The sequence below is a fragment of the Anguilla anguilla genome, chromosome 15 (genome assembly GCF_013347855.1).
Source record: "Anguilla anguilla isolate fAngAng1 chromosome 15, fAngAng1.pri, whole genome shotgun sequence".
In the NCBI taxonomy this organism is placed as follows: domain Eukaryota; kingdom Metazoa; phylum Chordata; class Actinopteri; order Anguilliformes; family Anguillidae; genus Anguilla; species Anguilla anguilla.
In genome coordinates, this window is record NC_049215.1 from 5,860,803 (window position 1) to 6,004,981 (window position 144,179).

General features: G+C 44.3%; 3 protein-coding genes across 4 annotated transcripts; 2 read left to right on the top strand and 1 right to left on the bottom strand.

Annotated features, from left to right (window-relative positions):
* Nucleotides 1-10,956: 10,956 nt before the first annotated feature.
* On the top strand, nucleotides 10,957-73,879 carry LOC118214507 (insulin-like growth factor 2 mRNA-binding protein 2). Of its 2 annotated transcripts, XM_035394508.1 has the most exons (16): nucleotides 10,957-11,502; nucleotides 12,586-12,646; nucleotides 49,196-49,244; nucleotides 50,790-50,841; nucleotides 52,886-52,949; nucleotides 53,345-53,635; nucleotides 53,809-53,943; nucleotides 61,559-61,681; nucleotides 66,779-66,914; nucleotides 68,658-68,795; nucleotides 69,337-69,405; nucleotides 70,339-70,455; nucleotides 71,188-71,262; nucleotides 71,472-71,603; nucleotides 71,820-71,933; nucleotides 72,339-73,879. In XM_035394508.1, the coding sequence occupies exons 1-16, from the start codon at nucleotides 11,328-11,330 to the stop codon at nucleotides 72,432-72,434; spliced, it is 1,827 nt and encodes a 608-aa protein (XP_035250399.1). In that variant the 5' UTR covers nucleotides 10,957-11,327; the 3' UTR covers nucleotides 72,435-73,879. The 2 variants fall into 2 exon arrangements, with proteins under 2 accessions (XP_035250399.1, XP_035250400.1); XM_035394509.1 differs by lacking the exons at nucleotides 10,957-11,502; nucleotides 12,586-12,646 and adding an exon at nucleotides 48,925-48,943.
* Nucleotides 73,880-78,616: 4,737 nt separating this feature from the next.
* LOC118214549 (transmembrane protein 41A-A-like) lies at nucleotides 78,617-93,369 on the bottom strand. Its single transcript, XM_035394598.1, has 5 exons — nucleotides 93,117-93,369; nucleotides 85,344-85,494; nucleotides 83,801-83,962; nucleotides 82,538-82,676; nucleotides 78,617-82,200 (listed from the first exon to the last, which is right to left on the bottom strand). The coding sequence occupies exons 1-5, from the start codon at nucleotides 93,275-93,277 to the stop codon at nucleotides 81,980-81,982; spliced, it is 834 nt and encodes a 277-aa protein (XP_035250489.1). The 5' UTR covers nucleotides 93,278-93,369; the 3' UTR covers nucleotides 78,617-81,979.
* Nucleotides 93,370-106,010: 12,641 nt separating this feature from the next.
* On the top strand, nucleotides 106,011-117,852 carry LOC118213731 (UPF0524 protein C3orf70 homolog A-like). The gene is made up of 2 exons (XM_035392805.1): nucleotides 106,011-107,094; nucleotides 117,214-117,852. Exons 1-2 carry the CDS (start codon nucleotides 106,911-106,913, stop codon nucleotides 117,822-117,824), a joined length of 795 nt encoding a protein of 264 aa, XP_035248696.1. The 5' UTR covers nucleotides 106,011-106,910; the 3' UTR covers nucleotides 117,825-117,852.
* Nucleotides 117,853-144,179: the final 26,327 nt, after the last annotated feature.

Sequence of the window (144,179 nt, forward strand, 5' to 3'; positions counted from 1 at the left end):
CTCCATTTTGTAGTTTATTTCTATGAACATTAGACGATGATTCCCCCATGTACTTGTAGCAAATGTGCACAGTACCATTTACAGCCAAAAGTTTTCATGCACTGTGGACTCTATCTGTCCAAATAAAAATCCCTTGCATGCATGTAATTGTGGAGCTCTGACAAAATAGTGTATAGCAATTTGTGTCATTTGAACACAGTTGGTAGGGCTAGGTTTAATTAGTTTTACTTAATAAGCACCATCAGTGGTGGTGCTTTTCTGTTTGCCAAAACAAGTCTGAAAGTGAGGTATTTTGTTGAACGATTAATTAAAACATTGGTTGCAGGGTTTAATATAAAGCACTATGTTGCTGATAAGTTTGTAAAGGTTTTGAGAAACAAGAGACAGTAATCACATTTTAAGAGAATTGTTTCAAAAGAACAGCACCGTAGGATCACCACGCTTCTTATGAATGAGTGGTCCTCCCCCTGGTCATACTGGGTTTCAACACCCCCAGCTGCTCTATCCTTTTAAATAGCTATTTAAGCAATATAGGGCCCCACAGATCAATGAAAGTCTTAGAAAATGCAATTGGTAGTCTATCTAGGGCTAGGCTCTTCCAGACTGATGTGTCATTTATTGCCATGATGTCCACCTCCATTATGCCCCCATTGCAGAAGCTCACATCTTCATTGGGCCTCTTCCTGTGGATAAGAGTAAGCACAGAGCTCATGGATCGCCTCTCCACTCCCTTCGATTTATATAGGGATGTATATTGTCTTTCCAGCTGCCATTTTACAGCCTGCGATGTTTACAACTAGAATCAAAGACTGTCAGTCACAGTCCAGAATATTACCTTTACAAGGAGCACAGAAATACTGCTCCTCACCCCAAAAAAACCCTCCTTCGATTTAGCCCTCACACCACCCCTTCTCGTCCCACACTCTACCACCTGCGCCTTCTGCCTTACGTGCTCCTGGGCAGAAAACGAGACCCTGGCGCTCCTCTCCCCTTCAACCACATGATCAACCTTCCTCTTTAATGCTGCTAATCGGGCACATCAAGTAGAGTTGTATACTGCAGCAAACACTTTCTAGATTATAGCTGGTGCAGAGAGCAATTTTAACGGTGCAACTGCAATACATGTCTCTCAAAGCCTCTGGGAACTTAAGATTCTGTGATAGTAATCTAGATATGTATTAATTAGACATTTCCAATAGAAGTACAATGCATCCATTAGCCTAAAAAAACTGCTAGCCCATTAAAGATGCAATGCAATTAGGTATGAATGCAGCACTACAACGCGTTCCTGAGCAAATTTTTTGGCCGATTGAATGCCTCTGTATTAAAGCTGTTTGTGAATACTATTCTTTTTAAATAACAGGTGACATGTTTTTTTTTTTTTTTAAATGTATGTTTATAAAACTAAATTAAACTTAATTTTGCCGTTGAAGAACAAGGTGTACCTATCCACCCATTGGTTGTTTTTTTGTTGTTGTTGTTTTCATGGTCCCATATATGCAGGTTTCTGCTGCCCCCTAGTGACAACTATAATATACTGAAATTGAAAGAAAATTCAATGGGCCTAACAGTGGAGGCTCACTTGACTTTTTAAAAAAATATTGAAAAAACTACAGCAATTTTGACATCTTACACAAGAACACAATAGCACATTCACTCCCACAGTCACACATACATCATGACTCGCATGCATGTATGCATGCACACACACACACATACTCACTATCACGATTATATACACTCACTATATGCATTATTGTAGCACATATTATTGGTCCATTACACTACATTTATTTTTCAGGAACTTTTATCCAATGCAACGTACAATAAGTGCAAACAAAAGGTCATTGGAACAACTACAAAACACAGGTCTGATAAGGTCATTTTGTACAGTTATTCATAGCCACGAACACATTTAATCCAGTTCACACAGTGAACATTACTCTGACCTAACGCTAAATCATACTGGGAGGCATTATAAGCTGAAACATCAAGACAATGATACAAGGCACAATAAGTGCTGGATGGAGGTACATGTAACATGAGTGGCACAGGAGGTACATATGTAGCATGAAAGAGGGAAATTTAAGTGATAAAAATGATCTGTAGTGTGGTGATAGTGCAGGTATAGTCCATATAATCAAAAATGGTCCATATATTCAGTATGTCCAGTATAAATTACAATGTGTTTGAATTATTTATTTGTGCCAAGGTGCCTGTTGGCATCAATTGCTAGCAACAGACAATTTCATGCTGAGTAAATTAAGATTGATATGCTTGTTGCCACCGCAACTGAAAACAAAATCTTCAAGTTGATAAGGGTGTCCCCATGTGCAGCCATAATCCAACACACTGCAGTATTCACAGCTACTTGGACACTGGGCTATTAGCAGAACGTGCGTAACACCAGTAGCCACTTGGCTAAGTACGAAAACCGCAAGTGGAGTACTGGGATAAGTCCACTTGTAGTCGGTACGTGAGGTTTCAGATGTATACCAGCAGGGGGCAGTAGCAGCCCAGCATATTCCTCCTGAGAGGAGTTGACCGTGTTCTCTGGTCACTTCACACTGTTCCCAGGCATGGGGCAGAACCACCTAAAGGCAATCTTAACCAGGCCCGTGAGCTACACGCAGCCCTTCACAGGTGTGCATTCGGTTCTTTGATCGTGGTTCATTATTTGGAAGCATACAAATACATCAGTACAGCGTTCGTATTCAGTGGGAAATACAATCCAAATTCGGTCTGGAATTTAATACTGTACAAAGAGGCTGTATTTTTAGATGTTTAATGTCATGACAAACATTTTTTCTTGGTGCTAATATTTTATTTTATTTATTTATTTTTTAAAATATATCTTATATTTTTTAAATAAAAAAAATGTTTTTATTTATTTAATTATTTATATTATTTATTCATTATTAGATATATTATATAAATATATAATATATATTCATTTTTTAAAAATTGTTATTTATTTTTTTAAATTAATGTTTTGTTTTATTTATTTTTATTTTATTTTTGTATTTTTGTATTTTATATTTTTCCAGCAGTGCCTTCATTTGACTTCTGACATCAGTTCTATTAGTGTTAGGTGTTAGAATTTTATGGTTCGCTAATGTTAACTGGGTCTTGGCTGCAATTTGATGATTTATTTCTTATTTTTTAAATTTTATTTTATTTTTAATTTTTTTATTTTTTCCAGCAGTGCTTTCAATTGACTTCTGATATCAATTCTGTTAGTGTTATTCAGAGTTTTATGGTGCACTAATGATAACTGGGTTTTGGCTGCAATTCTATGATTGTAGTTTTATAAATACATTCTATAAATATATTTTGTTAGGTTTGAAGAAAAATGCGAAAGAAGTCAAATGTCGTGTTTTTAATGAGAATAATTTGAAGTGTGAAGCTGAATTAAGAATGCATGCTAATTATCAGAAAAAAGGGAAGTTGCCATATTTTAGTGTTTTGTGAGAAGAAGAGAAAGTGGAAAGAACAAAAGTAAAAAAATTGAAGTTGAAGAAAAGGAATGATTTTGAAGTTGTGAAGTTAAGGTGGGAAATATTTGGATGAGACACAGTAATTAGTAATTACTAGTCTGTCCCAGTATTATTTCTCTATGTGAAGGTGTGTGCACAATTCTGATCAAACACTCATACAGGGTTACTCTTATTTATTTATCTTATTTGCAAAATCTATTCATTGCCCAAGCAAAATGGTCTAGATTTTGTAGACATTGTAGATATTGTCAGTGTGATACAAAAAGCCTGTGTCATCGAATCAATGTAATAGTCTACAGTAAGCATTATGGAATATGTAGTCTTCAGTGACATGGAGTATGATTTGGAGACATGAGTATGCAAGAACATGCTGGATCCTTTACCTGTGCTGCATGGATGCTGATCTGTGCCTGGGTGTGATTGGTCTAGGAGCCCCGTTGGGCTTCCAGGAGCATGAGCCCATGGGGGTCGGGAAAATCAGATTGTTCATGGCTTTGGTTTACTTTTTGTAGGTGAGGGTCAGTAAATTGCAGGTTTTTTTTTTTATTGTAAAGATTTTAAGCTTCGTTGACATGCAAAGACTCCCAAGTCAGGCTAGGACTGCTTAAGTTGTTTCCAGAGTTGGCCACAGGGGTCAGCTGTTTAAATGTCAGCCAGACCTGCAATGCTGCCAATAGGCTATGAAATTGCATGCTTCAGAATGCCCTCCCGACGTGGGACTCGCTGTCGATTGGTCACAATGGGCCAGGATCGTAGCCGAAATCCTTGCCTGTCCTCTGCAGGTCCCTTTCCCGCCGGGCGCTCCTGTCGGCACTGGTCCCGTTGCTGCTCCAGCACTGTCCAATCACTGCAGCCACACCCAATCAGCTCTGTCCAATCACTGCAGCCACGCCCAATCAGCTCTGTCCAATCACTGCAGCCACACCCAATCAGCGCTGTCCAATCGCCGCCCCCATGGCAACAGTGCAGGAGCCCTGTGAATTCAGTACAGGTGCATGTGGGGGGAATGGCTGCACTCTTTTTATATTAGCCCTTACATACTATGTGTGCACCCCGTGTCCACAGGGTCAAAAATTACCCTCCTTTGCCAGACCCCCTGCGACAACGCCTCTTCATTGAACTTTGGACCCAAAATCAATATTTTTGCATGTAATAAATCAGTGAATAGCGGTTTTCCTACTTCACAGTCCAGAGAGACTATTTCCTCAGTATACACCACTCGTTTTTACTACAAAACACACATAATTGTTTTTTTTTTTTTTTTTTGCTGTAATAGATGTGTGGTGCATGACTTCGATTGACTTCTGATTTCATAACTACAGGGACTCATAAAACAGTCTTTGTACACTGATGGAGTGCTGCTTTTATAAAAATATAAAAAAGGATAATGTTGGACTTTTTCTAATGGTAGGGCCTCTCTAGAAAAAATCATGTCATACTAAAAATCTTTTATTTAGGGAATTTTCACTGTTAAACTTCAAGCATGTTCAAAATGGTTGTTTTTGACCCTGAGGGCAACACAAAGGTTAAACTGTCATACAATCCCGCACAGAATACAACAATAAATAACAGAAATGAAAGTAAAATAAATGAAAATACAGCAGTTTAAAATGCGTAAGAAGTTGTCCTCTTTTTTTTCACAGCAAGGTGAAGGTATTCAACACAGTAAAATACTGTTGGACTTCTAATCCTAAGGGTTTTAGCATCTCAGAGCAGCTGTGGCCCCCAGACAGTGGAGACACAGGACGCGTGTAGGGAGATCGCTGTCCACCTAGTGAATGCCCCCCCTTCCATATCAACACAAGCCACGCCCCCCCCCCCCCCCCCCCGAGCTCCCTTCCCACACACACCACCAGCCACCACCCTTCCGATCCCTGAGAGTTTGCAGAGGCCCCGTTGTTACCACACATCCTATCTGTTCGCATAAACGACATCGGCTTCCCTTTCCATGTCATCTGTAGATCCAGCCTTCACCTTGGCTTCAGGTATCCCAGCCACATCAGAGTGGGTAGGGAACTGCGCTTGTAACCGAAAAAGGTCGCAGGTTCGATTCCCGGGTAAGGACACTGCCGTTGTACCCTTGAGCAAGGTACTTAACCTGCATTGCTTCAGTATATATCCAGCTGTATAAATGGATACAATGTAAAATGCTATGTAAAAAGTCGCTCTGGATAAGAGCGTCTGCTAAATGCCTGTAATGTAATGTAATGTAACATCACATTCAAACTCCGATCTCTCACGGCCGCACCCTTGAGTTCAACGGGTTCGATTTGCACCGCGTCCGTGTCGACACTTCGCGGGATTTCTGCACATTTGACATTTTGTGCTATCCGCGCCATGCCTTTTTTTGTCGTATGTCTCTATTTCTGCAGTACAGTTTGTGGTCTGGATGACATTTAAGTGACTTCTGAGGTCCGCGATGTTGAGTTTTATCTTCAGCCATTTGGGTTTTTGGAAAAGCAAGCGCCCGTTGCACGGAATCTGTCTCCGCCATCCCGCTCACAGGCCGGTCTCTCAAACATTAGAAAATGGCTTTCATCTGCCCCCCTAGCACTCGCGTGTGACATATTTTACAAGGAGGGAATCAATTCTTGCAGTGTGAAACACGATGCCGTAGCACTTCTGTGTAACATAGCTCACACCGAGAGAAGCCGTTCCTTCTCTGTTCAACCGCTTAGTTTACCATGATCATCCAGTACAGAGTGGACGCTTATGTAAATGTGGGTACCGCTCCAAGTGTCGTTGCATTCGTAGAGAATCTATATATATATATAGTAATGAGAATCTTTCTGTTGTATATTTGGGTAGATTTATTCAAAATGTAAGGTTTTTTTATCGAGATGGAGGAGACTGCAGTGACTGTGAGTAATTGCAGTGTCCTTATTTCTGAAAACGACAAAGGCAATGTTCATGCTGGGATGTCATCTTGTCCTCATTTAGCTAGTCTAGACTTCTGAAATTAAATGTATTTTGATTAAGGTATTATATTTGAGAGTGTTCATGTTGTTCCGGATTGGGCAATGGCTATGTTTAAATATTTGCAATATTTGTCAATTAGAATTTTTTTTTTTTTTTTTACTCAGTGGCTTTGAGATTATACATTCAAAGATTGTCATTGTAACATTTTGTGGGTAGTATTCTATCTGAATTATGCTCTAAAATTCTATGCATTCTAGAATATTCCGATTTCTTCACTGAAGTTGTGGACTGAGTCCATTGCACTGTACCCTCAAAGCAGTGAGCATGACTATTTAAATCTTTATATGATTTGAGATTTTTTAAATTTTATTTTATTTTTTAGGCTAAGGAGTGTGCCAGTGGAATGGAGTTGGATGGTTGAAGGAACAGAGTTGACTTCTCAATCACAACAAGGCCACACACTCCCACACCTGGAATCTACATGGGATGCTTCTAAACCCCTCGGAAGGAAGTTGAAAGCCATGATCTGAGTTGCCTTTTTCCTTTCACTCATATTTTTGCCTTGCTTGATCCAGGGTCGTGTAAACCCTTTGCAATGGCAAAATGTATGGCACAATAGCAAACTATAAAGGCATAATATAGGCAAGAATGCACATTACAGATGCCTTGCTTTCAGGTGTCTGGCACTGTGGAAGGTACTTTATAAGTTGCTGTATAAAAATTACATCTTGTGATGGAGAGCAAAATCAGTCAGGTTGTTGGTGGTGTCCAGAGGATCACTGATTAATGGAAAGGTGATGGCTTTGACTGCGCCTGACCACGATGTGACTATCCTCTGCAGTAGTGGAGGTGGAGGAGGCCCAGGTGTTAGCTGTCGCTACTTGGAGGATTGCTATGACGGGACATAACCATGGCTATGGCCGTTATGATGATCGGGACTACTGCAGGTCTTACCAGTGAACAGAGGAAGGATGTCAATTTATAGGCTGTCGACACTCAGTCCTTTGCCACTGGGATGTGAGAGATTTTATATAATTTATTAATACCCAAGGTTTTCATTGTAGTTTGGCCTTGGATAAATTGTTTACAAATGTGTAAGGTGCCCCTGCATCATGAATACAATTTATAAAGTGACATTTCTAAGAGACCCTGCACGAACTGTCAGTCATGATTACAAATAAAACTGAATGTGGTCGATCTTCATACTTCCTGGTATGTAAATGCAACATTGTATGCTCATGTTTTTGATCCAATTTCTCAACTTCTGATTCAGGCAGATTAGAATTTGAAATTTGGTGTTTTACCAGATGTGCGTAACAGCGGTGTTGGTCCTAGCAGGCCCTGTTTTTTTTTTTTTAGATCTTTGGACAGTTGCTAAGCAGCCGTGAATAAACATGTTAAGTTCTCTTGAAAGTGCCGAACTGCTTGTACTCCGATTCCAGCCAAAGGTCCCCCTCTCTCTACTACAGAGGGCTTAATATCACAGTGTAGGATTTGATTCTGACATCCTCTTCAATACATATACAGTATATCAGCCTTATACACTGTCACTGTAATATCATGTAGAGAAGTTATATTTAAATGCACATTTCAATGTTAATTTGCATGAGGACAGCTCTCACAGGCATCTGTTCCTTCTACAGATTATTAATTAAGAGTTGAACATCTGGAATGTTGTTCACTGAAAATGACTGGGATTTGTGGGGGGTGGCTTAGGTTGGTTCTGTGGATTTGGGTTTGGGGGGGAGGGGGTCAGGGTAAAGGAGAATTTTGATTAGTGAAGCACCTGATAAAATGGCCTTTCTGCCCTATTTCTGCATGCGTTGTGCTTATCCAGCTGAATACAATATCTGCTGTATTTTTGCCCTATTTTTCAAAATGTGTAAATGTACACCAGTGCTTTACAATTTTGTTTTGTTGAATTTGAGCTCCTGTTTGAGTGATAAGGCTGCAGAGTTCTAGTCCAGTTCAGCGTGATTTTAAGTCAGCAGTATTCAATACTTTTTTTCTTTTTTACACTTTTTGCGTATTTGTCCTGTGTCATTTGTGTGTATTCGCTTAATGCGATTTTGAGTTTTCCTAGCATGGTTCCTGGCATTGCATATGTGCACCTGCAGCTATGTGAGGTCTGGTCTTCTGAAGAAACAAATGGGCTTATTCTGACTTATTTTTATTGAGTATGCAACGAGCGCCCTGTATTGAATGGGCTCTTATCAAAATCTCTTATGTGTTTAGGCCAGGAGGAACCTAGCTGCTTCCTTTTCCAATCTACGTTTTCCACTTCTACTTCCATTGAGTAATGTGACCTCACAGTGCAGTAGCATGCTTTCAAATCACTCAAATCAATGCATGGACGGCCTGTAAATGAACAGGGTAAAGCTTCTGCTGTTCAGGGTCTTGAAGCTGCAATGCGTGAATTCACAGCGTGAATGAATTTGCGCCGTTGTGTTGACTTTCTGTTGAGCTTTCAGGCTTTTCCATTGGCACATTGCTTACTTGAAAACCTCTTATAACCACACAACCATGATCTTCCATTCTCCAGTGCTTCAAGGGGGAAGTGTTTTTGGTGTGGCAGGTAAGTTGATGCTCAGCAGGGGATATGAACACCTTGTCAACTAGAATGCCTTCTGTTAGCCTTCTGTAATCCTTTTTTACATATAGCATGTAAATGACAAGGATGCAACAGAAGTCTCATTAAAGGGATGCTCAGTTTATCTTAATAGGGTGTGCTGGTCCCCGTTTATAGTAATTTGTACATACTTCAGTAAAGTGAAAAATATGTGGTTTAAGGTAATAAAAAAAGAGTAAATGAAAATAAGCCCAAATGTTTTTTCTGTTGTTGCCTTAGTTCATTAAGTGATTAAATTGTGTGGTTATTCTGATATGTTGTTATGAAGCCGTAACAGATGGGGTAAAGCAGCAGAGGCTAGTCTGCAGTGTGAGAGAAATTCACATCAGAAATGGGAGAATCGCTAAAATCACTCAAGGGACAACAGAGACTATTATTTAACATTTCCTTTTGTCACAGAATGGACTGTAACCAACAGTGTTCTCAGGCTGCCCGCAATGCCACGCAAAATAAGAAAAACTGTTTAAACATTGTACAATAGGGCCAGGAATATGGAAATGTAAGTAGATGTGTGAAAGTCTGAGGCATGAGAAATTTCTCTTGGTAGTTCTGATGATTCAGTGTTTAAATTGCTTTAAGTTTATGTGGTCTCTATCTTTGTGACAACTGAGATGCCTACCTACAAGTAATAAGGTTTATTCAATGTCAGCGGTCATACTCTGCTGTTTTGAGCATAGCTTACCTGCTTCCTCTTCGGAATACATTTACGTATGATAAATTTGCGTATGATACATTTGATAAATTCGAAACTCTAACATCTAACATCAGCGTATGAACTGAAATCAAATTTATACAAGAAGCAGAAACCGCTCAACTCTGGACATGAACTGTTCTCCAATGTACAGTATGTTCCGCACGCTGCGGTTGCTCCAGCAGTGCGCCCGTTAGTCTCTCCACCAGTCTGCCAGTTCTTCCGTGTATGGGGGCGTGTGCTTTCACATCGAGGAGGCCCAATTTCGGCAGCATTTGTCTACTGGGAATTCAGGGTGGAAGGTTTAGTCGGACGGGGAACGCCGCGTACTTATCCTTCAATCAACGGTCCATTTTACGTACAGTACAACTAGAAGGCTCTCTGAGAGGGGCATAGCGATGAATGGCAGCAGAGATCATTGCAAATGGAGTCGTATCACCCCCTCTCTCCCCCTAACCCCCTACCCCCCCCCCCCCCCACCCCCACCCCCACCCCCACCCCCCCTTCTGCGCATGGTTGCGCATGGTGCTACAGAGCCTGGGTTTAAAAACGTGTACAGAATGCAGAATGGAATCGCCAATTTGCCTTCCTGTAAATCGTTACACCGTGTTTCATTCCGTACGAAAATTTCCCTTTACAAAATTGCTTAGCTGTAGCCTTTGCCTACAGGTCATTGTAGCTTACGGACCTTTTGTTGATTGAGTAGTAGCCTACAATATACTTACCCTCTATTTACCTGGTATCCTGACAAACCATGCATTATTTGCGTAATTTTCAATAGGCCTAATATCTGTTGTTTTTTCAAACAAATATAGTGGCTCCGTTCATTCAAATCGTATTTTAATAGCCGAATTATTTTATTGGTGTATATTTCTTTTATTATTGCATTGAATTACAAATATTAATCTCTTAACGTATTTTTACTTTAATGTTCTTAATGGGCGCGGGTTGCCAACAGAAACGCATTATATTTGTCCAGGGATAGCCAACATTTATTTCACAAATGACTAGCAGATTCATAGCAAAGTCAAGTGATTGATATCAGAATTCAATTAACGGCTCAATCAAATTAATTGGACTGTTGAATCAAAATACAGTGTACGCGTGGGTCCACAGGACCAGGATTGGGAGACCACGTTCTCAAGCACCCTCCCATTAGCGCTGCTGCTACTGCTACTATTTAAAGAGTGAATGAACGACTTCGCTGACTCCCACAACCCACCTCTTGCTTTATGGATGGGTGATCTTGGTGCCGCTTGGCACTTGCATGTCAGTTCGCTTAGAGCACTGATGCGGTCGCCCACAAACACGTTCGGGCGGCAAACAATTTTTCAGATATTTTTAAAGCAGATTTTATTTAGAGGCGGTGCTTGTAGGTTCCAGAATAACGTCGTGTCGAAACGCCACTTTTTCCCTACCCCAGGCAAAAGTGTTTGACCACGAGCGGAGTTGGAGTCTGGGGTCGACTGGATAGGGGGGCGATTGCCGTTTTCATTGCAGTTTTTTATATTTTATTTTTGTTTCATTTTGGTATTTTTGTCTAGGATTTTTTGTCTAGGTTTTATGTCCACATCAGGATTTATTTCGGATCATGAACAAACTATACATCGGGAATTTGAGCCCCTCAGTCACCGTCGAGGACTTGAAGCAGCTCTTTAGCGAGAGGAAGCTTCCCCTGACCGACCAGGTTCTGCTCAAATCCGGCTATGCCTTCGTGGATTCCCCCGACCAGAATTGGGCCATAAAGGCGATTGAGACTTTGTCAGGTATGAACGTCAAAAACTCTTGAGATCGCCCGCTCGCGACAGATAACAGTGTCCTTTAAGATGAAAATGTAGAAACAATGAGAAAGTAACGTTATAGGGAAATCTTAGTAGGATTCAGGTCTGGTTGGCGTACGCACAATGTTGCAATCAATGCAGGAGTTTAGAGAGCTCGTAACTCCTCACAATTTCACGACGTATGCGCTCAGCAGTGTGTTCCATAAACACCACTGAAAAGTACATCCGTTGTACTGTGTAGATAACGCACAAAACCTAGCGATGTATAGTGATAGTGGTTTTGAATGGTGCTGCTTACCAATCACCCATAGAAAATGTGGGGTGGTGTGATGCTCGAGTAGGCATAATTATTTTTCAGTTATTATTTGTCTTGATTTTTTTGAAAAGACTACACAAAGGTAACCAAAAAGAATGTATCAAATCCACGTTCATATTGTGCCTAGGCAGGTTTTTACGAGGTGTCCTGTGGGTCGATGATAGGGGTCCAGGGAAAAGTACTAATAAACAGGTAGCTGGGGGGGACGAGGTGCAAAAAAAGAAGAATTTTTGCCCCTTGCAAGCAGTTCAATGAAAGCCCACTGTTAGGGGCAGAGGGGAAGACGATCCTACAAGAGGACCAAGAGTCTGCCTGTGAAGTCTTAACTATCTTTAAGGTCTCACAATTTTTTGCTGGAAAAAAGCCCTCTCACAACCAAGTGGTTTGTGGAATTGGAAGGCATGGCTGCCCATTCCTCATTGTGAGTTTTTAAATAAGAGCTCATCGGGCTCTTGGCGCCGATTTTCTCAAATCTAAGATGTAAATAGAATTCCAAATTGGTATTTTATCAGCAAGTGCTGTGCTCTTGGCTGGGAAATCAAAAGACATATAATTGTTAATTTGATTTAATAAACTTTTGGTGGGTTTCCTCCCTGAAAGCGTTTAATGTAGTTAAGTGCCTTTAGAACGCTACAGAGTTAAAATAAATGTCACAATGTGCTCCAAACAGAACGAGCTGTCGCCTCCACACAGTGACATTTGTAACATTAACCATTTGAGCGTTTTAGTTGATCTATTTTTCCTCCTTACAGGAAAAGTTGAATTACACGGGAAGGTGATCGAGGTAGACTACTCGGTTCCCAAAAAACTAAGGTAATGTTATTCTGTTGTACTCTGTGTCACTAATAAGTGCTAGGTGAATGCTAACCACGTCATCCAGTCATTCAATTGGGAATATAAGGGCACATGTTGTTGTTGTTGTTTTTGTTGGTGTGTATGTGTGAATAATAGTACCATTACTATATAATAGTTTCTAAAAGGGTGAAAACGACCAGCATATGACAACATGAGCATGCATTTTAGTATACTAAATATATTTTAAATATATATTTTGTGTTAATTGTTTCACAAGTGCGAAATGGCTTGAACGATATATTTTCTGTTTTAAGGCTGAAATGCTCAATTTTCTTTACGTTAACTAGACAAGGCACCAAAGGATCCGGCGTATTCTTTCCTTTTATCATAAATGATAAATCATAAATGATAAAAGCTGGACCTCTGTCGCTTTTTAACTTAACATTAATTTGTGTGAAATGTAAGTCAGTTTATCACAATCACCAAGATCCCCATACGGTGTTTCGCGTAACCTACAATGACTTGAGATCTTACTATTTTTTAAAAATCATACTACTTTTCTAAAATGACCAATTTAAAGTTTCATTTAGGTGCTCTGACATGTGCCATTTTATAGGCCCGTGTCTGTAACGCTGTCTTCGGAATAAATGCGGTTTTTTATAGTTCAGCGGTTGTTTATTGATCAGATGACGGAGGATAAAATGCAGTCTCTTAAACTAGGCATAATTTACAATTTGGCTTGCATGAATGTGCACTTGAATGAATGAAATAGTTAAATTGCAATGGTCTGAATAACTTAAAGGTATGCAGTTGACTGGATTATCTGACGTTGATATATTAATGTTGTTGGAATTATGCTGTGTTTGCGAGCCTATTATAGTCATGCTTTTATAAAGCGGAGACAGTTTCGTTTTCAGTCGTAATATAGAGAAAAATGCGCCAGAAATTAAAATATAAATATATTTAGCCGTATGAACGTAACAGAAATTCAACCAGGGACGCCATAGTGATGCCTGCAAGAACTTACACACAACGTGACACCTCTCAGTGAATATTCAGGGCCTTAGTGCACGTGACTTGTGTAGTCTCTCTTTTTCTCGACCGTCCTCCTCAAAGTCGACTGCTACAATAACTTTTGTTATTGTAATATCTGTAACAAAGTTCGGACTTAATCCTATTTTCAATGAAAACACGTGAATCTGTGAAGTTACATAAGCGTCTCCTATAGCGAGACGGGCCTGTCTAAACCAACGCCTTTTCAGAAAAAAAACAACAATTGTCCAAAGCACGGAACAATACGAACAGACGAACAGGCCTGCACACATCGAAAATGTGGCATCAAAGAAGGTCCTCGTCATACGTTTAATTTAAAGCTAGATTCGCCTTAGTTGGCCACACTGCATCGTACAGCCGCAACAAGGCTATTTATGTGTGTAGCTAAGATGGCCAGAGCCCAGATTTGTAAGACGCATGGCAGCTGGAGTAGCACTGAGTAGGCCATAGTAACGGCCTGCAGAATTAGGTATTCTGAAAGCGTGTCTGGGGCTCATTGGCAATGCGTGTGGACCATACCATTGAGCGAGGTTCCCTGCATAGATCCCAGTTCTGTTTGTTACCTGCCATTTACAGCCCTGCTACGCTAGGTTGTATACACTGAATGACACGCTTTGAATCTGTCGGGATGCTTTGAATTTCCACCGTCACGGTTCAAGGGGTGTATGGTAGTTTTAAGCATTTTGGTTTTTATTGTGTAGGTATTTTGGTGGTTATTGTGTAGGCCTGCATTATTAACTTTTGAAACAAACACAGTTAATAATATTGTCTTGCACTTGCAAAAGTGGCTACTTAGTTGAAAGAGGTTCACTACCAAATCACTTTATGATAAAATCTAATTTAATATTGGGAAGTTATATGTATGATATGTTAAAATTTTTATTTTAGGCTAGAGGCTTTATTATGACTGTGTGCAGCGATGAGTTCTGCAGTTAGGTGGGGAAAGGACAGTGGCGGTATTTCTGAATCTATACATTTCCGATATATTGCTGTATATATTATGGTGCTGCTAAATACATTATTTGTAAAACAGACAAACACTAGTGACATTTTATTACAGATTTATAAGTAGATTGAATTAATGCAATTTAAAGGCATTTGTGAAAAATAATTCAAGAAAGCAGCATTTCCGCAGCACGTTTCAAATGCACGTGTGAATTAATTTTCTCAGGATTAATTTTGTGTGGTTGAAATGCCATGCAAAGTGAATACTAATGTGCAACTGAGCTAGAGGTTGTAACATATTGATGCATGTCTAATTGCCTGATGGATCTACCTTGTCTCTTTGTATTTCAAATTGAAAAGCACTTTCCGAAAATAGTTCTAAGGATCATTTTTGGATCTTGATTTAGAGTGTTAATGTTTATTATGTTGTTTGACAAAGCTCTGAGGGCATCTCTTTTTTTTCTTCTTTTCTTACAAAAGCATTTGTGTGCTTCTTGTTTGTGTATTTAAATTACATTTAAATTCTTAGTTTTTCTAACTGTACAGAAAACATTCTGAAATCCCAATTTGTATGATTTGATGTTGGTGTGTGCATTTTCACTATGTGTACAATTAATTTAGTCTTAACTGAAATTTCAGAAACTCTTAAGTGCATTAAATAAGCGTATATAAACATTTGAATGTTTCACTTTACATTGATATTTTTGTGGAGTCGAATGGGAAAAAATCATTTTACAGTTTATTGAGTACCTCAATATATCTACAAATAAGGAAAAAAAATATTGCAGTTTAATATTTTTGAAAATGTAAATTTATATGCTTTGTTTTTGTATGGAGTGTTTGCCACTTAATTGTGTTGAATGACTGGCTAAATGCTATCTAATATTTCACCCCACAAATTTCACAATGTTTAGAAAGGCTAATACAGTTGTGTGCACTGTGTAGATTCAGTGCTGCCATTATACATTTAAGTTATGTTTATTTACAGGGTGACAGTGTTCAACTTGCAAGTTATGTGGTAGCTTACTGGAGAAAAATTATGTGATATCAGTATGAGCAGTACTGACACATTGAAGGTGATCCCCTGTATTCAACTTTGGGCTTTTTTGAGTGTGTGGACTGTATTTAAAATAGTGTCGGTTGTTTGATAACAGCAAGTAATGTAAACCAATATTTAACTGATTTGCTGGGGGTAGTACAGGTCACTACTGCTTTGTGATTTTGCTGGGCTCCTGTTCATTTGGGATTAAGGCACAATTTTAGTCTTAAAACATCAATATACATTACAAATACTTATTATTATTATTATTGTGTGCTTAGCAAATGTGAATGTTTAATATGACGTTCATACACTTTTAATTGAAATATTTTGAGGTGACAAATTATGTTGAAAAAAGGGCACTGATCTTGTATTTATTAAAGAAGGCTAAACCACTTTGTGCACTTATTGATTCAACCTTTCATTTAAATATAAACAGGGCAATTAACACCCTTACTTGAAAGGTTTCAAGTAGTGTCCTTGCCTCTAAAAAGAAAACAAAAATTCTGTTCATGCCATTTAAAGCATTCACTAGTTAAATGTACTATGGCTGGAATGAGACCCAAAACCTTGATTCGCACATTGACTAATATTCACACATTGAGTAATAATAAAAGCCTTCTATGCTGAAATATGATGCAATATCCTCAGATGCTACAAGTTGGTAAAAATGAAAGATCCTCTTGTGGACAGTTGACTTTGGCCCACGTATAACCACAGAATCTTATGACAAGTGCATTTGATATTGATCTCGTTGAAAAATGAATCAGACACCTTGATTATGCTGTCATTAGTATAGTATTTAGCTAAAATGTGTTATTGATATGGCTAACATATTTGGATGATTACAGATGTTGTAAAAACAGAAAATCAATTAACTTCTAAGAGTTTGCACGAAGTTCAAATTATTTTTCCATGCCAGTCGGAGATGCTCTTTAGTGCAGAAGGGGGGTGGGGGTGGGGTTTAGGGTTAAGGGGTCCGGTGGATCCCATGAACTCAATTCAGTAGCAATGGTTCTGAGGGGGGGGGGGGGGTGGTGCTAGGGACCTGTGTTCTCCTCAGCTGCCCCCTCTGTTATGCAGTTGTCCAGGAGCATGTAGTCATGCAAGGGTTAGAGTACTGGGCTGTCTGGTGGCTTGAATTCCACTTACAGTACGTCACGGTTGTGGTATTATTGATCAAAGTCACTGTAGCTGCTAATATAAGTCAAACTGCACGAATTGGTTCCATCGCACGCCGGATTCAACATGGCTGCCATTCTGAGTCGCCCTAGCTGAGCGCGAAAGCGTTCAACGCGGAAACGTGGGTCTGCGTTAGGGCTGCCCCTCTGTGAATTTGGGTGGGGGCGGGAATCTGAGTTGTCTTGACTGCTTGGAGTTCATGGCGCCGCCCCCCCCCCCCCGATTGCGGGGGTCTGAGACTGCATGGATTCGCCAGATTCGTCTCTCGACCGAAATGTTGGCGTAAATATTTTGTGCAGAGATGACCACAGGAGGGAGTTTGGTGACAGGTGGGTGCGGTGTCTCTGTGGTCTGGGAAGGGCTGTAAGCCACGTGCGGTGTGTGGCAGTGTAGAACGTGAAACGCCTCACACAGTGTCAGCTGAGTCGTGTGGAGAAGCTTGCTTTCATGAATTTGTGCCGCTTTTGCCAGAATATGTTTAATCGTGTTTGAATTAAAGCCGCACTTCATTGTTCTTGGGCTCAAACACAAACAACTAAAAAGGCAGAGATAATATTAAAAAGACGGACCCCGGTTTTAGGTTGTGGATGTGTCTGCAGGCGTAGGAAGTTGCACTGCAGGTTCGTACTGGAACGAAAGATCTGGTTTATGGGTAGAATCTTTCAGAGCTTGTTGCAACTTAAAAAAATCAAAGGTGTTCTGGCAATGGTTGATAAAAAATTATTTTTGTTTGAAAATGGTCTTTGAATCCTTTGAAATTAATTTTTCATGGTCAGATTAGGAATTTGCTTTGTGGATTTATTTTACGGTTCACGTTGATAATTTACTTTGACTGTCTTTAGTATTTACATCGGGTTTTCCTCATTTAAGTTTGTGAAATTGAACTTCTGGAGTAGTTCATAGTCAGTATCGTTTTATTTTTTCAATCATTTCTGAAAGGTAAAGAATATATATTTTTTATAAGTTACAGAAGTCTACTATTTGTGTTTTTAAAAACACATTTTGAATTAAGATTAGATAAGATAAGACTGTTCGAGCTATCATTTTTGATTGGCTGCTTGTATTAACATCAGTAAATTTATTTGCAGTCAATTCTATTTTTTCATGAATTTTATTCATGTTCCTGAGGAACTATTTGTATTGAATGTATGCAATACATTACCACACTTAAACTGAGGAAAATACATTTAGAAAAAATGTTTTATCATTTTTCAATTCATATAAATTAATGGAAATATCTTCTATGCACATTAATGTTTTTGTCTTCATGTACCTTTGATGAAATGTTTGTAAATAACTTGTTTGAATATACTGTACAGTATAAACTATTTTTGCTGCTACATAGGCATTTAAAAATGAATGTTTATTTATTTTTTCATTTATTTCATTTGAAAAAAACTGCAGAAATTTGTTTTATTGTTTTAAACTCAGGTGTTTTTGTAAATATAATTTTTTTTAAAAACAGATCAATTGTCATTAATTTCATAGTGTGCAATTTGTTTTCCTCCAAATAATCTTTGAAAACAGGATAAACTATTTCATATATGGAATAAAACAAATATGACTTTTATTGAATGCTGGTCTTGCAGCCAGAAACAAAACATATAACTTTCCCAGGTTGTTTTATATGGCAATATGTTGATGCTCATAGTTATTCTACATGGCAATGTTGATGACAAAAATCAAAAGCATAATTTGGAAGTATTGAAGCAGTAATGCTGAGGCAGTACCATACAATTGCGCTGAGTTTTTAAAAAAACATTTTTTTAATTAGGTAAATATATTTTAGACACTTATGCAAGAAAAGTTATACATTCATTATTATAATAACGCAATACAAAAGTACCAATTTGCACAGCAATGTTGTTTTCAGATTTTCACTATGTAATTATGTATATATTGTTCTTAATTTCACAAGTTTTTCATATTGTTGTGTGAAAAGCCTCCAGTAAAATCTTTCGCTGTGAGATCAGGTTAATCCTGAAGGCCAACAGATTTCAGTGAGTTGTTTATATTTAATAAACAAAATATTTTTTGGAAAAAAAAAGATAATTTGTGAGTTTGAATGTGTCTAGATTTTCTACCAGTCTGGGGGTTGGTTTTTGATTGCAGATTGGTTCTGAAATATTACACTTACTGTACATGAAGTTCTCACTAAAATCACAGGGCTTCAGAATATGAAGTACTCTCTTAGTGGAACAGAATAAATATGTGAATATGCTGAAGCTGATCATTTATAGTTTATATTTGGAGACATTAGTTTCTCTAACTTTGGGTAATTATGTTTGTTTTTAGCAAACATTTGCATTTCAAGGTAATGGCTCTGAGTGTTGCACAAAAGCTCTACCTTGCTGTGCATGCAGTAATTTCTATTTAAATGTATTTGCTTTAACGTTAATGAATGGGAAAACAGATGCAGTAGGCACCTACACATGTCCAATGACTAATGTATTCATTTCAGTTCTGTTTTGGAAAAATGACAGAGCCAGCTGATAAGGCCAGCTGGACTTACTATATTGAAAATTCTCCCCCATTCGAGCCGTTATACTACTCGGTTGTTGATAGGGTGGACGTTGGAACTTTCCATTTGAAATATTCAGACATCTCAGGTGAACTCATCGCGGCTTTAGTAGCATTAGCACAGTATACATTTAACATTGTGGTGGTTTAAGGTTAGCCACCGCCGGGCTGGTCTCTGTATTGTAATATTCAGTTGCTGGTGGGTCTGTTGTCTTCGTATCTGCATTCATTCATCTTTTGTCCTTGTTTTTTGTTAGATTTTTTTAGTTCAAAGATCATTCAGCGCGTGGATGAGGAATTACGTACTTTCAACGACAAAAGGGAATTTCTTAACAGTTGTGTACTGTGCATAACATAGTTTCTTATACTTGCTAGGATATCAGCTTTATTGTTTCCCGTGGAATTATTACATTTCACGGCATTGAAAATAAGTATTTTAACTGAAATTAACTTGTATTTTTGCGAGAACAAAATTGAGGGGCTGCTTAGAGAATCCCTCATCTGTGCCTTTTCTCCATCTGGTGGTGAAACAACGGTCCTGTATGTACCACGGAGGGGGCGGAGGGTGGAAGATGGTGCTCAGTGAGTTTTAAGCCCCTCTTTCTTCACTAGGTCAGGTGCTGATCAGGTGAGGGGATGGGAACCGGTGCTGGCAGAGTGTCTGACAGACTCGGTGTGAAGGTAGCTTTAAAGAGGGAGGGGGAGGAGAGGGGTGGGGTGGGGGGGGTGGGGGTTACTGGGCTCCAGCAGGGTCTCATTTTTATTTTAGTAAAAAAATGGCTAGTCCCAGCAGGGTTCTGCACTTGAAACTATTGTGAAATGAAAGCGTGCGGCTGTAATTGTGTTCTTTTTAATTATTTTCTCTCTGAGGAAGGACAGTGTGGCACACTGGACAATATGTAATCAAGAGAGGGATGGGAGGATTCTCTCTGTGTGGAACACACTGTGGACTTCCTGTAATAACGCACCTTCCATCAGGAACTGCTGTTAAAAACGGGAACGCAAAAAAGCAGGCTGACATATTTCAGTTTTTCCTAATATAGTGTACATAAATGGAAGCGGCACCAGGCTGTCACACCTTGCATTTTAAGTGGGAAAGAGCATTATGACATATTTACACCTATGAAGATAAGATGATTATGAGCACTGAAAGACAAACTAACAGGGAGACTACGTATATTGAAATGAGCTGAGAGAACAAATTGAGAGTGTAGTGTGACATCATTCACAGAGATCAGTCAGAATGTAAAATATTTGACAGCTCATGGTTTGTGTCTTCAGCTGAAGTGTTGGATGTCAGTGAAGTGACGCACCCGACAGTCCAGGACTGTGTTGACTATAGCTATGGGTCCCACAGGGTGACCATTAATAGGCTCACAGATTTGACTGGCCATTCCAAATTCAGGAATGAAAAAATGGGAGTTTATGCCATTTGCCCGAAATAAATTTTAAGGGGCCGAATTGATAAATAGAAGTCAATTTTACTAGGGTGTGTCCAACCTTTTGCCGATTCTGAAAAATCCATCGAATCTGATACATAAAATGGGTAAAAATGGGGGGGGGGGAGGTCCATACATTAACGGCAGGGCTGACGCTCACCACCTTTGTGTTCCGTATCAGTCTGGGCCCGTATTGCAAGTGGAGTCCGTGCTGTACAGATAGCGTTCCCCCTCGGTGAGGGAGGGAGGAGCGGGTGAGCCCGCGTGGTGAAACGCGATAGCCGTCACCTGACCGAGTCCGCGTGCGTTAGCGCCGCGGCTTGCGTCCCGTTTCGTCAGAGCCGCCCCCCCAAACGCTCTTCCTCTGCTCCAAACGCTCTTCCTCCCCTCCCCTCCCCTCCCTCTCCATCCCTGACCTGCCGTGGGAGAGAGGCTGACCGGCGTCGCGGTCCAAGGAGAACAGAGCACCCCAGAGCGCTCCACTCCATGGCTAAACCCCGCGGCTCTTACTGGCTTACACGTTCGAGTGTCTGTGAAGTGCGGCGTGTCAGTTCAGCCCGCTGAAGAAGGCAGATCGCATTTTCATTGGATTCCTGTAGGTGTGTCTGACCATAAATCATCATTCCGGTAACATTTCAGTCCGACCGGCCCCCGCTTTGCCTCAAGTTACTGACCGTCAATAAATTGTGACGCACTGTGGTGTGTAAAACATTTTTTCTATTTTTGCGGAAGCTTACATCGTACTGAAGGAGAACGCTGAAACCGAAGGATGCATTCACTAAGCGATTGTGTAAAATCCATAGAAGTCACAATGAGGTCTTCCTGTTCCCAAAGAAAACAAGACCTTCGACTCACTTTGTTGCTTCTCATAGTATTCCTCACTGTAACAAAATAAAAAGCAGAGGCCTCTCTTGTTTTAATAGGAGGCATGTGTGAATGAAAACAGCGTGATTCATCAGTACAGATCACAAATAGCATGACTAGTTCTGCTTGGTGTTATGATTTATATTAGGAAGTGTTCCTAATAGACGGTATACCTGGAATTATACAAAAATGCAACAAAATCCATGGTCATTATGAGGTATATATCTAGAATCTTGGGAATTAGACACATTTGTGAGTATGGAACCGTCTTATTGAATTAATATGGAAACAAATGGCTAGAAGTGTAAATACTGTATGTACACTATATAACCAAAAGTATCTGGACACCTCTTGGTCTGGGGCTGTTTTTCATGGTTTGGGCTAGACCCCTTCGTTCCAGTGAAGACAAGTCTTAATGCTACAGCATACAATCACATTCTAGACGATTCTGTACTTCCCCAACAGAAACAGTTTTCCTGTTTCAGCATGATAATGCCCCCAGTCACACAGCGAGGTCCATATAAAAATGGTTTTGTCAAATGATGTGGAAGAACTTGACTGGCCTGCACTAAGCCCTGACCTCAACCCCATCCAACACCTTTGGGATCAGCTGGAAAGGCAACTGCGAGCCAGGCCTAATCGCCCAATCAGAGCCCAACCTCACTAATGCTCTTCTGGCTGAATGGAAGCAGATCCCTGCAGCAATGTTCCAACAACTAGTATAAAGCCTTCCCAGAAGAGTAGAGGTTGTCATAGCAGGAAAGGATGGACTAACTCAATATGATAATGCCAATAATTTTGGATGAGATGTTGGATGTCAGGTGTCCACATACTTTTGGACATGTATTTTATCAGTGGCTTTATGAGATAATCTGTGGAAATGTCAGCATAGGATTGATGCTGCTGTTCACATTAAGATGGACAATAAAATTATTTAATGACTCTTAAATGACTTAATTGAAGAAGTCAGTACTTGTAAAAAGAAATTGCATGGAAAATTGCTTCCCACTTTTGCAACTTATTATAAAATCCATTAGGAATTGTAGTTGAATCGCAGTATTAAGTGTCAGTCACCGATGAGATACTGTCTTCTGAAATGGACCTCGTAGAACGTTAAAAACTTATTCTCTGAAGCAATATAAAAAAACGTGAAAAGGTTACAGGACTGCGAGTGCAGAAAGCCTTGACTCTTGTCTTGGCAGGAGGAAGTGGGGATTATCGGCTGAGTTCTTGGAGTGGGCAAGGAAGCAGCCAGGCCGGACCTTGCGTTTATCAAGGAGTTTACTGAGGGCGAAGGAACAAACTGACATGACTGGAGACATGTGAACTGTCATTAAGAAAAGTGCACATGATAAGTGTACAAAATAAAGCGGTTGTGTAGAACTAACGCTGGGGAAAATATGGTCTTTGTTCGTTTGTCCACAGCATGGACAGACCTGCGGTACATTATATTGCATGCATTCCATATCTGCCCGGTCTTTAAAAGGGCGCACGGGGAAGGGGCGGGCTGCATCGCGGAGAATTTGAGTTATTTGTTTTGTCTGCCGCTCGGAGCTGCGCGATTTAATTTTACTTCCAAGGACGCGGCCGTGGATCTTAGACGGTTGCCGGACCCCGGCCGGGTCGAGCGCTCGCGGCTTCGACCGGCTCCGCGATGTCAGCGTCCCGTTTACTCGCTGAGATTCTGCCACGTTGCGCGCGTCCGCCGTTTCATCGGAAGAGCAGCTCCGTGCTGACGTTCAGCTGGCGCACCTGCGAACAGCGTTGCGTCCGTGACGTGATTGGATGGGTAGAAATCTTGCTTCAGGAAAAGTAAGGGAGCGGGGATAAGAAAGGCTTGACGGACTGCAGGAGTGGGGCTGCAGCAAGTCTGGAGAGCAGCTTGGAGTAAGGAACACATACAGGCCTGTACACAACTGGCAGTGTAATAAAGAGGTTTGAGTGTCTCACTAAATATCCTTTTTTTCTTGCTTTGTGGTAGCAAGCGTGTTGTTCCTGAAGGTGATACCAGTAGACTAAATTATATTCAATATCATATCAGATATTGTGTCTTTGGTATTTTTTGTGGTCCATGTGTTTTACCTTAAATCCTCCCTCCATCCCCCACCCACATTGCTGCCATAAGACCTTCATTAGAGTTTGGGACAGATAAAACAACCAGTGTTTACAGTTGACTTTTAGGTTCCAACCCTGGAAAAGGTACTGCTGTTGTACAATATGGCAAGACACTTAACATGACCTTCCTCAGGGCTATAGTCAGTGCTATAGTTAGGCAAGTGGTTATAAATGCAAAAGGCAAGCCTTCAGGATGAGAGCATCTGCTAATAAAGTTCTAATATAATTATGATGTTCTAAATTCTGTGTTGCATTGAGACTCATCAAGTTTAGATGTTTTTAAGTGTTATTTATTTCTTTTTAAATTAAGTTTTTTTTTCCCAATTTGGAATGCCCAGTCATAATTATCAGCACTTGCTGTAAGTTTCACAATTGATTTTGGAGAGTACAGAAAAGCATGTGTTTTCCTAATATATCATGTTGGCTCCTTAATAGATAATTAAAATGTATCCTTAGTTTTGACATGGAAGCAAACACAAGCATTGTACCTTTTCTTTCCAAACTCAGTTTGGCAAGTTAGGTGTAATGAACTTGCCAACCTATGTTTGTGAAGAAAACAAATTATTATTGCTTTTTTCTATCAATTTTTAGTCAACGTTAAGGACAAATGTTGATCAAATCCCTGCCAATTCCTCCTTTGCTGCTTGCAGTCATGTACATCAAGTATTTACCTCCCACAAAAGTGAGAGAACTACCCCTGCCTGTTAATGGATGTAATGGACTGGGTGTACTTTAGCCTCATTGCAAATAATTATGTTCAGAGCACAATTTTTTCCCCCAATTTCTTTTAGGCCTACTTCTTTCAGATTTATAGCTATTTATTTAAATCTATTTTTGCATGAGTCAGATGCTACATCTTTTTTCTTTTTCCAAAATACTTTTGGTTTACTATTTTTACTCTTCAGGAAGATACATCAGAAGTTCTGGACTGCTGGTTTATTGGTGTTACTTTCAGTTGGCTGTTGTCCTGTTACTATGTATTGACAGCTCGCAGAGTTTTTGTCTTTTTTTGGGCTGATTTTACAATCTCTTGGCAATATTATGTTCGTCTTCATGCTTAAAAGGCTGTTGCTGGCTGCTTTTGCTAACAGCGTAAATGTGAAAGTAAACTGATGGGAACACAAGTGCAGCTCTCCAGTCTCATCGGGAAGGTAAGAGTGCGTGTGCGAGCGGGAGGTGTTTTTGTGAGTCCTGGGCCTTAGCGTAGCGTAGCATGCTGCTGAGGGTGACCTCATAAGGGTCCCTCAGCTCCCTGCGCCGTGGCTTCCCACCAATGGGACGTCACCCGTGCCCTTGAGCCTCCCCTCGCCCCCGCCCCTCGCCCCTCGCCCCTTCCCATGTCCGCCGTGGCGGTGGCGTGAGGATCACGGGCGTGTCCCAGACCCAGACCCTGAGACTGTGGGTATGAGGGCAGCTGGCAGCCCCAGTGGGGGGGGGGCAGTGCCCTGCACGAGGAAGAAGCGCAGACTGCGCCTCCTGCTGGCTCAGACGCTCTCTGTCGTTTGAGCCAGCAGGAAGTTGGGGTGTCAGACATACGTGGTGTCAAAGCCACCACCCTCTCCCTCCCCTTCCTCCACACACACATACACACATGCCTTCTCTCTCTGTTTTATTCCGGCTCTATGAGATTCTATACAACTGCTCCCATGGAAGTGAGATTAATATTAATCTATCTGAATTGGCTTCCAGTACTAAAAACAAAAAAACCATCTGTGTGGTATTTAGTGTACATATTCAATTATTGAACATTTTTTTTCTGGAAAATGCTGTGTGTGTGTGAGTGTGTGTGTGTGTGTGTGAGTGTGTGTGTGAGAGTGTGAGAGTGTGTGTGTGTGTTTGTGTGAGTGTGTGTGTGTGTGTGTGTGTGTGTGTGTGTGTGTGTGTGTTTGTGTGTGTGTGTGTGTGAGAGTGTGTGTGTGTGAGAGTGTGTGTGTTTGTGTGAGTGAGTGTGTGTGAGTGTGTGTGTGTGTGTGTGAGAGAGAGAGTTTCTGACCATAGTTTCTGAGCACTGTTCTTCACAGAGACAAGCTCTTTACCTCTGGAAACCGAAATGCGACAGAAGATGTTATGAGCCTCTGGCACTCTCTCTCTCTGACCAGGTAGAGCTGTAGGCTTCAGGTTCAAGGTATGGACAACGCGGGGTTGCCATGGTGACCCCGGATAGCGCTTTTCGAACGGGGCGCGGGGAGGAAGACGCATCGCGCTCTCCAGAAGCGCAGCAGCAGCAGCGCCGGAGCGCCGGACCGACCCAGCTAGCGCTGCGCCGCGCCGCGAGCGGCTTCGCCAGGGTCCACTCAGAAACGCTCATTTCAGACAGGCAAAACCGGCTGATGCTCAGTCGCAGGACCCCACTTACGCTTCTGAACACGCTTCCTCTCCTCTCCTTTGCCTCTTTTCTCAGTTGAACGTTCCTAATTAGTCTGCATCTTCTCCTCGTTTAGGAATGATCGAACTGAGATGAAATGTGGTTTTATGTTGCCTTGGTGAGGTTTTTTGCCCAAAAAACACGTATTGATGTTTAGCAGTGCAGGCAAGTGACCTTGACCCTGCCCTACTGCACCGGTGATAGCTCTCCGTGGTGAGCTTATTGGGGAATATTTCGGCTTGAACCCGTGGGCCGCCCCAGGGATATGATATTCAATCACCGGTCCGACAAAAGCCGTGTAATCCGTAAATAGATTTCTCTGTCGTTTTAAATAAAGTTCTGCCAGACGGTCGGCTTCTGTTGCTTGTTGTCTTTGAGAGCTCCGAAGAAATGACCTGTCAGCGTGGCTCCCGACTCTAATTCTGGCAGCTAGATCGTATTTATGTCAACAGCACGACGGAGAAGGAGCCTCCTGCGTAGACGGGACGCCCGCAGAAAGGGATTGTTTGTGGCGAAGAGAGAGCAAGTATTTGCGTCTGTTGCCAGGACTTGTTCAGCTCTGAATGGACTGGAGAACCGGCGGTCTTGGCAAAAGGCGTCGCGATACGGAACCGTAGGAACCGTCTCTCACGCTTGGCTGCCGGGATCCCGAAGTGCCTTGATTTGTCAGGATGAAACGCGTCCCCAGGGGCTTTTACTGTTAAATCCCTCTTCATATTTCCCTTTAGCCTCGTGTTACGAGTGGCTGGAGTCATCTTCTGACACCAGCTATGCGCTATTATGCGCTCTGCCTTAAAACTACGGTTTCGGTTTCATCTGCACAATAGTGTTCTTTGTCTAAACTACGCTAAGAGTTAAAGTGAATATAAGCAAGTATATTAGCCTACTGTATGTCTTTTCTGGGAGTTTCTGGCTTAAAAAGGGGCTGGAAATAATTTGAAGTAACTCTTTCAATAACGTGTAAGTGTAACTGAAACTATAAAGTGGATTATGATTAGATAAGGTGTCACACCTGACTAGTGTGAGAGCATTTCTGTAATGCTGTCTTTCATTTAAAAAAAAGGTTCCAACCCTATACATAATAAGATTTAATGAGCAGTAGCTAATTTTAAACACTTTTCACAAAATGTTCTTCTGTGTGTCTGCTGCTACAGAGACTTCAATTAAGTTCTGTTCTTGTTTTGCAGAGAGGTTGCTGTACTTATCAGAAGTTACCACAAAAAAAAGGCGTTGTGCGAGAAACACAAAAATAAAATTTGTCCTTTAGCTTGGTTGCCTATTCTCTGTAGTTCCCACTATCTGAAATTTATCAATAATGAAATTATAGGAATGCTAAGCCTTCGGGCCTCACGAGTCCACTTTGTGCTTTATACACACTGAAGGGGGGGTGTGGATGTGTTTATTTGCGTGTGCTGCATGTGAACTTGTAAAGTATGACTTTGGTGATATGTAGCTGAAGATTTAGTCACTGTGGTGAACGGACCCCTTCCCCCCTAAATTATTCAGATTTAATTTTTTAAACGCAAAGATGTATTCGTGATCACCAAACAGACATAGAGCATTTATTTTATTCATATTCTCTAAAATAGAAATGTAATTACATTTTGCTCTATTGTGTAGTGGGCACACATGTAGCATTTAGATTTATTTGCAACTGCATTAATGCACCTTTCCAGATTATTGGTATATTGCTAATTTTTATATGTAATCAGTTGGCATGTATAGGTAAAAATTTTAAAAGCATAAGTTGATACATCAATACGTACATCCTTATTGGTCCAGTAGGAAGAGGACAAAGTCAATTGCGTCATATGCTATGACAACAGGACTGATTTGTCTTTAGATAGATTTTAACCATAGTAACAAAAGCACAGCAGTGGGTGCTGTTCCTGATTTTTATGGACATTGTGTTCCACAAAACGGAGGCTAAGTGAAAAGGCAGTTTTGCCAGGTAGTTTCAGAATGGCTCATCACAATTAGCTCTCTTTGCTCACTTTGTTGTTCAGTTGTGTAGTTGTTTTTTTTTTTTTTTTGCTTTTATAAAATGGGATAGTGGGGTGGGCTAGTCTATGCTTGAAACTATTAGCATGATGCTGCTAATTCAGTAAAAATTTCAAAGCATCATAGATTCTGTTTCCTAATGATATTAAAGGCAAAATGGCAAATTAATGAATTAGGTCCTTGTTTCAAATGATTGTATATTTTCTTGGTAAAAAATACAGCCAGATCTGGTGACAAATTTTCCAGATTCGATTATATTAAAGCATGTATGTACTATACTAGAGCATAAAAAAACCACATGCATATAGATACTGTGTATATAACCTAGAGGTTAACAAATTAAGTGTAAAACACTTTGATAGCATATCTGCAGTGCTAGTTATCTAATTCATTTACAATCCTTCACCATTTTAAATACCTAGTCTTTACCAAGTATTTAAAATGTAGTTTAACGTATGTATTAGACATTAGTCAGACTCGTGGTTAAATTGTCAATGGAGTAGCTCTGACTGTCTTACATTAGCTAATGTGAGAATGACAATAATTTGTTTCACTATGCGCTTGTAACATTACACAGTTGATGGCGTTTGCATATGAGTATGTATGAGTCCTTATTCTTTCAGCTTAATGCCACCCTTTACAATTCTATTTGTAGAAACGGGCGACACACAGATGAAAGCTGTCATTGTTATTGGTCTTCTGCAAGCCCTAATGTACTTTGCAAGGGAGAGAGGGAGGTGACAGGCGTCCTCTTTGGACATCCAAACGAAGTGGCCTTCCTGCAAACACCTCACGGTGGATTCACAGAGCTACTGAGATAAATGAAAATGTCAGTGGACAGACGCTCTTGGCTTTGTCTGTTTCAGGTAGACCTTGGTGCGTGAGTGAGTTCTGCAGGCCATTTTATTGACTGATACGGATCTGTGATTAATTTGCTTATTGTTTGTTGAGAAAATAAATATTCAGATCCTCATTAGCTGTCACATCATCATATAAAGCACAAGTAATGCGTGTGTGTGAGACCACAGCCCTACAGCACTGCTTTAAAGGCTTGCATAGGCTGAGCACCCGGGAACCCCCAGCAGCTCATTTTCACTCCGGCCAGAGACTCATCTGTCTTTTGGTGATAACTATTGATTTGTGATTTATTTCTGCATTTGGCTGGTAAAGCTGGAGAAATCACCTGTGTGAGTGTGTGTGTGTGTGTGTGTGTGCGTGAGAGAGAGAGAGAGATTTTGAATTATTTGTGTTTGCTTATTTTATTGTTTCCTGAATGATTTCTCCTAGAAGTAGCTTCACCTGAAATGTGCAGGCCCCCCTCACACTTATCTGTCCCGGTGTCCATTTGCATCAGTGTCTGAGTCTGCGTTCGTCATGCATATCCAAGTACATCCGAGCACAAGACCGGCTCTGTGGCATTGCGGGCTGTTGCTAGGTTACCAAGTAGCTTTGGGTTGCGGTGCTTGTTTTCCGCGCAGAACCGAAACATGAATGCGGCGGGCGGGAGGCTCAGCGCTCTGGCTCCACCTGCCCCTCCGTTTCCCTGTTCCCACAGGTCTCACGGCCCCCCCCCCCTTGTTTACCCCTCCCTCTGGGGCACCTGTAGAGCACACTGCCCCTCGTTTTAGAATTATTTCTGGGGTAAATTCAGTAAGAGCAAGTGGTGTCTGAGATTATAAATACATTGAACACGTTTGCTGGCATTTATAGTGGATTCCAAGACTCTTGTTCCTTGTGGAACCGTATTTGACACAATGATAGATTTGCTTCAGATGTTAGGATGACAGGCTAAGATGTGCTCATCATTATCCTTTCTATGGGCAGCTGAAGACCACTATCAAATATGAAAAATAACTTACTGATCTGGTTACCTCAGGACTACTGACACGAAGGGAAACATACAGGTTGCAAGTGCACTGAAAAATAGAACAGATTGATGTCTCTTAATGTTGTTCTTGCTGCCATCCGGTCAACACCAGCCGAGGAGAATTCTAGTTTTCACAAAAGGCAGCTCCTTCAACACACGTGTTCCGGCTTCGAAACCCGCGCGGCACCCCCCCTCCTTGTTTTATTTTCATTTCCACTGATGTTCGCTCTCTTCGCAGTTGACCAAAATTACACAGCTGCAGTAAACAAAGCCTGCTGTTGCTAGGATACTTGCCGCCGGCTAGCTCTGGTGGGTGCCCAGTGCAGTTCCATCAGGACGAGGTTACCGTCCCGGAATGTGCTTCCCGGATTCAAACCTGCCCGTCGGCAACGGTGCCGATTCGGACCAACATAAAATACAACTTCCTGTCACGCGTTTTCCCTGTGTGTAGTCTTTACCTCCGCCTCTCTGCTGGGTGTCATTGGCCTGTTGCCTACAACTTGTTCCCCTTCCTTCCCACAGTACCCTGCAGTACATCGAATGCTAACAGTTAGCCCTCACACCCAGTACTGCTGCTTTGCTCAGTCCCCCTGACATGTTCATTCCTAGCAAGCAAGTAGAAATGTTGGGAGGGGGGGGCAGTGGGTGATGGGGGGGGGGGGTGTGTGGTAGATGGGCATAAGCGATGAATGACCGGAGGAGTGATGGATTCATAAGTGAATATGACACCGATGGAGCCTTCCCCACCGTTTCCACCAGGATCTGTAAAGCACCTGACACCCCAGCGCTTGCAATCGTCACAGAGGCGCAGGCTAACGCGGTGGGCTGAGAGTGCTGAGAGAGAAACGGCCTATCAGAGAGAGCGACATCACCACCGCAGTCCCGCTGGGGGGGGGGGGTGGGGGACTAGGAGCGTGCAGGGCTGCTGTGCATCAGCCGGGCTTTGTGCCGGTGTCAGCATGTTTGGCTGTGAGGACGTGGGGTTTGAGAGGAGAGTAGGGCGGTGGAGCTGCGGTCAGGCTCCGCCCCCTAGCGCCCGTCCCGTAGCGGTGGAGCTGTCAGAGGCGCGCAGCGCCGGGCTGAGGGGGGGAAGCCTGTCGGCGCTTGCGGGAGTGGAACGCCAGTGCGAGCGCCGAAATGCCCGGGGCTTTGCCAAGTGCTGCCAGTGCCAGGCAGCTGTGCCAACCAAGCCTCAAAATGTGCTGTTCTGTTTTTTTTCCCCTTGCCTAATCTGTCTATTTACTTCTCTCTCTCTCTCTCTCTCTCTGTATATCTGGCAACTCACTGCCTAAACCTACCTCACCTCTGAATATGTATATTTATATTTTTAGCTTTGTCATTTTGATTAGCACAGTCATTTTTCTGCAGTCGTTTGGCAGTAGATCGCACTGGCTGGCCACCCCGTGGTGTCAGTCCTTAGAGGGAACGTTTTTTTGTTGTTGCCGGGATCAGTATGATCTGGGTTAAGTGGTAGCAGAAGGTTACAGTGACCAGCCATGAAACTGTTGCAAAATCAACAGTTTATTTTGTATTCCTCCACAGTCTGTTCAGGGATGTTTTTGCGTGTGCTCGTATGTGGTGGAAATGTTTAGCAACAGATTCACAAGGTTATCAAATTAATGTTTCACATCCAGTACAGTGATCATGTGTGATTGCGATCCTGCCATCCACTAACAATATGACCTCAAGATTATTATTATTTTTTTAATCTATTTATTGTTTTGCTGTTTTTGCCATCCCTAAAGACAAAACAGCCTTTGTCTTGTGACTGTCAGGACAACGCGCATTCATTCCACGATCTAGAAGTCAGAACAGGCCAAAATAATTATGGGATGCGATGGCTTGTTTTATGAGCCGCGTATGTACGGTATGTCACCATCTGATGGATTTATAGGGCACATGTGCTGACGCCACATAAAGGCTGCATAGATGAAAACTTTTTAAGTGGCTCCTGAGTTTTTAACCGGTGACTCATAGGAGTAAATTTGGAATTAGACGGTTTTACACGGGGGGAAAGGAACATCGACGTGCTTTAGTAGAGTGCAAAGAAGCCCCTGGCAGAAATCTCACCTCTTTTTGCAGCGTTTCACAAGTCGCTTGGTTATCGTTGCTGTTGTCATGGCTACTACCGCTTAAGTAGGTACGGTAGCAGCGCGTTCGAAACTTACTGCGATCAGAGACGCACTCGAGCCGTGTGGAACAGGGGCATTTGTTTTGGCTTCCTCGGGCAGCCCAGAGACCGTATAGGGAGGAGCAGGCTAGGAGCGCCGAATGAGTAAATGATTGCAGGTCAGTTTGTGCTTGTCAGACTGATCTGTTAGAAAGGAGACAGGGCTGAAACTGGTGAAAGACCATCATTGCGCCGTTCCTTAGCGCCCTCGTTGGCTACGACAGGGCTGCTTTCACTCGGCGCAAAGACACAATTTCACGCCGAATCATTGGAAGACAAACAATATTTGTTTAATTAAATATGGACTTAATACCCGTCTTTTAGTTTGTAATAAAATCCCACTGTTGTCCATGATGGCTGAGAGCCAGCAACCTGCGGGACTGGGGGGAGATAGTGACCGAGTATCGATTGCTGGTAGTAGCTTGTCCCCACATTTTTAGTTTCATTCTACAATGTCAATATGTAACTGTGATACTGCCCTTTTTGGCTGTTGTAATACAGTTACTGTCTTTATACCTGTGCTGCGTAATTGTTTTTTGATTTACCATTGTCTTGATGACACCGTCTTGCAATGCTCATCTTATGAAAATATCTCTGGCCATAACGAATAAACAGTGAACTTCTAGGTGTAATATCTGTTCTGCCTCAAGCACAATGATAATTTTGTTTAAAACTCCAAACAAGATATTGAAAATTCTTATGTTTAATGAGAATCAAAGAAATAATCACCATGCGCATACCTACAAATTGATACCTTTACAACGTATCTTTCCACATGATTATTGGGGTCTTGAAGGATTCAGCGAGATATCTGGAATAAATAACCGTGTATTTAATGTACTGTTATCAGTTTCTTTTAATCCTGTGTCATTCATCCTGTGTCAAATGCTTATAAGCCATCATAAGAGAGGCTTTTTATGTTTCTTTGCGTTATTATTTAGACTGGCATACACTTTGCTACCTTGTACACCCAGATATTCTATCTTCTGCGTTGTTATGAGAGACTGTTTTGTTTTAGCCGCAAGGGGTGCTGGTCTCTCTGTTTATCTTGACAAACTTCGGAAGATAAACCTCTCTCTCTCTCTTTCTCTTGCTCGCTCGCTTGCGCAGTCGCTCGACGCGCACTCACACTCACACTCACACTCACACTCACACTCACACTCACACTCACACTCACACTCACACTCACACTCACTCACACACACACACACACACTCACACACACATTCTTACACCTCTCTGTGAGGACCTGCAGCCTCGGTCAGGATTTAGAGTGATTAAAAGCGGGGATTAAACCCTGATGGACATAATGGCACTTCAGCCACTTCTGAGTGACGTGAGCAGATCATCTGGAGTTTGGGGGCGGGGCTCCGCGCCGTAAAGATTAGCTCTCCCGGGTTCCTCCTCTGCTCTCCGCGGTTACGGAGCCGGGCTCGGGGCGAGGGCCGTCCCCCCAGAGTGTCACGCTCTGGCAGAATCCAGCAGGACTGACCGTCCCCTTCCTGGTCAGAATCCGGCAGGACTGACCGTGCCCTTCCTGGTCAGAATCCAGCTGGACTGACCGTGCCCTTCCTGGTCAGAATCCAGCAGGACAGACCGTGCCCTTCCTGGTCAGAATCCAGCAGGACTGACCGTGCCCTTCCTGGTCAGAATCCAGCAGGACTGACCGTGCCCTTCCTGGTCAGAATCCAGCAGGACTGACCGCGCCCTTCCTAGTCAGAATCCAGCAGGACTGACCGTGCCCTTCCTGGTCAGAATCCAGCAGGACTGACCGTCCCCTTCCTGGTCAGAATCCAGCAGGACAGACCGTCCCCTTCCTGGTCAGAATCCAGCAGGACTGACCGTCCCCTTTCTAGTCAGAATCCGGCAGGACAGACCGTCCCCTTCCTGGTCAGAATCCAGCAGGACAGACCGTCCCCTTCCTGGTCAGAATCCAGCAGGACTGACCGTTCCCCTTCCTGGTCAGAATCCAGCAGGACTGACCGTCCCCTTCCTGGTCAGAATCCAGCAGGACTGACCGTCCCCTTCCTGGTCAGAATCCAGCAGGACTGACCGTTCCCTTCCTGGTCAGAATCCAGCAGGACTGACCGTCCCCTTCCTGGTCAGAATCCAGCAGGACTGACCGTTCCCTTCCTAGTCCGAATCCAGCAGGACTGACCGTTCTGTTCCAGTCGGGCCACCTCTGGGCCGGGAACGCGATCCCAGGGGACGCAGACGTGCTCTGTCAGAGACAGTCAGCATTCAGTCCCCCGTCTGGAGTCGTGTTTCATATTTGCGTCCTCGGACATATTTCTCAGCTGCGCGTGACACGTGAGGCTTACTGGTCACTCAGAATGTAATGTACTCTACAGCAACCAACAGCACTTTATTGGTGTTTATTTTTCTCTTCTTTCCATTTCTGTTGTTGGTGCAGGATCTGAGTACAATTCAATGTACAATAGAACCTTCCCCATTTTTTCCAGAGGTGGCTGTGCAGCTGTTTGTCCGACTCCTGGAGTATTGTATCATGAATCGCAGTGTGCTTATGTGGTCGGTGTTCGGCTGAGAGGGGGTGAGATGGGATTGACGGACGGGAGGCCATTTTTCCCTTTCCTCTGTGTTTCCTTCTCTCTGTCCCCTGGGTGAGGCTGGCAGAGGTTCTGATTCCCTGTTCTCTCCTTTTCTCTGTTTCTCTCTCCTTTTCTGTTTCTCCCTCTTTCCCTCTTTGAGTTCAGTTCAATTTTGTTTTACTGCAGTTAATTAATAAAAACAAACACATTAATAAATGAATACTGATGTTATTCATTTATAAGAGGTATGTAATAGATAATAAATAAAGTGGTTGGTGTCCCCTCAAGTTGTGGCAGGTTGAGATTGTGTGTTTGCTGCAAGTGGGGATGAAAGCTTTTCCCCAGAATGGACCAGCCTGTCTTTGTTAGTCAAGGAAAGGTGTGCAAGTGTGAGAGTACACAGAAGCCGCGCAGGCTGCTTACTGAACGCAGTTCTGCTTGTTGCGCAACAGCTGCGAGTGCTCTCCGTGCCATATTAATTACCCATTCAACCCAGATCACTGATGCAATCGAAGTAACCACGCAACCCAGCCCAAATAGTTACCCAGCGCGGTTTGCAAAGTACAAAGATACCACGTTTTGGTTGCGAAGCATGGCTTTTCATCCGTCGGATCTGTCTTCATACGATTCTTTGCACAAGGGTCTTTGCCAAGTCTCCTTTTCTTTGGCTGCGTTAGTTTGCATTTAAAGCTCCGCCTTGTGCCAGTTGTGTTATCTTTTTAATCTAAAAAAAAAATGGGTCTTGGTGTCAAGTTAGCCTATCCCCGTAAAAGTGCAGTTTTGTTAATACGTGTTTTGGAAGCTGAGCATGAGCTGATTCAGTGACATTGATTGCCAACTTGCCTGTTATTTAACAATTAATTGCTAATGTAAAAAAAGATTAATTTTACTCACTCAATGGTGGAATAATAACAAAAAAGGAACCAGGAGCCGCAGAAGAAGTCAGTTAATAACCAGCACATGACCCTCCTTCAGTATATTTTGGAACAAAAATCTCAATTCGGAGAATTGGAATGGTTCAAATGAAGGATCTTTCATTATTTTGAAATACGCCAATTCCATTTTCATTAAAGCAACATGGCAACAACAACAACTGCCTGTATATTCGTCCCTGTGCAGTGAAATAGCCCACTTAAAGTATAGCACAAAATAAAATACAGGGGAAAGTTAAATGTCATCTTTTTCGTGGAGCAATTCTATTACCGCATGACTCAGCCTGTTATGAGGAAACAGCCCTGCATGTTAACCCGAAGGTACCCTTGCAAGGGGAGATCTGCATTGCTGCCAGGTTTCAGGTGGAAAAAAAAATCCACGCTTATTGTGATTGGTAGCTTGTGATTGTCTTTGTGAATCGGACAGGCCATTTTGAGCTCCATTTGCATACAGAATTGCTCATTTTTTTGTGCTGAACTGAGAGAATGTACAGTATGTGTATGTTTTTGTGTGTGTGAGGTGTAAGGTGCTCTGCTGTTGTGATGTGGTGTACGTGCAGGTGGTGTATGTGCAGGTGGTGTACGTGCAGGTGGTGTATGTGATGTGGTGTATGTGAGGTGGTGTATGTGATGTGGTGTACGTGCAGGTGGTGTATGTGAGGTGGTGTATGTGATGTGGTGTACATGCAGGTGGTGTATGTGAGGTGGTGTACGTGCAGGTGGTGTATGTGAGGTGGTGTATGTGATGTGGTGTATGTGCAGGTGGTGTACGTGCAGGTGGTGTACGTGCAGGTGGTGTATGTACGTTTAGTTAGTTTTACGGGATGGCCCTCTGCCAGGCCCAGCCTCCCCGCTCCTAATCTCCGCTCCGGCAGATTAAGGGAAGAGATTTCAGGCAGGTCAGCCACGTAACCGACGGGAGAAGCTAGCGCGCTGTAGCTCCTTTCCGAGCGCGCTACCTGCTAGAGCCGCTCTGCGCGGGCGATGGAGGCTGCGACCGGGGCAGCTCTGAGAAGTTTAAACCCGAGGAGCCTGGCTGTCGAGCGGGACTAGGGGGGGCAGTTTCCGTCTCCGAGATGCGCTTTGCGGAAACGCGCTGCCGACCGGCGGCCGCGCGCTGCGTGTGACCCGACGGCGAGGTTCCCCGTGTGATCTGGAACGCGCTGGAACGCTGTGGCTTAGGAGGACACGCGCTTGATGCATCGAGACAGGTATCCCACGAGCTCTGCGCCGTGCGGCGATCCCAAACGGGACTACCAGTCCTGCCTGTTCACTTGTGCGGCAATGGAGAAAATGTTTAGGGTTTTCACGAGGCTCTGGAGGAGCTGATTCTTTTTGTTTGTTTTTAAAAAAATCAGTGGTCATAGTAGATGCATGCTGCAATGAAAATTTGCTTATAGAAATAATAGCAATTCAAATAATTTTCACTCCATTGTTCGAATATCTTGTGCATTTGTTTCCCAGTGAAACAATGCTATAGACCTGAAGTATTTGGTACATAGATGATTAGAAAACAATGTTCCCTTCTGTTGACGTTTATTTGTATGTGATGCCTATTTGTGCGTATGTATATGTTACAGGTGTCCAATAGTACCCTCTCTCAGCCCCCTGTCTGTGTCTTTGTTTTCCTGGATCTCTGATTGGCTGTCTCCCAGTTTAATGCTGATTGGCTCTGGCAGGCAGTGAGAGGCGGGGCTACGTGCAGGGGGGGGGGAGTGGACAGTGAGAGCTGTGTGTTCGCAGAGCCGCAGCTGCCAGTAGAGCTTTGTTTTCAGCGGACGTGGTAAGATCGGTGCGCTGTCATTCTGATGGACGGCACCGTCTGTGGGAACTCAGGACACCGGGAGCTTCTGTCCTACCGCTGAACCGCGCCGCGTTTAGCTGCAGGGCGATAATTTGTTTGTCGTACACTGGTATCTTAATGAGCCCAGCTGACCTACGGGCGCAAGCCTCACTCTCGCCGGTGTCATACGGGGATCTTTGTTCCTTCCGAATCTTCCCCCCCCTTCCCCCATTTCATCCGTTTCGATACAGCGCGGGGGGGGGGGGAGGGGGCGGCCTGTTGATTCTCGGCTCTCCTGTCGTTACCTTCCACAGCAGCTGTTTGTTCGCCCCGACCCCTCCTCTTACCGCACGGCGGCAATGCTTCCATCCCGCCGCAGCGCTGCGCAGAGTAATTTATTCCACCCGTTTCCCACCAGAGCATGACACCTGACTCTGTGGCAGGTGCAGCTCAGACAGACGACCTTAGTGAGGAAACGCATCGTCCGTAATTCTGCTGCTCGGTCCTGGTAGCCGATGTGTGGTTTGCACGTGGTGCTGTTTCCACGGTGTGGGGTGTGCGAGGAGCCCAACAGCCTCATAAAGTTATTCAGCATCTGCAGCAGTACTCAGACGAGCAAGCGCTTCATTTTCCCCCTTCCTGTTCGTGCTCATGTGGTTACTTGTGTCTGCGAAGGCTACTTTAGTATTCTCTACAAACAATGTTAGATGGAAATTCAGTAATCCATTCATTCAAAGTACACGCCCATCCCATATACTGCCAAAGGGTACAGGCTTGTGTGTGTGTAGTATTACTAGTTGCTAGGGTGTGAAAAATGACATGGCATGCAAATGAGTCAGCCTTCAGCTGGTTGAAATATTTAGTTGGCTTAAGCTTTTTTTGAGTTTTATTTTGGTTTATAATATTGTTTACATGTTGACACTGAAGCATCACACACACTCAGTGAAGACTTTTTAAAATTTGAAGCCATTTACAAAAGCGTGCTAAATTGAGATGACTCTGATGTAATCAGTCTTTCAAGATTAAATCACTCATCACCTGAAGGACAGATGCTAGTTTAAGAGGACTGTTGAGTGTGTGAACCCACTTATACTGTTTTTCACTTCACTGTGGCATTATGAATTGTGGGGGTGGGTTGGTTCTGCCTATACTCCGATGTTAGCATTTGCCTAGGGGTGTCTGAATAGGGCCAGTGTGCATACAGTTTTCTGTTTGTTGTTTTGATTCAAGTAATTTACTAATCATGGTCATTAATAAAGACCTTGATAAGTAGAATCAGGTGTCTTAATGCTGGGCTAAAACAAAAGAACTTGCACACACACTTTGGCCCTTTTCGGTTAAGATGGGACCCCCCTGGCATTAGACAGTGGTGCAGGCGTACCTTGAGCTGTAATTTTTAAAAATACGGGGAGAAAGTGTGTTTAACGTGCTCCTTTTGAATATTTTAAAAGATCCAACCGCCCTGGTCCAAGCCTCTCGCTGGAATTTTCTCTCAGTGATACAAATCATTGTTCATTCATGAATGCCATCAGATGTGCCGCAACTCAAAATCGAGGTTGTTTTGAAAGCAACGCGTGTATCTCCTCATGAATAAAATGTCACAAAAACAAAAGATGAACAAACGGTGGCAAACATTGCTGTAGCGGCACACGATGCTGGTTTTGCGTGTAGATTTGGGCGTCTGTCTCACCTGTGGGTCCGAAAAGGTGGGCAAAGCCGCTAAATTCTAGTGAACTTTTGGGAATTATAAGGACTGGTAATTACTCAAAACGTGCGATCACTCAAATTGACTTTTTCAGCTGGTTAATATTATGTAGGCACGCCACTTTCACAGCATCCCGCCGCTCTGTTGTCAATTGCTCTGAAAAGGAGCACCAATCCACTTGAGAATTTCGCGCAATCCGTTTAGCCTGCGGCCTGCGCTCGTGTTAGCGGATAGCGGCTGAGCGGTAGCGGGTCATGGCGCGAGCGCGTGAGCCGGGGAACCCGTGCTGATGATTCCCCTCTCTCCGGCGAGCTTGAGACGCGGGGGGGCCGTGGGTGTTGTCTGGATCTCCTGAACCCCCCCCCCCCGTGGTCAGCTGATCATCCTCTGCGCTCCGGTGCGTTAGGTCTGCCCCCTGGTGCGTTAGGTCTGCCCCCCCGGTGCGTTAGGCCTGCCCCCTGGTGCGTTAGGTCTGCCCCCTGGTGCGTTAGGTCTGCCCCCTGGTGCGTTAGGCCTGCCCCCTGGTGCGTTAGGTCTGCCCCCTGGTGCGTTAGGTCTGCCCCCTGGTGCGTTAGGTCTGCCCCCTGGTGCGTTAGGCCTGCCCCCTGGTGCGTTAGGCCTGCCCCCTGGTGCGTTAGGTCTGCCCCCTGGTGCGTTAGGCCTGCCCCCTGGTGCGTTAGTTCTGCCCCCTGGTGCGTTAGGCCTGCCCCCTGGTGCGTTAGGTCTGCCCCCTGGTGCGTTAGGTCTGCCCCCCCGGTGCGTTAGGCCTGCCCCCTGGTGCGTTAGGTCTGCCCCCTGGTGCGTTAGGCCTGCCCCCTGGTGCGTTAGGCCTGCCCCCTGGTGCGTTAGGCCTGCCCCCTGGTGCGTTAGGTCTGCCCCCCCAGTGTGTTAGGCCTGCCCCCCGGTGCGTTAGGTCTGTCCCGTCAGGGCAGTCTCACAGGGTGGGCGGAGCTTGCAGAACAGAACAGAAGCATGGCTGGGAGCGGATGCATGTGTGTAAATCACTGGGTTTTGGGGCCTCCCAAGCTGGGCATCCAGCTGACGCACTCGGTCTTGGTGTAGTGATGCAACCCGAGGTCCAGATTAAAAACCCAGGCCATGGTGTGTAATTAGCCACCATGTCACCCACAGAGGGAGGGTTTCAGTATCGCCCCTTCTCACTAATGACTGTCGCCGGTGGGGCACTCGTTAACATTCTTGCACCTTTTGCAGTTCATCCCAGTAGCCATGCAGCTCACCCGTTGGATTCAATGAAAGGAGCAACAGTTGTTTATAACAGTTGTGCTTTTCCCTGCAGTATGTGGGTAAACAGGGGCGACATAGCTCAGGAGGTGAGACCTCTGCCTGTCTGGCAGTCGGAGGGTTGCCGGTTCAAACCCCGCCCTGGGCATGTCGAAGTGTCCTTGAGCAAGACACCTAACCCCTAACTGCTCTGGCGAATGAGAGGCATCAATTGTAAAGCGCTTTGGATAAAAGCGCTATATAAATGCAGTCCATTTACCATTTAAACAGACAAAGTGCATTGCAGTGGCACAGTCAGCAATGCCTTAGCTTAATGCTAATACATATCACTGGAGTGTGTAGGGAGTGTCTTTTTGCACGTAGGGTTCTCTGTGAACGATGCAGGCGTCGGTCCTGTGCCAGGGATTTCGGAGTGCTTAATGTGCTTAAGGGCTTGAGAGACGAAGCTGGAAACGGGGTTAATTCAGATTAGGGCCGCCGCTGTACGCTCGACTCGACCAGCGCTACGCGCTCGAGCCCCGCCTCCCACGGTGTCAGGGACCGGGGCGGGGGGGGGGGGGGGGGGAGTGCCTCTTCCACTCCACCGCATTCAGCTCCGCAAAACTTAGCCCCTCCCACTCTGCTACGCTGAGCAACCTCAGTGTCAGGCGTGTCCCCGGCTCCTGGCGTCTGGCCTGTTCCGAGGGCTGCCTCCGGTGTGTATGGTCATTGCCGGCCAGGAGCAGCTGTGAGCGGAGCGGGAGCGAGGTGCGGAATCCCAGCAGAACACCGAGCGGCGCGAAAGAGCGCCAGTGGGCGTGGCTTCGCTGCGGCGCGTTTGTGAGCTCTCTGTGTCGCTAAGCGTCTGAGTTACGTTACATTACATTTCAGGCGTTTGGCAGACGCTCTTATCCAGAGTGACGTACAACAAAGTGTATAACCATAACCAGGAACAAGTAGTGTTGAAAAACCTGGAGGGAAGTACAGTTCACACTGTACGTGGCTCGTTCGGCTAAGTGTCTTCTTGACTTATCACTGTAGGCATGAGGACTCTGTGGAGGGGCTTTGGAATCACCCTGCTGTTTTTATTCATTTAAGTTTGTGGACTCCCCCCACACAGACGCCACTGACAGCGCGATCGGCTACAGCGCAGGATTTCTGTTCCGATGTGGAATTACAGCATCTTTCGAATTATGTTCCGGATGCTTCACTTTTCAAATCGATTCCAGCGTGGCTGGAAATAGGTTTCCAGCTGCGTAAGTGCAAAGATGTAAAAGGGGGTGGAATAAGGGCCATGCAGGCTAAAAAGACTGGGCAACAAACTTCCCCTCCCCGCTACGCTGCTTATTAATGCTCAGTCACTGCAGGGAAAAGCTGACTGACTCTTTGCCACTCTGAGGCTCCAACATAAACTATTTTTGTGATGATTTCTCATGTGTAAATGAATTAATTATGAACATTCTAATGCTGATGTAATCGAGTTAAGCTCGACCAAAACCTGTTTATGACTGCAGGTAAAAGACGCGGTGTGGTGCGCTTCCCTCAGTAAACAGACTCCGAGCACCAATCAGCACGCAGCTCGGTTAACGCCGGCGATACACAGCACAAGATGGCAGGGGTTCCAAAAAGCCATGCTTCCTTCAACGATGAGTAGTCACACTTTCCAGAGGACACTAGTGCACTTCCTACAATATTGTGGAGGCCTGAAAAAATACATATAGCTGTATTTCAAGCTGGGCAGCTCTCGTGGTAGCTTTGTAACTTTTTCTGCTAAAAAGCTGCAATGGGCTTACAGTTAGAATAAGCAGGTCACATTCTAATACTTTCTATTGGATTAAGATTCACCTGCCACTGACCCTGCATTCTTTTGCATCATTGTGATGGAGGAATGTGCTGGGATTTTCCCATGCTCTGAGGACATGCAATGCAACATTTTAAGTGAGATGGTATGTCAGCTTTTGGTTTTCCTCAATTCAGCTGTAATTTTAAAAAATATTTTCCGCCGTTCCTCTGCCATGTTTTGCCTAACACACGGACCATCATGTTTCCTTGTCAACCTAGTGAAGACTGAACCAAAGAACATGTTTTTAAGTGGCCATTAGGGTTAAAGCCTTTAAAATGTACTACCTGTTATTTTACCATCAGAATATTCTGAAGCTGACAAAATGTCATATTTGGGATAATATAGCACTTCATGTTTCTTTTAGAAGTGATGGAGCCTTGCTTGAATTTGTTTTTCTTAGTTTCTGAGAAATAAAATCAGGGGATAATCTGAGAAGGATAATACTTTATACATATGCCCTAGGACTTTGCAATAGTTTTTTAAAAAATATTAATGATGCTACTGCTTTGTCTGTTGGTGTATTTTATAAGAAATTGGAGTTATTAATTCATGAAGGAGAGATTTGATACTGAAGATACATTGTAGCATGTTTAAGCAACACAAGGGATAGGACTATGCCACAGGTGCATTCTGTGGGGCATCACACAGATCTGAAGTAAAAGTGTAAGCCTGAATATCCCTGTTCAGTTTTGGTCGATCGATAGTGCGGAAAGAAAAAGAGCCTGAAAAGGAAAAGGATGAAAGATGAATGAGTCTGACTGTGAATGGCAGGGAGTGTCGATTATTTTTATCGTTTAATGGCTCGAGTGGCGAACTGACAGACTTGGCCTGCTTGCTCTCTGACGCTCTCTCGTTGCTCCAAAGAGACTGAGGAAATGTGGACAAACCACAGGATGGGAAGAAAAGCTCTAATGGCCACTGAGATACAACATTATGAAGTATATTACAGAATGAACATATTACAGATGAGTAACATGCATTGATAGGAAGATTGTAAACAGATGGTAAATTAATAGTAAGTTGTACACTTTTCTTATTGGTATACCACTTGAAATACAATTTCATGTCTTTCTTTTACATTATAAATTTAAAAGTCATAAAGTGGATGCTGTTCAAGGGAGTAAAAATAAACCTACTGTGCAAGAATTTCATCATTAAAACGACGATTACTCAACAGCTTCAAACCCCTAAATCAGAAGTTGATTGGCCAGTTATTACTTGTTTACTTTCTACTGTTTACCCTTTGAAATGTTATACTTAATTCATCCAGAGCAACATGTTTTTTTAAAACGTCCTCTACCAACGGTACTGTATACGAGCCTTTAAATAAGCATGCCTGGAAATTTACATGTGGAGCAGGAATTATGGAGCTGTTCTTGACAGCATGCCCAGCCACAAAAAAAAATCTGAATAGTAAGGTAGCTTCTATTTTTAAAGTCTTATTTAGGCGATAATAGAGCACGCGGCCGTGGGAAACCAGCCCTTAGAGAGGCAGAAACACCGGCGCGTCAGCGCATGCTTCACACGAGTGTGTTTTGATCCAAAATAAACCCAAGCTGTTTATCTTCGTAATGTGCGTTTCCAGCCCGTTTTTTTTTTTTCTTCCCAATACTGTGTAAGTACTGCAGGTTATTAGACGCTGACTCTCATTTAAGCCGTTCCTGAATTCGGTGTCAATAATTCATGTGCTTGGATACACCGCTTCGCTGCCCCCTTTGAACAGAAATGTTTATTCCCTGCACACCGTTTGCCGGACTGTTTGAAGTGATCCTGCGGTGCCATCGGGGAAGATGTCGCAGTTTAATGCCCTTGTTTAGAGCTTTGCCTAAATGGTGTGGAGTCCGGAGAGGGAGAGGTTGCCAGAGCTGGGCTGGGAAGGTTGGGAAAGGAGATTTTTCCCGTGTGCGTTGCTGCACATTTGTACAAGATCACGAATGACAAAAGGCCGGTTACCCAAAATGATTGTGCCCTGTAACGGCCACTGTGCTGTTACCATGGTGTCACTGTGCTTGGCCCATAACACTCACTAGCATTAAGGGGATGGATGGCTTTGGTTTATATAGATGCAGGAAGAAGGCAGTCCTTAGGAAGCTCAAGTAAAACCTACGGCGGTCTTTTGAACTGTTTGTTTGGGTTTGGATCTTAAATGACTGGGCTCTGTATCAACCCCCCCACCCCTTCCCCCATTCAGTATTTTGGGCTCCACAAGAATGTTCTAATTACAGACACACTGAATCAAAGTGGGCTGAGATTAAGTGACACATACAAACACGTACAGTAAGATGAAAAAAGCATGTGACACTGGTGCACAAGATAACTACAATTAATTAAATGCGTGACTTAAATCATTCAACATGTTGTATCTGAGGCACCCCATGGTCTTCACTGGTAGTATGTTAGGTTGTCGTTAGACAGTGGTTTGTTTCTGAAACTGCCTCCCTGCTTGTTTCTGAGGCGTCTCACGCACACTCTGTGAGCAAATGAAATCGGGGCCCTTTGGGTTGTTCTGTGTTGGACTTTCTCCCCATCCTTGATGAAAATATTGGGGAAGGAGACACTGCAGTACAGACCGAGCCCAGGACTGGGAAATGATGAAGGCTTTCGTGTTATTTTTGACAGAGACAGAGAAATGCAGGTGATGGAATGCAGTGATTCAGTGTTGATTTTGAGTCCACACTGTCTGAAGGAATTGACATTGGCTTAAGCTTGCCGTGTGCTGCTCTGGCATAATTTTAAGTGAATTATGCTTTTGGTTCTGTGTCAGTCTCTGGATCCAGAATTAAACTACTCTTTCCCCCCCCCCCAAACCATTTCCTGTCCATCTAATGGTTGGTCCTCAAATTCAGACGGCGCAAATGACTCTCAGGACAGAGTCAGTGGTATCTGTGGGTTGCCAGGTGTTTGGGTGAGTAGAGATGATGTGGCCTTGGCTCATCATTTTGCGTTTGACTTTGCAGTAGTGCAGTGGCCCCTTTCTCCCTGTCTTGAGCATCTCCCTAGCTACCTTTCTCCCCATTTAAGCGTCTTCTTCTCCAGTCTTTTCTCTTCCTGCGCTGGCAGACGCACTCCCGCCCTCCCCCACACTCCGCGGACACTACGCTCACGTGGTCTTGTGATTTACGTCGGGGGGGGGGGGGAGGGATCTTCCCTCCGTGTTTTGATAGCGACAGGCAGATGCGCGCACCAGGGGCACGGAGGGCTCTTGGTGAACGCTGGATGCCCCCCCCTCCCCGCATCGCTGAGTCAGCCTGCGAGAGGTTAAATCCGAGGCGCCCGCTCCGCGTGGTGCGCTCATTAGCATGCGAGCGTGCGCTCATTAGTACGCAAGCGTGCGCTCATTAGTATGCAAACGTGCGCGCAGAAGCAGTTTCCCTCCCCCCGCGCGCTGCAGCTGGGCGCTGTAAATATTAGCCTTCCTAATGAACACGGCCACCCCCCCCTCGGGTATCCACCGCACAAATCAAGGCGCCTTTTTTTCATTCGACGCTCGTTTCCAACCTAGCAGAAGACTGCGTGGTCGCAATCAAGAAGCATCAGGTAATCGGGTGGTTTCTGCCTAAAGCTAGGGTTTCGTTGCGAGTGGGAGGGGACTGGGTGTTCCTCTCGTTCCAGGCAGATGATTTTACAAAACCGGTCATTACAAAACGCGAAAATACTTGGGTTGGCCCTCGTAGTAGATTATATATTTAGGAAAACAAAGTGTGCAAATAAGAGAGCAAGAGTGGGCGTGGCAGGGACACGTGCATTTACTTCTCCCGTTTACAAAGTGACTCTCAGGCCCCCCCGTCCCCCCAGCGAAAGCATAGCGCTGCTGTATCTGCTGATCTTTCAGCTTCCTTTTGGCCGATCTCACCACTGTGTGCATCTCACCACTCCATGCGGCCCGGTGCGGTCTTGTAGTCTCGTGTATCCTTCAGGATGGGATTTACATGTTTATTCGAAGCTTAGCGACAGGCTGTTAATTAGTCTTCAATGAGATGACTGCACTGGAATTTACGCGCTGTGCCCTAGCGATCCTTATGAGTTACTATCTGTGGCGTTCAGACAGGGGTGGTCCTGGCTGTTTTCAACACCAGTGTAAAGTATTTGACCGGGAGCCTGTTAATTCTCAGTGTTTTACTCTAGTTGACGGTATTGGCCGAGGTGAAGCAGGTTTTGTCTATTAGCTTTGCTCTCGTGTGGTGTATTTCTCAGAGCGAGGTGCTAGTTTTATATGAAATCGTACTCGTTGAAAGTTTCCCTTGAGCCAATATGCACTGAGTAATGAACTTTGTCTTAAGGGCAACAGAGACGTATGGTGTTTGAGAGAAAACTGTGTGCTTTTTGTCCCATGATAAATTTGCATTCAATTTAAGACTCTACACTTTGTTGTACGACGCTCTGGATAAGAGCGTCTGCCAAATGCCTATAATGTAATGTAATGTAAAAGAGACAGTCCTTTTTTTTCCTTTATTAAGATGTTCTGTTACAGCATCAGCCTGTTGTTTTACTGTGGAGCTCTTTCTCCTGTGAAGAGCCTGGCTGGACACGTTTGAGTCTGAGGTCTTAGGCCCCTTCAGTTAATGTGCAGGAAACTTGCAGCGGACCAGGACTGGTCTAATGCCAGTCCGCTGTGATAGACTTTCATCACCTGCCCAGCAGCGAATGGCTGTAGAAGAGTCAGGCAGTGTAGCCGCATCAAAGCAGAGGACCCTGATGAAGGAGAGATGGCCATCCCCTGTATTAGATCATAAGCCCTCTTCCCTCCGTCTTGGTTCTGTTTCAGACAAGTTGAATGTGTTTCAACCCGGCTTAGTGGCACGATGGCCTTCTGTCGCGTATCACAGCCTTGTCCACCGTTGAAGTACAGCACAGAATACACATATACATCCTGCACACCTACCGCCATAGAATCGGTGCCATTTGCCGCAGGCTTTTTTTTGCCATGGCATCAGGACGTCTTTCTGCTAGGGAGCAAATCTAGCGCTGTCAAGGTCCACCTGCTAAATCTGTCCTGGGGCTCTGGGGTAAATGGTAAATGGACTGCATTTATATAGACCTTTTATCCAAAGCGCTTTACAATTGATGCCTCTCATTCGCCAGAGCAGTTAGGGGTTAGGTGTCTTGCTCAAGAACACTTCGACACGCCCAGGGCGGGGTTTGAACCGGCAACCCTCCAACTGCCAGCCAATCGGTCTTACCTCCTGAGCTATGTCACCCCATCACTCTCTTGGTCAGGGAGACCTGTGGGAGTCTCAAGAACTGCAGTACCATTGGATGTTGCATATGAGGCCTTTCTAATGTCCTAGACTGTGATTGGCCACCAGGATGTAGCTGGTGGCAGCAGTGAAGCAGGAGGAGAAATGGGTCTTTGTTTCCCCGGACTCCTATAGGTCACCATCATGCAGTATGTCTCCCACGTTTCCCTGACACATCGTCTACAGCGCCACCGTATAAGGAGCAACAATGGAAGCGAAAGGAAGACGGATAGAGGAGAGGAGGAGAGATCGAAGTGTGGGAGTCTCAGAGCTATGTGACAACTATGCTTCCCTTTCACATCCTTTTTCCTTTTTTCCGGGCGTAATTACAAAGGCTCATTCACTTCATCCAGTTGCAGCTGCCAGCGCAGCAATGGCAGACAGACAGGAAGTGACAGCCAGTGTGCTCCTTTTGCGCCCGGGCTGCAGAAGTTAAACGCAGCGGGACTGAAATAATGCCCCCCAAATTCCCAGAGGCTTTCTGTCCGTGGGTTGATACGGGCGTTTGTTTGGTGAGCGTGAGAGTGTGCATGAGTGTGTGTTTGTTCGTGTGTGTGTGTGTGTGTGTGTGTGTGTGAGCTGGAGCTCCTGCGAGCTCCGTCGCCCTGTGCTGTGCTTTCACAGTCGGATCCTGTCCATTTCCCAGTGCTGTCGTCCCCCTCTTTCATCTCCTTCCTGTTTGTGATGCTCAAAATGCATCACCGGTCAACAAATGAGCGAGAACTCCACCCCCCCCCCCCTTCCCCCCGTCCCTCACCCTCTCTGGGCGCTCTCACGCTAATGGAGCTGTCAGAAAGCCGCGTGCAGCGGAGTGGTCCGCGCGGCTCGGGTCCGGGAGCGCGCTCAGTGAGGAGGAAGCGCCGGTTGCGCCGCGCCAGGTCAGGTCGGGGCGGGGCCGAGGGCGTCCGGTCCGTCTGACCGAGCCCTCGTTTCCCTGACCGACGCCCGCGGCACAACCCCCAGTGCTCCCCCCGGTGTGAAGAGCAGGACTACCAGCTGTAAAATGGCATCCTGTGATGCAGACTCTTTATACCTGTTCCTGTATTTCCTGGCTGAGTGTTGAGCACTTTATACTTCTCCAGCACTTATTGCACTTTGTGTTATCGTCCTAGTGTTGTAGCCCCCTGGTTTGACTGAGCATAGGTTAGGTCAGAATAATTTTCACAGTGTGAACTGGACTTGGTGTTCTTGGCTATAAATAACTGTAACTAAAAAAAGAGTATTGTACCTTATCGAATCTGTGTTTTGTAGTTGTTCGTACGTCGCTTTGGATAAGAGCATCTGCTAAATAAATGTAATGTAATGTATACTTCCACCTCTAACATCGATTCACTTATTAGGAAAGCAGTTTTAATGGCCTGGTTTGGTTTTAGTTGGTCTGTGTCAGTGTGCGGATTCTGCTCTGTAATCTGCAGCCATTAAGGAACGTTCTGTACGTGGCGAAGTGTGAGGCGCGTTTCGGTCGGGTTTGGAGGAGATAATTATGTGCGCTGCCTGCCGTGTGATGAGTGCGTGCGTGAGTGTGTGTCCCGGAAAGGAGGCTGTTCTTGTTAGGAAATGAAAACATGTTTTCCTACACTGTCTGGTTCATCTGCTTCTGAATGCCAGTGGAAAAAAAAAAACAGAACTTTCGTATGGTTCAGCTGTTAACCCCCCCCCCCCCCTCCTTTTCCTCTTTCCCCCTCTCTTTCTCTTTCTCCTCTCTCTCTCTCTCTCTCTCTCCCTGTCCGTCAGCAGGAGTCGGAAGATTCAGATTCGGAACATTCCTCCGCACCTGCAGTGGGAGGTGAGTTTGGCTGGGTCTCTGAGCGCGCTCTGTGGCTGTAGTGTGTAGTGAGTGGATAGGAGTGCCCTGCCCTTCAAGAGTAGTGTAATCCCTGGGTTTGTACACTATGGAGCAGCACAGTGACCAGTTTGACTGACATGGTGTTCACATGATACCGTGACAAACAGACCTGGGTCAAATACATTATTGTTTTGGATTCAGATACTTTTCTGCACACTATTGATCTTGCCTGATCTAATTGAGCCTGCCAATATGACCAGAAGGTGGGGTTTGCACTTTTTGAGAATATTTCATTGGTTCCAATACACCAGACAAGATCAGTAAAGCGTAGAAAAGTATTTGAATCAAAAACAAATACGTATTTGACCCAGGTCTGGTGCGTGCGTGCTTGCGTGCGAGGGGTTATTAGGGTGGGCGGGGGGAGAAGTCTCATTTCTTGACCAAAGACATAACATCACTGCCACAGTTAGGAGTCATAGCTCCAGTCAGACCAGAGCTGGGGAGGAGTTTAGACTTATGAGGCGGCCTGTCGTTTGGACGCTGGCAGACTGTTGTCATGGCGTTTACCTTGGGTCGGCGTGTGGGTGGGCATGCGCTCGACTCAGAGCTGCTGTTCTCTGTGGGCGGGGCTAATCCCCCCCCCCCCCCAAGCCACGGCTCTGACCCTCACCTGACCCCGGCGCTCTGCTTCCACACAGTGTGGGAGGCCGCGCTCCCCTGCCTCAGTCATCATTAGGGCCGGCTGCAACAGCCACTCCTGATGAGTGTTCGCTCGGGAATTGAAATCCCTGCGCTGTGCTCCCTCTCTCTCTCCCTCTCTCTCTCCCTCTCCCTCTCTCTCTCTCTCTCTCCCTGTCTCCCTGTCTCCGTCTCACTCCTTCTCTCTCTCGCTCTCCCTCCCTCTCTCCCTCTCTCTCTCTTCCTCTCTCCCTCTCTCTCTCTCTCTCTCTCTCTCTCTCTCTCGTGGGGCGTGCCCAGGCCCTCACTGTGGGCCCTGCCGGTAGAGCACTGTGCTGCGCGCATGCTAACTCTGCTCGGCGTGCTGTGCCTGTCCCGCTGGGCTAAATGGCAGGCCCGGCCCTGGGGACACACAGGCCGCCTCTCAGCCGCCCGAAATCAGGCGTGGCCACGGGCGCTCTGTGAGGGTTCGCCGCGGGTAACAGCCATGTCAAACCTATAGCATGTGCCTTTCGGTCATGAGAAATACATTCAGCGCAGCCTAATTTATACAAACAGGATCTCAGAATAGCTGATAAATTTCACACGCATCGGAGGAGGGTGTTGGTGCAAACAAAGTGTGCGTCTCAGTGTGTGTGTGTGTGTGTGTGTATTTGAGTAATTTTGTGTGTACGTGTATTGTGTGTGTGTGTGTGTGTGTGTGTGTGTGGTTGTGTAGGTGGGTCTGTGGGGGTGTGTGTGTGTGTGTGTGTGTGCTTGTGTAGGTGTGTGGGGATATGTGTGTGTGAGTGTGTGTGTAGGTGGGTGTGCGTGTGTGTGTGTGTGTGTGCGTGTGTATTGACCCTTTCTCTCCCTGCATTACCACAGGTTTTGGATGGCCTTTTAGCACAGTACGGTACCGTAGAAAACGTGGAACAAGGTAATATATCCCCAGCTCTTGAACTCACCTAAAATCCAAAGGCCTCTTCTTGTAATACATTTGTGTGGGGATGGCATCAGAAGTAGCTCACAGAAGCAATGCTTTGTGTTCAGTCCCATAATGTGAATTTGTATAATGTAAGTTCCTGATGGTACTTATTACTTGTGATTATAGTAGCCTCAGTTACATTGATATAAATAACGTGGGTGGTGTTGTTATTAAAGTTTTTAATCCAGTTGTACGCCATATGTGCTACAGTGACTCTTCGCCCAACTAGAGGAAAGAAACTTGGCTCCTATCCATTAATGCTCAGTTGTACCCTGTGCCACTAGAACAGAGGTTCCCAACCCAGGTCCCAGAGAGCCACAGGGTTTGCTGGGTTTTCTTGTTGTTCGGCACTTAATTGATCAATTAAAGCAGTCGATTACGCAGTTACACCTCCTTTCCTGGCCCTGGGTGGGGTTAACTGGCAGTATATAATATACTGTACACAGAGGGAAAGGGTGCGGCTGGATTTATGTATTATATTTTATGACCGTGTTTTTGTGCAGTACTTAACATCTTTGTTTAAGAGGGAAATGCTTGCTGGAGACAAGTGGTTTCTGTGGCTATCGTAGGCATAGGAGGTGGTGTGATGTATGTAGCTGCTGTGTGTTTAATGGAAGGTGTGCAGCAGTTCCTGGGGGGGTGGGGGGGGGTAAATGCTTGGTGGTGGAGGGGGGGGCACTGGTTAATCATGTCCTTTCTGGAAAATCACCCCAGCACCCCAGCACAAATTCTGACACTTAGAGCAACCAAGATTAAGCATGTGAGTTTTGGTTATTAAAGTGGACAGTGTCCCTCCCTATCATTTCCCTGAGAAACTTGCCTGTGTTTCTCATCGCTGGTGACTGAGGATCCAAGCACCCACCGTACTTCTGGGAAGACAAAAATTAAGTCCCACGCAATTTCCCCCCCAACCCCCCCCAACCCCCTCCCAGTTGTGGTACTGACTGCAAGACCATTGGCCAAGTGCCAGATCCAACCCACGCAACCACTAACATTACCCTCCTTAACCCTTTACGCTGACATCACAATCCTAACCCTTTACACTGGCATTGTCTTTATTAGGACCTTCTGAAATGAAACCTCTCTCTGTGGAGCAATCCTTGCTAGGGGCTAGTGACTATGGGGCCATCTTATTGAGATATTTTTTTAATTGAGATGTGTAATGAGTCAATCCAAATTTCAAGGCATTGGTAAGGTTTGTGTAACCTGGTAATGTCAGATGTTGAGTACAACACAGACTCACTCTGTGCACACACAAATGAATGAAGTAACAGACGAACAGAGATCCTGTTAAGCTGTGAATCATTGCCCTGCGTGCCAGAGAGCTGGCAGACACACCTGGAAGTGTAGTCTCAGTGTAGTCCTCTTTATTGAACCGTGTGCTGATTGTCCATGAGGCCGGGATGTTGACAGTGGATCTGCGGTAGTCTCCTATGTCTTTTCCATTATGCATGCAAACCTAGAAGCAAGTAGGATATGGTGGATAGAAGGGGACTTGACTTGTAGCCCGAGGGCTGTCGGTTCTAAACCTACGCCCCTGCTGCTCTGCCGGTATGCACCCTTGGGCATGCTCGGCTGTGTGCGTTTATAAAGTGTGAATGCGATAAGGGTGCCTGTCGGGTAAATAGTGAACGTAACGCAAAGCGGTCTCTCCGGTGTCCGGGCCGCGTGTGCGTGACTCACCAGGAACGGGAATGGAGGCCGCGCGCGCGCCTCCGGTTGGGGCTGCGCCGCTGGTGCTCAGGAACAGCGGGCCGTTTAACGGGGGGGGGGGAGGGTCTGATTCATGCTCTCAGAACTCCTCATCGCCGGGCTGCTACGGAGGAGAGCTCAGCGAGAATGAGTTTCCGGCCGGGTGCTTGTTGACCGTTTGGTGGAATATTTGGTTTGTTTTGATGAGCCCTGTGTCTGTACTGCTGTCTGCCTGGCCAAGGAGCGTTTTCCAAATGAGTAGGTATGAACGCTATTAACCGTCTGGCTTTCTGTCTCTCCACAGTTAACACTGATACAGAAACAGCAGTGGTGAACGTCACGTACGCAACCAAGGAGGAAGCTAAAGCGTAAGCACTCTGAGCTAGAGGCATTTATTTTCACTGTGCAATGACATACATGCTAGCTTGCGTTTATGTACAGTGTATCATGCTACCCAATAGAAAAATCAATGTTAAGCGGCCATTTTGACCTTTACACCACTAAAGGCAAGGATGCCAACTAAATTATGTTAAGAAATCAAAACTAAATTCACCTCACTACTGTGCTGTGAGCGTCCGCACTGTTGCCGCACCTGCGATGTAACAGCAGATGTGGTTGTGTTCTAAAGCCTGTGGGGGGTAATTATTCGAGCATTGTTCAGTATTTGGACCTGATGGTGTCATGGCTGATCGCAGTGACTGGATCACAGAGACGCCTCCTTCCACGTGCGGGCGTGTGACCACCCCTCCCTCCGTGTTGCCAGGGCGATCGAGAAGCTGACGGGACACCAGTTTGAGGACTACTCCTTCCGGGTGTCGTACATCCTGGACGTGGACGCGGCCCCGTCCCCCCAGACCCCACGGGCGCGGCGAGCGGGGCGGCCGCAGCGGGACCAGGACGGCCCTCAGCCCGGCCCCTCGGGGGGCCCCGGGGGCCCCCGGCACCAGCAGCAGGACTTCCCGCTGCGCATGCTCGTCCCCACGCAGTTCGTGGGGGCTATCATCGGCAAAGAGGGGCTCACCATCAAGAACGTCACCAAACAGACCCAGTCCAAGTGAGTAAGGGCCTGTTATCATCATGGCAACCTGCCAGTCCCAGTCCTCAGTACCTTTCATCTGCAAGTCCGGGTGCCATTATGGCTCCAGTTACTAGGCTGCAGTTTGGTTGGCCAGGCTGTGTGTGAGCCTGGTGTCTGTATCTCAGGGCTGGTGTGTCTGTCTGTCCCAGGGTGGACATACATCGGAAGGAGAATGCGGGCGCTGCGGAGAAGCCCGTCACCATCCACTCCACCCCCGAGGGCTGCTCCTCCGCCTGCCGCATGATCCTGGACATCATGCAGAAGGAGGCCAATGAGACCAAGGTGTAAGTCTGGATTCCTTTATCTAACCTTCATCTAAACTCCTAGCCAATACAAACCAAATTCCCCACACAAACGTACCCGCTTTACACCAGATCTCCAAACATTTACTTTTATAAAGTTTTCTCAACCGTATACTACATTACAGTTATTTAGCATATGCTTTTATCCAAAGTGACGTACGAAAGTGCACAAAAGTGGATGCGGTCACTTTATTAGGTACAACTATCAAGGACCATGTAAAACCCCCCTTGCCTCCAGAACAGCCTGAAATCTTTCCAGGATGGATTCAGAAAGGTGCTGGAACCATTCCGTTGGGATGTCGGTCCATGCTTTCTCGATAGCAGGATGCAGCTCCTGCTAATTTTTCAGCCACACAATCCTATTTTGAACCTGCCATTCCACCTCATCCCAAAGCTCTGCTCTGTTGGATTGAGATCTGGGGACTGTGCAGACCATTGGACTAGACTGACGCTACTGATATGTTCGTGGAACCATCTTGAGATGATGCATGCTTTGTGCATTATCCTACTGAAGTATCCATTTGAAAATGGGCAGACTGTGGCCAGAATGTGATGCACATGGTCAGCAGCAATGCTTAAGTATACTGTGGCATTCAAACGAGGCTCAATAGGTATTATGGCGCCTAATATATGCCAAGAAAACATTCCCCACCCCATTACACCGCCACCACCAGCCTGCACGGTTGACACAAGGCTGGATGGATTCGTGCTGTTTATGCCAAATTCTGACCATGCCGTCTGCACGTCACTGCAGAAATGGAGTTTCGTCAAACCGGCAAACGTTTTTTTCCAGTCTTCGGTCGCACAGTTTTGGTGATCGTGTGCCCACTGTAGCCTCATCTCCCTAATCTTAGCTGACAGAACCAAAACCCGGTGTGGCGTTCTGCTGCTGTAGCCCGTCCGCTTCAAGGTTTGATGCGTTGTGCATTCAGAGATGCCCTTCTGCACACCGCTGATGTAAACAGCTTTCATTCCAGCATTTGTGGCATTTCTGTTAGCTTGAACGAGTCTGCCCATTCTCCGCTGACCTCCCGCATTAACAAGGCGTTTTTGTCCTCAGAACCGACGCTCGCCGGATGCTTTTTGTTCATCGCGCCATTCTCTCTGTAAACTCTAGACACTGCAGTGCATGAAAATCCCAGAAAAGGCTGCTGTCTCTGAGATGCTGGAATGGTCATGTTGGGCTCCAGCGATCATACCACGGCAGAGACTGTAAAAAATATGGACACAGCTACTGTGACGTCACCCATTGACTCTCCGTGGGTCTCTAAAACACGTTTTGAAGCTCAATGGCGGGCGCGGCCATTTTCTCGATTTGGAGCCAAAACCATAGAGTTAAGCGGTCTTGTGATTTTTACAATTTGATTGACAGTCCGGTGCGGAAAAGCCCCTCAACCTGAACGAGGCTAGCTGACTGTCTGCCGTTATGTTTTAAAATATATTATCAGATGTTTACGGAGTTTAATTTCCACGCAAGCTGTACCTCATTGGTCCAGAACAAATGTTGGCACTGTGCCCAAATGACGCAATAAATCATGAAATCGACCCATGGACAGTCATAAGACCAGGGGGCCAAGATGGCGGCAGTTTAGGAGGGAGTGTTCTTTACGCTCCGTCAGGTAGCTTAAGAGGTTATGTGAATTAACAACGCAATTTGACCTTATGATCGTAGCCTATTAATAATTGGATATTTGTGAGGGTGAAATACTATCTTAACTTGAAATTACGAAAGTGGTTGAGGAAAGAAAATCTCGAGCAGTTTACATCTGAAACCACGATAAAGAACCAAATGGAGGGCGCCATGGCGAACGAAACGGTAAACATCGTTAGCAACAACCCCATGACGGCACTTGAAATAAATACAAACTTGGAAGATCCGTTGCTGAAAGATCTTAATTGGTATAAGTCAAAGTCAGAGTTAGCAACGGACGTCTCAACACATCAAATCACCGATACTCCTGTGAAACCCCCGTCCAAGAAATCAAAACGGGAAAGCCGAGAAAACTCAGGTGAGGTGCTGGCAGCCATTCGTGCACTTTCCGAAAAGCAAGATGAGACCTACCGGAAAATTTCAGCTATTGAGAAAATGACTGAATCAACTTCTAAACAAATTGAGTTGCTAGCCATTACCGTTCAACAACTCTCCGTGGATGTTAGCCAACACAAAGACGCATTATGTCACATGGAACGTGAGATCAAAGATTTGAAAGCGGAAAATAAAATTTTGAAATCCACTGTTGCTGACTGTCAACGCTACAGTAGAAAATGGTCGCTGAAAATACATGGAGTGAGAGAAGAGGACGGAGAAAATATCAAACAAGTGGTGACCGAAATCTTTGGAAATGTAGCACCCAAACTCCGCGACTCCTTGAAAGGAGGCGTTGACATCGTTCACAGACTCGGACAGCGGCGACAAGACGGATCTCATAGAGCTATCATAGCTTTATTTGCACTGCGTTGGTTGCGAGATGCTGTGTGGAAAGAAGCGAGGGGGTCGAAGTTTCTTCACGATAACAAACTTCGTATTGCGGAGGCCCTGTCACCGGAGGACAAAGCCGCGAGGGAGAGACTTTGGCCCATGGTAAAAAAAGCGAGGGAAGAAGGAAAAAAAGCATCTTTCCGCGGTCCTTTTGCTTTCATTAACGGAAAAAAGGTGGACTTTTCTGAATCACCCTAGTGTTGCCTAATTGATGTCACTGACAGGTCAATCCTTCAATTGCAATTTAACTCTCTAGATCGTTTCTTCCAGAGCGTCATGCGTTTGCCTTATTTTTTTATAAACCATCTAAGTTCTGATTTAATTCGTTTTCCTAAATGGAAAATGTAGCCTATGTTCTGTTGAAGAGGCTATACTCAATAGGTTTGGGCTGAACTGGTTCCACCCTCAAAGTGTTCTTTTTTTGGCTCATTTATGTTGTTAATCACTACCTCATTTGAGGAGATTTCAGTCAGCAAATCTCTCTAGCGTTCACGACTGTACAGTATTAGTTTTTCTTTCTCTCTTTTTGTTTTTTTTTTCCTTAAATTGTTATGGAGGTTGAGTTTCATTCTTTAAGTATTATGTCCTTAAATGTCAGGGGTATTCGTGATGCAACTAAGAGGAAAGCTTTTTTTTTATTTTGTAAAAGAAGTGAAGTGGATTTAATTTTTTTTCAAGAAACACATTCTAGTGAGGCAGATGCTAATTATTGGAAAACGCAATGGGGTAACTTGACCTATTTTAATCATGGTACAAACCATTCAGCAGGAGTCTCTATTTTTTTGCATAAGTTTAAAGGGGACATTTTAGAAAAAGTAGCCTTTACTGATGGAAGGTGGATATCATTGGTGATTAAACAGGAGAACAGTATTTTTATTATTTGTAATTTATATGGCTATAATTCTCATTCTCCCAATAGAATTTTATTTAGTCAAATAGCTGATAAGCTGAAAGATCTTCAAGATAAATACCCAGGTTCATATATAATATGTTGTGGGGACTTTAATGTATCCCCTGATGATTTATTAGACCGATTTCCCCCTAGAATAGCTCAGAGCAGTCTAAACAGAAATTTGGTGCAACTATTATGTACAGATCTATCCTTGACTGATTCATGGCGTTTTTTAAACCCTGATAAACAGGAGTTCACCTGGTGTAATAGAAACTTGTCTTCAAAATCTAGAATTGATCTATGCTTAATTTCAACTTCAGCCCTACATGTTATTAATGAGGTGTCCCACTTAGCTGCTCCCCTAACTGACCATAAACAAATAATTGTGAAACTAGGTTGTGCACAGAACTCAAGTAATCTACGTGGTTACTGGAAAATTAATAACTCCCTTTTGATAGACAAGAACTTTAATAGCGAGGTTGCATACTTGATAAAAACCATTTTTAGAGATACAGTAGACGAAGAAAACAAGAATAAATGGGAATTCTTCAAATTTAAAGTTAGATGCAGTGCAATCAGAAGAAGTAAAGAACTCAAACACATAAATTCTATGAAAGAAGCAAAATTAATGGAAAAACTTAACTTTTTATTGAATAAAAAAGATATCTCTAATGAAGAACAAGTTGTATTAAAAGATATTCAACTTAAACTGGACCAAGCATATCTGGATTTGGCTAAAGGTGCTTATGTTAGATCTCGGGCTAAATGGTTAGAGAAAGGGGAAAAAAATACCAATTATTTTTTTGCCCTTGAGAAAAGAAATCGTAAAAAAAATTCCCTTACTGCTCTTAATATTGACGGTGCCTTATGTAAAGACCCAAAAAGAATTTCTACCTTTGTTTACAAATTTTATGAAGATTTGTATAGTTCTAAATTTAACTCTGTTGCTTGTGAGGCATTTCTTGGAAATATTCAAAGCAAAATCCGTACTATTGATGATCAGTTTAAACAATTATGCGAGGCTGACCTTACTATTGAGGAAATTAAAATTGCTTTATTTTCTATGAAAAAAAACAAATCCCCAGGAATTGATGGGTTATCCATTGAGTTTTACATTCAATTTTGGGAACTTATTAAAGAACCTTTATTTAAAATGTATAAACAGTGTATCAGTCAAGGAGAGATGGTTCCCACAATGAGACAGGGCATTATATCTCTCATTCCTAAGCCTGACAAGGATTCATTACTAATTGATAATTGGCGTCCCATCACACTCCTATCAACAGATTACAAAATTTTGGCTTTGGTCTATGCCAACAGATTAAGGAAAGGATTGGACTGTTTAATTGCGGAGACTCAAACTGGCTTTATGAAAAACCGTCATATTAGTAGTAATATTAGACTTATTTTAGACTTATTAGACTATAAAGAGGAGATAAATTCCAAAGCAGTTATTTTATTTTTAGACTTTTATAAGGCATTTGACACAATTGAACATAAATTTCTCTTTAATACTTTAAATCTATTTGGTTTTGGGGATAAATTTGTGGGCATTATCAATATGTTATATAAAAACATAAATAGCTCTGTCATACTTGGCTTTAACACTTCCAATAGATTTCAGATTAATAGAGGGGTACGTCAGGGATGCCCAATCTCCCCCTTTTTGTTCATTTTAATCACAGAATTATTATCAATTAATATTATTAACGAAAATACATTAGAAGGGATTTCAATTTTTAGTAGGGAAGTCAAAATTTCTCAGTTGGCAGATGATACCACCCTTTTCTTGAAAAACCAACATTATATACCTATTGCTATTAATTTAATTAAAACTTTTTCAGATGCCTCTGGTCTAAAACTAAACTTAACTAAATGTGAAATTTTATCTTTATATAATTGCAGTGAATCTGTAATGTATGACATTCCAGTTAAGGATTCTGTTAAATATCTTGGGATACATATTACCAAAGATCTTGTGACTAGACAACACTTAAATTTTTTCAGTAGAATAAAAAAAACTAAAAGCATCCTTAATTTTTGGCTTCAAAGAGAACTTTCGATTATTGGGAGAGTCCTCCTGTCCAAGGCTGAAGGCCTATCTCATTTTGTATACCCATCCTTGTCATTATTTGTTCAGGAATCTACAGTTAGTGAAATAAATAAAACATTTTTAGATTTTCTTTGGAAAAATAAATCACACAAACTTAAGAAAACGGTAATGTCTAACCCCAGAGAGGAAGGGGGACTTGAATTTATAGACTTTAATGACATAGTAAACACCTTTAAAATTAATTGGTTAAGAAGGTGCCTTCTAAATCCCAGTTCTATTTGGTATTTTATCCCAATCCACATTTTTAATAAAATCGGTGGTCTCTCTTTTCTTTTAAAATGCAATTATTTACCACATAAGCTACCAATCCGCCTATCCAAATTTCACCAGCAAGCCCTCCTTGCTTGGAAACTGGCCTATGTCCACAATTTCTCCCCGCACAAATCCCTCCTATGGAATAATAGTGATATTACTTGTAAAAATAAATCACTATTTCTTCCAAAATGGCACCTTAGAAATATAAATCACACACTTAATCTTTTTGATGATTTTGGCAATGTTTTATCTTATGAAAGGTTTATGGAAACATATAACTTTCCAATCCCCTTTAAGGAATACAATTCTGTTATGCGAGCTATTCCTCCCGGGCTAATTCAGTTAATTAGAAACTACCTTTGCTGTGGTAAGATGGATAATACATTACCAATATTGATGCTGGATGGTTTAGAGCTCACAGACAAAAAATGTATCAACAAACATATTCGCCAAATCTTTCAACAAAGAAACAAAGTGGTGCCAAGAGGTAAATTCTACTGGAGAACGTGTATTGAGAATATTTGCTGGAAAAGGGCTTGGCTTCTACCATATAAATATTGCATTTCTAATAAAACCAAGGAGACTCATATTAAACTTCTACACAAAATATATCCAACTAAAGCATTTATAGCTAAATTTATAGATATTGACAGCCTTTGTACTTTTTGCAATAAAGCTGATGAAACTCCTGTCCATCTGTTTTATAGCTGTGAAATAACAAAGAAATTCTGGGAAGATTTAGCATCTTACTTATTTTCAAATTCTAATATTACATATTCCTTCATGCTAAAAGACATTGTTTGTTATTATGATAACGAAAATAATAAAACATTGGAATATGTAGTTAACTTCTTTATTCTTACTGCAAAATTTTTTATTCATAAACAGAAATTCTCTAACTCCCGTCCTGCTTGCGTCTCTTTTTGATTGAATTGGATTCACTTCTATCGTCAATTAAAATACTAAAGGACAATAAAAGTCAAAAGTTGATAAAATATTTACAAAAATTTTTTGAAGAACCCCCTGTTGAAATGTAACTGAAATAACTGGTTGTTCTCACTCCTTACCTTTGTATATCGTAATGTATATTCATTTTAATTTAATTATTTGTACCATTACTGACTAGGGAATGTCCATATTCACACAATTCTTTTTCTTACCTTACTTTTATAATTTTTTTTTTTTTAATTTTTTTTAATTTATTATTTTTATTTATTTTTATTATTATTTTATTTTATTTTTCCCCTATTATTTTATATATTGTACCATGTCTTCTGTGTTTCAATAAGATACTGTAACATTTGAATTTACATATTGCTGTACTTTCATGCTTCAACCTGTACTTTGTAATTTCTACCAATAAAAAAAAAAATAAAATAAATAAAAAATAAAAATAAAAAAAAGACAGTCATAAGACCAATAAAATACACCTATTATGACTATTTGTTCTTTTGAGAAAAAATTATTGACTTTGTATTTTGATCGCATTTGTACCGTAGACTTACATGGAAACCGGATATGAAAACACCTATACTGGAGCCATCCGTAGTGGCGCTAGTGAGCAACCAGGAACTACAACACCAGGAAATGAGCTTCAAAAACGAAGTCTGGTTTTGGCCGCTTGTACCACGGTCAAGGTTGCTTAGACCACGTCATGCCCATTGTAATATGTTTGCTCAAACAACGCCTAAACCACTTTATCGTACCTGCGTATCGAGTTGCAGCCACGATTCGCCGTTTGGAGGAGCAGGTTTTTTTGCATTAACATGCAGGTGTACCTAAGGAAGTGGCCCCTGAGTGTACTTTATATCCCGTGTATAGGACTACCGCAGATACTGTGATGCCTTTTCCTTTGCAGAGCTGAGCAGATTCCTTTGAAAATCCTGGCGCACAACAGTCTGGTCGGGCGGCTTATTGGGAAGGAGGGTCGCAACCTGAAAAAGATCGAGCAAGAGACAGGGACCAAAATCACCATCTCCTCGTAAGTGTCCAGCCAGAGCACCCTACAGCCTGCCCTGCTTTATGACCCTCACAGGCACCCTTACCCATGGCCAATCACAGAGCTTATATTTTCACATACGGTCTCATTCTTTTATGATGCTGGCTTATTTGCCTGTATTTAAGGAACTGTGGCTGTGCTCTAGAATGTAACAGTCATTACAGGTGTATTCCCTATTTTCTGGGATTTGAACTCACAACATTCTGGTTATAAACCCAGTGCTGTCTCTACTCCACCACATTGCTGTGCTGTGCTCATAGTTGACCGTCTTGTACTCCGTTTAGTTTATTCTAATAGGGCAATACGTTCACGATGTTGAAATGAGGAGTTAATATCAATTATGGGCATGAATGCTGTAATAAACCCTGTGACAGATTGCGGATGTAAATTGAAGTTAATTTGGACTGTAACAGACCTTATGGAAAACAGCTTTATGAAGCCAAGGTCATCGCGTCTCCAGGCTAAATTTTGCCCCGAGTAGATAAATCACACGCATATCCCGACTAACACTGAGTGAGGCTCTCTACAGTGAGTTTGACTTGCCTGATCATCAAAGCACATTAGCTCAGAAACACGCAGGATAGCATCACTGCTCAGGCTAATGCACACAGATTTGTGGTTGTGATTACTGTGTATTCGTTATGAGAAACCTGTTGACTCATGGCTTTAATGGGCCATGTTCCTTGCCCGCGGGAGAAAGCTAGCTGAGTCCCGCCGCTGTGGACTCCCAGTCATAGATGGCAGACGCTCCCAGTCAGCGATGCTCGATCTCCATTAGCACCCAGTCACCCAGGGACCCTGGTCTCTCCAGTTCGATAGGCCTATTTCACAAGACGGCGACCAAAACCGGATGTAGGGATACTTTGTTTCCGGTTACCGTTGCTACGGACGCAAGTCCATTTCTGACAGCGAAAAATTGAGCCTAAACAGCGACGTGTGTTCTCACAGTCCCTGATAGCTCTGCCAACGTTCACTGTCCGATGTTATCCGCATTGTCGAAGCATTGCCAGTGAACGTTAAGCGGCCTAAACTGGACAAGGGCTATAAATTCTTTTTTGAGAAGTTTATATTCGGTTATGAAGGTAAGTATAACGTTAGCTCTGATTCACCAGAAAGCTAAATAGCTAGCTTGCTAACCACATCAAGTTAGCCGATTAAAGAGATGTTTCACTTCGACATAACATAAATTCTTTTCTGGAGGCGACTCCATTGTGTTTTCGTAGCGTGAAGCAACATCTGCTGTCCGTTAACAGCGTCTCTGTTCCTCTCGGTTGTCCCGAAAATGAATGAATAGGGAGCCTGACAACTGTGTGGAAAAGCGATTCTGTTAACATTGACGGTCAACAGGGGAGGCAAATGCTATGTAAGTACAATGTTAGGCTCCACAAAATTACTTATGTTATTATACCGAAGTGAAATATCTCTGAATTAAGTTTTGTACTACCGTTACTATTTTGTGACATGTTGTTTGTGCTGTACTTGTTCTAATAAAGATTTATATTGCTTGTCAGATCGCCTGTGTAATGGTGTTCAGTTCAGTACCGAGCTGTTTGTTTTTATCGCTGATAAAAACTACCCACACATTTTTAAATCAGCTGATATATCTTAAGTAGGCTTGTCGCGATGTCCGTCAATACATTTTGTAATTACAATTAACAACTAAAATAAACGTGCATCTGCAGTTTCAACATTGAATATCCAAATATGTGCTTGCTAACAAGCTAGCTGGCTAAAACGTAATTTGCTAATCATAACATAACATATAGCTCGCTAACTGATTTTATGACATTCCATTGGAATGTCATAAAATAATTTGGAATTTCCAAGTTCCAGCGCACACCAAACTACGGAGGAAGAGGTCTGCATGCTATTTCGCCGAGGCTCTCAACCAGGCGAACGTTTCCCTGCTCCTGTTTACAACCTGAGGCACTTCTCCAAACCGCGCAAAGAGTACAGATGAGCTGCTTAAACTCTGAATAACTCGCGAAGTCGGTGTTTGAGGTGCTTGGCTAAGTTAGCTAGCTAGATGCGTTTCCTCTTTCAGTTTAAAATGAGCAATGACAGTGTTTCCAAACGTGTTTTTGACAATGTTGTCTTGATTATATAACCAAGGGCAAAGTATTCATACACATGAATTATTATTTTTTTGTTTCTCAAAGAGTGGTAGGGCCTATGTTTGGTGGAACTGTCATGGCAGGCGCACTGCCGCTAGCCATCTTTACCTGTTATGAATTGTTTTCGTGTTTTTAGCCGTTCTCAAGCAGGCCAACTCAGACTAGAGTGCGGTACGAAAATGGAAAAAACTAGAACTGTTACAATCACTAGGCCTGTTTGATTTTGATTTGACAGTGAATTATATATTTTTGTATATTTAATATTTTTATTATTTTATATCTTTAACAGTAGGCAATACAGCTAACTTAGCCAAGCACCTCAAACACCAACATCGCAAGTTATTCAAATAGTTTAAGCAGCTCACCTGTACTCTTTGCGCGGTTTGGAGAATTGCCTCAGGTTGTAAGCAGGAGCAGGGAAACGTTCGCCTGGTTGAGAGCCTCGGCGAAATAGCGTGCAGACCTCTTCCTCCGTAGTTTGGTGTGCGCTGGAGCTTGCCATTGAGCCATAACACGGTCTTCTGTCGCATGTTGCAGCAAGGGTTTCTATGAAACTCTCGCTGGTTAAGAGATTATTTTCTATTTATCTAGCTCTTTGGGCCATTCCCTGTGAAATTTGGTGCCCCTACTTGAAAGGTCCTAATACCAAGAAAATAAGGACCCCTTAATGAAGTCCGAATTATTGCCTCATTCAAATTTTAATTATTTAACGTTTTTGTTTGCTTATCCTTGATTGTACTGTCAAATTTTACTGATGCTAATGTTAAACTTGTTTTTCTCATTCAGTAGCCCATGAAGAAAAAAAAAGAAATTATTCAAAAAGTAAAAACGGCTGTCTTGTGATATGCCTGATTATAAACCGAGTTATATATATATTCGGAATTGTAATTTATATATTCAGAATTGAAGTTATATATTCGGAAATTGAATTTATATATTCGGGAATTGTACTTATATATCCAGAATTGAATTTATATATTCAGAATTGTACTTATATATTCGGGAATTGAATTTCTATATATACAGGAATTGTACTTATATATCCAGAATTGAATTTATATATTCAGAAATTGAATTTATATATTCGGGAATTGTACTTATATATCCAGAATTGAATTTATATATTCGGAAATTGAATTTATATATTCGGGAATTGTACTTATATATCCAGAATTGAATTTATATATTCAGAATTGAAGTTATATATTCGGAAATTGAATTTATATATTCGGGAATTGTACTTATATATCCAGAATTGAATTTATATATTCGGAAATTGAATTTATATATTCGGGAATTGTACTTATATATCCAGAATTGAATTTATATATTCAGAATTGTACTTATATATTCGGGAATTGAATTTATATATTCAGGAATTGTACTTATATATCCAGAATTGAATTTATATATTCAGAAATTGTACTTATATATTCAGAATTTAATTTATATATTCGGGAAAGATGGCTAGCGGCAGTGCGCCTGCCATGACAGTTCCACCAAACATAGGCTCTACCACTCTTTGAGAAACAAAAAATAATTCATGTGTGTGAATACTTTGCCCTTGGTTATATAATCAAGACAACATTGTCAAAAACACATTTGGAAACACTGTCATTGCTCATTTTAAACTGAAAGAGGAAACGCATCTAGCTAGCTAACTTAGCCAAGCACCTCAAACACCGACATCGCGAGTTATTCAGATTTTAAGCAGCTCATCTGTACTCTTTGCCCGCTTTGGAGAAGTGCCTCAGGTTGTAAACAGGAGCAGGGAAACGTTCGCCTGGTTGAGAGCCTCGGCGAAATAGCATGCAGACCTCTTCCTCCGTAGTTTGGTGTGTGCTGGAACTTGGAATGTCATAAAATCATTTAGCGAGCTAGCCTATATGTTATGTTATGATTAGCAAATTACATTTTAGACAGCTAGTGCATTAGTGCATCTGCAGTTTCAACATTGAATATGCAGATGCACGTTTATTTTAGTTGTTAATTGTAATTACAAAATGTATTGACGGACATCGCGACAAGCCTACTTAAGATATATCAGCTGATTTAAAAATGTGTGGGTAGTTTTTATCAGCGATGAAAACAAACGGCTCGGTAGTGAACTGAACACCATTACACAGGCGATCTGACAAGCAATATAAATCTTTATTAGAACAAGTACAGCACAAACAGCATGTCACAAAATAGTAACAGTAGTACAAAACTTAGTTCAGAGATATTTCACTTCGGTATAATAACATAAGTAATTTTGTGGAGCCTAACATATTGTACTTACATAGCATTTGCCTCCCCTGCTGACCGTCAACGTTAACAGAATCGCTTTTCCTCACAGTTGTCAGGCTCCCTATTCATTCATTTTCGGGACAACCGAGAGGAACAGAGACGCTGTTAACGGACAGCAGATGTTGCTTCATGCTAAGAAAACACAATGGAGTCGCCTCCAGAAAAGAATTTATGTTATGTCGAAGTGCAACATCTCTTTAATCGGCTAACTTGATGTGGTTAGCAAGCTAGCTATTTTCTTGTGAACCAGAGCTAACGTTATACTTACCTTCATAACCGAATATAAACTTCTCAAAAAAGAATTTATAGCCCTTGTCCAGTTTAGACCGCTTAACGTTCACTGGCAATGCTTCGACAATGCGGATAACATCGGACAGTGAACGTTGGCAGAGCTATCAGGGACTGTGAGAACACACGTCGCTGTTTAGGCTCAATTTTTCGCTGTCAGAAATGGACTTGCGTCCGTAGCAACGGTAACCGGAAACAAAGTATCCCTACATCCGGTTTTGGTCGCCATCTTGTGAAATAGGCCTATCGCGGCTGAATGACGCTCGACCGTTTTCAGATTCTCTTATATTAATGGGACGGCGAGGCGAAAGGGAGACACGAAGGGAAGGTGTGGGAACACTTTTAGGGATTCGTGTTCAGGGTTTGTGTCTTTTTCCTTCTTTCACAGTTTGCAGGACTTAACCATTTACAACCCCGAGCGGACCATCACGGTGAAGGGCAGCATACAGGCCTGCTGCAAAGCTGAGGAGGACATCATGAGGAAGCTGAGGGAGGCCTACGAGAACGACCTCGCTGCTGTAAACGTATGATGATGATAATAATAATAATAATAATAATAATAATAATAAATAACTACACTAATGATAACAATAATAATAATACTAATAGTGATGGTAGTAACAATGATAGTAATAGTAATAATAGTAATAGGCATAATAATAATAACGATGATGATAATAATAATAATAACTACAAGAACAATAATAACAATGACAACATTGATTGTAGTAATAATAATAACTACAAGAACAATAATAATAATAATAATAAATAAATAACTACACTAATGATAACAATAATAATAATACTAATAGTGATGGTAGTAACAATGATAGTAATAGTAATAATAGTAATAGGCATAATAATAATAATGATATAACGATGATGATAATAATAATAATAACTACAAGAACAATAATAACAATAACAACATTGATTGTAGTAATGATAATAACTACAAGAACAATAATAATAAAAATAATAACAATAACAACAGTAGTAATAATAATAATAATAACAATAATAATTATAATTATTATTATTATAATAGTAAATTGTTTGTGTGAGTGATACCAGGCCTGATTGAAGAGGTCTGGTGCAGGAGTTGCAGGCGAGGACAGCTGTTGTGAGTGGGGGTGTGCCAGCACCATGTTCAGAGATGAGCACTTAATCAGTCTGAGGTTGCCTAGAACTGATTTGTAATTGTTTTCTGTAATTAACAGCCATCAACAATTTTCGCTAGGATCGCCCATTATTTTTGTACTTTGAGTTTTGTTTCATATCACTCATTCGCCCTCGCGCTTAACACCTAATTATTTTAATTATGAGGATGGTAGTGTTAGCATTAGCGCACATCGGTTGTAATAATAAATGGTGGTGAAGTGCACAAACACAATGTTGGCATATTAACCTTCTAATTTATTAAACTCTTTTTTCCCCCCCTTCATCAAAGAGCCTTGTGTCTAACGGTTTGAGGATATCGTTTAATTGACTTTCTGGTAACGCTGGCGAGTGTCCATGGTGACCAACGCAGGTTCTGCAGGGGCTGGTAGAGCTGGGGGAGGCTTATCTCCGCATCTCAGCGAATCTTACGAGAAAGGGAGAGGCGGCGGTCTGAGCCACATCCCCCGGGCCTGCCTGCCTGCCGTGGGGGGGTGGGGAGGGGGGAGGGGGGGGGGGGGCGTGGGGGGGTGAAGTGTCTCTCGGATAGCAGGACTCATCTCTGACTCACTCGTTTACCGCTACACGGGCTGCAACCGCAACAACATGACCCGGCATTCGTTGGATGGTCATCTCCATCAGCTCGGCTCTCTCTCTCATGACATCATCACCCCCCCTCCTCCCCCCCCATGGACTGAGACAATAAACAGGATGTGAAAGGAGTAGAAATAATTATTTGTTTGCCGTCTGTTTGTTCAAAGATGTTGCATCTTAAAAACAGGCATTTATGGCAGAAATTAACGTGTATGTGCACACGGCTATGAATTGAGTGTCCCTTTTCAAAGAATATGTATTATATGGTACAAATGTGGTTTCCACCCTTTCATTATGAAAGTTATAGACCTGTTCTGTTACTTCGCACAGGCTGTTTTTCCGAGTAAGAATCTGATTCCAGAGAATGGGGCCATCTAGTGTAACACTGAGGACACTGCAGGTGGCCATTGTGCTGGAAGTGGCTGAAGGGAAGCAGGTGGTCCGTTTTCTCTGTGCTGATGACGTTGACAGATGTACGCCGGGCTAACGGTTGATTCTCCTCTTCCCTACAGCAACAAGCCAACTTCATCCCGGGGCTCAACCTGAACGCGTTGGGGATCTTTTCCACGGGCCTGTCGGTCCTGACGCCCCCGGCAGCCGGACCACGTGGAGCAGCCTCCACGCCCCCCACCGGCTACGGTGCCTATCTGGTTAGTGAACACCGCCCTCTGCTGGTTATGCGGCGCACCCTCGCCGGTACAGATTTAATCTGTCCACGATTCTGTCAAGATTCAAATTTTGTGGCCTCTTTGCAAAACTATTTTATCTTGTGACTCTTGGAGCGAGGGATGCACCTGGCGATGTGTTTCAATGAGAGAGTGTAGTGTGTAGTCAGTTGTCGGAAAGGGGCGATGGAGAACTTATTTCTCAGAACTTCTGGAAAACCGCTGAATTCCCCTCCCCTGATGGAGGCATGACTCACTGAGCGCTCTTCTCACTGACTGAACACACCACCTTGAGTCACAAGTGTAAAGAATATTATACTGTGTGTGTGTTTGTGTGTGTGTGTGTGTGTGTGTGTGTGTGTGTGTGCGTGCATATGATAGACTTCTCCTCCCACCAGTTACTGCCCATTTGTTTACGTCCCTAAGACTTACAGTATTCAGAATCTGGGGGGGGGGTTGGTTGTTGATGAGAAAGGGAGGACAGCCCTAAATAAATGCCCTGACTAATGCCTCTCTAACTGTACAGAGTCACTCCTCACATCTGGGCCGGCTTTATGGAGTCCCGCCTACCAGTGCCCTATCCCACCAGCACACAGTAAGGCCTCACCCTGTTACTGTCTGTTTTTACCTCAATCCCTCTTCTCATCTGCACGGGACGTGGTTCAGTAAAGGACATGGAACAAAACTTATTGTATTAATTTGATCATTGATGTGACATTCAGTCATGGTTTTATGCTGATCAGGGTGCAATAAGTATTACATCTGCGATCTGTAGACTGCTTTCCATAACTTCAGAATGAAGTGTCCTTCAGTTGATAAGGCTCTCTGCTTATTAGCCTTACTCTACTCTAGCTTGTTTCAGTGGCAGTACAGTGGGAAAATGTTTTTTCCCGGAAACAATTACTTTTCCCCCACACGAAAGTTTCTGCTCATTAGTGGGTACAAAGCCAGGCTTGCAGATATGCATCTCCTGAATGCGTAAAACGCCCAGTAAACCTTTTAGCAGTGAGCTGCAAGGACCGCTATCTTCTGCTGGAGACGGAGACTGTGCTCTGTGATTAAAATAGTCTGAGTCATGGATGGGAATATTTGATTACATAACAAATTTGTTTTATAGAAGTTCTCTTTGGATATCAACCTTAGAAGAGCAATTTCTCCTCTCCTCGTAGTTTCTCCTACTTTGCTTAGTGCTGGGTCTCCAGTGTGTGTAAACTCCAGTTCAAAGGGAATGGACAACGGTGGATAACTATGGTGCTGACTCTACTGGGGGGGCCAGAGTGAACATCGTAAAGCCTGACTCTACTGGGGGGGTCAGGGTGCAGACTGTATGGTGCTGATTCTACTGGAGGTCCATTTCCTTCTCTGTCATGTTCATTGTGCATGTGTACACATGTGCATGTATGTGTGCATGTGTACATTGGGGAGGCCTGCATCTGGTAATTGACGTGTTTGCGTGCGTGCATGCATGCGTACGTCTGTCTGTCAGTCTGAAAATTCAGATCTGAATGTACGGGTCTTCTCCCATCAGGCTCCGGAACAGGAAGTGGTCTACCTCTTTATTCCAACTCAGGCCGTGGGCGCGCTCATTGGCAAGAAGGGCCAGCACATCAAGCAGCTGGCGCGCTTCGCGGGAGCCTCCATAAAGGTAGGAGACCCGGGTCACACGGCCCTGGTGCCCCGCTCTGCCGCTGCCCTGCCTGGGGCAAGAGCGCCAGGGCTGCACCGGGGCTGCACCGGGGCTGCACCGGGGCTGCAGGGCAGGCAGCTGCCCACAGAGTGAATGGACCTCTGCTCTTTTCCCTACTGAAGGCCTTCACATCTGGGCTCCTGTAGTTCTCTCCTTTTAGGCTGCTTATTTACCGTGCTGGTAGTGAGATATCGGTGGATATTTTGTCGGCGATATTCTGTGATGAAAATATTTTCCTTGGTTGAGCTTTACTTCATAAATCAGTATGAATGTGTGGTGACATGATCGAAAGCTTAGCAACATGTAATTATTAACGAGCACTTATCTGAGCGTCCCCCAGTCATTATGCTGAAGAGTGACGTTACAGTTTCACTGAAATGAATTGGCATCAAAGTGCAAATACTAACATTACTAACTAACATTTTTTTGTGGTAAATGCTCTCAATACCATGGATACTCAAATCTTCTCCCAGGTAATTAGCTGAATAATTAGTGCTACTGATTGGCTAGACCATCTTCACACATGACTCCCAGGTAAAGGGAGGGTGATAGAACCAACAGTTCTCGGCCCTTGTGGACCGTGATTTGAGTAGCAGGGCTCCGTGCCGTTGGCTGTCCTTAAAGCTCTTCGGCTTTCAGCCTTGCGAGACGAGCGTGGTTTGAGAGCGCCGGTCGGTCTGTGTTTTCCAGATCGCCCCAGCAGAAAGCCTCGACGTGCCTGAGAGAATGGTCATCATCACAGGGCCCCCTGAAGCTCAGTTTAAGGTAGAGCTCCACCGCTCTTGCCGTCTTTACCGTTTTTATTTTTCTCGCAATGGTTCCAAATGTCTGTTCAAACATGCTGACGTTCTTGCGTACGATTCGTGCGAGGAGGGCCGGTGAGTCCGTAGTGTGTGCATGACCGAACGCGGCCGTGCCTAAGAGTTTACGGAGTTCTTAGACGCGTGGTTTCGTTTTAAACGCCTCTTATCCAGGCTCAGGGCCGGATATTTGGGAAGCTGAAGGAGGAGAACTTCTTCACGGCGAAGGAGGAAGTGAAGCTGGAGACGCACATCAAAGTCCCTTCCTCTGCGGCGGGACGCATCATCGGCAAGGGAGGGAAAACCGTACGTACGAGAGCGACGGTCCGTTGGGCGTGACAGTTAAATGATTTGGCCATGTTTATTTTTTAAACGAATTCACATATGTAATATTTATATTTTACGTGGCAGCCATGTGAATCATTTTGAACTCATTGTAACGGGACTGATTGAACAGGGTTTTTTTTAGTCACTTCTGATATTGATGTGGTTGCAATGTGGTTGTAATACTGCCCCCTGCAGGTCAATGAGCTGCAGAACCTCACCAGCGCAGAGGTCATTGTACCGAGGGACCAAACTCCAGATGAAAACGATGAGGTCTTCGTTAAAATAATCGGCCATTTCTTTGCCAGCCAGGTATGTGCTGCTGATTTTGTAAACAGTAGGATTGCATTTCCTTTCCTTTACAATGTTTAGAACCAAACTAAGATGCATAATTGAACAAGAATCGAATCAGTTCACTTTTTTATTGGAAAATGATCAAATCATTAAATAGAAGGGACGGTTCTATTGAAAAGCAACATGTTTAGATGTTTTATGACTTGTGTTCTGAATGATAACATTTTTATCAATGTATTCAATTTAAATGGTTTCTTTGTAACTCCTGAAAAGTGTGGTTAAACAGTGAAATTCAGGGGCTGCAGTGATCATCACTGTGGGATGATCAGCTTCGTTGTTCACTCTTGTGATGGAATGCTTGCTGTAGGATGCGCTCCACTTCCTGTGGACACAGCTTTCTCCTTCTGTGCTTCCTGTCTGCAGACCGCACAGCGAAAGATCAGGGAGATCATTCAGCAGGTCAAACAGCAGGAACAGAAACACAAGCAGGGAGCTCCCTCGCCGCACCACTCCAAGTGACCAGCAGAGCGGCGCCGCTGAGCATCGGCCGACGAATGTAGCTCCTCCCGAACCGGAGAGAGGTGGAGGAGAGGAGAGGAGAGGAGAGCAGCCGGGGCGGGGAGGAAAGCATGAGGAACTAAACCAAAGAACTTTACTCGTGGAATGTGCGAGCCGCGGGCTCGTGGGCTTCCTGTGCACTGCCAACACAGACGAAACTGGAGAATGCAGACGAAAGGGGACGTTTTCCGAACGAAAGCGGCAGACGAAAGTGCGAAAGAGAAACGATTCTGAGAGAGTATTCCGTAGTCCCGTGTAATGCTGCCCCTTTAGCTGGAGTAACATAGGCCTAACACAGACAGACTAAAAGTCGTATTAATGTAAGTCGGTTTCATGACACAGTGGGAGAGTGGGGCTTAAAAGCAAAGGCATTGACATTCAGATTGTAAGTTTTGATATTGTTAGCAGTATTAATATATAAATATATATTAGGAACAATAATATATATTAATCAAGGGTAATGAATGGAGTTTATTCTCATACTGCAGGCAAAAAAAAGGCTGTTTAGATTTGATTCATCACAGGCAATAGCAGAGGGCACAGCCAAACACATTTGAGCACGTCTGCTATGCATTTGAAGCAAAATGTTTTAAGGAAACATCCAAGCAGAAAAGGTGATAAAAAAAACTTGGAAATCTTTATGGGTTGTTTTGAATCCTTGTCACTTAACCTCATGCATGCCAACACCAGGGGTGGCGTCCCTTTCAAATGTTTTTGTGACGATTTCTTCAGTCGCCCTTGTATGTTGCTGCTTTCATTCTGATCCACCTTTTTTCACCTGGATTTTTAAAAAAAAGTTTCATTAACTATTAATTAATCGGCAGCATTTTGGGCATTGAGATGAATTCTACTTCAACCATTAGGATAACGAAGAAAAATGCATCGCAAAGACTAAGAAGGTACTAATCCTACTATTAATCCTACTATATACATACAGTGTGTACATATGTGTTGTCTGAGGAAATGCAGTTTGGAAGCTGTTTTCAAATTGGCTGCCCTAGAGAGGGAGATGTCTTTTACAAAGATACCAACAATAACCACAAAGAACAACCACTGTAAAACTGACGTCTTAACACGGCGCACCTTTTATTTGTTGAGTAGTAGCCGAGAGCCATAGGCTCATTTTAATAGAATGTGCAGCACATTTTTGCCTTATGCTGAGTCTTGAAGTCAAGTAGAGTGAGAAACTGTGACCTAAGGCGCCTGTTTGGCACTGTGTTTATGAAACGGAACAGTGAAGCACTTCGTACGCTTTGGCACACACACACACGCACACACGCACACACACTGTCACACACACACACAAACATAGCTGCCTTTGGCTTTACATCTCTCCTTCAAGAAGCTAAGAGAGCTGTGATTGCTTGACACACAGCCTTTTTTGAAACATTTCCCTGTAAAAGTTTAGCCATTCAGTTCGGTCCGTTTGAATTTGTTTCGTTTGCTTTCGTTTGGTCCAAGTACAGGTAAACAATGTCATGGTTTTTGTGCTTAGTTGTGGTCGCCTTGGAAGCACAGAGCAGTGAAATTCCATTCTGATACATCCGTCAATTCTGCTGTGTTTCCAAGCTTTTCAAAGTCAGCACCAATAAACGCAACGTGTGTGTGTGTGCGCATGTGTAGACATGCATATTTGAATGTATGCATTTGTGTGCATCGTGTGTTTGAGCGCACGTTTGAATATATGTATTTGTGCGTTTTGTGTGTGTGTGTGTGCATATAAAATGAAAGAAATATTTATGAATCCATTTTTCCTATTTTGTCATGAGAATATAGTGACAAGAAAAAAAGCAAAACAAAAATTCCCTTTGTTTTAAAAAAACAAAGATGCTTTGTTTGGTGGAACACTGCCATGTCATATCGAAGGGAAGTGTTTTACATTGCAAAGGTAAAAGAGTAATCGTGTACGTATACAGGTGATGAATTTTACTGAATCAGGTGAACAGGCAGATGGTGGCATTACTTTGGTGTGCGTGTGGAGAGTTCGCTTGTCGGCATCGTGATCTACCTACCTCAGGCATCAGGGTACCTCAGTTCATTCTTTCATTTCCCTTCTTACTCATTTTATATGCCTTGTAAAACTGATAGTTTTGATCATTATTTTATTTTTTTAAATAAAAAAAATAAGGAATAAGAAAAAAAATACTAAAACAAAACTTTTAAAGTCCGACTTACTTTTTTAGCGGAACGAGTCTAAGTATTTGAAACTGTACGACATTTATTGGGCTCCCTTTTGAGTGGACCCCTTTTAAGATTTTAATATCATAATAATTATGATTATTGCAGTTTTGAAAATAGTTGGGAGACTGATTGAAGGGGTACATGCCTGCTTGATGGAGTTCAACGTGAAGATACAGTGTACTCGTTTCAAGAAACGTCACATAAAAAAGAAGAAAAAAAATCAGGCAGAAATGCAACTATATTACTGATCACAAAGCCAGTAGACAGTGTTGTTTACTGAAAACTGTAAACTAAACAAATGATTTTATGTGTAGCAAAGAGATTTGAGAGTGACTCAAATTGCTCTTACCAGCCTCTTTCACAAGTGATACGATCTCAGAACAGGAGACCAGCTGCAGAAGCACATAGACGGGCTCTTGATTTTTGTGTATAGTGTTGAGTGTGACATCCATGTATGTGCTAGTCTGTGGGCCATCACTGCAAAGGAAGGAGAACTGATAACTGTAGCTAAAATGTGCAGTGGAGTCACTAATTCATTGATTTTACTTTCTTCAATAACTGTGTTCACCAACTTACGCTAATGTCCTGTGGGACAGTGGCTCTCTCAGATGTCTCTGCCTTTTGTACTGCTCTTTTTCCTGAACTATACAAGTTCAAATCTAGACTTCTGTCGTTGAGTAGTCTTCTCTGTAACCTCTTCTGCTGTGCTGTAACAATTTGAATTACCTCTCAGAAACAAAGGCCAATTCGCTTTCAGAATGAATGAGTCAATGCACAGAGAGACGAGGGGTTTAGAAACTAAGAAAGCAAAGGCCAGTATGTATCCAGTCTGTAGAGATGGGATGAAAGCAGTGCTGGCAGTGTTGGGATTTTCTCTCCATCCTGCAATGTGCAGACTCCCTTTATTTGAACTAAAGTTATGATGGTACATGATCAAAGGGTCTAACTCGATGGTTTAGCTATTTCTAATTAGCATTTTTCTGTCCCTTGAGGACCATATGGGCTATGCATGCTCAAATTCACTGTTTTTTTTTTTGTCTCTAAAGGCAAAATGAGAACTAATAAAATGCACTTTTATGACGATGTTTCAAAACGGTGTATAATGTAGTTTTAGTCACAAATGCCACACTCACATTGTTGCATTGACAGGACAGTCCTCTTAGAATGGAAATATGGGTTATGACAGGTGGGGGCATATTGTTTCCACCAGACCTGGGGTCAAATACGTATTAGTTTTGGATGCAAATACTTTTCTACGCTTTACTGTTCTTGTCTGGTGTATTGGAACCAATGAAATACTCTCAAAAGTACAAACCCTGCCTTCTGGTCATATTGGCAGGCTCAGTTGCACCAGGCAAGATCAATAGAGCACAGAGAAGTGTTTGAATCCAAAACAAATACGTATTTGACCCAGGTCTGATTTCCACACAGTGCCGAAACACTGGACACTTGCCAGCATGTCAGTCTTCAATCAACACAACACACTTGGCCCGTTTATTTATTTATTTTTTTTACAAGAATTCTGAAACTGAAATGACTTTCAGAAAACATATCTACGATAACTGAATTAGCGGTGGAAATATCCGAACCGCTGGTCCTATTGAGCACTTGTAACACGAGTGGGCTCTTTCCAAAACAGGAACTCAGATTTGATGAATTACACAACAGAGAATTGATGCAAACCTTGCTTGACAACACAGCCAAGCCTTGCAGTATGCATAAGCATGCAAGGAAAACCTGCCCGCACCAGGGTGGCTTGTTCTTCTCCGTTTCATTCGATCTTTCAAGGACTCTTCGAGAGACCATGTTTAAATAAAAGGTTTCGGTTTCACCGGGACGTCTGCGAAAAATCATGAACTTTTTTTTCCGCATGGAGCGATCAGTTCAGTCTCATTTCAGAAAGGTTGGAGCAACGTTACAGTAGTTTGGCACTGAGCTGGACTGGGTTTCTGAGACAATGCAGCAGTTTTAAAAGCACTTGGGTGGACTTTTTGTGATGGCTTGATGGTTTCCCCCCAAAATAATTTATTGATTTTTGTAGCTTTGTACAGTTAATGATTTTATAACTTTGCCAGTGCAAAAAGATTCATCAATAATTTACAGGAACGCCTAACTGACATATTTTATAGGTGAAATCATTTTTAGTAACTTCTTTGCCAATCTGATAAAATCTTTTATTGTTGAGGAGTAGAGAATCTCTTGCTATTTGGATTACATACAGAGTTGTTATCTTCAGTGAGTTTCTGTGATAGCGTGTGGTGTACAAACACATCAGCTTTCCACTTGTTGTCCAGCTCTCTGTTCATTCATTGAGCTGCAACAGGGCTACAGTGCGCTGGGGCTGGACAGGGAATAACATTTCCAAAATAAAGCCGTCGTCGAATCTTTTTATAAAACAGTCACTCACCGGCCGTGAGCGACCACTTTCCTGGCATCACTGGGGGAGCCGTTACTAATTGGGGTATCCTACTTCACGGTTTGTGACGGACCGGGAACTTGCATAGTGGAGCAGGGACATTTGAGGGATGACTTTGTGTGGGGGGGTGGGGGGGGGGGGGGGGGGGGTGGGGGGGGTGTATTGAAAATTACGTGAATACTGAGCCAGGGACTTCCGGGTTTTTTTCATGTTTTAATGAACAACGGAAGCTAGGTGTCCTGCATGGACAGCTGCATCCTAAACACAGTGGTGCAAAGCAGGAAGTCAGTCTATAGCAGGGCTTGAAGCCTAGTCCATCTTCTAGTAATAATAATACTGCATATTTGTAATTCTGTGGACTACCAGGTGGGAAGGTAGTTGGTGCATTTCAGTTTTTGGCACGATTCTGGCTGTCGGTTGAATTCTCAGTCTGCTGCTTGTAACCTAACACCGTGTTTTCTCGATTCTTGTAATGGGGTCCTGCTTTGTGTACAAGAGGTGGCTCCAGCTCAGTTCTCTATTACTTGCATTTGATTGAGCTTTTAAACACTGATATTGATTTGACATCACTTCTGTGTGCACTGTAAAATCCTCTTACAAATTTATGTGGGTTGTTAGGAGTGTTGTTGTTAGAACAGCTGGGATACAATTAAGGTGTTTCTGTGGATTATTTCTATTTCCCTTAACTGAATTAGTATTACAGACAAGCGTTCTTCTTAATAATTAGTTGTTCAATGGTGTGAATAAATTAACCAAGCTATTATGCTTAACCGATACAGCGGCACCAAATTGTAGGGATAGATGGTCACAGAAATACATAGAAAACGGCAATATCTTTTTTTTAGTGTAATTGCGTCTAATAAGCATGTCAGCCTCACATAAATTGTATACTAAATATCAGGATGTCAAATAAAAATCAGTAAGCAGTTTTGCCTCAGTTAAATTGAGAGCAATAAACTGGGCATCTTCAGAGATTAGAGGTCCTTATTAGAACCTCCACATTTTGGCCGTTGGGCCTGATTGAGAGCTGAGCGGGAGAGAGAGAGAGCCACGATGCGGGGGGGGACCCCAGGGTAAGAAGCGTGTTCTAACAAAGACCCCTGAGCTGGCTTCTCCTTGTCATGCTGTCGAAGTAGTGTCAGATGTTGCACGGCAACTGTCCAAGGTTGTAAAATACGTTTCTTGCATTTCCACACATTTTGGTCCTTTAGTTTAGATTAATCCATTTCACGGCAGAATCTCACTACTGGGAGTTTCTTTTGTTCTTTTTTCGGCATCCTGGGTCAGTCTCCCAGTTCACCAGGTTACCGTGCGTCACCGTGGAAGTGTAGGGGAGGAACATTGTGCTGGATTAAGGGGGATCCTTACCTCTCTGGTCACAAATGCTGTGCTGTTGTTTTGAATTGTAGGTGAACTGTACTGCTGACCAACCGTGATATGAGCAATAAAGAAAGTCTTCAAAACAACTCATTTGTCATGCCATGTTGAATTATTTGATTAATATCCTGGTAAACCTTCAAAAATTACACACCTGGATAAAGCATGAATCTGAAGAAAATTTACCAGTCTTTATTAGAGTCCAATAGTACAGAGACATAACCAAACCAATGTACAATGTTTTACAAACAATGCTGTACTTAAAAAAAAAAAAAAAAAAAAACATTTTTCACAGTTCATATAGATTCATATAATGCATGTGTATGTATTCTGGTGTTTTCACAGATGCTGGTCACTATGCTTATAAGCAAGAACTGAGAGCATGTACACATTAGTTTTGCCCACTTTTTAATTGTTTGTGCATACTTGACTGTGCTGCTGTCCCTAGTGTGAAAACACTTTCCAAACAGATAAACAGCGAGTATTTATCTGCCTGTGAGGACCAGCACCAACAGTCACTGTGTAGGGCGGGCCTTCTGAGGTTTTGTTTTTAAGGTGGGACAATTAACTGTGCTTTTTGAAAAAGGGGATATTTTTCAAGAACAATAAAGCAAGACTAATATAAGTGAACACAGCATTAATATATATGAAATAAACTCCGTAAGACATGACTTTGTACATCCAGAAAGGTCTGCCAGGCAAACTTGTTCTGGGTAAACTGCAGTATAAACGCAAGATGCAAAAAAAAAAACAAACAAGGCAAACTCTTGGCATGGATGAGATTTAAGACACACGCACTCGACTCACACTGAATCATAAATGATCCAAACACAATTGCACACACACAACTGAAAGAAATACAAAAAAAAGGGTAAGAAGGGGACAGACAAAGAAGTTACCCTTTAATGTGTCACAGACTCCTTGCCAGATGCATCATGGGAGAACTTTGGCTTCAAGGTCATCTATGCTTTGTTTTCCAAAAACTTTCCCTTGTGGTTATGATAAGGATATCACTTTCCCTGGGGTCCATTTCCAAATAGTTTTTCCATCTGTTCTAGACAGCCTGAAGTCGATGAAATACAAGTCATCCATATTACAGGCCACTGCTAGAAAAATTGTACCATAAATGTCAGAGATATACTTCAGATTAGCCTGTGAAAGTGTTTGCTTGGGACATACCAAGCACACACAATGTAAATGTCTGACACGGGGCTAGTTGACAGATAAGCACTTGTCATGCCAAGCAGTTACAATGGGTTGCAATTTATCCAAATACACTTACAAGAGACTGAACTTGAAACCCAAAAGGCAGCGCTCTCATAACTTAGCCAAGTGGTGGAACATGAATAATAAAGAGTACATATCCCATGTCATTGTTTGGCGAAAAGTACAGTTCGCATTGTCTAAGCAGTGTTACACAGTCCCCACAAGTCACTGTGCATGGAACACATTTTACCCCAGCACCTGCCAGAAGGAAACATGTCACAGATATTATGTACAAATGAATGTAAAAACAGTTTCACACCCATGATTTACAATACTGGTATAGCAGTTCCAAAAGAGATTATCTATTCATGTTTTTAATACAAGTCTCTGTGAGAAAGTAATGGCCACCACTTTTATTTGTGGTCAAAATATATTGGATAATACAAATGTAGTCATTACTACTATTCCAAATATAAATTCATACTCAATTGCGCAATAAATGTTGAATGTTTCTTAGAGATGTCATACAAATTTTACCAGATCATATTTAAACAAGTAAAAAAATTTTATTGTATCTAATAATAATAATAATAATAATAATAATCATCATCATCAAGCTATATGCAGTTAAATTGCTAGAGAAATTTACATTTAAATTGCAAATATTTCAGAATATTGTTCTATCAAATCATCAACAAAAAATAAATCTCCCTCTGTTTTTTTCATCAACAAAAACAGAATTTCCACAATAATGATACAAATCAGGATACACTGGCAAAACAGACTGGATAATGAAAACTGAATTCAGTCCCATTTTCATACACACACTATGGATGGTTCATGCACATGACGCGTAATATAGATCCTGGTGCTGTCATGCAGCTTCCTGGAAAGACCAGGGATTGCAGCACAGTAATTAGTGATGGCCTAAGCAGGACTCTGACAGCACTGGACGATGAGGGCAGGTCATAACAGTCTCTGCATGCCATTGGTGGATACTGATGCCAATCACAGGTGAGGTGCAATTAAAACACTCCATTTCTGGCCATGTAGCCAACAGCAGAAGAAAAAAAAACTGATTTGCTCTGACAAATAAATGATTGTCTATATTGGTGATACAGATTAGTGAACACTTTGTTTCAGGACCAAGTGAATGATGAATGAGATGTACAAGACTGTCCCCGTTGTGTTGAGGTAGTTGTCTGGTGTAGGTAGATGTTGATGGGGACATTTAATAAGGCACTTGAAGATCAGTCATCTTGGTGTGTCCTAAGATCCAATTAACCCTTGGTATTGATGTGACTACGGTACAAGTCCAATCAGTTTGACCATAAGGTTCACAAAATTAGTGAATAAAGTGGACTGTGTGCAAACATCTCATAAAACAGACACACACACACACACACACAGGACCATCAGAATTGTGCCTTATGGGAGCCTACAGGTCCAAGCCATCTGTGAACAGGCTGAGTGTTCTTTCATAGTATGCCTAGTTAGAGGTGATCTGTCCTTGCAGACTGCCACTGAGAGCTGAATTTTTCATACAAATGCCGACACTGCTTTTTACACCACTTTTCTCCTTTATGGAAAGCGTAGATTTCTTTATAAATACATTCCACTGTTCGAAGTAGAGTAGTAAAAGCAGCACGTTAAAAACAGCACTTAAGATTAATGGTGGGCACAGATTCGAACATCTGAAAAAAGAACCTACGGTTTACAGAAGTTCACAGTGACATGCACTCGCACGCACACACATTTGTTCTCGCTGGTGCTCACTGCGAAGGCTGTTGTGAGCAGGAGTCGTTTGCCGTGTGCAGCTTAAAGGACTCAATGTGGACAGCTCAGGTGACCTTCCACAGCTCTCCCCCCTCACTATCCATGCCCCCGCCAGCTTTTTCCAGAAGACACAGCAGACCCCTCCCCCTTTGAGAAGAAGGGGCTGCTGGGAGCCTGAGTCTTACGGCTCAAATGCCGCAGGAGAATCAGATGTAAACCATCGTCCGTTCACAAATAAAAGAACACATAACACAAAACCACCGACCACACTGTTCCACACAGAAACATAATTGTCTGAAAGAATAAATACATGACACAAAAGATTATTTAAAAAAACACCACCGAATCTCTTCAAGCCTGAAAGCCAGCTGATAATCTTCAGCAAGATTTCTTTTCCTCTTTTTGTAAGAGCTGGCGTTTTTAAGACAAAAAAACAAAATCTGAAATTTAAAAAGAGAGCGAAAAACGGTTTTCCCTTTACGTGTGACGCCTGCGAGGGCGGGGGCACGGGAGTGGGCGTGGTATCGCCATGGCGAGCCGGGGGCCCCGGTCACCTGACCTTCTTGTCCAGGCCGTTCCCGCTGTGCTCGGCCCCCCCCAGGCGGAGGCGGGCGTGGCCGTAGTGGCGGATGAGCGCGCCGGGTAGCAGGGCGGCACAGGCCATGGCCAGCAGCTGCATCACCGTCCCCCAGGAGAACAGGTTGTCCAGGGACGAGATCTCCGACAGGATGGAGCCCGTATGCACGCAGATGAAGTTATACGGGATCAGGCCTGGGGAGGAGACCGGGTAGCACTGGGGTTTAGTAACTTCCACTGTCACCGGCAGGTTGTAGGTTCAAATGTTGGATGGGTGTACCCTTCAGCAATCCCTCATCACTTAATTTCCCACATGCTTAAAAAATAAGAGTGTGATCTATTGCTGTCTGTAAATACACTAAGTTACTTGACTAGTTGAAAGGAGCCCTGTCCTATTCTATAATGAAGATTTGAGAGCAGTGATGGAATGGGCCGCACCAATTACACGTGGGCATTGCAAATTGAGAGTGACACACAACAGGTGTCATCAACAAACAGAGTACACCCAGACTCAGTGACGGAGGCGACTGACCAATGAAGACGGAGAGGAAGAAGAGGGTGATGGGGATGTTGAGAATAGGAGCGGTGACGTTCAGGAACCAGTTGGGAGTCATGGGGAAGAACCGCAGGAAGAGCAGGAAGAAAAACAGACTGCTCCTGTTCTCCTCCACCTGGAGAGAGATAGAGAGAGAGAGAGAGAGAGAGAGAGAGAAATGGACAGAGAGAGGAGGACAGTGTAAGAGCAGAAGAGTTTATTTATATATAAACAGCAGCGTTTGCTCTCCGGTGTCTAAATCTAAAGGTGAGGAGATCTCTCCACAAGACCGTGATGATGACAGTAAGCTATTAGCCTACTGATCTGGCCATTTATAGGCCATGATTCCATGTCTGCACTGCTATGATTAAGATGTACTTCACAGATAGTGAAATTTTGACACGGCATTTTGATAATGAATACTTCTGTATTGTTTTATTCTCCATTTGGAATTGTTTACTTACATAGGTCTTGCAATCACAGTGTTCCAGAACCATAAGTCATGATTTCCTCTTTCTATCTGTTTAGCACATCATTACTCTAGGACTATAAAATTCTTTACTCAATCAAGAAAGAAATACTCTTTGACGTCTGTAGACAGCAATTCAGCACACCATACATGGCACAAATGTTTTCACAGATGGTCAGCAAATGCGTGTGAAATGAACTGAACTTGACCCGGAGAGTAAAGGCCTCTGTAGCTCATGTCAGGGGAGCTGTGTGACCCATACCGAACTTCCCTTACTCTCTGTGTGGGGCATTTACGCTGGCTTTACCCTCCCCTCCCCATCTTTTACACATTCACTTCAAGTGTATGATGTTGCTAGCACATTTCAACCGTAAAGAAAGAAATCAGGTAAAGGCTGCCATCAAGTGGACGCTATTCAGTATTACAGCTTTCAAACGCCGGCAGTACTGCTGGCTGCTGACCGTCAATGACAGCAACAGGGCAGATAGTGTAGCACAGGGATTTGTGAGATTGATGAACATGCAGGGATTTGCGGGATTGATGGTCAGGCAGGGATTGTGGGATTGATGGCCAGGCAGAGATTTCTGTGGGACTGATGGTCAGGCAGGGATTTTTTGTGGGATTGATAGTCAAGAAAGAATTGTGGATTTATGGAGAGGCAGGGATTGATACACAGGCAAGGATTTGTGGGGTTGATCGTCAGGCAGGGATTCCTGTGGGATTGATGGCCAGGCGGGGATTTGTGAGATTGATGGATTTCTGCGCCCCCACCATGCCTCCGGGTCACGTACCTTCCCCTGCAGCATGGCCACCTTTTCTGGGAAGAGACGCACGATGTAGCTTTTCCCAAACACTTGAGACAGCAAGTAGCAGAAGGTGGACCCCACGGTGGTGAGCAGACAGGCGAGCAGCAAGCCCAGCCAGGGGCCAAACAGCGCCCCCGCAAGGATGTTCTGGGGAATACAGCAGCAGACTGGAGGCTCAGTGCCGTGGACATTGGGTCTCATCTTTCTCTCACACACACACACACACACATTCTGACACTGCCCCAGGCATCCACACTGCCCTGCCGAGGTAAAGGTGAGCACTGTGTCTGAAAGCAGTGGAGGAGCCAGTAGACAGAGTACAGAGGGTCAGCGGGGACTTCTGGGATACGGAGCTGAACCTGACGCTCTTGCCTCTGCGCTGTGGATGGCAGCCTGTCGTGCTGCCGCCCCCTGGCTGCCACAGTGCGTTACTGCATGCCTGGCTGGACCCTGGCATGGTCACGGCGTAATGCAGCGGCTAAGGACCCGCCAACTCTGGGGCTGCCGGTTTGATTCCCAGGCGGGGCAGTGCGGTCGTACACCAGAGCGAGGCACTTAACCTGAAGTGCTTCAGTTAATATCCAGCTGGATAAATGGATTTTACTTAAAAAAAAAAAAAAAAAAAGTAGGCCATATAAGTTTCTTCGTTACTAAGCACAGAAAAAAATCAGTTTGAGAAGGCAGACGCCGCTGATCAAATAAAGCTTGTTTTTTTTTCTGTACCGTGGAGACAAACACCCACGTACCCTCACCAAAACGTTGCTGCGTGGCTGGCAATTTTGCGCTCCATGGATGGGTACACCGCGCTAGACACAGTGGCATATTACAGCTTGTGTGAGCATTAAATATTACCTACCTGACATTAATTTGTCAATCAATAAATCTGATTTCGACTTGTCGAATTTTCCCCAAAATATTCACCACCGTCAAGCCAAAGAAGCTCTTGTCAAGGCCCCTCCTGTGACATAGGTTTTAAATGCAGCTGGGAGCTACACTATCCTACAGTCTTTACAATGCCACAGTGATTCTAGTCCTAAAACAATGCAAAAGGGCTTTTTGCTTGAGGTAAGCTGCTTTTTAAATTCTCAGCATTCGGAAAACGCATATGCATTGTGGATCTTTGTGCCTCTCCACCAGCTCTGCCTGAGTGGGCAGTGCGTGTGGTCTGCAACCACAGTGTGGCGCAGTGACTGGCTGTACAGTAATAAGGCCAGGGCAGCGGCAAAGACACTTCAGACGTCAGGTCACTTATTTATTGACATGTTCAATCTCTCTCAATCCCTCTTTACATTCTCTGTGACTCTGTCTGTGTGCATCTCTCTCTCTCTCCCTCCCTCTCCCTGTTCCTCTCTCCCTCCCTGTCCCTGTCTCTCTCTCACTCTCTCCGTTTCTCTCTCTCCCTCTCCCTCCGTCTGCCCTGATGTGGGTGGCTTCAGTTGCCCCTGAATTCTTAACCTGGTGGACGAAGCTGAGAGCCGCCAGAGGCGGGGGGGCGTGCGCGGGGGCGTGCACGTGCACGTGCGCTCACCAGGAAGGAGGACCCGGGGATGGCGAAGGACTGCTTGTAGATGTAGGCGCTGCAGAAGAGCAGCAGCACGTAGGCCGTGTGCTCCGTCTTGTAGAACTGCATCAGCTCGGCCAGCTCCCGCAGCTCCTCCAGGTCCGACGGGAACCGCAGGCTGGAGCCGGACACAGAGAGAGAGAGAGAGAGCGCTCTTCAGAAGCACAGAAACGCAGACACACTGCTAGCGAGCGCTAACTGCACAGAGCGCTCTTCAGAAGCACAGAAACGCAGACACACTGCGAGCGCTAACTGCACAGAGCGCTCTTCAGAAGCACAGAAACGCAGTCACACTGCGAGCGCTAACTGCACAGAGCGCTCTTCAGAAGCACAGAAACGCAGACACACTGCGAGCGCTAACTGCACAGAGCGCTCTTCAGGAGCACAGAAACGCAGTCACACTGCGAGCGAGCGCTAACTGCACAGAGCGCTCTTCAGAAGCACAGAAACACAGACACACTGCGTGCGCTAACTGCACAGAGCGCTCTTCAGAAGCACAGAAACGCAGTCACACTGCGTGCGCTAACTGCACAGAGCGCTCTTCAGGAGCACAGAAACGCAGTCACACTGCGAGCGAGCGCTAACTGCACAGAGCGCTCTTCAGGAGCACAGAAACGCAGTCACACTGCGAGCGAGCGCTAACTGCACAGAGCGCTCTTCAGAAGCACAGAAACACAGACACACTGCGTGCGCTAACTGCACAGAGCGCTCTTCAGAAGCACAGAAACGCAGTCACGCTGCGAGCGCTAACTGCACAGAGCGCTCTTCAGGAGCACAGAAACGCAGTCACACTGCGAGCGAGCGCTAACTGCACAGAGCGCTCTTCAGAAGCACAGAAACACAGACACACTGCGTGCGCTAACTGCACAGAGCGCTCTTCAGAAGCACAGAAACTCAGACACACTGCGAGCGAGGCTAACTGCACAGAGCGCTCTTCAGAAGCACAGAAACGCAGACACGCTGCGAGCGCTAACTGCACAGAGCGCTCTTCAGAAGCACAGAAACACAGACACACTGCGAGCGCTAACTGCACAGAGCGCTCTTCAGAAGCACAGAAACGCAGTCACACTGCGAGCGCTAACTGCACAGAGCGCTCTTCAGAAGCACAGAAACTCAGACACACTGCGAGCGCTAACTGCACAGAGCGCTCTTCAGAAGCACAGAAACGCAGTCACGCTGCGAGCGCTAACTGCAGAGAGCGCTCTTCAGAAGCACAGAAACTCAGACACACTGCGAGCGCTAACTGCACAGAGCGCTCTTCAGAAGCACAGAAACGCAGACACACTGCGAGCGCTAACTGCACAGAGCGCTCTTCAGAAGCACAGAAACTCAGACACACTGCGAGCGCTAACTGCACAGAGCGCTCTTCAGAAGCACAGAAACTCAGACACACTGCGAGCGCTAACTGCACAGAGCGCTCTTCAGAAGCACAGAAACGCAGACACACTGCGAGCGCTAACTGCAGAGAGCGCTCTTCAGAAGCACAGAAACTCAGACACACTGCGAGCGCTAACTGCACAGAGCGCTCTTCAGAAGCACAGAAACTCAGACACACTGCGAGCGAGCGCTAACTGCACAGAGCGCTCTTCAGAAGCACAGAAACACAGACACACTGCGAGCGCTAACTGCACAGAGCGCTCTTCAGAAGCACAGAAACGCAGACACACTGCGAGCGCTAACTGCAGAGAGCGCTCTTCAGAGCACAGAAACGCAGACACACTGCTAGCGAGCGCTAACTGCACAGAGCGCTCTTCAGAAGCACAGAAACTCAGACACACTGCGAGCGCTAACTGCACAGAGCGCTCTTCAGAAGCACAGAAACGCAGTCACACTGCGAGCGCTAACTGCACAGAGCGCTCTTCAGAAGCACAGAAACGCAGTCACGCTGCGAGCGCTAACTGCAGAGAGCGCTCTTCAGAAGCACAGAAACGCAGTCACACTGCGAGCGCTAACTGCAGAGAGCGCTCTTCAGAAGCACAGAAACGCAGTCACACTGCGAGCGCTAACTGCACAGAGCGCTCTTCAGAAGCACAGAAACGCAGACACACTGCGAGCGCTAACTGCACAGAGCGCTCTTCAGAAGCACAGAAACTCAGACACACTGCGAGCGCTAACTGCACAGAGCGCTCTTCAGAAGCACAGAAACGCAGACACACTGCGAGCGCTAACTGCACAGAGCGCTCTTCAGAAGCACAGAAACGCAGACACACTGCGAGCGCTAACTGCAGAGAGCGCTCTTCAGAAGCACAGAAACTCAGACACACTGCGAGCGCTAACTGCAGAGAGCGCTCTTCAGAAGCACAGAAACTCAGACACACTGCGAGCGCTAACTGCAGAGAGCGCTCTTCAGAAGCGCAGACACACTGCAAGCGAGCGCTAACTGCACAGAGCGCTCTTCAGAAGCACAGAAGCGCAGACACGCTGCGAGCGCTAACTGCAGAGAGCGCTCTTCAGAAGCGCAGAAACTCAGGCGTCTCCACACTGCCCGCGAGCGCCTAGCGCCGCCGCTAGCTTGTTCCGAGCGCTCGATAAAAGACGGCACTTAAACAGAGATTTCAAACAAAGGGGCGCGCTCTCCGTGATTACCGCGTGGCCGAGGAGAAAAACAGCTGAATGAGACGCCTAATTTATCTTCACTCCAGGCGAAGAGTCGTAAAAAAAAGCAAAGCGCGATTGCCATCTACTCATAAAAGGAACGGGCTTTTAATTAATCCGACGTATTTTTTTTGTCCCTACAAATTTGCACTTTGGATGATTAAAAGCCTTAATATGGGCGCGCAACATTACAATTACGAGCAAGACAGAACTTTGGCCTTATGACAAGAAAGCATCTGATTACCACTATATGTTTGCATGTATTTCACGGCAGGGCTTTTAAAGATAAAGGGCTCTTGCACACAAAGGAAGATGCCACTTTGCCTCAGAAAAACAATGAACAACAGAACTTTTTTTTTTTGCATTCTGCGTGAATCAGGTAAATGAAAAACAGTTAAAAAGCTGGTCTTCATGTACAATATATAAGCCGAGGAAGTGGGGGAAGAGCCTCTTTATGGAAGGTGGATTCAATCAGGACAGAGACAGATGAGACATTACCAGTCATGCCACAGACACAAGAAGAGTTACAGGCCTCTTGCCCTGCCACACCATACTACTCTACAGACTGACAGTGGTGTCCTAAAATTTCAGCTGGCAGCTTTCCACTGGAGAGCTTCTACGTTGCCACTAAATCAGATATCACGTTCCCATTGGCCAGTGCAGTTTCAGGCCACTCCTACCCAAGCATTTGAGCTGTCCCTGGGTGGGGGGTCCGACGAAGCTACAAAGGGTTCGATTTCAGTCGGGCCTCCCTGGGAAGGACATACTGCGCACCCTTCCTCTCCTCTTTCAACGTTACCACCTGCAGGTGGGAGAAACACCCTCGGTGGCCATGGAAACCTAGAAAGCGGTGCATCGTTCCACTCGGTTACCATGGAGAACTGCACCACGAGCCTGCGAGGTGCTACTCATGCTAATCGTGCGAACGCGTTTCCATTCTGACAGCATCTCTGAAACGCAACAGACCGTGACAGGCAGCCTCGGTCCAACAAACGCGGCAAGGAACAAAAAATCATTTAAAAAACAATTCAATTCAAATTCTGACTTCCGGCCATTGAATTCTTTTCATTGCCCATCTCGCTATGGCTTCTCACTGCGACCGTACAATAAGCCCAAAGGAAAATGGCAATAAGCTCCTGTTGTTAAAGGTGTAGTATATTAGTTTGGAGAAACGAGCAAGAGAGTGCTAGATTTTGAAAAAAAAACTTTAATAAAAAAAACTGCTCTGCTCTCGTCTGTGTAGCCCTGCCCTGCCTGCTTCGTCAGTGCTGCGAACGTGCAACAGGATTGACAGGCAGGTAAGGAAGCCTCCTTGCAGAGAGCTGTCCTGATTGATAAAGATTCAGGCGCGGTGAAATTCGTAGCGGCAGATTTCAGAGCCTGGGGCAGTCAGAGAGAGCAGATCTTTTTTTTTTTTCCTTAGAGCTTTTTAATTTATTGATATCTGTCAGGTTATCAGGTAAAAAAGGTTCTAAAACAAATTCACCATCCTGCACCTCTGATTCAAAGTATAACACGAGCCACTGAAAACTAACACATGCCTGACACAATTTGTCATTACCTAACAGGGCTTTCACATTTACATACAGTCTGCATTAAGCAGTCAGCACAGCACACTGCATTACTTCAGCTTTCATAACGTAACAATTTACCAGGCCATAAAGAGGAGAGAACGCGTTTTACTTCCAACACTCCCGCTAATGTAAATCGCCCCTCTTTGTAAGCGCATGTGGATGCTGTCAGGCATTCCATCCCCAGCAATGCAGCCTAGCTGTTATTCCTGTGCGCTCGCTTACATAAGGACTTCTCTTTCGACGGCCTCACTGGAGCCGGGGTGAGCGAGCGAAGGTGCCGTGGATTCAGAGGAGCTACGGTAACCCAGCAGCTACACTTGTCCACGTGTGGGTAGTAGTGCTGGCTCTCGGTATTCACAAAGAAATATCACCGGTATTACATGCAAAGTCTCCCATATAAAAGAGCCACTTACTCACTGCTAAAAAATAAAGGGCCAAATGGCGTATTATCTCTTGAGGTTTAAAAAGAAAAGAAACATTCTCCACTGATTTATCTCTGTGTCTGCGCGTGGCAGCACAACCAGCATCAGAGTCTGTCCGAGTTCGGTTCCCTCGTGTCCCATGGTTTGAACCTTGCCGGCCTCACTTTCCACATTATCATCTAAGGAGACCATACAGTATGGATGAACGGAGCCCTGGCCAGTACCGTCCCCCCGTCCCCACCCCGCCCCCACCCTCCTGTCAGACACTCCACCCTCAGGGAGGTGTAGTGCTCACAGAGGCTGAAGCCTCCATTCCCAGATGGGTAGTTTTCATCGCATCCTTAGGCGAGCGACTTAACCGAATTTGCATCAGTGAATACCCAGCTGTGTACAGTTAAAGAATGCCAAACAGAAGTCATCTGAGAAAACCTGGGAAACTGCACCTGCAATGGCAGGCAAATAATGTACGCTTAAAAGAAAGCTCCAAGCTATGTACTACTCCTTTTGTCACATCACCCAGCAGCTATTATTTTTTAGTCATCACAGGTTTAGGTTTTTCTTTAGACAACCACGTGGAGCGTAGGCCTAGTGTTAGGGGTTTGGTAACACTTGATGGACATATAGAAAATTTAAGTAACGTCAATGTTCGGTCTCATATTCCCGTGTGCTCTGAAAACTACACAGGCACTGCAAGGAGCCTTTGAGTCACCGTGAGGTCACGTGCTGCATTTCTGGCCTGATAACAACGCTTTAAACGCAATCCCACGTTTGGTTTCCATTATTAAGGGAGGAACAACTTAATGGATAACAGTGTTTGCTGTAACAGTGAAGCCATGGACCATGGCTGCTGGAGTTAGGCCATGGTGATTCTCGAGAAGGCAAGGGGGAAGAAAGAGAGTCAGTGCCTCAGAGACAGGAAGACTGCATTTGAGTAACATTAACTTCTAGTCCCATCAAGGGTGCCATCAAAGTAAGCAATCATCGAGCAAGGGCAAGTAGAACCCTATACTTCTCGTGAGGTTACCCTGGGGCAAGTCTCAAACTCAGTTACTCTCTATATGCAGATTGCAGGAACTACAGAAAATTCACTTGCTAGTTGCAATGAGCAAGCAGCCACATGCTGAATGGAAGCAAATCCCTGCAGCGATGCTCCAAAATCTAGTATAAAGCCTTCCCAGAAGAGTGGGGGTTGTTATAGCACAAACGGGTGGACTAACTCCATATTAATACCCATAATTTTGGATGAGATTTTGGATGACAGGTGCCCACATACTATAGTGTACCTACTTTAAGCAGACATACACACAGTATCTACTGGGCCAGTAAGGTTTATGAGACCTTACCCCTGTCAAGCAGAAACTTATAACATTTTCATTTTCCTTCTAATTGCATTCATCTCAAATCTCACAGCTCCAAAAACCACCAGCAAGCGGACTTTCAGTATTAAACAGATCTGCTTTAATATATAAAAGGTATTTGGCTCATATGACTTGACTGAGGTGTGGTTGTTGGGAAACCTTGGTTCTAAATATAAGTTTGCTGGCTCAAATCCCAGCTGGTGCATTACTATTTAACCAGTAGTAGGTCAACTGTATATAGGCCTACATTTATATCCAACAGCAAACCAAACATATTTAAGCTGTCTTTGACAAGGACATTTCTAAGTAAGTAACATACATTTTTTAGACAATATTAAATCATGATAGTTACATTACATTCGTGCAGCCTTTGCAATTCCATACTGCTGAAACAATTTATGTCATTATGTCTAAAAGTAACAAGAGGAAACTTTATTTCTCAAGCGATGAACAGGGTTGTAAATTCTGAAAGCTGATGAACAGACATGTGCTACAATCCGAAGCAGCAGCTTCACGAAACTCTCCAGGCACAACCGTGTACAGGCCGAGCAAATATGACCTCTGCACAGTCAACATGATCACCTGTTTTGTGTTAGACTAAGATCTGAAAATATTCTATCAGAAAAAAAAACTGTTAATGTGAAATTTAAGAAAAAAAATAGCATACATTACATTTTTGCTCAAAACTGAAATAAATGCACAGCAACACGTCTGCTTGCATTGGCTAGAATAATGCTTAATAATTGGGTTAAATTAATTAAATTGGATAGCGCATTATTTTTCAAGGTTCTTGCACAAACCCAATTTCAAAACGTTATCTTCGGATAATTCCCTGACATGTCGCTTTTGCAAACACAGGTTATCTTTAGGCACTTTGTTCCTACATTACAACTTTCCTCAACGTCAAGATAGTGTTGACGGTCCCATATTTATTGGTCTTACGCTGCTCTCAGTGTACCTTAGACCTGTACTTTCTTAACATAAATATTAATATAACAATTTTGCGAACTACAAGAAAAAAGGTGGAATAGGGATCTTTGACAGCTTGATCTGCCACAATATATTATCACGATAATGGGAAAGTGCATTGCTATGTGAATATTTCCTTAAATGAACCGAAACACTTTTTAATTGCAACAACTGGTTTAACACCGAGCCAGCTGCAAAAAAGTTAACTGATCCGTCTGCTACTTTGTGTGGAGAATTTTATTTGTCTTGCAGACAATATTGCTCCCCTTCTTTAAGCAGCTAGCTCGACTGCTGGTTGTGCAATTTTAACACAGGACAGAAAACATCACATTAAACCATGTAGCTAGCATTGACTAGCTTACTGACATCAAAATAGTATTCCTAACGCAGGACAGGTAGTAAAAATAACAGCTAGGCACTATCAGAAAATGAACACGTTAGCTATCCTCTCATCTGCACAATTATTTAGACCATATTAGACAAAAGCATCCCACATGCGACAACATTTCCACCACAACTTTCATTTACACCAAATTGACCTGGTTAGCTAAAGTTATGGCCATTTCCGGAGGCGTGTGCAGCACGCACATGTAAACTAGCCAATGTTATCGAGACAGTTGGATAGCCGATATATTATCTAACTAGTTGAATGGGTAGCTAACGTTAGTAACGTTACAGTGTGGTCGTCGTAAATATATAACGTTATCTAATTTTTAATGATAACAATCAAACAAGCTAGCAATATATATCGGCCAATTATACATGTCAAGTCTGGTTATACCAGCCAGCTTTCTTCGTAGCTGGGTTAGTTTGCCAGTATACCTGTATTCTTCGACTACCAAGTCGTCCCTGTCTTCTACGGACTTCTCCCTTTCGTTTTCCTGGCGAAAGTGTCGCGGTCCCGGGGGGAGGTATGAAGACAGAAGGTAGAGATAAAAAGTAGCCGAGGCGACCACAGCAATTAAACCCGAAATGGAGCGCATGATTCCAACCAAATATACAGTTGGAAAGGTTTGATCCGCAGCACTAAAGCTAGCTGCGAGCAGGGCGGAACTGCAGAATAGAATGTTGTCACACAGCGGAACATTACGAGGGGATGGACTGACAACACGGGTCACGTGCATCCGCATTACGTGCATCCATCCCACAAACTGTGATCGATCCATGTCGATAAAGCAGTTCAGAAGGTAGCGGATCAAATTAACTGTGACGGCTGTTGATAAACTCACTTTTCACTTTCTGTCCATGCTGGCTTTAAAATTAGGACAATAGGTTTTAAAATGTGACATTTCTAATGGCTTTCAGATGGAATGGTATTCATTGCATTCTTAAGACAGAAACAAATAAATTCAGCTTTTGTACAGGAATAATCACTACCATATTTAACTACCAGGTAATTAAGTGGTTGGGAGGATTCCTGCATGTAGACTTTTAGCTAAAGCAGTTATAAGGTACAGTGCTGCATGAGTGGCTCAGGTTATAGAATTTGAGTCGAGATTCTGGGAATGGTTATTTTAAACTCTGCCTCAGGTTTTAAGCATGGACACTTAGTCAGGTAGCAAGACGTATGATTGTGTTTTTGGGTCCTGTTTGAGTGTTATTGAGTCATAAAATCACTCTTGTAGCAGAGTTAAAGGTCTGCTGTTATTTCATAAAATATACTATTCATCCAATGTACCTATACATGTTCACCATAAGTAAATAGGTTATGCATAGGCCATTCCTTTTTAATACTTCAAAAGCTTCTGCTACTTTCTTTTGCTGCATATTCAGCTGAGGCCATGCTTTTCACCATGGCCTTACACGAGCCAATCAATTTTGTCACAATTTCCATTGATAGTGATAGAATGAACAGGGGATGTTTGTGCTTAATTAATCAGTGTCCATTCGTTGTTATTTTGAGCAGCTGTTGAAATTTCAGTCTCTTTGGCTCCGTTTCCACCAGGAGTCAGTATTGCACCAGCTTTATTACTGCACATCTTCCTAGATGTTCTTCGACACACATCCCACTCACAATGACTGTGCTGATAGAATTCCTCACTTGCATCAGAAGATCATGTAGGCTTTATGTCTATTGTTCTGCATGCATATTAGTTCTGGAAAAGACAAAAGAGTTCGGATTTAGTCACAAACTGCTCTTTACTGCATTCTATCAGCAGCTGTTTAAATTTCCCTCAAAATAATGTTAATGTGCATGGGGTGCAGTTTTCTGGGAAATTATACTTGTTGCTGTATATAAATGATTCTTCATATAAGACAAATTTTATTGTCAATATGTATTCTTTGGGATTTTGTTTCAAGGATCTGGCCAGGACACACCTTCTGTGAAGAGGCATCTCTTCACACGAGTTACAGCATATGCTGTTTCTTAATGACGGCTTTGTGAAATAGGCGATGCACAGGGACACATAAGAGCTGGCAGTGGCGCTTGTTGGGTGAGTGCCAAGCGCAAACGGGCGGAGCCCAACATGTGAATACAGCAGAGGTGAAACTGTGTACGCTGCGTTCAGCTGTCAGGAGGGAAGGGAGAACCCACCCACAAAGGCCTCAGGCCTCAGCTGTGTTCCAGATTCAGCACTTTTGATGTATTATTGAAAACGTGAAAAGAGATGAACATTGCACTACCCCCCCCCTCCAGTATATATTTAAGTCGTGATTGTAGGCTGAATTGTTTCTAACTGCCTGCTCACCAAGGCGCTGCGGAAAGGGTGGTGTTAACGAGGCTACCTGTGTTCACTGTGGGTAGTGCCGGGGGGGGAAGAAAAGAGAACAAGAGAAGCGTTTACACGTGACCCTTTCAAAACAGTGCTCCTCTGCAGTGATTAATTCTCTAATCCTGTCTGTTTGTATAATTAATCAGTGTACTGTTGTTGGCTGAGCCTCACAGCGGAGATGCTGTCAGCTTAGTTTGTTTGATAAGCACCATCAGCATTACTGTTGAATTCCTGGCCTGACCAGGACTCACTCATTACAGTCACTGACTGTGCTCCCTTACTAAGTGCAGTGTATGAGGCAGCAATGCTAGAATCAGGACTGGAGAAATGCACGCGCGATAGAAAATGGATTTCACCAAGGTTTCGTGGTACACACTGCCCCCTGCAGGCTGGGGGTTTAATAGTTCACGAACAGGAGTTGCATGATGGGAATGCACTGCGCCATAAAAAATGAAAGTTGAGGCAGGAATTCACAATGCCAGATGCTGAAATGGCACAACTGGGACAGCCGCACAGACAAGGCAGGGCGGGGAGTGCTTCTCGCTGTCTACTCGCTGTACCCAGCACTTTCAAGGAGGGGGCGGGGGTGGAGGAGAGGGGCTCTGTCACAAAGCAGTCTGGCTCCTTATAAATCTATTAATTATTGATCAGTAAGGTGGCTGCTGGGAACGTTTTCTCTGTCAAAGCTGGAATGCAGATGAGTCATGCTGGGTGAGATCACTGATGAAGGAGACAAAGTGATCAACATCGTATCTGCTGGTCTGACAGGAGCTTCGCACAGTTCACACATTTGCAAATGCTTTATAGTTCAATTGCCTCCTTCTGTGAAGCAATGTCGTATGTCTTATTTTAGCAAGGGAACCCCTCCAGTTGCGTAGTAGAAGCAAATGCCGGATTGGCTCAGTATCCATATATTATAGGAATGAAGACTTCCCCGGACAGTGGAGCAGGGAAGTAGGAGCAGATAGGACAACGACCCACCCCCCACCCCCTCCCCCAAACACAGATGTGTTATGTATGTGTAACTGTGGTATGGGGAGGATGAAATCATTTTGCATTTTTATTACTGTAGCAGAAAAGCTGTTCGTATGCGACAGAAATCAATTTCCATTCGTATTTCCTGGGAGATGTGCTGTCGGAGCCATCCCAGAGGATCACTGTCAACAGCTCTTTGTGTCACCTTTATCATACACATCCTGTAGCATTCAGGCGACAGACAGGCAATTCCATCTCCGTATGCAATGTGCTTGCCATCGTGCCTTCTGTGAACTATTGAAATAACCCAATTATATAAGATGAGATGGGAAGGGAATATGGCTGTTACGTCTTATTTTTCCTTTCTCTGCACCATACGCTGTTCATTCACTCAGTGTGGTTTTGAGTAGTTTGATATTTGATAAAATTTTACCACAAAAAGAAGAGAGAAATGAAGGAAGGGAGAGACCAAATTTGAGACAGAAAGAAAGAAAGAAAGAAAAGAGTTAACGCTGTGGCTGGAGATGGGAGCTATTTGACGAGGCTCCAGAGCGCCAGGCTGCTGTAATGTGCAGTCTCTGGTGTTGAAAGCTTCCGCTGGAGAGATAAGAGCTCGTTAGCTGCAGCGACGAGGAGAGGGCGGAGGTTTCTGACTGGATAAAGAGCCAGCGCTCGGCGAGGATCGCGCTCAGAGCCGAAATGGGCCGGAGGAAAGTCGCACCTCGCTCGCTGCGGCGGGGATGCGTCCAGGCCTCAGGCCATCGAGGCGTGAAAACTACTCTTTAACTACTCTCAGCAGGTGCAAAACAGCTGTGTGTGACCGCGACTTTCCAGCAATATGGAAGCGGGGTGTTCCCTTGCTATCAGAGAGAGGAAATAATTGGTCCCCTCGGAGAATGGTATATCCCTATGGGGCAGGTTCACACAGAAATACATCCCACTGTGCATTAGCAGTGAGGGCATATGCCTGGAGATAGAGCCAATATCCCTCTGGAGCAGTCATTTGTACTATAGTGTCAAATACTGGAATCTGCAAAGAGTTTAACACACTCTACCGTCAAGATTTACTGTGACTGATGATCCTTAGCCGTTTCATATACGCGATGCCGAGGTAACTCAAGGCTGCTGCGCAGCGCTGTGTGTGTAGGACATGCGCGAGAGTCTGCGCAGCGAGGTTCCCTTCTGCGTGGGAGGTTTATTTCCCGCCTCTGTGACAGCAGCAACATCTGTCACACGCATCTGTCAGGATCGAGATCGGCCTTCCTCTCCCGTAAAGCGAATCAAGCATCACGGCTTCCGCCATTTAGAGATTAACGACGGAGACAATGCCCATAGGGTTTATGCGCCACTCACTGAAATCTGAGATGAGCTGTGTTTGTCTCAAAATCAGATTGTGAAGGAGTGGTTGTAGCTAAAGCTCGACTATGATGACATTATTGTATATGCACTAGAAGAGAGAATGCTCTCTGGTGCTAAATAACGTAATGAAAACGTCACACACAGGCCAGGGACAATTAATGAATGCATGATTATTTAAAAAATAACATTAAAAAAACATTAATGTATAATGCTCTATATCAGATTGTGTAATAGGACAGCAAGCAGCAACCTCTTTCCAAATGCAGTTTATCAGTGGGAGTTCATTGGAAAGAAGGGAAATGGCAGAAGCATATGGCTTAAGATCCACACACACACACACACACACACACACACAGGGAGAGAGGGAGACAGCTGTGCTTAAGGTCACAGCTTAGCTGCCCTGAATATCAGAGTGAGACTCATCCAGAGATGATTCTGGTCTGTTAAACTTGCCTTTGTGACCCAGTTTCCTGTCACCAAGTGATTGATCTAATTCAATAAGACCAACAGAGGATCTCAGGGTTGTCCCATGTAATCTTGTCAGGAGGGACAGGAAGTGAAATTATGGGCTCTTTAACAAGGTTTACAGAAGCATCCATCTGTATAATTCTCATTGCCTTGTATGTGCATTTATGTGTGTGTGTGTGTGTGCGTGTACACATGTGTGTGTCTGTGCGTGTGCGTGTTTTTCATGCATGTGTGTGGGCGTGCGTGCGTGTATGCATGTTTCTGTGATATGCATCCCCTCATGTACATCTGAATCATTCCTACTTCAGCCAGTAACAAACTTTCCTCTGTTGCCTAGCACTGCAGAAAAGAAAGCAAAGAAAAGCCAAGTTAAGCAGCTGTCATCTTTACTAAGAGAAGTGTGCGTAGTCATCTGTGTTTATTCCCTGCTGAGGTGAGCTGTCATTACCAAAGCCTGCCTGTCTTCACTGCTCAGCAGATTTATCATGTTTATTTTGGGAATCGCCCTGTGATGGGACTCCAAAAGGCCCTTGACTCTTGTTCGTGGGACATGCATCCAGATTTTACTGTCCCTCGGAAAAAAAGGAACCAGTAGCTGTATACAGTGCATTTTAAGAGGTTATCCAAATGCAAACTGGGAGTGAGTGAAAAGTGAATGGTCAACACGCAAGTCATTCCATTTTTTTCACATTGGAATGACAAAGAGTTAAAAACCTATCACATTCGTATGGTAGATTTCCCCTGACAGAACATCACGGAATCCCTGTTTGAACAGAACAGGATTGTGTAGTCCAGAGTTTGTGTGCCCGTTTCTCTCCTCCTGGACTGTGGGTGGCAGTAATGAGGGTCTGGCAGTTAGATTTCATGTCGGTCCTCTTTCTCCACACGTAGATGGAGTGGAAACATTGTCCAGCAAAAAAGGAAAGAAGGGACAAGTGGAGAGAGCTGACTACAGTCCTGTTTGGCTGTGGCCACCATTGTACGCCACAATGCAACTTGCGCTACCGAGCGTCTGCTGGGAAGTGGAGCGTGCTCAGTGGGGCGTGTTAGGGCAACAACGAGCCTAGAACTGAACATGGGTCACGGAGGTCCCATCCACTGCTTGTCCTCTTATGATCTCATTTTATTGCTAGTTTGTATTCATGTAGCTTGGTATTCAAAAGATTTCAAAATATTGGCAACATAAAAGCTTTTCACTATCTATTTGTGTGTGTGTCTGTCTGTGTTTGTGCAACATGTAGTTCGGTGCTTATGTGTGCATGTTCCTGCTTTGTGTGTCTGTGTGTCTGTGAGTTGCATGTGATCATGTTGGCATGTGATTGTCTGATTTTCTGTTTGTATCTAATTTAAATTATATGAGTAAGTGCATGCATGTGTGCTTTCTGTAAACCTGATATTTCTGATAGTACACCATTGCGGCAGTGTCATGCAGAATCCTACACTGTCAGAGTGAGAGACACTGTGAAGAGAAGGAGACTGTCTGATAGACTCCATTTTGAAACCTTGCTGCAAGGCACGTCTGCTGACTAAGCTCGTCAGCCCCATATGCAAACCATCACTTTCAAACAGTGTGCATCTGTTCTTCTGCAGAAGTTCAGACAGCTTCATGGAAGATTCAGAAATTAAAGATTGGGCATGGCTTACATGAGAACTTCAGAAGCTTTGATGACGCAGACAGGCTATTCTGCCCTTCTTAGATTGTAATTTTATCTGGAGTCTAACATCATACCTAGCCTGGAGTCTCTCTGCACTCACAGAACTCAAATTTAAAGATATTCTGCAGTCAGCCTACCATTTAAGAATCTAAAAACATGTTTTTGTGGCTGAAAAAAGTTGCTACCGGGATTGCATATGTATAATGGGTGCCAGAGACCCACAAGAACATGCATGGGATTTAGTAACCAGTCACAATGGGTGAGATGTATGGGGGGGAAAAGGGGGCTCAATAAATAAAACAACAATCTGCTTTACAGTTGTGAGAACGCTGAAGCCAGTTTCGGGCACACAGACGTTCAGGGTCACAGCCAGCTAAACATGGAATGATTTGGCTGGTCCTCGAGTCAGATTTGGGCAGAGGGGAATCAGTCAAGCAGGATAACCCATACATTTGTATTTTTAGCTTGTGGAAGATTGGAAGAAAATTACATGGGGGAAAAAAAAGAGGGCAGGATGAAAGATTCCTCCCTGTGCTTTTAGAGACAGGAATCTCTTCTTGAGATGCTATTTTTCAGGTTCACTGATTTTTTGTGTCCCAGAGCCCAGTGCTTCACAAGAGTCCCGACTCTTAAACAGTGCCCAAGTTTGTGAAGGCTGTGGATTGGGCTTTTCACCAGTGGCCTGTGTGTTCAAATCCCACATGGGGGCTGTGTCTTTCAATAAGATACATCACCTGGCTGGCTCCACCATAGAAAGAGAGTGCATTACAGGCACATCTCCCTCAACACGACAATCCTAAAAGTAAACCTCTTTTTAAAAAGTGAAACATCTCCTGCCTATACACACTCCTTGAAACTGTTGAAAACTTATCCCAAATATCACTTAGCCATTGACGCTGTTGTCTCTCACACTAAGGCCCAGCAAGGGCTCTCAAAAACTCAAAACTTGTGAAGCACCATAACTGTAGTATTCAGCCAATTAGAGGAGGTCCAGTATATCCACCTGTTTTAAATGACTACAAGGGCCTGTGTAGAGGGTCCCAGTGTGGGAGAACAGAATACAAAAGACGTGGGACAAGACAGGGCCCACAGCATGGAGATGACGCCTGGACACACTACGCGTAGGGAGTAAAACAGAGACGCTAATTAAGCAAGGCAGCGTGTCTGCGAGCTGTGGGGGACAGTGTGTGGGGTCTGGGGAAAACCCACACAGACACGGGGAGGTCCTGCACACTCAACACAGAGGCCCTGGCGTTCATACCTCAGAGAGCACAGAAGGAGGCATTGCTCATACGCTGGGAACATAGACAGAATCGCCAAACCTTGGACAGGAGACAGACATCCACCCTCATACCAGAGATAGCCAGAGGGATGTGAAAGTAATCTTTTAATGTCATTGTACAAAACCAGCTGACGAAGCTTCACTTTAGTTGATGTTTAATTCAAACCAATGGTCCTGTAAAGGAAAGTAATTGAGTTCTTCATTCACATTTAAGGGTAATTTCCTTTGTTCGTTTTTTCCTCATTTAGAATTCTGTCAGTGATGTGTGAGGTCACAGAGGTGCACACAGTAGTGCTCCCTACTCCATTATGATGTCACTGCATGGCAACCGGAAGGTTGAAATGACTGGGGTTGAGGTCAGTACAAGTGGATTATGGGTCAAGAGACTGGATGCTGCCATTCTCTAGTGGCTGGAATGACAGGACAATATGCTGACCTGTAAAAAACATGACTCCACACAGCATACTAATCACCCTGTAATTTGTTTTTGTATCTCAGCAAAAAATCTTGATAGCAAAATGCTAAATAGCATAACACTGTACCAGGAGTATTAGGTCATATTTACCTGTGGTGGGCCAGGAAGTGTTTCCATAGAAATTTAATTCAGACCAACAGTATTTTATAGTCTAGATACAATATTAGTTCATCCTGTAGCCATGACAAGTGTAGTGGAAGCTGGTCTGTTTATCCTCTAAGGCACCATAGACAGAATATTCCTCACTAGATGGTATGAGCTTGCTCACAAAATATCTTCGTGTGCTGTTCAACAATCTGTATTTAATGGACCCAATTCATAATAATCTTGTGGTGCCTCCAAAATGGGAAAAACAAAAATAAAAGCAAAAGTGTAGGCATTTTAACCTCAGCTAAGGACCATTTACTCAAATTCCATCAGCAGTCTCACTCAGTCATTTGCAAACAGGATTTTGGTGGTGTTAGAAATTCCCAGCTCTAAAACTGGTCCCACAGCATTTGATCAGAAGGTAAAGGCACATAATTGAAAAGCAAACAGCCATTTTGGCTCACATTACCATGGCACATATACTGCACAGTACAGTACAGGTGAAGTAGGTGAGTGGCCACCAGGTTATAGTCCAGGGTCCCAAGGTGAGGAGCATTGCTGGGTTGTAAAGGTGTGAGGTGCCCTATCAAGATTCAAAAAATGTTTTGCTATCTGCAGGTTAAATAGCCTCTTCAGTACAAGGACAACATAGTTAGTGTTGCTTGTCCAGTTTATCCCATTCTGCTCACTCGAATGCAGAGGAGAGAATTATTAAATAGCCAATCATCCATAGTGCGGTTTGTATTTGAGGTGACCAATCATACCTCAGGGTGTGTGCAGCAGCACCAAATCAAGTTCAATGGCCCTGGAGGATACCAAATGTCAGAGGATTTCAGTGGTATTTGCAGATGAGTAGTGAGACCTAGTCAAACTATGCCTGTAGCAAGGCTATTTGCTTACACTCAGGAGAGGATGCTATTGCCTGCATTTATTCAGATTGCCACATCTCAGAGGTCTGAATTTAGCTGCACGATGGATTCCAGGCTCTTGCTATTCACGAAGCCTTAATCTTTTACTGACTAGCCTCTGTGTTTGACACACGAACCAGGATAAATGTTTACATTCAGTGGCTTGTACGCGACTTTTACGAGGCGCGATTTGAGCGCAGCTACAGCGGACTGCTGCATCACATTATACAGGCTGCGGAACAGTTATGGATGTCGGCAATTTAATAAAATGACATTAAGCCTGTGCGTCCCATTGCAGGAGCTGTGTCCAGAGGGGCCGAACAAAGGGGAACCAGTGGATGTAATAAAAGGGCAGACGGCTTCTGCGCATCCATCAGCTGTCCTCTCCCATCAGCGCTAAGCCTTATTAACCTGATGGATGGCTTGACCCAAAGATACAAATGAAAATGTAATGAATAAATATATATCTGTTATGATAAATTATAGCTCCATCATCCGGGCCGTGATCAAATGTGATATTTCGCCCGGTTTCAAGTGAATGAGAACTAATCGGAAAGGGGTGAGAGAGGCCGTAAATATCGGGGGAAGCAGACAGGAAGTGTTTTTCTTTTTTGGCTCACAGCGAGAGACTATGAATTCAGTACATAAATCCACCCCTGCCCCGCACCCCACAGTCCGATGCAACATTTATTACACATCCAGAAGGAAGCTGTTAATCTCCACAGTGGTGCTGGCCAAAAGCTATGAATATGTTCTGTATGGTCCTTTGTTATCTTGCATTTTCTCTATGCTCTCTCTGACATCTGTGGAAAAGTTTCTATACGATGCTACATTTTTCCCTTTTTGTCAGTTAGGTTTTATTTTTGTTTTTAATAGGGTCTGTTTCATTGCACCCCTTGTTGTTTGACAGATTTTCTGACCACTGCCATGAAGACTTGCAATGCTTGTGTTTTTTGAATCTTTCAGTGAAATGCAAAAAAACTATGCCTTACATTCTTTGGGACCAGGAGCCTGACCGCTCTGAACTTCTGTTCTCAGGTGACAGTCGTCCTTGAGCACGATGCCTGGGCGGGACCTTCAACCGTTCCACGACATCTGCCTTTTCCTGCGAAATTGGCCAGGGATCATTACTGTTAAAGAAGGCGGGAGCCCACGCATCCATCGTGATCCAAAGGAGGGATGCTGGAAACCCAGCTCATTGCCTCAATTTTATTCACGTCTAAAAATAGGAATGAAAGAGAGACATGAATAAATGAATGAATTGAGAGTGCTGGGCCCTGAAATGCAGGCCTTTTCTCTACTGTACTTACACCTTATATTTTATTTATTGTGGACAATGCAATTTATCATTGTCACAAGTTTTTTTTTTAAAAACAAGAACCAGGTGTTCTACATCTAAGGCTTATTGGCAAGGCTAATTTCCTGTCCCAGGCTCCAGTTTGTATTCTGTGTTAAATATATTAGAATATAATGGTAACAAATTTTAAATCAACCATTATGATTCAGTAATTTATATTGAGTTTTTATTTTATTATCTGTGCCCTGGATGATAGATGAGTGCTGCACTTCATTCCTGAAATTGTAAACATAAAATGTCATTTCAGAGGTTGTAGCTGAGTGCTCAGATGACAGAAAACAGCTTGTACTGACCTTGACCTTGAGTGGTGACAGTAAACTTAAATAAAAGGCAGTAGGCAGATGCATTTGGAAAGGGTCTGCTGCCTGCAGGTATATGAGAACGGTCTGCTTTGAGTGGTGTGTGTGTGCTTGGGAGGAGACTCTCTCCTCCTGTCCTCCCTTGGGTATGGAAGATAAACCAGCTAAAGACACTGATGCTGAACTGAATATGATGCATTCAGGGACAGGTCCTGTGACCCTGATGTCTCTGTTGGTCAGATTTAATAGCTAAATTATGACAACTCGATTTGAGCCGTTTTACTCCAGCACGGTTTCTGTTGTTTGTTAGTCTTCTGGTGCCTTTCACCATCACTGTAATACTTGTGGGAACACATGTTCTGTGTATGAACGTACCCTTATATTATAATTTAAAAAGAAATATGCATGGGTTTCTTCTTTAACAGTTACGACCACAAGAAATTATTTTGCCAACAACTTCTGAAATTTGAAGGCCTGGTTTTGTGAGGGAGTGAGGAATTTCAGAGACCAAACGCAACTGAGCAGGAATTCAAGCTATCCACCTGGGCGGAATAACCACTGAAGGGGGGGGGGGGGGGGGGGGGGGAATAAACAAAGAAAAACAATACTCCTAGAGGAGACTATCCCAAAGAAAAAGCTTTAGTGACCCGAATACAGGGCGAAGAAACTAAGGCTTAAGGAGTATTGAGTAACAGTCTGAAAAATTGGAGAACGTGAAAACTAAGAAAACAGCCCTCGCACAAGAGGACTGTCAAAAGAATCACTAGAGTAGTAAAAATGAGCAAGGACAGTAGTGCTAACTTTGTAGCCCACAATCCAATAACCTCCAAGTTCAGTTCTGCAGTAACTCTTCGCGTAAAACAAAGGACGCAGAAGAGGAACTGATCTAGTACTGAACAAACACTATACCTCTTACCAAACAGACCAAGTTACCGGCTCGTGTAACGTAAGTGACACTAAAGCAAAGCTTATCGGTTTGATTGGGGCTTAAATAGAACGCCAACAGGTGCAAATCGTAAACAAAGATTTGCACGCGTATAATTCAATCAAGGAAATGAGGAAAACTAAAAGGCCGTAATAACTGAAGAAAAGGCGCAAAAAAACCAATGGCCGTAATAAACGAAAGAATGACGGAAGTGGAAAAGAAATGGTGATAACACCCAAAACCATGACAGGTTTATATTTTCCCTCACCACAGTAACTCTGATTGTCAATCAAGACCTGAATTACATTGCTTTATGAATGTTTGCAGATAGATTATATGTGTAAAGGGGAACCCAGCCTAAACGTGGGACACATTACGTGGTGCCTGTTGATTTGTGGTAAACTGTGGTTACGTTACATTACATTACAGGCATTTAGCAGGCGGTCTTATCCAGAGCTATTTACACAGCTGGATATATATATATATATATATATATATATATATATATATACACACACACACACACACAAGACCAGTTCCTTACCCACTACACTACACTACACTACACTGTGGTGGCTTTTGAGACGTCTTGAATATGAAGACAATTATGCATCATCTTTAATGATGATTTCAATGCAATAAGTACATTTCAAGCATATGTCAACTTGAGAATAGAAAACAGTATGAGTCATCAGACTCCATCTCGCAGTGACTGTCAGATGGATCCTGTGTTGAAGACTGATGGATGGGGGCAGGACTGACTCAATGCCTTATGTATTTATATCAGATCAAGGGGTTTTCCACACAGGGGCAAACCTACACCACACTGTCGTCCTCTCCACTATTGGCCACAGCATTATTTCCATCATAGAAACATAAAACTGTCATTCATATATATGACGCAAAGTTTTCTTCAGCATGTCCTCTTTCGACCACGTGTCTTCAATGAGATGTAAATACATCCAAATAGTTTTTATTTGTTTGGGAAATATAAAATTTTTGTCCAGTAGTTTTAAAGAATATATGTTGTTGACTGAATAATTTTTTTTTAAAAATCCACTTCAAATGCAAAACTACATTTTTGAAGTTACAGCGCCGCCCATAGGTAGATTATTAATAAAACGGTTTGCCCAAGAGAATGTAGGGGAGGGATGTAAAATTGCAGCCGCTTCAAACGTCATCGTCCCTGATTCCCCACACCCTGCGTATCTATCCCCAACCCAGACACGCGCCGTGAGTGCAGGAGGTGATGTAGAGATGGTGGCAGAATTCTGCGACCATGTCACAAGGTATTTATATTTATTTTTACAACGTAACATTTAAAACGAACGGCGACTCATGCTTTTGGTTTTCTATAAATACTTATTGACTTGCGTTTATTAAATATTTAAGAGCGACCATTTTGACACTTGAAATTCAAATGAATGGTATGTATGAATTAAATAATATTTTAATAAACCATACTAGTTGAGCATTTCTCCCACTTCGTCGAAGCAAGAGGAGTAATTCACGTGGGCATCTGATAACGTTAGAAACGCTCCGAGTATTTTCCAGTTAGTTTTCCTCGGAGGGGAATCTCGTATCGTAAAGCAAAGACAGATGTGTGTACAAATTACAGCGCATTCCTTTATGGGCGAGTATCTCGGAGAAAGTGCGGTCATGCTGGTCCGCGTCGACAGCAAGCGCGGACTTCTTTTTAGTCTGAATGAAGTTTAAGAGGCACGTCATATAGAAGGGGACCTCGGCAGAATCGGACTACGACCAACTTCACTGGGTAGATATAATCAAGGACTTAAATGCAAGAAGCTTCGCACTGGACTTGCTTCGTAACCTAGGACTTCATATATCCCCCTTTTCAGAGAAAATCCTAAGCCAACAGAGTGCGATATTTCTGTTCTATCACTGGACATAACACGAATTTTTCTTCGTTGAACACCCAACTATTGACTCTGTGCAGCATTGTCCCTACGGCGCGCGCTTTATTTCTTGTTTGCAAATTTATGAACTCCTGCATGCTACTGCATTCCTTCCCCCGTCCGTCATTTAGTTGATGATAGGCGGCGAATTTCGGATGTATTCCTTTGTCCTGGCGTGATCTCTGGGTTTATAACTATGGCCACTTCGCGAGGACAGAAGGTTCCGAAGAGCGATAAGTTGGATGAGGCGCAGGCTTTGGCGAAGAGCTGCGCCGGGAGACCCGACTTTCTGCCGTGCGATGGACTGTCGATCTGCGCCACTCACAGCCACGGAAAGTGCTTCAAGCTGCACTGGTGCTGCCACTTAGGCTGGTGTCACTGTAAGTATGACTTCGGGTCCCGCTTTTCTGCGCAGGCACACGTATCCGACGTAAGTTAACGCCAAATGATGGTATAGTGTAAGAATATAGATAGGCCTAACACATAATAATTTAATAATATTGGTGCGTATCGATGTTTTAATGAACAAGCACAAAACTGTTTTATGTATGGTGCATGTAAGCAAGACCAAGAGTTAGCCTATATAGCAAATAGTAATAGTCTTTAAAATAAATTTTATTTAATTTCATTTTTGGCAAATCCTGTTGAAATGTTTCTGCGCAAACAGCTTTCTTAAATCTAACAGGACACAGTGTATGATCCGTTTTCTTTCTGTTCGCCTTGTGCCTACAGTCTAGTGGAAGTGATTGCAAAACCTCAAGTGCCCTTTTAATTTAACATTTGTGTAAATCTTATATGGATAAGTTAGTGAAACTGGGTAAAATCTGTACATATGCTGGCCTTTTTCTGTTAGAATAAATGAAATTGGCAAGTGACCCTTTCCAATACTGGCACCAAACCATGTGTAATAATGAATTGTTTACAGCACTATCTCATTATACAACCCAACAGTACTACTGTACTACTACAGCAGTACAGTCTATTCTATTAATATATCTTCGCAAAAGTCTAGGTGAGAGTCTCTTTGCAAAATATACCGACAGAGGGCACACATTGCGTTTGTTTTCTTGCAGTCACAGTTGGGCGTACATTTTTAATTTAAAACCCAATTTATTGCTTAGATACATCTCTCTGTTGAAAGATAAGTCAGCGAGCCAGACGGTGACTCCACGTTCCTCTGCCCGAAGGCGCGGCGCCTCGTTGCCGGGATTCTTTACGGCGCCGATGCCGGTTCCTGACTCCCCTGTGGTGAGCCTGAACCCACAGCGTCCAAAATAAGAGCGAACGCTCTCCTGTGTGTGGCCTTGGTGTTCACCCTGACACAGCCGCACCTCGGTGCCGAGAGGAAACATGGCGGAGTGGTGCCGGTTTGCACCTTTTGCGATGTAAGGCAAAGACCGCCGCGGGGTCTTCGCTACCTTCCAGCAGCTGGGTTTGGTACGGCGGGAACGTGGAGTGTTTTGCTTTGCCTCCTCTTCATGTGTTAGGAAAGCAAATGGCTTTTTTTTTGAGGGTTGCAATTAACCGCTAATTGTGTGATTAGTCTGTTGATTGTGCGAATCGAATGCCTATGGGGACCGTGCAAGGATATCGATTGTAATGCTCGTTTAAATTCCTGTGGGTCATGTGCTTTGGAAAAAAACGGTGACCCCAAGTATGGCAGAAGCTCAGTTAATGGCTCAAAGACCACAAGCTAACTCATAGGATGTGAACACCACTAACCCACTAACCTCTGACATAGGGGATTGTCTACTAGAGGCAGGAGACAGCGCGTATCTATCTGTCTGTCTGTCTGTCCAGCTAACGCAAAATGTTCTCACAGTGTTACTGGGATGTTTTGTCAGTGTCATAACATTGCCACTACATGGCAATAGCATCGCGAGAACGATGTGTGTTAGCTGGGATCTGTCACATCACAGCAGTCTGTATGGTGGTAATCTGGATAGTGACTAATGTTTATGGGGCGTTGTGGCCTACAACAGAGACGGGAGTGCTGTCTTAATTAACGAAGGACGCGACCCCGTGAAGTGCTCGGTTTTTCCTGTCTGTTTCAGGAAGTCGAGCGCCGCTGGTGAACACTTTGGCTCGGTACGATCGGGTTTGTCGGCTGACTCAGGATCAGTGAGCGGCAGCGTGAACCCCTCTCGCAGGCAAACTCCAGGGTCTGTTGTTTCTCTTCCCCCTGAGCGGTGCCCAGATTTTTCGGATGAGGCGAGCGAGAGTTCAGGCGTTCACTCTCGCCCCGCGTAGCTGGTCACGTGACAAGCTCAGCCTCGTTATAAGCCGATCCGGGGCGCTCTCTCATTCGGCCGAACAGCAGCATGACGCTTCGCCTCAAAGCGGAGACGCAACCCACACTGCAGACCCAGCAGGCAGCATTCCAACCGATGCTCGCACGTCAGTTATTTAGCTGTCAGTTCGAAAATACCGTGGTTTGTTGTGTGCGGTGCTGATGTGCAGTTTGCCGCGTGTATTTACCAGTAATGATAGCTTAGGAGGTTGCACACTACAGAACCTGAAGGTTATTGTTGCTAGTTGTTGCAGTGCGATCTGGGGCTTGAGCGATAAAACATATCGGTAAGTGCTGTGGCTGCCGGTGCGCTCTGCGAAATTATGGAATTTCACTGGTTGCCGAACGCGATCGCCCTAAAGCGTGTTTACTTTTTGCAACTGAAATTTGATTAAAATCTTCCTCGACGTATCTTATTTAAAGCAAGCAATAACACATATTCGCTTGAGATGGGTATCAGTTAATGGGCTGGGGAGAAAAAGCCTGTAACCCGATCGACACAGACTACCCACCAACCTTATCTGACATTTTCCCTGCATGTGGAACAGGAGCGGTTTTGCATCAATAAATGGGGAGATGGGGAGGTGGGGAGGTGGGGGGGTTGGGGTGGTTAGCTATGCTGAGACAGCAAGCGGGTGCAGGTCAGAGGTCAAGCCTGTCAGGAAATCCCCCTCGGCCATGTCTTTTCATCAAGTTCACATGCATTTTAGCCTGAAGCTAAGGTCATGACCTGGAGCGTCCTGTCCGGAAAGGGGGGGGGGGGGGGTTCAGAAGTGAGAACCCGCTCAAGGCCCCCCCCACCCCCAACGGTGCGTGCTGATGTGCGCGAGGAGCTAATAACAGCATCTTCTGTCCCCCCGCCGTGAGGTTCGTCTGTGTAAGATAACTAATACACAGTGTGACATATGTGGAACAAGGATCCAGTATAATTATGTAGTTGTGAGTGTCTGTTGGTGCTAGTTACTGTTGACAGTGGCCATGCGTCCTTCCCGTAGGGAGTGTGTGTCCATGTGCCCTTAAGACAGATGTGCTGTAGATGTCCAGTGAGTCCTTTATACCAAATGCTCGGGCGCTAACATGTGTCCCATTTTTAAACCAGAAAAACAAGCCATTTTTACCTTCATAATTAAAAAGTGAAACAGAATTACTTGCAATCCGCCAGCTAAGATATAGCACTTCTGCACCAGAGAACAGTGCAGCTGAGGTGACATACATTACACTCACACACACAGACACACATGCACATACACACACACATGCACACACGCACGCAAACTTGAATACACAAGTACTATACAAATTAAAATATCAAGTTGAATACAAATTGCATTTTTGCTTTCCAAAATAATAGTCTGAATGTCCTATGCTTTCTACTGTCATGCTCAGTTCTTTCTGTTTGTCTGACAGTCTGGTAGGCTTTTTTTTGAATGCCAGAACATTCACATCTTTCCAGGGCTCGGAAAGTCCATCATAAACGTTCTAAATTTATCTACGCTGTGGTGTCACCTGGGTTTATAGAGGTCTATTCTGGCTCTTTTTTTCCGTGCACAACCAGGAGCTAATTGTGTGACCACAGTCAGTACAGGAGACGAGCCCGCATGGTCCCGGACTGGACGCCGCCCTGTAACTGGTGAAGCCACAGCTTTGCTATACCCGTTTCTCCGCGGGTCTGGTTTGGTCTTGAGTCGACATGGTTTTCAGTTTCTAAATTTGTGCTTTTTGCTCAGCGGCCTGGTAGAAGAGCCAGATGAAAATGCATTTGAGAGCTGAGGCAGCTCTCCAGACCTTTCACGGCGTGCGCTCTGCCGGTCCTAAGCGCTGAGCAATTATTGATGCCCACACTGAGAGTGCCTCTGAAACCGCACACTTTAAGCTCTGGGAAGCGGCCCCCCTAAGCGAGGAACGCCCAAAACAATATCGGTTTCAGGCCCCGGAATAGAACGCCTGATGTCTAAAGCTGGCACGACGGGCTGGTGCTCATAAAAAAAACTGTTTGCGATAAAATAAAAAAATGCATCTTTCTCCCTCCCAGCTAATCTCCAACTTGGCTTCGCACCACTGTAATATACGGAGAGGAAGAAGTAATGAATGTCTGTGGACTGTAACACGTTTATAATTAAGGACTGCATTCTGGAATGCGGAATCTAAACTTTGGAACACGTTTGCTTAATGTTTGCAGTACGGCTGCTCATAAGAAGCACCGCGGAGTGGATGTTGGTGTGCGAGTCTGTTTACTAAGCGCTTGTCATGGTATTTGCATGTATTGAACTTCAGATCGCTGGATTTGAGTCAGACTGTTCCTCAGCATTTGCGCCTATGCAACTGCAAAGCTGCCCTGACGAACACATTACATTACATTACATTACAGGCATTTAGCAGACGCTCTTATCCAGAGCGACTTACACAACTTTTTACATAGCATTTTACATTGTATCCATTTATACAGCTGGATATATATACTGAAGCAATGCAGGTTAAGTACCTTGCTCAAGGGTACAACGGCAGTGTCCTTACCCGGGAATTGAACCGGCGACCTTCCGGTTACAAGCCCAGTTCCTTACCCACTGTGCCACACTCCGTCCACGTGCCACGTGCCACTGTGCCACACTCCGAACACGTAAGGATTAGTGGATTAATGTGAATCACGGCCCAATGAGGTCTAATGAGATTCTTTAGAACTGGAGGCCCCTGCTTGAGCAACGGCTGAGCGTCTCGGGACAAGCGTGACTGTGCCGTCTGAGAGTCAGCAGCGAACTCAGTGTCGGGTGAGAGAGCAAGTTAATCAACCCACGCTACGGTCCTAAAACGTGCAGATTTACTCTGACGGGACGACAGGCCAAATGCCCCAGCAATAAACACGTGCGTGTGTGCTATAGAACGAATGTTTCTGTACTTGTTGTCATGTCAGTCATGTGTCTATTCAACACATTGGAATGTCTGCATTTTAAACAATTTCTCAGCTTCTTTTAGTCATTAACTAGATTAACACTAGAGATTTACATTATCGGTACTTACACTGTTAAAGGTGACCAAGCCAAAGCCATGTACCCCATTTACGATGGCCTCCACACTGAACCTCGGCTCACTAGAAAATTAGATGGTTTGCAGTCTTTTTTTCACCCACATAATCAGATCAAGAGTTTGTGCAGTTTTTCCACAAATTTGTGTCCTTTGCATTTGAATCACCAGCACCAGCTCTTGTATTAGAACCTTTTGCACTTCTTGTTCGTGATCAGCCAGTAGATGTTTGCCTGAAGTTTTCTGAATTTATCTTGGGGGCTCTGAGAGTAGCTGAATCCCGAATATTATTGGCCTTTTCTAAAGCAATGTGACGGACAGCTTTGGCCATACCCTGCCACCTCCATCCCGACGTCAGTCGGTTGGTTTTAGTTCTGTGCTTTGAAATGTTTTTGTTTTGCAGGGGAGAGCTTAAAATAAACAGAAATGGATAGAACTGAACAGCGTGTAGTGATTTTGCATGCAGCTGGTGAGAGAGGCATCCAACCCTGCTCATTAGAGCTAATTAGTCGAGCGTTGTGTCATCATTAATATGTCATGTGTGATAAGAGCCACATTGCACACTATTAGCCCACCTGGTTGGAATGTTTTTTTTCTCCTTAATGGACCTGGCCTACCACACCAGGTGAAATACTGTGAAGAATAGTTTTGAACATGCATTGTGGAGAGAGAGAGAGAGAGAGAGAGAGAGAGAGCATATTACAGCAAAATATGTCTGAATGTCATAAAATGAGAGACAGCGTGTGACAAAAACAAACATCATCACACAACACTACAGTATACACACGCATACTCTTTCACACACAACCACACACAGTTACATTCATTCAGAGATACAGTATATGCACACACACAAACAAATACATGAACACGCAGACATACATACATGTACATCTTGCCATGCTTTGGCAATACAAATGCACATTTTGTCATGCCAATAAAGCACTTGAATTGACAGAGAGAGAGAGAGAGAGAGAGGGAGGGAGGGAGGGAGGGAGAAAGAGAGACACCAGCTCTATTTATTTCTCGGAAAGGCACTGTGGAGCTTCTCCTCTGTTCAGTTCTGGATTAAAATAAAGGAGGGATAGATGAAGGGAATATAGATAAATAAAGCTGTCACTCTGCTGGCTCATTTACAATAGCCTCCATTAACAGCCAGTTAAGGTGACGGCTCTGCGGAAGGCGATGGTCAGCCACAGCTGCTTCAGAAATCAGGCGCTCCTGGGCGGCAGAACACACTTGTCCTTGTCTAATCCTGATAAATGACCGGGTCTGCTCCTTTCTCCAGGGGGTCAGCTCTGTCTTCATCTGCAGCGGCCACGGAACCAGCAAACCGTGTAATTACGGACCAGCTATCCGGCCTCTCTCCTCCTCCGCGAAGTCACCGTTCGCACGGCTGTTCTCACCACGCACTCCACAGCGTCCACTAAACGGACGTGATTAGAGCTCGTTTTATATCACATTTTAGGCATTTATCGGAGGATCATATCCAGACTGTCTTACACAGGTTGCATTTTTTTTTTTTAGCATGCAGTACATAAAAACGGATACTTAAGAGAAAGGAATGCAATTTATACAGTTGGGTGCGTTCTGGAGCGATTCGGGTTAAGTATTTTGCCCGGGGGGTGCAACAGCATTCCAACCTGAGAATTGAATCTGTGACCTCAGAAATGGCAGGGCCAGGTCCCAAATGCTACGCTGGCGCACAGAGCGCTGTAAATCAATCTCGAACATAATGTGTGAACTTTTACACGCTGAATCAGTCCATTGATCCAAACGATGGGTGTAGATGAAGTCAGGCCCGCAGGATGCTAGAGTCTTCCGGAATTACCGACGGGGATCGCAGCCAAGCAATCACTGGGCAGTGATTTGCAATTTTGTATAATGTGATAGACTCGGCCAGTGATGGCTACAAGTAATGAATTCTGTACGACTTGTAGCAGCTGGTACGCATGCAGCCTCTCACTTTTAGTGTATGTTATCTTTTCTAGCTGACATGACAAATAGCCCTTACCCACTACAGATCTTGAGCCGGACTGGCTTGAGCTGGAGCCAATTCTGGCTGACTGGGTCAAGCTGAATACATTTGTGTGCAGATTGACATGCTGGCTTGGACTGAATGCATATTATTAAACAAACACATATCACAACACCAGCTTGCGAATGTGAACACCTATCTCTAGTCGAGGTTGAAGTTGTCAGTTTGTGTAATCTTCATAAATATATAAAGGTTTTTACAAAGTTTTAAGATTTTTTAAACTTTTCTTCTTGTGGTATTATTTCAGTGTTAATTGCCTTTTTTCCCCCTAAGTCTTGGGACTTTAATAGATAAACTCATGAGTTTATCAGCAAGCAGGCCCAGCACTTAATTCCCAGTGTCCTGCTATGTGGAGATGTGACTTTGGTGTGAATTTCTGCAGTATAATGAGAGGTCACTGTGCGCAGAAGCTGCAGACCAGGTGCTGAGAGTGGAGCGAACTCACGCAGCTGTGTACGAAACGGGAGACAGGAAACGGAGCCTTCCCAGGGCATCCGGCTGCAATTCCCCATCCTCCTCTGCATCCTCTGCCAAGCAGTGGACGGATCATATTAAAAAAAAAAAAAAAAAATTGTGGAGAGATTGTAAAGAGATAAACTCAGTTTGCCACACAGCAGCAGCACTGCCATGCTGTATTATGCATGAGACAAAGCCTTGGAATATATATTTAGCATTTAAATCATGTTAATTGCTCCCCATATCTGAATCTTCTATTAGCTCTACTAATTGAATGTGTCTTTCACGCGCATTCATGCGTAACATTTTATTAAGATCGCAGTGTATAGAGCACACTATACATAACATATTGCAAACATGAACTGTGAACTTCTATTCCAGAGGTAATCTGCATTTTAATTATACGAAGCAGTAAATATTATAACTGTAAAGGATATACTCCTACGTGTATGTGTGTGTGTGTGTGTGTGTGTGTGTCACATGGGGGGAATTTTTTTTTTTTACTACAAACGGTAATACATTGGCCCCTAATGGTGTGCAGTGTGAACCCTTTCAGGAAGTTTGTGTAATGTTATTGAAATAGCAGACAGGTAACAGGGCTCATTAATCTTGGTGCTGCCGCCATGGTTTGGATGCTGTTCAGGACGCAGCGTAGGAGGCGTACACAATGACATTCAGCACAACTCCTCTGAGAGTACTGCGGGGATTCCAGTACAAATATTACTCCAATTAACGGCTCGGCATTCTGCTGCTGCTCGAGCTGAGAGGGAGGCTGAGGCGGCTGAGAACCTCATTCGCTGTGGAGACGACTGCGCATACAGATTCAGCGCTTCTGTGCACATGCTTTCTTCTCTTCAGATTCGAATGTTTGCATTGTTTCAGCTACTTCCTGCATCCCCCCCCCCCCTTTTACATAACCCCTGCACTTCTCCCCAAATTTGACTAGCCTACCGAAATAGCCTGAGTCAACAAATCTCAGATGTGGAACAGAAATAACAAAAACCAGGGCAAGCCAGTGTCTGTCCTCAACAAACTTTGATAGACCTCCCAAACAGTACATTCAGGTCATGCTAAGGTTACAAGGCTCCACCTATTGTGGTGGTTGATCACTGGTGTCTACCTCGAATGTCCACAAATATCATAATTAGCTATTGCATGGAGATCATGCACATTATAACATGGACAAGCCAGCAACCAAGGTCCCTCAATTTCTGTAATTATCCATTTTCCTCCACTACTTGTATAGATGTCTCATTCCAGTTGGCTGTTCCAGTTGCATTGGATTGTATTCCTTTTTACATATCAAGCCGCACAGAAAAATTTTAATGTATATTTTTACATTCAAGTAATAATGGCAGAAAATCGGCAGTTCAGCCGAAACACCATCTGTCAAGGCCGAAGATCTCCCTGAAGCTCAAGTCTTTAAATAACTCACATCGATGTATGTGCACTTGGTGAAGGTTTTGATGACTGTGATGACCGGGTACTGCCGTTTTTATTTCCTGAAAGGTACATCAGCCAAATTATTCCAGGAAAAGCCCGCCTGTGTGCCGTTAAACTGGCTGCAGCAGGAACGGAAAGTGATTATGGTATGACACCCTCACGGCTGAGATCGTGGACCTGTTGGTCTTGCTGAACAGCACAATATGAGTTAATACAACTTGTTTATTGTTGCCATGCCAACATAAAAGGCTTTTCACCGCCACCGGAGCTTAGCACTTGTAATCCAGCGACCGAGCCGACTTGCAATCAGTTACTGACGGTTTCATAGTTGAGGAGCCTTGCATTTTTTCACAGTGTGCGTTACATTACATGTATTTGCATTCGATCGGTAACGATGGAGATGACCACGTGACCACGGAGAGCTCTCGTGAATCTAGGTAACGGCGTTTACGCTGTCCTACCTGTCCAACCCCCCACTGCGGCATTATTTCTCTGGCCTTCCTTTACTTTCCCGTCGGAAGTTTAAAGGCTCCTGGGGTACCCTGAGGGTGTACATCAGTTTACATTATTCTCCTTCTCTTCTGTTCAAGAGTCTAAAGGTGAATTTTCTTTCAGTTAATTCTGAGGCAACGCAAAACGTTTTCAGAAAATTTCACTTTGTCAAGCCTTTGCCCTCTTGTTGTTGAAAAAAGTGTTTTCCTCCTGAAGGAGAAAAGTGGGAAATTTCACTGGAACTGTTGTAGCATTGATAGAAATTATGAACGTGAATGTAGGCCTACATGAATGTGTGCACGTATGTGTGTGCGTGTGTATGTGTGGATGTGTGTGTGTGTGCGTGTGTATGTGTTTTTAATGCAAGACATGAGTGTAAGGCGAATGAAAGAGGCGGCAGAAACGTAGAGCAGATTTATCCTGATACAAAGTGCAGAAGTTCTCCCTGCGGGCGGTTTGAGCTGCAAAGCACACATGAGAGTTATTGCAGCTCTGCCTCCTTTCCAGAGAGAACTTCCCGCAGCAGTGACTGGCATTAGAAAGCTGTTTGCGCAGTGCATCTGTGATCTCGGAGCAAGCAGAACGGCCTCATGGGAAACGCTGATGAGCTCATCGCCTCCCCCGTCATGCGGCTGTTCTCGGCGTTCGGCTGGCGGCTGCTTTGCCGTAGACCGCGTGCCGCGCTCTCCCGCTCTCGACCGCGCGTCGTAGCCGTGGACGAGAAAAAAAAACAACCTGTCTGTTCCCTCTTTCCCCGCGCAGGTAAATACGTGTACCAGCCCATGACCAGCGTGTGCCAGCTTCCCAGCACCCCGGTGCCCACCGCCCCCACCGAATACGCCGGCACCGTCGACCTGTCGATCTCCCTGACGGAGCGCTTCCTCAGGACCGCCCCCAGCTTCCGGCCGCCGCCCTGCCCGGAGTCGCCCAGGTACTGCGTCATCGCCGACCTCTTCGTCGACGACTACATCGTCAAGCGCGTCAACGGCAAGATGTGCTACGTGCAGCGGCCCCCGCCGGCCCTGCCCCCGGCCCCCCCGCCCCGGGTGCCACCCCCGCAGCACCCTCCGGGCCAGACCGCGAGGGGGGCACACTGTGGGTACAAGCAGACCCTGCCCGGGGACAAGGCCGGCGGACCCAAAATAGACCAGTGCGCCTCGCCGTCCAGCTCGGAGGACTCTGGCATCAATGCCCTGGGCCTGCACTATCTGGAGTCGTGCGACGAGGACTCCGAGGAAGAGGAGGACGACGAAGAGCTGAGCTCTGGCGGGGACTCCAGCCCCGGCAGCCTCTGGGACCAGGACGAGTGCTCGCTGCTGTCCCCCTCCAGGTCCACCGTGGAGATCATCGAAAAGATAGAAACGACTGTTTGATATCAGGGACCCCCACCCCACCCCACCACTCCCGCCCCCTCATGTTCCTCATGGGGGGTGAGTGATGGAGGATTCCCATTTCCTTACAGTTCTGTTGGTTTTTGAACAGAGCAAACTGGGGACCTGTACACAAAATAACAGGGTTGATTTATTTTTCTATAATTTATTTATTTTTTTGCGAAAAGCTGGTGAAATGTTTCTGAATCGTTGCCACTGGACTCCCTGAGGAAGTGTACCCCAGCTGTTTACTGCTTTCACTCAGGGGGCTGTTCTTTCCATGCCCCCCCCTACACTCCTCTGCACCCCCAGCATGGGCTCACTGACTGGGATGTCTAGCATGGTCTTGTATCTTAGCTGTGGTAAGATGTTATTCTGTATGAAAAACAGAGAAAACATTCACTGCGCACAGACACGCACATGCCCACACACACAAGCGGTGTATGACCACATGTTAAATATGACTGGCTGTCTGGAGTACATGTCCTTGGTGAAACTGAATAGGTAGCCTTATTTCACAGCAGAGAAAGGTCACTGAGCATCGCTTGTAAAGAGGTGCCATTTTATTGCAGAAATAAAATGACAGAGAACGGACAGAGAAGATGACCTCCGATCCATGTCGTCCATTACACGTGATTGTAGCGACATCATGCACGGGTCAGGGGACATATTGTGAAGTTTGATAAGTGAAAGCATTGTGTTCCTCGGAAGGACTTTGAGCGCATGCACTGGACCGTCACTGGAATTCTGTTGGCCCCTCCCACTTGTCGGCTCCACCCACTTTCCGTCAACCGTATCAGTCTAGCTGACTTGTAACTGCCTGCATAATACTGGTAATTAAGGAACAGAGTTTTTGACAATCAAAGAAATATGGAGAAATAAATCTCCCGCACGCATTACCAAGTCACGTAACGAGGCGTTTCCTTGTGCCGTTGTTTCTGACGGGCTGAGGAAACATTCGGATCTCGTTCTTGTGACAGCTTGGCGAGAAACGACCCCTCCGTCCGTCTCCAGTGCGCAAGGCCGTTGGATGGACGCCAGGCCATTACATTTAACTGCGCGGTGCCATTATCCCACTTAAGGGCGTCCGAGGGGAATCGCAAAATCAGCCGACCCAGTGCCCGGTGTAGCTAGCGAGGACCTGTGATTAGCGTCAGACCCGAGTGTCTAAAAAATGGGATCTGGGCAGAAAGGGGACGGAGTCTGTGAGCGTGGCGCTGAGACGACCGGCCGCACCCGACCCGGCTGTCTCCAGGCGAACGGGAACGAATGGGAAAAAGCAGCGGCTCTGTACGGACGGAGCAGGAAGGTCCGAGGAAGGCGGCTGCCTCCCGCACACGCCCGCGGACCGGCGCTTCTCCTCCCCGGCTCATCCCTCTCCTCCAGACTGCTGTCACTGTGGCCGTCGGTACTTCGGCTTACAAGCACAGGAAATGGCGGCCGCTTCCGGTCCGGGGGGTTTTTCTGGAGCCCGTTTCCGGAGTTCTGTTCCAGAAGGGGCTGCTCTGTGAGCACAGCGCTGAGGACCCACCCCCAGGGACCCGCGGGTGCCCTCCAGACTCTCTCCCTGGGGTCCCCTGGTGGAGCCAACATGCATGTGGACATTCTGCAATGCCAGCATAGCCAGCGATCATAAACATATAGATTCACAGATGTCTTAGTGTCGGTTGTGCTGAAGCCTCTTTTCTTACAACCCTATTGGTATTGCTCTTATTTTCTTATAAACAAAATCTGAATACAAAAACTTGTCTTCTTGATTTGTGAGGAAGTGTATGGAACATATAAGGCTAAAGGTGTTTTAACACACCTGTGTGCACTTACACACACACACACGCACACACACATTCTTTGAAGAATTCCTTCCACAATGTTTATCTAGAGTAATGCAGATCCTTCTCATACAGCTACTGAAAGAACTGAAAGATTATTCTAGCAGAAGATTCCTTTATTCTCATTTTATGGTGCAGAAACGATACAAATTCCTGTTGCCATTCACTATGTGAAGTGACAACATGGCATGTCTGAGCACTCAGCTAATGAATCAACACATTTTGTTAAATTCATTCACAGCATTCATGTAGGACATTGACTAATCCCCCTGCGCACATGCAAGCACACACACACACACAAACACACACACACACACACACAGACACATGCAGACATGCACGCACACACACACGCGCACGCACGCATGCACACACACACACAGACACATGCACGCACACACACACACACACACACATGCACGCATGCATGCACACACACACATTCATTATTTGAAGAATTCCTACCATAATGTTTATCTACTCTAATGCAGAATAGATCCTGCTCATATAGCGATTGCTTCAATTGTTGCCTATGACTGTGTTCGTGCTGTCTTGTCATATTAGTAAGTCTGGTATAAAAATAAGAAGTGTCACAGACGGTCACGTAAATTTTTGATGGATTTGAAAAAGGCTTTGACTGCTTTAACCTCACATTTAATTCCCAAGGAATACTTCAATACCAATCCTTCAGTATAGGTGTTGAAGTATTTCAAGTCCATTAAATAAGAGGCAGTTGAAAATGTGAACAGAACACCTGACATACTGTATTGGATTGGAAAAATGCTGGACTTAATCCACTCACTGTCCAATTAGTCTTTATCTTGCTGAATATAATTGTAATATCCCAGAGGCGAAAATAACATGTAACATACTGCATCAATATTTTGATCAAGAATACATCAAAAAAAATGTGGTCTTGTGACGTGGCAAATTGGCTTAAATTTTGTTCTGCACGTCTGAAAAAAAAGACCAGCTCCCAAAAAACAGCTAAATAGCAGATGGTCTTTGATTGGCCGGGCAGATTCTGAGGGGGTGGAGCAGTACGCTCAAATCCAATCGTAGAATTCCCACCGAGATGTGATTCAAACCTCACTATGAAGCCACCTGATCGCGTCACGCGTTCGCTGTCACTTTTCATACCGCACGGAGACCTCAGGAGGTAAGACCGATTGTCTGGCAGTGGGAGGGTTGCCGGTTCAAACCCCAGCCCTGGGGCGTGTCGAAGTGTCCTTGAGCAAGACACCTAACCCCTAACCCCTAACTGCTCTGGCGAATGAGAGGCATCAATTGTAAAGCGCTTTGGATAAAAGCGCTATATAAATGCAGTCCATTTACCATTTACCATTCCTGTCCACAGCTGGCCTCCGGCTGCAGGCTAGGGGCACGACGCCGAGGGGTCAGGAGGGACCGGGGTGCTCGGGAGCGACATGGCTTCGGCAGTCGCCACGGTTACGTTAGAACCGCAGCGGCGGCGGCGCTGTTTCCGGTCGCCCCCCTCGCGGCTCCCTGCCTCGGAATTCCACGCCGCCTCTGACGCGCGCGCTCGAAGAGACGGCCCGGCGGCGTGCGGGCCTCGCCCGCAGCGCAGAGGAGAGGAGAGATATCGATTTCCCTCCGTTCCTCTCCCCGCCCCGAGACGTTCCCATCGATCGCTGTTTACCGGCGGAGCTCCAAGACGCCGCCACTGCCCGGGAATCACGCACTAATCAGTCAAACGGAGAATTAAGTTCTGCCACTCCTCTGTGCAAATAACGACGGGTGGGACAGAGCGGTGGGGGGGGGGGGGGAGAGTGGTTGCAGCGTGGATAGAAGGGAGTTTGAGATCCAGGGAGAGGAGACCGACTGGACAGTGAGCGTGTCAGAAAGGAGGTGTGTGTTTGAGTGAGCGCCCGGGGGAATTTATCAAAGGGCTTCAGAGCCTGGGCTTCTCTGAGCTGCTGTTGACCCGGAGCAACGTCACAAACAGCCAGGCTGCCTGCTGGCTCCAGGGGGCTAACGCCCTGCGTCAAAGCGCACACACGGATGTGCACACGCACACACACGGATACACACACACACACACACACACGGATACACACGGATACACACACACACACACGGATACACACGGATACACACACACACACACACATAGGAGGCACAGACACACCAATGTGCACGTGCACACACACGGATACACACACACACACAGATATACACGGATACACACACACGCACACGGATATACACGGATACACACACACACACACACACACGGATACACACACACACACACATAGGAGGCACAGACACACCAATGTGCACATGCACACACACGGATACACACACACACACAAGCACACACACAAGCACACATATGAGGCACAGACACACACACACACACATGCAGGCACACTCACAGGTGAAATATCTTTCCCCTTAAACATTCTCTGAATAATCATTCTGAACTGTGAAGCCTGACGCGTTTCCTGTACTCTGGTCCGCTCGCTCATTTCTAGCCAATCAAAGGGGAAACCTCACCAATCTATTTTTCCTGGATTAATAATGGCCCATTTATTTATATACATGAAAATTTAAATTAGTATCACACGTCAGCACTTTCATCCAGACAGAACGAGGAAAATCATATTAAGTTTCAAAAACAGAACGATTTTTGTCACTCTTTCAGTTAATCTTTAAGTTTTCCTTGGGCAAAACAAACTCTCTGGCCAATTTGCATAAATCCTTTCGGCCGTGAAGCGGGAGATGAAGACAGCGGGCTGAGCTCACCGTCTCCCGCGGGGCGGCCGTTCGGCTGAGGCATTATGGGAGGAAGTGCGGAGGGACTTCAACAAGTCTCTTACCAAATTATCAGTCAATTAATCTATTCAATTAACATTTAATGTGGCTCTCAATGCGAGACAAAAGCTCCGGAGTTAATCAAATGAATGAAATGTTGTATCGAGAAACGAAGCCATTATGCAGATTGGTGTGTGTCTTCGAGAGCGAACGCATTACTGTGCAAATTAAAACCTTGGAAATTGTAGCCGTATTTCGTACAACCTATCCCCAAAACATGAGCAGCTGGACACGGTCCTTAAAGGAAGATCTGTACTCCTATTTAAAGCAGCCCCACTATGTGACTCCCAGTTTACATTTACTTTGAGTCTTTGTCAAACAGTTGTTCCCATGTCTAAAACTCGCTATGGAAAAAGCCCAAAGTAGTTATGAAATTCAAACGCAATGTTAACATCACAGAAAACACAACACGTTATCGCCTTATATTGATACCAAATACTGGTGCCTCTCCAGCAGGGTATTTTACGTTTTGATCATCTGTTAACAGTGGTCACTGCTGCAACTACATGAACACTATTGGGATATAGTTCGTGACCAAGAAAGGTTTGAATAGCTAATGCTACAGTTTTTCTGGCCCAATCTGACAAGGCTAGAAAGAAAATTGGCAGAAGAGGTATAAACAGAAACAGATATTCCCCCAAGCAAGCAGGCAGTATTATTTCTACATAATTCATTAGGCTGAAACCCTTAGCAAGGGTAACCTGAACAGAACACACAGTCCTTTTTGCATTATTATCCATTCAAAGAGTTCAAATTTCCTTGAAGCGGGTTAGGTACCACGTTCAAAGGCAGAGAAGCCGTTGTTTCATTCTGGAATGTTTCATTCCAATCACATTATTTTCAGGTCCTGGTGTGCCAAGGAATAGATTTTAGTAAACGGCCTGTTTTAATAAGCCGCCTTTAAGGTTAGATTTGACAAAACAATAAAATAAAAATCTACGTTTTCCCTACTGGCTTGATACCTGCATTCATGCGCATGTTTGCGCCTAAGAATAAAACCCCTCCATGTTCTGCCCTAATCGGCCAGCTACGTTCGTACGGTCCGCGTTGTTTTAAACGAGCGGCCCGGGGGGGGGGGGGGGGGGGGGGGGGGGGGGGGGGGCTAGGCACCAGGCTGGAAACGCTCAGCTGGGGATCAGGCGCGTCCAGCAGAGGGGATGAAAAAGGCTAGCGCTCCACTGCGCCGCCGCGTTATCAGGAATCAGGAGCGCCTTGTCAAAACCTCCACGGCGACCTTTCATTTCAGAAAGACCGTTTATTATCCCAATTATCCGAAACAGCCTCCCCTGACTATCGCAATTCAGCCGCCCCACCCCCCTCCCCACCAGAGGCCGGGAACTCACCAATAAGCTCCTGATAAACAATCAAACGCAATCGACTGGGCTTCCGACGGGCTCCCGCGGGGAGACGTGTTTTTGATGGGATTTACAAAACCGCAGAGCATCACCTCGGGTGCTTTTTGCCACTCGCAACCCGTAAAATATTCATTGTTTATTTTTTTTTTTTTTAACTCCGCTTCTTGTCCTGAGCAAGAGAATTGCACATATATTTTTTACAACGGGAGCTCTGGCCAGATGCTGTATTCAGACATTGGGCCTCATTCACAAAACGTCTCTGAAATTATTCACATCTTTGTTCTTAAAAGCGTTCCAATGAAACACCAATATGGGATTCGTGACAGATGTGCAGACCTTTGTTTTTGTGCGTATCCCAGGTGTGTGAGATGATTAATGCTGACTCTGTTAATTTTATGTGCATTCCTGTTCATGTGATTAGCATAAGGAAACAGCCATGAACAAATACAGATTTTAAAAAAATGACGAAAAATTTCTCAGAAATGTTCTTACACACAGTTTGCGATCAGATATGATCGTACGCATTTTTCATGAATGAGGCCCATTGCTTCAACCAGATATCGAAAATACAGTTTTACTTTTCATTACTACCAGATTTTCTTCCCCATTCAAGGCATTTATATGACTGATAATGTGCATGTGGGCATTTGCATGCATGTGTGTGTGTGTGTGTGTGTGCATGTGTTTACAGTATGTGTGCATTTGTGTGTATGCATGATGTGCGTGCGTGTGTGTGTGTTTGTGTGTGTGTGCATGTGTTTACAGTATGTGTGCATTCGTGTGTATGCATGATGGGCGTGCGTGTGTGTGTGTGTGCATGTGTTTACAGTATGTGTGCATTTGTGTGTATGCATGATGGGCGTGCGTGTGTGTGTGTGTGTATGTGTTTACAGTATGTGTGCATTTGTGTGTATGCATGATGCGTGTGCGTGTGTGTGTGTGTGCATGTGTTTACAGTATGTGTGCATTTGTGTGTATGCATGATGGGCGTGCGTGTGTGTGTGTGTGTGCATGTGTTTACAGTATGTGTGCATTTGTGTGTATGCATGATGTGCGTGCGTGTGTGTGTGTGTGCATGTGTTTACAGTATGTGTGCATTTGTGTGTATGCATGATGTGTGTGCGTGCGTGTGTGTGCATGTGTTTACAGTATGTGTGCATTTGTGTGTATGCATGATGGGCGTGCGTGTGTGTGTGTGTGTGCATGTGTTTACAGTATGTGTGCATTTGTGTGTATGCATGATGTGTGTGCGTGCGTGTGTGTGCATGTGTTTACAGTATGTGTGCATTTGTGTGTATGCATGATGGGCGTGCGTGTGTGTGTGTAATATGCAAAGGGTATTATTTGCGAGGGGGCTTAAGGTGGCTTGGCATTAAGTGATGGGTTTTATAGTGCTCTGGCCTGTTTGAGCTGCACAATTACATGCTTCACATGTTTTAAAGCGTGTGTTGCGTTGAGAGCTTTTCCGGGTCAGGTGTGTCTGCTGCAGTAGAGTCTTTATAAGTACTGCACTGCCAGCCAGGACTGTACTTCAGCTCTTCCATGGGTGATGGAATTGGCTTTCATGCCACAGCCCTTCTACCGATGCCTCTACTTTACTTCTGTTTCACCTTCTGTAGTAAGAGGAAAAACATGCCTTGGCACTATATCTACAGTGGTATTTTGTTCATGAAATTCCAGTAATGTGCAGACGTGGAGGTTACATATGAATGTTTCAGACCAGAACAAGCTGGTGCCCAACTTTGTCTGTGGCTGACTTCAAGCGCTCAGTTCTGCAAGAGAAATTGCACATTTTTTAAATCATCTTTTCAGCAAGCCACAAAATGAAAAAAAGAAGAAAAAAAAAAGAAAACAATATCGCACGGTGGATAATACGTCATGTGGTGTCTGATGTTTGACAACGATATGCTGAAATATTAAATGTGGGAATAAAAGTTCTACAAAGGTAAAGCCTTAACCTTAACAACTAGAAAGGAAAGAATGTCACATTTCCAGCAGCATAATCTTGCCATTCCGGCACCTTGTCAATCAAATTAAGTTTCACTAATTGATTTCTGGATATTAATGGATGCTAAGGGGTTTTACACATGTTCACTGAGAATGAGTTAAGATATTAACTGTGGGATTCAGCTGACAGTTCCTTTGTGAAATTAATAAACAAGAAACACTGTGACCTTATAGGCTTCTCTTTTCTTTGCTGGGTTATGACAGTGAGTCCTCTGATTGAAAGCATATCTTTATTGAGAGGAAGTCTAAATGTCAGTGCATTATGTATGCGTATGTATGAGTGTGTGTCTGTTTGTGTGTGTGTGCACATGCACCTGCGCCTTCAATGTGTTGCAGTCCCTGATGTGCGAACAGCCCTTGAAAGCCCTCGTAATCTTAATCAAATCGAACACAACAAACCTGCAAGGCCAACCTTCAACGCATACAACTCTGCAAAAGAGTATTGAAAGAGGCTACATTTGCCATGGAAGTACTTTCACACGATCCCTCTTGTCATGTTCAAAACCTGAGTTAATGTAGACACTTCCAGGGGAATACTGAATCAAAAGCCGATGGACTGTTGAATTTGAATCTTCAGTCCTGTATATAGACTCGTTTTGATCAACTATAAGCAATGTGGACACTGATTTTGGGCAGCGAATATGGAATTTTTAAACATAAATGAACAGTGAAAACATCACTGGCTTCAACCTCTGGGAAAGCGGAATCAGATGCAAAACAGATGGATGTGCGTCGATTGCAATGTTTGTTCTCGATGGAATTTCCAGGGTTTTTTCGAAGGGCACATATTCAATAACGCGATGCTACGCAGCAGGTTTTTGTTTTGCACAAGCCAGGAATGTACAGGGAAGGCTATGAAACATTAATGGAGAACATTTCAAAGGGCGGCGAGATTCAAAGTTGCACTCTATTTGAAACGAGTGCACTGTGCTATTAATGTCTGTTTCATACAGGTTTATGAGCCACATTGATGGTACTGCAATGTCCCTGTGATTCAAAATAAAAGCACGTTCAAACCACTGGAGAAAAGAATTAGAGGTAGAAAACAACTAAAATAAAAATATTAGTCTATTGCATTGATATCAAAAAAGTCTCTCAAGACCTGTTTTAAAAGAAAATATTGTCTTTACCTTGTCAAGGGGCACAGATATGTGAAAGCTTAATAGTGAGGATAAGTCATTGATGTTTTCTGGCTTGTGTGTGCATGTGTGTGCATGCATGTGTATATGTATGTGCTTGGGTGCATGTGCATAAGTGTGTGTATGTATGCGCATGTATGTGTATATGGGCGTGTATGTGCTTGTGTGCACGTGCATGTGTCTGTATGTGTGCGCATGTACGTGTATATGTGTGTGTATGTGCTTGTGTGAAAGACAGCCAGAGAGAAAACAAAAGAAAGAGTCTGCAGAAAGAGAAAGATAAGAGAGGACACATAATCAGAGAGACAAAAGGAAAACAGAAAAAGTACAGGATACAAAAGCAGTTCCTTTCGAAATTACAACAAGCAGTGGCAAATTGTTCAGTTTTCAGCCCATCCGCAACAAAACGGAAACAAAGCGGCGCGAGATTGTTTCCTGGAACGAGGTTTTATTTACTTTTCAGACGGCGCTGAATGGCGTGCTCTCCGATAAGAAGAGCCCCGCTGCGTCCCCGAAAGACACGCCGCCGCTCTCTCTCTCATTTTCCCCACCTGACACGGCCGGCCACAGCTCGTTAGCGAACGCATTTCATTACCGCTGCATTCGCACCGTTCGCTCCCGTCTCAAACCTCTGCACGCGCTGCCCAGAACAGACAAGACAGAAGGCGATCCGCGCACCTTGCGGCTGATCAAAAAACAGACCGCGAACAAACGACTAAAAGACTTGAAATTCGAAACCGCGTAGCGGCTCTGATGCAACGGTGCCCTGAAGGTTGCCGTTATTTTCATCATATCAGTTACATTTCAGTCAGTGCTTCGGCATTAGTACAGCGGTTTCCTCTAAGTGGCCCAATTCAATACAAAAGCGATATCTTTTATATTTTTTTTTTTACCAGTCTTGCTGTGAAACGGTGGCAAGTGTCCTTGATATTTCCTTCTCTTTGCCTTGTTAAACCCAAAACGTGCAGAGACACGAACAAATCTCCATACAGTTCAGCTCAATTCAACCCTCGGAGAGAGCAAAGCGCACTTTAAGGAACAGTATAGCTGGCATTTGGTTCTTGTGACACTTATTTTACTGTGAGATTATCTTTGTGGTCCGATATAACAGTGTATACTTTAACATCTAACACAAAAGCTTTTGTCTCATCCGTATGATGGGAAGTATCTGTTATGCGTTCCTTTGTGTATTTTATTTATTATGTGTGTTGATGAGCTCTGCACTTCTTCACTCCAATGTGGTGGTCACAAATAGCAAATAAACTGACTCTGATATATGCAGAAAAAAACATCTCGCTAAAACCATTCTGCTGCAAAACGGCTGTGAGGTGTTCACAGTCCCAGAGGTACGTGTACACAACCCAGGACTAGGCTCTTTGCAAAAACACATTTATTTGGCCAGAGATGCATGACGCAGTGGAGGAACAGCGCTGCAGCTCCTGTAGGTTCCCGCAGGCTAAACAGGAAAAAAGTCCAGTGTCAGTGCCTACGCCAGGGGCAAACAAGCATCGTACATCTCCATCTGGGGCCCCAGAAGGCAGCCAGGTACCCGGTGCCTCTCAGCTCACCTCTCTGGAGTGTTTTAGTGGGCCAGCACTTTCCCATCTTCCTGAGCCCCGTCTTACAAAAATAAGGAACCTGGCAGCTGCAGCCAGTGAAGGTGTGAATGCTCATCCCTCTCACAGGGCTTTACTGCAAGGGCTGATAATAATTGGAAAGTCCTCTCCAACAACACCCCCCTCCCCCCCTCCCCATACACACACACACACACACACACACACACACACACTCACACAGCTGTAGACACGCACACAAACACACACACAAACCATACTCATGCACACACACAGCCTTCCACACACACACACAGACCTACACCCACACACATTCACACACACGCACACACACACACACACACACACACTCACACAGCTGTAGACACGCACGCAAACACACACACAAACCATACTCACGCACACACACAGCCTTCCACACACACACACAGACCTACACCCACACACATTCACACACCCACCCACACACACACACACACACACATACTTGTTGGCTTCTGCACAATGCAGGAAAATGACACAGCCGAATAAAAGCTGGAGCGGGACCCGAACACTCAAAAGAGACAGGGGGGAAAAAATGCAAAGGACTAATTTGTGTGCAAATAGGTTTGGCTCCTCCCGAAGCAGGGAGGACACCTGGCGACGCGCAGCTGCGGCTGACTGACTGGTGCGCAAATGGAGCCGCTGGCGTCGTCAGGCGGAGACCAGCAGATGGTTATCCACACCGCGCAGCGGTATCCGAGTCACGCCAACCTCCCACACAGGGCTGCCACTCCTGTCACGCCCACCCCCCCACCCCCCCCAAAAAACACACACACACACACACACACGTCCCCTTTTAGTTTATGTCTAAATACGAACACTGCTGAGAGATCGCATAAAACCTCCAGTTTCGATTGTTATTACTGTGTGATGTCAGCGGAGTTGCAAGACCACACTTTCTTTGAGACGCGTTTCTCATGCAGCTCACTTCGAAGAGCCCAGCTGTCCCCCCCCCCCCACACCCCTCTGCACAGATTCTGCTCACACATGGCTTGTTTTCCCTCGGTTGTTTCCAGGGGAATTTATTGCCTTATTTTAAAATCACATTTGCAAATTCGGTCTTGTGTGGATTTGCCAGTCCGGGCAGGTTCCTGGCAAAGCCTGCAAACATTTTTGCTTTCGGGTTGTTTTTTTCCTGCTGATTTCCAATCCATCTACGGGAGCCTCCGGAGTTTCATTTGTTCTGGTGAGAGCTAATGATGCAGCCGAACTGCTGTTTTCAGACTTTTTACATCACGAAAATGGCCTCAAAGTTACAGTAAAATCCACATTAAAAGTCAATTTCGCACACATTGTACTTTGCTTGGCCTAAACAGCAAGCTAAGTCCGGGGAGTGTCATTTGATTAAAACTAAAGGTTGAGATCCTTGTCAATGCCAAAGAAATGCTCATGGCCACATGAATAAAAAGCAAGTTCAGTTATTAGAGATGAGAGATCTGGATATCAGATGAAATGCCCTGATGATCTTGGGAAAGTCCTTTGTAACGAGAGAGAGAGAGGGAGAGAGGGAGAGCGGTTTTGGGGTGGAGGAGGGGAAGTGTCTGGCTCTCAGCACCAGCGCTGTCTGCTTCCAGAAGTTTATCCTCTCGGGCCGAAAGGACAGCTCAGGCTGATAGGAACTGAAAGGTGTGGATTTTGGGAATGCAGCGTGACTTGACACGGTACACTCCTCCACCATGCTGCGTACTTCCTTCTGGTCTGAGTTTTCAGGGTCTTTCAAATTCAACTCATCTTTTCAACTTTCCACTCAAATTCCACTCATTGTTTTTTATTGCCATAAAATGCATTTGCAAATACTGACAAAGCATACTAAAATATATTTGACCAGGAACACAGATTAATCATAATAATCAATATTGTTTCCAGGTCAGTAACAGCCTATTCCAGGGAACACCATCACATTGATGGATTGAGATTCAATATATAAGTGTCAGGGGTGTCAGGTGTCAGTATGTATCTTGTAAATGTTTGAATCACAAAGGGTTTGTCCCTGAAACAAATCAATCAAGATGTGAACATGCTTGCTGGACCAGAAGTACAAATAGAAGTTTGAGACATTTTTGTTCTCAGTGTGTTATTATTTTAATGACCACCATGTTTATAAAGCTATATGAAGTACTCAAGTATTGTTGCCCTTGCTTACTTTTTCCACTTGTTTGAATACACACCACTCGTTTGACATTCAAAATCAAGGGAAAAAAGGAGAGATTCTGGGGCTGGGATATGCTGATAGCATTTTGGAGGGGGTGGGGTTTTGGCACACATACAAACCTCGTTAAGCTCGTTAAGTCCATGACTTCCTCTGTCACGCAGGAAGGAGCGATCAGGAGCTCCGGGTAAGTGCAGAGTCACGTGGCAGAGAGATGAAGAGATGAAAGGACAGCAAGATGAAGAGATGGGCGGCGGCCATGCTGTCAGACCCCCCCCCCCCCCTCCCCCCTCCCCCCTCCCCAACACCACTCCTGTCAATAACGATAATTTAAAGCTTCAAGAAGGTCTATTCTGGTCAGGGCGATAACGAGGAGCGTTGAGGATTAAAAATAAAGGCAGCGCTTGGAAACATAGCTTGTGGGCTCAGATGTATACATGAAGCCTGTGAACCATGCTATCCCCGTTAATGGGTAAGCGGGGACTTAATTCCTCCTGAGCTCATAAAGGACTAACAATTCTACAAAGCCATACGATCAAAAGATACCGTACGTCATGTCACAAAGGCTTGAGCGAAATTGTTATCAAACCTTTTCTTTTTTTTTCTTCTAAATTTCTGCTGATGTTTAAATTCTCTTTCGTACTCGCAAAGCACATCACAAATAACACATATCCATCCATCTTCATGCCTGCTGCAGCAGTTCAAGCGAAATGGATTTAATCGCCTAGTCTCTACTCAGGTTGCTCTTAGTCATTTCCAAGTTATATCCGATTCTTAATATTCAACTCTATGACTTTCATTATATACCAATTAAAACTGTATCAGTGAATGATCGGTTGGTTGAAACTTTTCCACCCCTGGTGGTGGAAAGAATTTGGAAGCTGAGGCAGTGGAGTATGAGTTTGATGCCAAATGGTAGTGCAGGGGGTTGGGCTTCTTGTTTCCATGGGAACAGGATTTTGTGAGATGGCCAGTCGAAACTTAACAAGCAAAACGACAGGGATGATTGGAGAGACACTGAATATTGATAAATGCATCTAGAATTGAATGTAAACGCCAAACGATCTATAGTTTACGATACAGTTTATAGATTACAGTTGGAAGGATAACATGTGTACAATGATAACCATAGTGTATGTGATACTGAGTGACTGTCTTAAGCTATTTTCCCTTAAAACAACAGCACATGATGAATGCAGATTTTCTAAAATCCCACCAAACACAAAGCTAACATTCTTCTGCCAACACTCTCCTCGTTGCTGGATTCACATGATCTACTAATTAGTCACCTCCTGTTCTTCGGTAAGGAAGCCACATGCAAATTAGTCACCACTTTTCAGAATATTTTAACATTCCTTTCTACCACCTTTGCGGTTTAATTTTACCTTCACTTGTTGCACAATACCCCGATTCTAATCCTTTACGGCGTAAGATACTTTTTGCAAATGAAATTATGATTTAAACATGTGGCCTCATTATTCATGCAGGAATTGATTGTTGTGTGAAAAAACAGGCTGTGGGTGACAATAAAACATGCAGTTCTTAAATTTAAAATGATCAAAATTTATTCAATGATCAGGCCAAATTCCTTGACATGATAATGAAACTCTAATGTTAATTCTGGTAACTTCGCTATATGTAGTGGACTGAGCTCAAATGAAAAAAGCATCAACTGGAATAATTCAACTGAGAATACATACTGTATATGAAGTGTCTGCTTCAGCTCTGGATTACATTATAAACACACATATACACACATACATATGAAAAATATAATGTATATTTAAATGAGCAGCATGGATGCAGAGGTAGGTCCATAATTAATTGATAAAGGTGCTAGTGGAAGACACTTCTCTGTGCGCTGTAACGAATTCCATCAAAATGCTTTCCATTTTCATCTCTCAATGAATTAAATGCTAGCAAGTCCCCTTTCTTCTGCCAAATGATATTTCAATCAACTTGTTATCAAAAGTTGTTTCAGCACTTTTATCAGCCGAACAATGAATTTGAACTGAATGTTCAGTGAATGGGAATTTGGGAAAAATGGCTCAAGTTCCTACCCCCCCCCCCCCCCCCCCCCAGCCCCGCCCGCCCGCCCAACAAGCACTTACTCCACAAGCATCTGCCATTGGCTGTTAATCAAGTCCCTTGTCAGACTAATCTAGTTGTCTGTGTCTCCATGTGAATGAGCACTGAATAAATTAGCCTCTCGGTGGAGGGCTGGGGGTCGGGGATCTTCTCCAATCAGGCAGATTATGCTTCCTGCTACACGCGAGGCTTTTGGGGCTGTGTGACTGTGCAGTGCACGTACCCCTGGTAAGAATTCTGAGCCCCATCATCACCTGCACCCCCCCCCCCCCCCACCATCAGGAGCCATCATCTCAGGCATGCCAACTAGCTGTTGTTATTTCAGTAATGTGAACACTGACAGATTGACCGTGTTGGTCATCTAAGCCTACACCTGAAGCTGACCAGAGGAGGGTGAGACTAGTTCCTACCAAGGTTTCTACCTATCTGTCCTACCCAGAGACATTCCCCTTGCCACAGTCACCCTAGGCTTGCTTTAGGCCAGGGTCCAACTGTAAAGCATCATTGTCACAAATGTTTATGAAATGCGCTGTGCAAATGAATTTGATTTGATTTCTCCAGGTTAATTTCAGATCGCAAGAGCGGCACTCACACAGACACAGACTGGTTACACATATTCTGCCACTGTACACCCTAATCACAGTCAAACAGAAAAAGATACCGACTCCATATGCAATAGCTACCCCAGAGGACAGCTCCATCACAGCTGCGTTTACAATGTGAGACGTGTCGAGCCGAACTTGTCGCTGCGGAGAATCCGTCCAAAAGTTTGCTCGTGGCTCCTGCCCATCCCCCCCCCCTCCCCCCCTCCCCCCCCACCCCCCCACCCCCAACACACACACGGGGGTGACAGCGTGGCCAGCCTGGCTCTCCAAGGTGCTAATCGATACTGACGGGAGAGGAGAACCGTCGTCCAGGGCTCCCATCTACAAACGAAAAGCACTTCTTTCCCCCACTCCATTTCAGGCTCACCTCTGCCGCTTGCTCCTTTCAACAGACCCTTCCTCTCCCTTCTCTGACCTTTCCTCCCTTTTTATATTTGAGTATTTAGAAGCCTTACAGAGTTGACATCCCTTGCATAGAATCAATTTAATCAAAATCAACAGAATCATAGAATCAAAGTAAATTGCTCGTTCTCTTTTTGTTCTTTTCTGCTACTCCGTAAAGCATCTATGTGACAGTTTTCTGTAAAAAGTGTTACACAAACAAAATTGATTGGAATTGGCTGCACAGGCTGCAGCAATTAAGGAAATATACCGTGCTCAAGGCGATGTCTCACGTCCAAATTAATCACACAAGCTCCAAGTTACAAACCCGGCTGACTAACAAATATGACACCTGTCTCAACGCCAGAGATAGGCCAAAGAAATTGTTTAATATAACAAACCCGCCCACCCACCTCCCTCCAGTTGGAGACAGGGGTGTGGCACAATGAAAAACAACAACTGCAAAAACATTTAGATAAGAAACAAAAAGGAGCCAAATATACAGAATATTACATTACATTACATTACATTACAGGCATTTAGCAGACGCTCTTATCCAGAGCGACGTACAACAAGTGCATTAGTTCAAGGTGCAGAGGTGCAAAAGAAACACACTAGAGTGAAGTAAAGATCGTAGTGCCACATAGATCAGGACTCCAACCCTGTAGAGTAACCTGTTCAGCAAACAAACAAACAATCCTGCCAAGTACAAACTAGCACTGAATATCTCTCATCTCATCCTACTTTCTTCCTTGTGTTGCCTCTTTAAGAAACTTGCACATCCTATTTTAAAAACTGAATTTTATAAATTGTCGAGAACAGCGTTTTGCTGTTCAAAGGTGGAGGTGGAGGGGGAGGGTCATGGAAGACGCCTTTTCCGTCATATTAAATCTGGCCCTTTATCGAAACTTCGCTCTCTTGTTTGTCGGCGTTCTGAAATGTGGTGTTGATGCCTGGCTGCTTGGCACGATGGGATCACTGGAGAGTTCCGGAAGCCCCCTTGTGTGAGCCTCACACCTCGGCCGGGGCACCACGGGGCCCAGTGAACGCACTGCGTTTAGACGAAAGCCCACTTCCTCCCACTCACATCGCCCTACTGCCTCAGAGCGATGCACCTCCTCATGAGACCACTGCCACAGAGGCTAATAGACCGGATTCTCGTTCTCGTTGTTAGTGTTAATCAGTTTAACCATCAGGGTCCAAGTTGAACTATGCGGTTGTTCCCTGCACTTGGACCGGTACTTCTCTCCAGGGTTCTCGTCATACTTGTTCCTGGTTATGGTTATACACTTTGTTGTACGTCGCTCTGGATAAGAGCGTCTGCCAAATGCCTGTAATGTAATGTAATGTAATGGATTCTGACCCAACCCGGTTTTGTTCCTCCGTCAGGGCAGTGAGTAACGGATACTGAGTGACTGACTGTTCAAAGGAACAGACTTTCTACGACATCAAGATGGTATTATTGGATTATTATTTAAAAAGGTTGTATTCAATCAATAGCCCAAATCTGATTATAAATGGCTGTACTTCTTTCAGTGCTCTACGTAGGCCATACGTCATTGAGAGCATATTGCAGCCAGAATGAGAGAAGTAGTAAGACACTGAGAAGACATTGCTGATAGGAATTAGCTGCGCTCCACGCCTCCCGCGAGCGGCCATCACAAGAACGTCCCCCTCCGAGGTCCGTCTGAACCTCCACTTCCTGTCCCTGTAAAACCCCTTCCACCACACCAGCGGGGGTTGGGGCTGCCAGGCCGTGTGGGGCTAGTGTGACTCCCCAGTGCCAGTGGGAACAGAAGCCATCAGAGCTCGAGTCTGTGAAGCCTGCTGAACAGAGGAGGAACAAAGAGAGACTCCACAAGTAGCAGGGGAATCTCTGCTCTCCTTTCTTTCCCCTTTCTTTCACTCTTTTATCTCTTTTATTTCAACTTCAAATAGCCAGATAGCCAGATAGCCAGATACCAGTGCAGCCATCACCACATGAAAGAACAAACATGCAGCAAGCTTATTGGTGAGGAATGCTTTCTCTCTCTCACACACACAGACACACACGCACACACAAATGAACATGGACACACACACATGCGTGCGTGCACACACACACAAACACACACACTCTAATGTATAAACACACACACACACACACACACACGCATGCATTCACACACACACACACACACACACATATGTATACATGTACACGCACACGCAAACACACTCTAATGTATAAACACACACACACACACACGCATGCATTCACACACACACACACACATATGTATACATGTACACGCACACGCACACACACTCTCATGCATGAACAGACACACAAACATGCACACACGCACGCATATGCATGCATTCACACACACAGATATGCATACATGCACGCACACACACTCCACTCAGTCCCATCCCATACTAGAGCAAGAGCTTAACATTTTATATTGATTCAGAATTGCCCCTGGCTGAGAAACATTTTCCTAATGAAGACAAAACTATTCAATTTCTCTGCGTTATCTCTCTCCAAAATGTACCCACTATGTACAATGCCCTTGTTCCCATCTCAGTTTCTGAGTTGACCGACTGCTGCTGGAGGAAGCTCCCTACGCACACGTGTACACTTTCCAGACAGCACAATACACATATCCATTAAGTTTTAATTAAAATTCTGGAGAAATAAAATTTGGGCATATTAATTACAGCATTTCCTAGAGGCACTGATGATAGAAAATGGAAAGCAACAGGCAGGTCCATCCAGTCTGTACACTCACCACAACAGTACACCCAAATGTATGCAGATATCTTCCCTGACATAAATGTGAGTGTGCAAAAGAATACGCATTTGAGATGTCTGGCCTGTTGTAAAGACATTTCTAAGTGCTGGCAGGAAGTCTTTGCATATAATTTTTGCTGATACAGCTGGGAAAATAATGATAAACCCAGAATAATACAAATGTTTGCTTTCTAAGATGATGTTTTCCAGCTAATTTGCTGCAAACAAGGCGCAGAAAGTCATTAAAATATTGATGGTTACATGAACAGAATGAATTAGGCATACAGTGAATTGAACCCGCTCGGAATAATTATGAAATCAACAAACTGCCTGTTTTTACTCCAAACTGTTCCTGCATTACCAGGGACATACATCCACAACTAGCTGGTGCACAGATTTGAAGACAAACAAACTGTAGCCACACAATTCCTGAACAGGCTCAGGGGCACGTGTGGGAAATGTTGAACTATAGTGTAGTGGGAGAAATTCTGTATTTTATTTTCTGTAGATTTCGTGTCCCATTTTCAATTCTCATGGGGCATAAGGGCCTACTTTGTGTGCAGAGAGGGGTGTGATATCGGCCCGTAGGTTTGGGCAAGCAGACGCACAAGTACACTGAGAGAGAGCTGGCTCACTGGCAATGATGAGCACTTCTAATAAATGTGTGGAAATATGTTCATATGGTAAAATAATGTGTCCCATAGTTCATATCGCAGGCATCAGAGGTCACCCTCACCTACACCAGTCGGAAATGTAGAGAATTCACACACTGCTTGTTTACATTCGGTCAATTGTTGAGTGACCTGGATTATTCAAGAGCCATTGTTACCCTCCTCCTGTTCAGTTTAGAGATGGGATGCAGAATTATAATGGCCAAATGTTCTGTCCATAACATGACTTGAAAGCATGGGAGGGGATTGAGGCGCTATGACTCACTGGCAAAGGAAACTGGGTTATGTCTCAGCCAATTTGGGGGGGGGGGGGGGGGGTTTCAAAGGAGGCTACTAATCACATGATGTCTTTGATGGTACTTAAAGTAACCAACTGAAATTGCACATCTGTATTATATAATGGATTTTAAATGAGCCAGTTTCACATCTTACTAGTTTTTTGTGCTGGATAATGCGATCTGAAGCATTAGAGTGCTGGGCAATCACATTGTATTCATGCTTCAGATACTGGGCTGAGAAATTCAGTGAATGCCATGAGAATCAGAAGTGGGCAGCCCAAGGGCGAGGGAGAGAACAAACTGATCGCTCTCAAATGCCAGATACCTCGATGATACTGCCTGTGCTCTCGTCCCACAGCAGGCGCTCAGGCACACCTTGTTCTTCTTTTGTGTGTGGGGACCAACAGCAGGGGACAGCGTTTATTTTTCCCCCACTATCTGGCTCTCTGAGGCGACGCTGTTGACATCATCGGAGAGATTCGTCAGCAAGCCGAGGTTTCGCACGGCCGGACCTGACACCCCACTACTATCCGCTGCGACACAGTCCCACCTTCACCAAGGAATAATTGTAACAAATGAATTAAATAGCCTTACTAAATAAATTTTAAAAAAAACAAATAAATAAAAAGTGAAATCTCAATTGTATTTGACATCAGTATTTGTATGGTTATATAAACAAATGCATAAATAATTTCATTTATAAAACATCTATTCATTTTCTTTATTCATCTTATTTATTTAAACTTTTGTTTAGTTCCACATTTATTTATTTATGCATTTAATAATTTATTTATAGATTTATTTATTTAATTCAATGTTGCCGGGTGGCGTTTTGCACTGAAATGAACAAATCTGTCAACTCCATCTATCAAAGTCAATGGGCGGGATCTAACATTTGATTGGTTAGTGAACTTCAACTGATTGCTTTTGATTTAGAAAATGATGGCAGGATGGATGTTGATAGCTTTTTGATAGCTTTTATATAAATTGCATTGCAGGCTTGGATGAATTAGTACATTAATTCTCTTGACTTTTTCAGAGCTATTTTTTAATGCTTTATTCCATTGAGATGATGTTGTTTGGACAGCCTTACCAAACATGACGCAAGATATTTTTGAATGTTAATCGCAAACCATATATGCACGCTTGTAATGTAAGATCAAGTGGTATTTACTGGCAAAAATACACAAAGCAGAACTGTGATTGAGGTAAGTTTAATTAATCAGAAATGAGCAAAGTACAAACTCGTTTGAAGAACAAGTATAACAACACTGCAGTTATTGAATAAGAACCGCCCATGGTCTCCGCGGAAGGGTTTATTTCCTGTCTGTTCTTTTCTTCATCCAGAGGCTCAAAAGAAATTGTCAGAGCTGTGAAATCTTCAAAGGAAAGGTAAGCAGAATGCATTTTAAAAATCCCTCGTGCTGCACTGTAATCTCTCCCATTGTCTCCTCTAAAAGGACGGAGGGAACAAGAGGTGAAACATCCAATCTCTATTCTGACTTTACCTCTTCACCAAAATTCGCTAAATTCTTCTCCTTCTGTGTTCTTCGCGCGATCCAGCCCGGGCTCCGGCTCCCTGCCACCTCGGCGGAGTTAACATACGCGCTCTTTCATTGGCTCAAATTCACTAAAGCGTTTGGCGGAGCGGCTCGAAACGCTCGTTCCCAACGCTCTTCCCGTCATTCGCTCCTCCCCTCCGCACCTTTCACATCCGCTACGATCGATTGCCCAGATTTCAGGCGTCACCTTTCGCGCTCGTTTACGTTCCACATTCGTAATTTAGTTGGCGGTGGGCTCCGCGACTCTGACGCCATCGTACGGGAGCGGCGGCTAAAAATACTTGGCGGGAGAGACGCCGCGCCCCCTCGTCAAGGCGACGGGACCGCTCGGACGGAACGCCGTGGAATTCTCCGGGACTGCGTTTCCTGTCGGCGTGAGCCCCCTAAATGAGTTCATTTTGTCATTGAGTCTGTCTCCCCGTTCGCAACTTATTACATCCGAGACCTCGTAAACGAACTGCATTCGCAAGCGTGCCTTCCAAGATCACAGCTGCAGTCAATCAATCAATCAATCAATCAATCAACCAACCAACCAATCAATCAAACAATTACAATTTATGCAGAAAATGCAATTCAATGTGTCTAACATAAAATCAAGATAAAATTCAGGACACAAAGCAAGTTTGTATGTGTGTTAGAAGGACATAAGATGGAATCAATAAACAAGATAAACTCCATAGAAAAGCAGATAAATAATAAATAATTAATTAAAAGCAACCTAAACCTAAAAGCCAAGGTGAAAAGGTGCATTTTGAGTTTTCTCTTAATAACGTGCACACTCTCAGCCATCCCCAGGGCCTCTGGCAGGCAGCACCCCAGGCTGGGGGCCATAAGTGGGTTTGAGTCTGTCACCGGCAGCTCCTGGGGGGTTCATCTGAAGGGGAAGGAGAGATTACCAGAGGGAAATCACAGCTGCTGGATGATGCAGGCTCCTGGCTGCATTTCACAGACCGGCTCTTTCAAAGACTCACCAGCAGCATCCACACAGGCTCAGCGCTAATATTTCCTTAAAAAGCTTTAAAAAAAGCTGCTGGGCCTAATCTATGCAGCCAGCTTCTGTGATTTCACTCAAGTCATTTGGTACTCAGAGAGCAGTGCTGGTTTGTTGGGGGTTCCTTGCTGTCCAATAGAAAACCCTTTCTTTCTCTCTGCCTTTTTGTCCCAGAAGATTGTACTGTGTATGAACTAAGCAACTTGGCCAAAGGATTATTCTCTACAAACAATGTTCCAGTGGAGGTCATCAAACCGATTCTTCAGTTCCTCTAGGATTGCTAACAAGTCAATATTTCTTAGAACTCCCAAATTTCTTGCTAACAAGTCACACAGCTGGTGATTCCTTGAGTTCAGACTGTTGAGGTTTCTCTCCTTCAGTGCTTCTAATTTTAAAACTGCCTCTCAAGTGTCTGATTCCAAAACTTTGTTTCTGAGCTGCTCTGATGAGTTTTCAAAACAGCTCATTATGCTGCTCATCATGCCATCATGCTCAAGCTCATCCTGGTTCTGTCGCATCCCTAAAAGTTTGGGGTACTGAAAGAAATTTCCTCATCCTCAAGGGTTGGTTATAGGGAAAATAAGCTCTTCACAGAGAAGCATATTGGATAAACACCATTGAGGTTTTAGGCTTGAATTAATAATTAAATCTGTCTTGCTTTATGTAAGTGTGCTTCGTGTGATAGTCTTGACCCCCTCCGTATGTTTTATGTTTCTATACAACATCTATGTACATAGGTTCCATTTTCCATGCTGTTTAATGTGATGCCAATGGTTATCTTGTGGTTTGGTGACATGGCTAACTGACAATTTCACTTGTGTGTAATCTACCCAGTGGAAGGTGAGCACCTGATACCAGTGGCCATTTAAGTCTGAGTTGGCCTCGTCTCCTTTTGACCCTGATGAGTGTCGGAGCGTTAGTCTGTTTACAGTCACTCGAAAATCTGCGAGCTCCCGACCGATCCCTTTATCTCAGCTCTGATCAACGTTTCAACGCTTTAGAAAAGTTCTGTATAAAATACAATACAAGAGAGACTGCAAGAAAGAACCCTTGTCGGACACGGCCTTTGCTAAGTGCTTTGAAGTGCGCCCCTGAACTGCTAGTGACGGGAACCAGGATTTATACACTGTACCGGGTGTGACTGAGGGGCAGGGGACGCTGCTCAGAAGATCTGCAGCAAAGTGAAAATAAAGAGATTTGCATCGGCTGGTTCTAAAATTCTCTCAGCACAAAATAATATGTTACAGAAGTCGGACAAAACCTTTAAAAACATTGTAAAAATGGCACAGTAAACTTCCTGTCTGCTATTGCCTGTGCATGGTTGAAATGTGGCTGACCAGATTTCTGCAAGGATATAGGGCTCTTGGTCACCACGTGTCTACCTCCATGAGTCTTCACCAGCTACCTGGAAGTGCTGTGAAAGCACTGCATAGCTAAAGGGCACCGACGAGGAAGAAGCTTTAAAGCGGTCATGTCTCCTTTGATGGTACGCTGTCCTCACTCTTTTTATTCTTCTATTCCGCTGGCTTTTAGCACCCTGACGTGTTTTACATTTCCACTCCATGGATTTGAGCACATCTATTCAGCTATGTCGCCTTGATAGGGTGAAATGTGCCAAGGAGAGCCACTGAGTGGGCTGGCTGTAGGATTCACAGTGTAGCAGAGCCACTGAGTGGGCTGGCTGTAGGATTCACAGTGTAGCAGAAACACTGAGTGGGCTGGCTGTAGGATTCACAGTGTAGCAGAGCCACTGAGTGGGCTGGCTGTAGGATTCACAGTGTAGCAGAGCCACTGAGTGGGCTGGCTGTGGGATTCACAGTGTAGCAGAGCCACTGAGTGGGCTGGCTGTGGGATTCACAGTGTAGCAGAGCCACTGAGTTGGCTGGCTGTAGGATTCACAGTGTAGCAGAGCCACTGAGGTGCAGGGGGCTGGCTGTAGGATTCACAGTGTAGCAGAGCCACTGAGTGGCCTGGCTGTAGGATTCACAGTGTAGCAGAGCCACTGAGTGGGCTGGCTGTAGGATTCACAGTGTAGCAGAGCCACTGAGGTGCAGGGGGCTGGCTGTAGGATTCACAGTGTAGCAGAGCCACTGAGTGGCCTGGCTGTAGGATTCACAGTGTAGCAGAGCCACTGAGTGGGCTGGCTGTAGGATTCACAGTGTAGCAGAGCCACTGAGGGGGCTGGCTGTAGGATTCACAGTGTAGCAGAGCCACTGAGTGGGCTGGCTGTAGGATTCACAGTGTAGCAGAGCCACTGAGGGGGCTGGCTGTAGGATTCACAGTGTAGCAGAGCCACTGAGTGGGCTGGCTGTAGGATTCACAGTGTAGCAGAGCCACTGAGTGGGCTGGCTGTAGGATTAACAGTGTAGCAGAGCCACTGAGGTGCAGGGGGCTGGCTGTAGGATTCACAGTGTAGCAGAGCCACTGAGTGGGCTGGCTGTAGGATTCACAGTGTAGCAGAGCCACTGAGTGGGGCTGGCTGTAGGATTCACAGTGTAGCAGAGCCACTGAGTGGGCTGGCTGTAGGATTCACAGTGTAGCAGAGCCACTGAGTGGGCTGGCTGTAGGATTCACAGTGCAGCAGAGCCACTGAGTGGGCTGGCTGTAGGATTCACAGTGCAGCAGAGCCACTGAGTGGGCTGGCTGTAGGATTCACAGTGTAGCAGAAACACTGAGTGGGCTGGCTGTAGGATTCACAGTGTAGCAGAGCCACTGAGTGGGCTGGCTGTAGGATTCACAGTGTAGCAGAGCCACTGAGTGGGCTGGCTGTAGGATTCACAGTGTAGCAGAGTTACTGAGAGGGCTGGCTGTAGGATTCTCAGTGTAGCAGAAACACTGAGGTGCAGGGGGCTGGCTGTAGGATTCACAGTGTTGTAGAATGCTAGAATTGCTAAATATTTCAACAATGTTGAGCAACTGGCACCACAATTGCATACGAACTTCCAAATTGGGGAATACATTTATTCAGATAGAAGCAGAGTCAAGATATCAGTATATCAGTCAACAACTCTTACTGTATTTACAGCATCAAAAAATGTTGTTTTTGTTTTCTTTCTTCTTTTTTTTACATTTCTTATTCCAGATTGAAACACTTAAGCCTGAAGCGGTTTCATCGCGGTGACGCACTCTCATAGCTGAGCGGAGCCCAGACAGGCGCGCACTCTCTTTTCCCAAATCTGCACCCATCAGCTGAGCTGAGATAAAGGACCGCACTTCACGCTCGCCGGCCGCACGAGCCAGAATCTGCTGACTGGGGGATTCATATCCATCCTGAAAATAAAACATTTCCTCTCCCGGGAATACAGTCGATGATGCACTTTGTCACAGGAGTCCCGGGAAACTGGTTTTGCTTTTAAAGTACAAGCTACCAGTAAAAATGCTTTTGTCGTATTTAAAATAAGCAGGACCAAAATAAACAAGGAAAATACGCATAATGCTATGGGTTTCCAACTTGGCAGCTTTAGTGTATTTGGTGTCATTGCTCAGGCAAAGACTGTCATTCATGTTATTAATCAATATCCATCGCCTGCGATCTGTGATCTGTTTGCTGTGAGGACAGCCTCAGGCAATTGATGTTTAACAATTGCACAAACAATATAAACAAACTCAATTTTGTGAAACCAAGTAATCTGGCTTTTTGCGGGTGATTATAACAAGCCGAGACAGACGGCATGCTCCATTAGCGTTCCGAGTTGCGTGGCGGTGCGGGACTAAGCCGTTCTAAGCCATATATTATACATAGCAATTAGGCCTGAATTCAACAATCACTCAAAGTTCAAGTCTCAGAACGTTTCTTTAATTTATCTTTCGGTACTACTAAGAGGTGCTAGACACTGGACAATGCAGCAGGTTCAATACAACAAGTTATATTTATATCGGTTGCCTCATGAATCAAACTCATACCCTGAGGCCTATGTGCTCTTCTTAGAACTCTCCAAAATTCTTTCTAACAACTCTCACAGCTGGAGACGCCTTGAGCTTGGAAATATTGAGGTTTCCCCCTTCAGTGCTTCTAATTTTAAAACTGCCTTCATAAATAAATAGGCTATAGCCTATAAAACATTTTAGGAGAT

What these genes read in the sequence shown, in the direction of transcription:
- LOC118214507 (XM_035394508.1), top strand. Translation starts at nt 11,328, where the DNA reads ATGAACAAACTATACATCGGGAATTTGAGCCCCTCAGTCACCGTCGAG. An exon ending in CTCCGCACCTGCAGTGGGAG is followed by an intron (nt 49,245 to 50,789) that starts GTGAGTTTGGCT and finishes GCATTACCACAG; the next exon opens with GTTTTGGATGGCCTTTTAGC. An exon ending in GCCATTTCTTTGCCAGCCAG is followed by an intron (nt 71,934 to 72,338) that starts GTATGTGCTGCT and finishes TCCTGTCTGCAG; the next exon opens with ACCGCACAGCGAAAGATCAG.
- LOC118214549 (XM_035394598.1), bottom strand. Translation starts at nt 93,277, where the DNA reads ATGCGCTCCATTTCGGGTTTAATTGCTGTGGTCGCCTCGGCTACTTTT. An exon ending in TTGGTAGTCGAAGAATACAG is followed by an intron (nt 85,495 to 93,116) that starts GTATACTGGCAA and finishes GTCCGGCTCCAG; the next exon opens with CCTGCGGTTCCCGTCGGACC. An exon ending in CTTCCTCTCCGTCTTCATTG is followed by an intron (nt 82,201 to 82,537) that starts GTCAGTCGCCTC and finishes TCTCCTCCCCAG; the next exon opens with GCCTGATCCCGTATAACTTC.
- LOC118213731 (XM_035392805.1), top strand. Translation starts at nt 106,911, where the DNA reads ATGGCCACTTCGCGAGGACAGAAGGTTCCGAAGAGCGATAAGTTGGAT. An exon ending in CCACTTAGGCTGGTGTCACT is followed by an intron (nt 107,095 to 117,213) that starts GTAAGTATGACT and finishes TTCCCCGCGCAG; the next exon opens with GTAAATACGTGTACCAGCCC.